At 42.7% G+C, this 144,179-nt stretch overlaps 1 protein-coding gene across 1 annotated transcript; it reads right to left on the bottom strand.

Annotated features, from left to right (window-relative positions):
• Positions 1 to 27,435: 27,435 nt before the first annotated feature.
• On the bottom strand, positions 27,436 to 119,380 carry COL6A1 (collagen type VI alpha 1 chain). Its single transcript, XM_086956235.1, has 36 exons — positions 119,072 to 119,380; positions 117,712 to 117,771; positions 112,956 to 113,085; positions 99,524 to 99,724; positions 98,642 to 98,801; positions 97,736 to 97,858; positions 97,238 to 97,258; positions 95,424 to 95,444; positions 93,213 to 93,257; positions 91,208 to 91,261; positions 88,186 to 88,230; positions 88,053 to 88,079; positions 87,234 to 87,260; positions 86,935 to 86,979; positions 86,046 to 86,099; positions 83,801 to 83,863; positions 82,484 to 82,546; positions 80,823 to 80,876; positions 80,678 to 80,713; positions 69,569 to 69,631; positions 61,898 to 61,960; positions 56,897 to 56,959; positions 54,327 to 54,389; positions 52,720 to 52,770; positions 52,581 to 52,616; positions 51,590 to 51,652; positions 47,415 to 47,480; positions 42,153 to 42,188; positions 41,382 to 41,418; positions 40,799 to 40,807; positions 39,507 to 39,640; positions 37,979 to 38,088; positions 35,154 to 35,340; positions 33,954 to 34,128; positions 33,247 to 33,276; positions 27,436 to 30,125 (listed from the first exon to the last, which is right to left on the bottom strand). Exons 1-36 carry the CDS (start codon positions 119,244 to 119,246, stop codon positions 29,515 to 29,517), a joined length of 3,201 nt encoding a protein of 1,066 aa, XP_086812361.1. The 5' UTR covers positions 119,247 to 119,380; the 3' UTR covers positions 27,436 to 29,514.
• Positions 119,381 to 144,179: the final 24,799 nt, after the last annotated feature.

Here is a 144,179-nt window from a genome sequence, read left to right as displayed (position 1 = left end):
TTTTAGAAATATTACTTGGCTAATTTTGGCAAAAACTGTACCCAGTCATCACTAATTATTTAGACTTGTAGACCCTCATCCACAAACACCTTATCAATAAACCTCAACAGTTTCTCTGAATACACCTTTTCCACAACCTTAATCACAGGTCACCCTGAGAACAGGTCAATAAGTGCAATAATATACTTAGCGGGCATACCAATAAGTCCCATTATATCTATAGCCACGGATGGGTTCACACATTTTGGGTCTTCTGGTCTAAGAGATTTATCAGTTGGCACACCAAAAACAATTCCTTACCATTCTCTTGGCACACATGTCCACAACACCTGGCCACCAGTATAATTTTGTAATCCTTTGCTTGGTTTTCATAATACCACTGTGACCCTGATGACATAATTTAATAATCCTGGTTCTTAATGTAGAGGGAGAAATGATTCTATCATCTCTAGGAACACTCCCTTGTGACTCGGATATCTCACTTCTTATCTCCTCAAAAACCCTAAAATCTTTTGAAACCAGGTTTCAATGAAACTTATTTGATTAGTTGCAGTAAAGTTGTATCCAAAGAACATTGGGGCATATTATCAAGCCTGTGCGCTAAAATTATCGCCGCTTTATCGGCCGAAAACGGCCGATAAAGCGGCGATAATGGGCTTGATAATATGCTCTATCGAATTCCAATCGAAGCACATGTTAGATGTGAAGACATCTAACATGGGCTTCGATTGGAATTCCACAGAGCATATTATCAAGCCCATTATCGCCGCTTTATCGGCCGTTTTCGGCCGATAAAGCGGCGATAATTTTAGCGCACAGGCTTGATAATATGCCCCATTGCTTTTTACATTCCTCTTCTTTAAATTGTGCTATTCCCTGATCGTGGATTAACACAATCTGAAAATCATCCCAATCATTCTCATGTGATTCTAGCATATCAGTAGGCATATGTGATAGAACATCTGCTAACAAATTCTTTTTAACTGGCACATATCCAACTGTGTATATAAAATCCTGAAGCCTCATTGACATCCTTGCAATTATTATAAGTAAAACAGTGGTTCTGCCAGTCTTCGAAGTCAAAAATTATTTTTAAACAGTTATGCCTCTCCAAATGGATGAGAACATTCAACAAATGAAAAAAGAATGTTCCTTCACGAACATTTTACAGACGACGAGGGCTGCCCGTCGCTCTGAGAGGAAGGAAGATTAATTTTCCAAGTTTAAAAGGCGCCTAACCAGCCTTTCTAGTCGACAGAAGGGCCGTGTGAGGAGGCGGGAGGCCCCTCGGATTTTCCCTTCTGATTTGTAAAGATACCCACATGGAGCCCTGTGCGCCTGACGCCGGAGGAATGGCTCACATGATTATTCTTTGAAGTGACCAGATCACTGTCAGTACATGACTTGGACCACAGTGCCAGGAATAGGAGCCCCATTAAGGTTACACACAGACCTTCCAGTCAGTCCAGAGGAAGACCCCACCAAGACAGTTATATTATCGCACTTTATTCAGGGGTCGAAACATCAACGCTTTAGTTTTTCAAGTGTTGATGATCACCCAGGATAACAAGCTAATGATTAATCACTCACTGGGCTGATATTTCTTCTTTTTCTTCAAAACTTCGCCCTGTATTTAGATATAATTTTTCTATGTAGTATATGTCCATGTATCTTGTGGAATGTATTGTGACATGTAAATATTTTAATGTTTGTGCACTTTAAGTCCTAAATGTTGGTTCCAAAGAACTGTTCTGTGTGTAAGTAAATATATGTACTAAAATAGGTTTGGACTATTTTTTCAAAATACTGATAAAGAAATATATTGTGAAAGTAATCTAAGAGTTTTCAGATTTTTGGTTTGGATATAAGGTATATTTTGCTCTTTTTCATTTGTTGACTATTCTCATCGATTTGGAGAGGCATAACTGTTTAAAAACCATTTTTGACTTCGAAGAATGGCATTACCACTGTTTAACTTATAGTATTAACCCCCAGGTTCTGCACTAGACTGGGCTACCCCATTGCTTTATATCATCCATGCTATTATGGCAGATGTGTTGAGGAAACCCTCAGTAGTCAATAGTTTTACTAAAGGTTTATGGTCAGAGCGTACCTTACATTGCCTTCCCCACACAAATTTTCTAAAATGCCCCAAGGCCCAAACACAAAATTTCTCTAGTGCTTGCGACAATGCGCAAGAGGCATACGCTATTATGCTTTCTTTACCCTCTCAAATTTTCTGTGAGAGTACACCCTCTAACCCTTTATTTCTAGCATCTTCCATTACCACATTCTTTAACTTAAGGTCAAAACTTTTCAATATAGAAGTTTGCTTGATAGCTCTTTTTATGTCTCCAAATTATTTTCTGCAAACTTCTGACCACTGAAAACACATTGAGTTTTTTAACAGTTGTCTTATGTTAAACACTCTATTTGAGAACCTCATTACAATTGTAGAATATACTTCAACTAGGCCAAGGAATGACCTCACTTCATCTTTGATAGTTAGATGTGGAGCATTTTGGATGGCTTCCACCAATGATGGTTTTGTGGTGACAACTTCTCCTCATAGAATGTGACCAAGGTACGTCACAACCTGCACTGCAAACTTGCACTTTGAACGCTCAATAGTCAAACCACTCCATCGCATAATACCTAGGACTGCCGCCAAATTCTTGTCTTGCTCTTGCCAAACACTAAAATATCATCCTGAAAATATTGGATGTTCTTGTGTTTCCTGAAAAGCTGGGTCATGAGTCTTTGACAAATGGCAGCAGCTGATGCCAACTCAAAAGGCATTCTTTTGTATTGAAAACACCCTCTTGGGCTGATAAAATCTGTATATGATTTACTCTTTCACTCAACTGGATTTGGTGATAAGTTGCAGAGAAATTGATAATGAGAACCAACCTACATTTTGCACTAAAGCTAACATTTCTGAGATTTTTGAAGTGGTAATTGATCCACCACAATGTTATTGTTCAAATAACGAAGGTCAATGCACAACCTAATCTTGCCATTGCTCTTTCTTGCTATCACAACTGGAGAAATCCACTCAAAGGATTCAATGGGCTCAATAATATCTGCATTGATAAGCTTTTCTAATTTCTTTTCCACCTCCTCCCTGAGCACAATTGGCATGTTCCTTACTTTGACTACATTACAGCATGCATCCTTGTGATTTTATATGAATTATATGATCACTGCAAATTTGTTTAATTCTCATTTTAAGCATGTCAATTTGTGTATATATCGTTGTTGTGGGAAAATTTGATATAATTGTGCTTTTATGATCTGTTTTTAAAAGATTAAATAAAGCTGTGTGATATACCTAATACTCCACAAGCCAAGCATTTCTGTTTAATTGCAAGGCAAAATTTACTAGACGCAAGATGTGAAATATCACAACAATAACACCTAAGGGTAATTTTCTTTGCAGATTCATGATGTACTGAACCATTTACCTTTAATTTTAGTTGTTATCTCCTCAGAAGTATCTCTTGACTATGCCTTTAAGACCTTAGCACTGTAGCTAGAATATCTTTGAGATCAGGATCCACATTGATCACTAACTTTTAATGGATAGCTGGATCCCTAGTATGCAGGTTTACTTGGTCTCTAATAAACTGCCCCTGTAAATGATCAAATTGCGGCCCCAGCAAGTTTCGTAAGCGCCACAACATACTCATCCACACGTAAGCTTTAGACTCAATCCATTTCATACATGGTTTTCCTCCAGCAGGGCAAGTGGTTGAAGTGAGGTGGTTGAATTGAGAAATTTTGTGTTGCCATGGTATAACCTTTCAAAATTACAGCGTCCCTTCTTCCCCCTGGGGTGGGACTAGTTCGCTTATACTTGTAGAAAATGGCACACAATTACTAGATAAGTATCCAACCTTCACCTCAGAAAGGACTAGGCCACCATCTAGTTAATTGCAGCAATAACCATTTGTTCTCTTTTTTACCCAAAATCACCATGGAAATGCACAAATACCCAAAGAAAATAACAAATATACTTCAAAATTAGTACTTGACCTAAATCCAAACTGCTATTATACTGCAGTAGCTCGAACCACAACACAATGCTTAAATTGAAACCCCTTTGTGCACAGCCAATGAAGTGAGTGGGGTCATTTGTGTGTAATTACTACAAAATGAAAAATGCAAAAAAAAGATATCAGCCTTACATTGCGTGACTTCGCATCGCGACGTCCATGTAGCATTCATTCTCAGTTACACGTCAGAAACTTTGAGTTCCAGCTCATGGCAAAGATCTAGTGCTGGGAGCAGCAGCAGGCTAAAGTAGTAGAGTAATAGAGGAATGCCGCACGCTGGAACATTCACACAGCTTCAAAAGATGCCGGAACAGCACCCAGCTCCAACAATAACTCTTACGACCAGTAACACTCATAAGGAGCTTACATTAAATTGCTGATCATGATAAGATGTATTTGCTGTATAAATCCTTACACAAGTAATCCATAGGAGAAAATTCCATCCCTTCAACAATTGGGAAATCCGCTTCATCAGCAATAAATAATCCAAACATTGCCATGAGCTCCTTAGTGTTTCTATTAAAAAAATATAAGATTATGCTGTTCTCTCGTGTCAGGGATTGAGAGTCAGGGAGACCGAAACCAACCGTGCCCCGGCAGGGGTTTGGAGTTGGGAATCCATATGTTGGATTGTAATGCCCTCACACATCCTTCTAGTTGTCATGCTTCATCATTTGGGCTGCTCCTCATCGGGTTGCCGGTGCAATACCCAATGGGCTCCCTGTAATAGGGGCACATGATCAGAGATCTTTTATCCAACAGCCGTATGGTGAAGTGCGGGTGCAGGGCCAGGACTGTGTAAATAGGCAGGTGCTTAAAATAGGGTTCGGAGTGCCTAGAAAGACAACCTTTATTCTGGAGGTCTCCTACCCTAAGTAAAAACAGACAACAAGGCACTCGCCCAAGTTTAATGTCTCGGGTTAGGGTGTCCTTGTTGAAATGTGCAGGTCAACATGTTTCTCGCTCTAAGTGTATTCTGCTTGCGATTCTTCAGGACCGGAAAGGTTAGACTATCTACATCTAAAATTAGTGACATTAAATTTCTATCACAGTAAATTCTGTAGTATTACCAGGCTTCAACAGTACCTGGTGGGTCATGCATAAGGCTTTGCTCCTATGTGTAACTAAGGTTTTGCGATCTGCGCCTCGTCCAAGACCTACCCCTCCACCGGGTGTTTCAACATCACTCATTCCCAAATTGTAAAGAGACACAGCCTTCCTTGTTCCACCCTGCCACGACTCCCGATGTTACAGCTCTAAAAGAAATCTGGAAAAACTAAGAAAGGTACACACTAAGAATGCCTCCTTATAAATAATAACAGGGTACAAATGACAACATGGCACGAAGGATACAAGGAAACATATGCATGAGAAATATACTAAACACAGCAAGTCGTTTTGCCTAAAGTTTGAAACAAAAGAAAAAAAGAGAAAGAAACCATAAAGAGGCACTGATAAAATTTGATGAGCCTGATTTTTACAAGAAGTAAGAAGTGAATACTCAATTTCAATTTCAAACTTTATTTGGATGCAATATAGCTTCCATAAAAGCATCGCAGACTGTAAACAATGATATAATAAAACATACTGTTAATAAAAAATACTAAGTGCAAGAAGATCAAAAATATAAAGATATAATGATAACAAAAACAATGTATCAGTCTTAGCAGCAAAAGTTGACAACACCGACCTATGAGCTCATACAGCAGATCTTCAAAAGGCCCCGTGTGCAAAAGTGCTTCGTCATTAGATATTTGAAGTAGGAATCTAAAAGCAGGCCTACATTGTCTAACATTGTGACAATTCTTTAAAAAAATTAAATTAAGAAGAGTCTCGTGTAACTTACTTACAATTTACAGAAGAGTGTAAAATGCAACATCGATTGGTCCTGATACTTCGTCGCAGGGGGCTAAGGCTTGCATCAATATTCTGCGAGAAACCCAAAGGCAAACATAACAGACATGTTATTATGTTTGCTCTGAAACGAAATAGTAACAAGCATTTGCAATGCAATAGGTCTCGCATTATTTAAGTTTGAGCTATTAGCATTGTAAATGGCAATTGTTTTTTGCTTTGTGCTATAGTTATTTTATTACATAAAAAGCTACATATAAAATATGTTTTATTAAAGTTATTTATGCAGTATCTAAATTTTGTTTGCATAAAACAGTACAATAATATCTTAGTAAAAAAGTCAAATATTTTAATGGTAATTTACCAAATGTTCATTTATGTGTTGGTTTTGAAAATAGCTAAATTAATAGCTTTGTCATTTACAATGCCAATAGTTATAACTTTCACAAATGTGACACCTATAGCATTTGTAATGCAACATTTGTATTTACGTGACTTAGATGTATTGATATTACAAATAACAATGGCTTTTAATTTTTTTTAATACTTAATAAAAGTGATTGTAATTTATAATGGCAATAGCTTAAACTTTTGTAAATAACTTTTGTGAAGATTATGTTCAGTGTATTTTATTGTAACGAAATCCAAGAACAGAAGTGAAATATTAACATCTTTTTGTGACATTTGTAATAAAGCTTGAAACATTGAGAGGACATATTTGTGCTGTGGTGGTGCTGAGTGATGCTGTGGTGGTGCTGAATGGGGCTGTGGTGATGCTGAGTGATGCTGTGGTGGTGCTGTGGTGGTGCTGTGGTGGTGCTGTGGTGGTGCTGAGTGATGCTGAGTGATGCTGTGGTGGTGCTGAGTGGTGCTGTGGTGGTTCTGAGTGATGCTGTGGTGGTTCTGAGTGATGCTGTGGTGGTTCTGAGTGATAATGTGGTGGTGCTGAGTGACTGTACTCACTGTCACTCTGCACTCACTGTCACTCTGCACTCACTGTCACTCTGCACTCACTGTCACTCTGCACGCACTGTCACTCTGCACTCACTGTCACTCTGCACTCACTGTCACTCTGCACTCACTGTCACTCTGCACTCACTGTCACTCTGCACTCACTGTCACTCTGCACGCACTCTGCACTCACTGTCACTCTGCACGCACTCTGCACTTACTGTCACTCTGCACGCACTCTGCACGCACTGTCACTCTGCACGCACTGTCACTCTGCACGCACTGTCACTCTGCACGCACTGTCACTCTGCACTCACTGTCACTCTGCACTCACTGTCACTCTGCACTCACTGTCACTCTGCACTCACTGTCACTCTGCACTCTGCACTCACTGTCACTCTGCACTCTGCACTCACTGTTTCTGCACGCACTCTGCACTCACTGTCACTCTGCACTCACTGTCACTCTGCACTCACTGTCACTCTGCACTCACTGTCACTCTGCACTCACTGTCACTCTGCACTCACTGTCACTTTGCACTCACTTGTATCTGTCTGTCTTTGCTTTATTTTTTTTATATCTGTACATGTCTGAATTAGCTCATATGTGCGTGAGTGCTTGTGCGGTCATATATGTAACAGTAATGAATGTAACTGCATGAACGTGTGGGTTTGTGTTTGTGTGTGTGCGCGTATTGGGGTAACTGTGCATGGTGTGGATTGCATGTTAGCATGTAACCAACTGATTTTGGCCTCAGAAGTTCACATGCCCACAATTACAGATTTCACTCACTGGATCAGGCTGAAATCCTGAGCCAACTGAAACGCCCACACAGTAAGCTGTAACACAAAGACAAAAGACCCACGGGCATTTGAAGTTCCACATGTTTTCAGGAGTCAGCAGCCAATTTAAAACACATTTATGCAAATACGCAAAGAAAACTTTCAATCCTGCATCTGAACTTCAGTAGCACGAACAGGAAGGAGAAGCCAGACAGGACCTGCAGTGTTTAAGAAAGAAAAGTCTGAAAGTAACGGGGGGAGTGGGTGGGGTGCAAATGAATGCTGAAATAAACAATAGAGGAAAATCAGGAAATGTACTTGCTGCTCCAGAATTGAATGCAGTCATCTGTAAATGAAAAGCAATATTAAACACTATTGCATACTGGATCATCGGCAATGCATTGTGATTGGCTAGAATGTCAATTTATACGTATCTGAGGCTTTCGACACACAACAAATCAAGTGTAACACCTGCCTCGATTTTGAGGAAAGTTACTGTGTATGAAAAACTGACACTTGCAAAAAAGCTAATCCTGAAATGATACCACTGACTGACTGCACTGGACTCTACGGAAGAACTGACAGTGGTAACATAACGTTTTATAAAACTTAAGAATTCATACATATTTGTGTGCATTCATCAGAAGTTATTTCATATAGGTCCCGACTGCCACAGCTTGTGCGCAGTAAAAATTCAAGTCTAGAAAACAAAACCCATAAAAGGTAAAACTGCATTATATTGTATTTGTTTTTTGTGAAGGTGTATATAATATATATATATATTTTTTTTAAAGAGCCTTGTATGCTATAATGTATATGGGACAAACCATGTTGGGTTTTTATCAGGTGGAAGGGTTTATTTTCCATGGGGCAGGGATGGCAAGCACTTTGGTCGAGTACATTAGATCCTGTATACCTGACCCTTATGATCCAGGCTAGACTATAAATCAGTACACTCACCATCTCTAGAGGCAATAACAATGTTGTGTGTAGACTGCAACTTAACGAATAATAAACATACAACATATGTAAACCTCAGTACAACAGCAGCTGTCATTTAAAATCAGTGCTCATTCACACTTGTGGTAATCAGCTCAGAAATGAAGAGTTGCAATTTATCATGGCATTAAATTAATGCCAAATGCCGTACTGTACCATGAATACAGATTACTACCGGCTATCCGCGGTGCCAAACAAGGGAACCACTTTTTTTTTACTGCAGACATGCAGCAGTGCCTCAACCCACTGAGCAATTTCACGGGTGGGTTGTGTCTGATGATCTGTGGTTACGGCAGGGTTAATATTACACGGCACAGCAGCTCGGAATGTATCAACCTGGGGAGGATGAAAGCTTCCTCTGGCGAGGCAAACCTTGTGCGGCAGGCACACGAACCCACCGAACTATCCTGCTGGCAGTGTCAGTAAATGGCTGCCACGTGCGCTACGCACTTGTGACTTGGACAGACTTTCTGCTTTTACACAAGTCTGGCGGCCTGGGGGCTGCGTCCCGGAGAGTGGGGGCAGAAGAGGAGTGTGGGGGGGGGGGGGGCGCGAACACAGGCACCCCCCACAGGATTAACGCACCCCGCCTGAATGTAGCAGCTCACACAGATGGCATTCATTATCCGTCTATCAACCCACTCACAAGACCGAGAACTTGTGCTCCGTGAATTTCTTGGACCCGGGATCGAGAAGGATCGACAAGGCCATTCGCTGCTGTTAGTCTGCTATCCCACATGACCGCCCTTTACCACCAGGTTCTTAAATGGAAGTTAGACCGATTGCCTTCTCTGCAGCGTTTCGCAAAGGGAATAGATCAGTCAGCAAGCGAGTTGTAACAAGCTGCATGTGAATACAACAAGCACTGCCATGGTGATAAACATCAAAAAGCACCAAATACTCACAATCGAGGAACTTACATTTCAGGATGGCACAGTGTTTAATTTCCTGCTTACAAGAACAAGTAAATGAGATATCTGATGTTCTCACATTCAATAATGTGACATTATTACAGGGGGTTAGGCACACCGTAACAGACTGCTATTGCAACACATAAACCCACTGAAAACCCTCACCCACCCTCCGTATCCCCGCCGAAAAACCTACATCCAGGCACTAAAGTGAGCGTGGGTGTCCTCAACTTGGGAGGGGGGAGGCTATGCGCGCTTAATGTGCGAGTGTAGAGGTGGCATGCGAGTGCAAGGGGCGCCAGTACGTGGTAAGTGTGGGGTGTCTGTTATGTGGCATTTGTCTTCTGCAAGGAGTCACCATACTTCTTTTCAAAGATTAGCGTGCGGTACAATCAGCAACAAAAAAAACCTCGAGCAGGCGGACATCTGCTGTCTGGCTGGCGCTAGAAAAGAGAAAGCGAGTGAGACGGGGCACTGATAAAAGAGGGACGAAAGATGAGCCAAATACACCAACGGGAATTTCTAGTTTTGTTCTATATAAAGGGCGCTGGAGGTTCCCCTAAAGACCATCCTGCCTGCTGAATGGATGGATGCGTTCTGTAACTAATACCTTCAACGAGGTGAAAGGAAAAGTAAAACGTGCCCCTGGCGTTTTCAGGAACTAAGGCGGAGAACGTTCAAGTTCATCATCCAATGAATCGTAACAGCGCTGGAGGTCCGCACTGGAAAGTCTTAAAAAGGCTGACAAATACACAGAACACTAATTAAATATAATGAAATGAGAACAAACTCCAAGTTGTCGTCCTCCTGCTGGGCTCTCACCTCCCTATACCACGCAAACACCAAACTGCCCATCCCCCTGCTCAAGCCGCCGGCCTCTCCTTGGAACAAGCATGGCGCGTGCTGCAGTCCGCCGCCGGCCTGCGACCAGGAAGTCAGGCAGGCCGGGCGGGACAACCGGAAACAGGAAGTAGGAGGGCGGGAGCCTACCCCGCCTCCCACGGAAGAGCCGCGATTGTTTTGAGCACCGGAGCAGGCAGGAGCCTACCCTGCGCCCCGGTGCCGAAGAAGGAAGGAAGAGTCCTGCTGCCGGTGAGAGCCGAGGAAGCCCGCGATTGTTTTGAGCACCGGAGCAGGCAGGAGCCTACCCTGCGCCCCGGTGCCGAAGAAGGAAGGAAAAGTCCTGCTGCCGGTGAGAGCCGAGGAAGCCGGTGAGTGGGGCTTCGCCTTGTTGGGGGGGGCATGTGTGTGCGCGCGCGCGTGCGGCGGCGGGCTGTGTATGTGTGTGAGCGTGCGTGCGTGTGGCGGCGGGCTGTGTATGTGTGTGAGCGTGCGTGCGTGTGTGTGTCTGTGTCTTGGAGTCTGTGTGTATGCGTGTGTGTGTGACTGTGGGGGGTTGCCTGTCTGGGTGCCTGCGTGTAAGTGTAAATGCGTGTGCATGCATGCGCGTTAGCCTGACTTGCTGGGAGTATGGGAGGGAAGTGCACGGCGCGGCGCAGGACGGAACGTGCGCGTTCGCGCAGCCAAATCCGCCTGCTAAAGCTCGTGATAGTTTTTTGTCCCTCATTCCCTGGCATCCGACAGCTATAAGTCTCCGCCTGGACGCATCCTTCGGATGCGATTTCCAGGCGAGACCTAAAAAGCATTCCCATTCGCACTGTGCACACCACATATCAGTGGGGCAGTCAAATTCGGTCAGTCTTAAGTAAGCAGTAACATTGTTTTTCCCTTTTACTTCCCTTAATCATCGGGACTCCTCAGAGTTATAAAGCGCTTGTGTAACAAGTTAATGGGTCAGTAAAGGCAACCCCTCTGTTGTGGGAGATTGCATAGGGCATCTATAGCCATAGACAATTTGGTTCAGCGATGCACAATATTGGGAGTCCATGACCCTCAAGCAGAAAAGATTACACCAAGGTACGGAAAGGAGCTAGTTCTGCTCAAACAGTTAGAACTGATTGAAATGATTGAGAGTTGTTTGCACCTTGGGCCACAAGACATAACATGCAATTTTGTAAAATTGATCTGCAGATGCAGTGAGGCCTTAAAAGCAATAAAGACCATCACTAACTGACACAGCTCCTTAAGGGTGTGTGCCATGAGCACTGCGTCGTCCGCATAGAGAAGTGTACGCAGTGGCTTGCCTTTGATTTTAGATATGTCTTTGAGGTGCCTGCCACGGGTTGCAGGGATGAACAGCACCTCTCATTTCCCTATGGGAGCATGTATTAGGGCTAGTTTACGGCCGTAATGTGTGCCACCATAGGGAAATGTAGGAATGCGACCCAACAGTGTTCGGTCGCATCCTAATTAGGCGTTCTGCAGCGCAAACAGGAGATCAGTCAGTACCAGGACTGAGACGTGTTAGACGGACAGACTTCAGTCCGTTCAACATCGTAATTAGGCCCCTAATGTTAATTGAGTTGGGTTCCTGTGCTAATAAGTCTGATTGTGTCCCAATTACCTCCTGCCACCGTTTAGCAGTTACTTTATTATTGCTTGCTCGGGAGGGACACTAATGCTGAGTCCCAGGGTTTAGAGACCAAGTACACGATTAGCCACTGAGCATTCATGATTAACTATCTTGGTAAGTTCACTGTGGTACGTAAAGGCTTTAAAAGAGCTTTCCTAAAAACTGAACATAGGGCAGTAAAGACCTCCACCACCTGGCAATCAATGACCTCCTCAGATAGGCACAGGGCCACCAACTCCAAATTACATTGAAGAAATCACACATTCTTCACACCAACTTTAGGTTCTCAGCAGACGGTTGCAAGTTGCAAACCCCGTTATCTATCTTAAATCTTTCTCTTAGACAGAGTAATTGTGTGATCTCGATAGGGTTGTGATCACTGTCATTCAATCAATCAATCAGGAAATTGTAAATGCACTACTCACCTGTGCGGGTCTCAAGGTGCTGGCGGGGGGGGGGGTGGAGGTTGGTGGGGAGGGGTTGAGCAGCTCCATTCAGTCGAAGATCTCTGTTGTGCCGAGTCGTTGTGCTTCGCGTACGCCCACGATCCGTGACACGTGACCCCTATCACGTGACGGTTGAGGAAGCCGCGACGCGAAGCAAGAGGAAGCCGCGAACGCGAGGAGCTGCAAGGTGAAGCCCCGAGCGAGAGAAGTCAGGCTCGGGGCTCGGCCTAATTGAAGGGCATTCTCGTCATCCGGTCCTCGGCCCCCTCGATCTGCGGAAGCCCCAGTGAGGGAAGGGGTAGCTGGATATCGGTGAGAGTCGCCGGGCATCTTCATAAGCCCATAACTACAGTGTAATGCGCAGCAATAAGGTGCCAGGGGCCCCTGTCCCCAGAAGAAGTAAGGAGAGGCAGGGGGCCCCGACTGTAATCTGCAAAGTGCACGGGCACGGTGCAGGCGTACCTACAAAAGGCACAACAGAGGTAAGTGGGGTGAAGGGTCTTTTGTATCCCCTCCCCCTTTCTCTATCTTCTTTACTTTGCCTAAAAACCGACCTCCCTAGCCCTGAGGACAGTATTAAGGACTAAGGGGCAGAGGCAGCAGAGAATTAAGGGCAGACTTAATCCCTAATCCCCTCGATGGCACCAAGGAAGAATAAAAGCGCGTTGGGACAGGCTAAGACTTCTAAAGCCCCCCCAATGGATGAAAACACTTTGGAGGGAAGCCCCGGTGACCAGGGACCAAAACCAAGGGCTAAACGCACTCTAAAGAAAAAGGAGAAAACCCTCAAGGAGTCATCGCAAGTAGGAAGTAAGGGGGCATAGCATCAAATTCCCTGAAAGACTTTGTGGGAAAACACTTTAAAAAGGTCTTCTCACCAGCTAAGCCCCTTGCGATGGACGTGGAAACAACCGGAGAGGAATCCTGGAAGGAAGGCACTTCTGTCATATTTGAGGAACATTTGGGGGACCCGGAAAACTTAAACAACCAATCTCTACAGTCCATAAGTGTTCATAATGGTTCCATAATGCTACCCCGGCTATTCTCGTCACCAAAACTGTCCTTGCTACTTGACTCAAAGGGATCAAATAGAGAAAATCAAGAACATGAAGAGGATGACAGCTCAGTCCAGAATGGAAACTCAAAGGGTCTTGAGGTGTATGAGGAGCACACAACAGGGTTCAGGGGAACTAAAGACTGACCACAATCGCTACAGCTTAACCCAGAAACTTCAACAAACCCGGCCTCTTCAATGCTGGATCTGATTCTAATGTTGCAAAAAACACTGCAGGGAATTTTGGAAGTGACAATGTTAAATCATGACATCTTAAAAACTCAGAACTCGCACCTTTCAAAAATTCAGGGCGAATTACAAGGAATTAGGGGACAAATGCCTTCAATGATAAGATCAGTTCCCGACCTCGTGCAAACATTAGCTACAGTGGGAGGGGGGGAGGTTGGGAATATAGAAGCCCCAGTCGTAAACCATGAAGTTTACATCTCAAAATGGCCTATGCTTGTAAAAAGAAGGGGCGAGTATAAGAGTCATACTCTATCAAGACAGAGGAGACCCATTACAAAAAGAGGGCAGAGAAAGGGTAAAAGCAGAGTAGTGGGAAAAGTAAGAGAGTTGGAGGAATCAATAACCCTAACGGAACATGTGTTAAAATCAAAGCCCCCCAAAAATATGAGCGAGAGAGCGAGTAGAGTAAGAAAAGGAAGTATAGAGAACCTGGCAAGGAAGCAAGTAACAAAAGGTATGGATAAGAGAGAACAAAATAATAAGGGGAAGCAAAACAACGAGAATGCTATTGAAGTTAAAACTAACATACAGCAACTTCATAGGGGGCCAAAATCAAAAGGTATGGAGCTAAGAGGAAACCAATGGCTGTATTTTGAGCAAGTAAAAATGGGAAGGGGCGGGAAAAAAATGAAGAAGAGCTCGTATTTAACACAGATCACTTCTTCTTAATTCATTCGCCCACTGCCCTAACTTGAAAGGGATCGGCACAAAAGATCTTCGTCAGGTGGGCTTCCAAGCAACGCCCGATGGAAAAGAGTTTACCAAGGTTCAAGTTTACTCTGACTTGGTAAAAAACGCTATTGAGAGAGCAGAAAGTGAGATACTAAAAGCAGGGATTCGGTTAGTACCAATTAAAGAAATAGGGGCAGAAAAAAGATTACCGCTAGGCAAAGCTTTTTTAAAGCACCATGCTGGGCTAGGTAAACGGCAAGTACGATTGTTAGAAAGAGGTGTAGGGCTAAGCTCGGGAAACCTTAATATTATAATAAATAACTCTGCTCCTGAGGACTCTTAGAAGAATTGGAGCCTTAACACTAGCCCCCCAGGATCTTCCAAGCAGTACTTAGAGGACTCAAATAGGTACGGGCCCCTTAGCGATGTGGAATAGGTAACTGGGCAGCCATGTGGCCTAAAGGTAGTCTCCTGCAATATAAATGGGTTAGGAAATCAAATAAAACTTGAACGGTTAAAAGAACTTGCAAAAAATAATATGATCCTTTGTATCCAGGAGACCTGGCTATGTGGCGAGCCCCCCATAGAGCCGCCCGACCGGCTGTAAAATCTAGTTTAGGACGCCCAGCGGGGGGTCTATTGACGCTACTATCTACAAAACTGGTGAAAAAGGTGTCCAAGCTCACTGTAACATGTAAATGGCTACTCTGCTGTAGAATAACCCTATTCGCTGCTGGTAACAAGTATGAAAATGTGTTGCTTTTCAATGTGTACATGCAATGGGGTGCCCAGCTTGAATATGGAGTTGAAATGGGAAAATTTAAGAATGACTTAGATCTATTGTATGAAAAGTACGAATCAGATTTGATTTTGTTGGGAGGAGATTTTAATCATAAACTTAACTCTAAGCGGCTCGATCTCATGTATCTGGAAATTTTAGAATCAAACAATATAATGGAAGCAAAGTTCCCCGAAAGTTTATGCTCTCTGAATGATGTAAACTTGGGTAACTATCTAGCGACCATGAGCCTTTTCTGTTTGAATGGTAGGTTCCCACAAGACCGCCCGGCTAAGAAAACTTTTAAACAAGGGTCACAATATTGCCCCAAAGATTATGTGTTCATGCCAGCATGGAATTTCGATTTAATAAAGGGGTTCAGGGTCAACCATACAGAAGATAGTGACCACAACACTTTAGAATTGGTGCTGGCCTATTCTAACGAAACTTTCACCGAGAAGGTAATTATACAACAGATGGATTATCCTAGGCGAATCTCAACACGGCTAACTGAAGAACATATAGAAAAGTTAACCAGGCTCCAACAAAAGATACCCCTAGGATGTGCAGCTGGTCTAGACTTGGCCTGGTATGTTGATAAGATAAACCAGTGGTACAAAGCATTAAGGTTAAACTTAGAACAGACGTAAAGGCCAGCAAGAGCAGTCAAATCACACAGGTTAAGAAAGGCAATTGGTTTAATACGGACTGTCTAAATAAGAAAAGAGAAATAAGGAGGGAACAACGCAGTCTGCGTAAAAAATATGATAAGGCTAGAGCAGAAAGCCTCGCCAAATTAAAGAAAGATTATATAATGCTTCTTAATAGTACAAGAAGAGCCCATAAAGATACCTGTTGGGGGAAACTGCTGGAGGCAATAGAATCCAAGAACATACGGCAGTTCTGGAAACTAGTCCGTTCAGTATCAGAGGCCTCAGCCGCTTCAATGATCTGTGTGGTAGAAGAGGGTGCTTGAGAGGTTTACCTGAAAGAACTATACCCAGCGGGGAGAGAAATTGAAGAGGAAGTGCAGGGGAACTGGAGAGGTCTAGTAGACGATCTAAAACCTGACTTCTCAGTAGAAAATGTACTGAATACGATAAATACTCTAAACTTAACAAGAGCTGCTGGTCCAGATAACCTGCTAGCACTGATAATTAAGTCACGTACACCATGGTGGGCGGAATTTTTCTCTAACATGTTTTCAGTCATTCTAAAATCCGGAATAATACCTAGTAATTGGAAGGGTGCGATAATTAGGCCGATCCATAAAAAAGAGGACTTTAATGCACCAAAGAACTATAGATTAATTAATCTACTCGATATTGGAGAGAAAATTTTTGCTAAGATAATTTTGGATAGGATAAAAATTTGGGCAGAAGAGAGAGCAATTATCCCAGTGGAACAAGGTGGTTTTAAAGAAGGCCACTCTACAATAGATCACTGCTTCGTCCTATGGGCCCTGGCCGGGAAATCGATAGAACAAAATGGGAAGCTACATTGTTGTTTTGTCGATTTTAGAGCAGCGTTCGACTCTGTGGATCGAAATAAACTTTGGGAAGATATGTTAAATATGGATTACCGGTTGGCTTGTTGATGATCCTAAAAGAGCTTCACAGTGGAAACTGGGCCCAGGTAATTAGAGATACACAGGGGGCACTAACTCACAAGATACTAGTAGGGAATGGACTTAGACAGGGGTGCCTCTTGGCACCCCTGTTATTTTCAATCTTTGAAAATAACACTTGAAGTAGAAAGAAGTGCAAGTCCAAAAATGAATGGCCATAAAGTTCCTTGCCTTCTTCATGCTGATGACTTAGTGATTATGGATCAAACTGAAATAGGACTTCAAAGGAAATTAACTGCTTTTAAACACTATTGTGATAGGAAAATACTGACTGTAAATAGGGAAAAACTAAGGTTTTATGTTTTGGGAAGAGTAAGAAGAATTTCAATTCGTTTTTGGGTGATGACAAACTAGTGGCAGTTAAGGAATATAGATATTTAGGCCTCTGGTTTGATAGTGCACTAAAATGGAGCACCCATTTGGAGGTTCAAAAGGCAAAAGCATTCTCATCCACTTGTGGGCTAAAAAAGTTTAACAAAGAATATGGAAACATGACACATAAACCAATGATAAAGGCATTTGAAGCACTGATCCCCCCCAAGTATTGTATGGGGCAGAAGTGTTATACTTGAGCGGTAAACATATGTGGGATCAGGAAGAGGGAAACATTTTAAAAATATTATTGTCTTTACCTAATTGTACAATGGTTCAAGCAATTAGAATGGAACTAGGGCTGATTTCTTGGAGTGTACAATCTTAAATGGCCCAAGCAAGACTCTGGAAGCGCCAAGACCTAGGAGTGACACCTAAGGTCTCACAATGGTGTGGAGAGGAAATCTAGACAAGTAATCTTGTATGGGCAAAGGAGGTGAGAAAGACTCTCCAGAAAGTATCAGGGCGTCTTAAATTGAGATCTACCCATAACGCCCTGATAGGTGACTTTACAAAGAAAGCACTTAGGGAACAAGGCCAGTCGTTCTCAAGGGAGCAGGACCTGGATTATATGCAGGAGAAAAAGTCGGTCCAGTGGTTAAAGATCTCATGGGTAAATGAAGGCTGGTTCCCTTATCTGGAAATATTGCCTAACCAAGGGTTACGACATGAAATATTAAGGACCCTTGAAGATAGACGGGAAATTAAAATCTGTACTGATTGGCCCAGAAGGTAATTGTAATTGTGGGCGTGGTATAAGAAACGATATGTTGCACATATTGATTGATTGCACATTTGTAAAGGATTTAAGGAAATTGTTTTTACGTCCTATATTCCTATCACATAAGACATTTACACGTGCCCATGCAATATGCCTACTAACAAATATGCATTCACTAGAAATTGCAATTGCATTGGGCAAATTCCTGAAGGCCGTAAAAGATTTTGGAAGGGAGACGAAGGATGGGCACTGATTTTAAGTTCTTTTAAGCCTTTTTATAAAGTTTAAATCTGTCTTTTTATTCTTCCGGATATGTGAAAACTTTGGTAAAATTTGGGTTTAATGAATTGTGTATCAGGAGGTGTTACCCTCTTTTAACCTTCTCTTTTTTCTTTTTAACAAATATGAATTTTAACTATTTATGATGTAGGAATATTTTGTCTGCTCGTACTTTGTCCGTTTGCATTTTGTTTGTATTGTTTAAAAGACTATGGTCTAAATAAACAAGTTTCTCTCTCTCACAGTCGAAGAGCAAGGTCTTGAGTGCCTTCCTTAAGACGTTCAGGGAGTAGGCGTGTCTGATATTGATCGGGAGCTCGTTACAAGTCTTGGACGTGATGTAGGAGAAGGCTCGCTGTAGCTAGAGAAAGCAACTGTGCCGTGCAAAAGTATGTCCTCTAAATTTCGAGTAACAAAGACATAATCTTTTGTAGAGGGGCTACCTCTACCTCTAAAGGAGGCCACTTCAGAGCTAGTTGGACCCGCAACTTCCAATGCATTAACTAAATCAAGTGGAGCAAGGAAGGAGATCAGTTCCTCATATGCGGGTTAGGACTTGCCAGCGAGCACAACACAATATTTGAGACTCCAAATTTGGAAGGGAGTCTCATGTTGAAATCACCAGCCAGACAAAGATACGCTGGGTGCCCTGACAACGCCAAGCCATCCACCAATTTAGAGATCTAATTGTTTAAGGGCCGAAATTTGGTATTCAGTAGACTGGTAAAATCATTGTAGAAATTCACAAAATACAAACTTACGTGAGTCTTTACAACTATGATTTGGAAACTACTCTCTTAAGTTCCACAGACTAAATTTTCCCCCTGATGGCTATGCTTAACCAAATAACCAACCACCCAGAGGCATGCCCACAGTGAGAGGGAACAGCATGGACACTAAAACACTGGTAGCAACCAACTAATAAGGAGCAAGTGTCCCAGATTTCTTGAAATAGGACAATTTCACAGCCCTTGATAAAATTAAGCCAATCGGGTATATTAATCTTGGACTAGAGACCAGCCATGTCCAAGCTTAATATTTTAAGTGGCAAAACCCCTTTTTCTATGGGAAGGGCGCCACGGGTGGCAATAGAAAATGTATTGCAGATGTATCATTATGGGTATTTAATTGCTGCAGCACTACCAACCTGGCCCCCACCCTCTATTGGAAGGACTACGGCGATATCGGTAGTAGATTGCATTATGGATGTGTTACTATAAGTGATTGCTTGATGTGGCACTAATGAACCTGCATGGAATCATTCTGCATTCTCCTGGTTGCCAAGTAGAGTAAACATATTTGTGCAGGGAACAGAGGGTGCTTGAGCGGGATCAACACAGTCACGTAGGGAAGAGGCATTTGACTTATAAAATACCCAAGAGACAAGGCAACAACCTTAGTTTCAGTTGAACAATTATATTCTTTTACTCTCAGTATGTTCCTTATACAGGCAGGTCTCTGAAAATGTGAAACAATACAATGCAATACAATACCCTATAATATTTGTTCTTGATTGATTGAGCCGACCTTCCCTCCTCGCCATTATTATCTCACTATGGCCCCATGCTTTAAAATGTTTCCATTTACTCAGCCATTGAGCAGCCCTATTCTGGAGCCATGACTCCTGTTGGTTTACACTATAGAGGGGGGACCCCAGCCAGAATTAAAATGTAGTGGCAGGCTGAAGGTGAAGCCTCAAAGTGTCCTGGCAGGGAGCAAAGCAGGTCCCTCAGAAGTCTTAGGGGGTAAATTAGTGATCGGCAAACAAGGACAAGCTGAAGAAGTAGACTGGACAATCATGTTTGAATCCGTTGTCCTCAAGGTATACGTACATCTGGTATTCATATTGGGCAAAAGCTTGCAGTTGTCCACAGAGTTCTCAAGAGGACTCTTACCCGCAGCCTGCAGATTGCCACGCAAAGGGTTACGCACAAGGTTATGTGTTCATGTACAGATTGGCCATTTTCTTTGTTCCCCAAATGCTCCACATCTGGGTGTTTAAGAGTATTGGTCTAAAGACCCTCTGTTCGATCCAAAGGGTCTCACATCAGTTTATGTTTCCCTTAAAAAATGCTTCAAATTTCTCATTCAAGTTAGCAAGTGAAGAAAAGTCCTGCAACAAAGGTTCACCTGTGTGGCTTGCAGAACACTGAGATTGTGGTAGGGGCAGAAACCAAGATAGTAGTTGGTTTTTATTACTTGATGAGAGGGAGGTTGTTTCCTCTTTACAGCCCCATTACTCCCTAATTGTCTTTTCTGCTTACCCGCTAGGCCTGGGGCACACTTAGTGGTTGGAGAAGTGCCTGTCTCAGGATCAACCTCTATATTGTCAGTGGTGTTAGCTCAATTACTAGGGCAGTCGAACACTTGTGGAGGGCCTACCCCCTTCTCGGAAGGCCAGAGTAACCTACAGCTGACATTAGGGAGTGTGTGGTCTGGAGGTTTGACTAAGGACACCCCATAGTCCAAAGAAAATCTGTGCTCTGTTAGATCAATTTCATTAGCAATGATCCCAACTGCTCTCTTTAGTATGCGGTCGATTGACACTGAAGGACGTGTGGCAGAGGCACCCTTAGAGAGATACTTTATGCATCCCCGAGATTTTGAGACAATAAAAATGTCACTCTACCAAGGGTGGGCACTTCACAAAGACCATAGAGTCCACTTTTTACGAGCGTTGAAGAGAGTGGGCCTAGCCCAGCCTCGTGTAGCTGCGAACGAGTGCAAATAGGTCTGCCCATTGGCCCAGGCACAACATTAGGCGCTTCCCACATGAGTATGGCTCCAGCCAGCATCAAGGGGTACTGTGGATTGTAGTCCCCAAGCGGTGTTCCATTTCTCCACAGCTCCCCCTCCGCATAATTGTCGCAGCAGCAGGGAAACAGTGTCTGTCAGCGTCCCAATATCCACAGGACTGCCATGTGCTTGTCAGCATGAGTACTCCAGCCAGCAGCAAGGTGTATAGGGGACTGCACTCCCACAGATGTGATCCAACTCTCCACGGCTCCCCCTCATCAAATCGTAGGAGCAGCAGGCAAACAGTGTCTGTCAGCATCATACTCATTTTTGTAATAGATTGAAAGAAGAAATTTATTTTTGCCACAAAAAATGTTGTTTTTAGTCTCTAACATGAAGTTAGGAAACCGGAGATGCCGTAAAATTGTAGGGATCGTGCTATTAGCCTTTGCATTATTAATAGTGAAGCTGTCAGTATGTCTATTCATAAAGAAATTAAACAAATAGTACCAGCTTGACTACGTCAATGAACTCTATGCAGGAATTCACCTTGCACCTCCAGAAGAGCCTCCATATCATACAGAATTCTGCAGCCAGACTCATCCTCAATCCATCCAAACGAACACACATCATCCTCCACCTCAGGAAGCTTCTCTGGCTCCCCATTCAGAAGAGATGCAATTTCCAAGATCCTGATCCACACGTACAATGCCCTGCACAACCAAGGACCAGCATACCTTAATTACTGCCTGAACTTCCACCAAACCTCCAGGGATCTGCACTCCACCCCCTTTACCTCGCTTACACCACTCACATGAGTCAAAGCTACAGCGGAGGTCGTTCCTTCTCTCACCTTGCTGCTAAGTCTTAGAATTACCTTTCTCTTCACCTCTGGACCTCACCCTCTCTGCTGGAATTCAGGAAAGGAAACAAAATCTGGCTGTTTGACTGAGCCTCTGCAGCAAGAATTCTCAGCACCTGAATACCCTTACGAGTGATTAGCCGAGGTTTACAAGTCTTGTTTGATTGATTGTCTGATGGGTTGGTGAAAGTGTATGCAGCTGTTCAGGTATTCTGGTCCTGTGTTATGTAGAACTTTGTATGTGTATGAGAAGTTTGAATTGGCTGCACTTGTGAATGGGGAGCTAGTGAAGCTTCCTGAGGTTTGATGTGATATGAGTGCAGCATGGGAGGTCCAGTATGAGTCTTGCGGCTGAGTTCTGGGTGATCTGGAGTCTGTGTAGGAGTTGTTTCGAGATTCTGGCGTAGAGAGTGTTGTTGTAGTTCAGCATGCTGGTGATGAGTGCATGTGTGACAGTTCATCTGGTGTTTCACAGCATGCTTAAGATATAGAAGTCGGAGGTCCTTGAGCCATCATGCTGTGATTGTCATCTAGGGATGATTTCTGGAATTGTTGTGTGTCCTGTGGACGCGGGTGTTGGTCCCAGGTGGAATCCCATGGAGAGGTCTTGTTGCCCAAGGCCAGTACTTCCGTCTTGTTGGGGCTGAGCTACAGGCATTTGGTCCGCATTCAGTCTGCTACTATGGTCATGCAGTTGGTGATGTTGGTTCTGGTGGTGCTTACCTTGTCCGTGATGGAGAGGAGTTGGGTGTCATCAGCGTAGGAGATGACGGTGATTTCTTGTGATTGGATAATGATGGTGAGTGGTGTCATGTATATGTTGTAGAGGGTGGGGCTGAGGGACAATCCTGTGGGACACCACATATAAGTTTCCTGGTCTCTGAGGTGAAATGTGGCAGCCTGACCCTCTGGGTTCTTCTTCTGAGGAAGGAATATATCCATTTGAGAGCGGATCCTTGTATGCCAATCTCATTGAGTCTTCAGATGAGAGTGTTGTTGGAGACAGTGTCGAAGGCTGTGGAGAGGTTGAGCAAGATGAGCACTGCTGTATCTCTTCAGTACAGGATGTTTCAAATGTCGTTGGTCTCTGCGATGCGTGCTGTTTCTGTGCTGTGGTTCTTTCTGAATCCTGATTGTGTGTTGTCTAAAAGCTGATAAAGTTCACAGTGGGTTGTGAGATACTTGTTAAGGGACTTCTCAATTACTGGATAGAGGAGCAGGGAGAAGGGTCGGAGGTTGCTCTGTTGATTCGGGTCAGCTGTGGCTTCTTGAAGAAGACATTGAATTCTGCAAGAATTCTTTCGTCCAAGAAAGTTGCTGGGGAAGAAGTTGGATAGGTTGTCCCAGAGTTGTTGGGAGGCAGCAATGTTTTTGGCAGTGGCTGAGGGTGAGGTGAAATCCTTGACGATTGTGAAGATCTCCTTGCAGTTGTTGCAACTTTCATCAATGCAGTCCACTACTGCTTTTTTCTTGGTGTCTCTAATTTGCTGGTGACAGTGTCTGAGTGAAGCTGTAAGTGGTGTTGGGGATAGCAATCCATTTCCTTTCTAGCTGTTTACAGAGGTGTTTGGTGTCTTGGTGGTCTTCTGTGTACCATCTGGCATGCTTGTTTGATATACTATGCTTGTTGGTTTTGATGGGCGCGAGTCTGCGAAGTTCTTGATCCAGTTGTTGACGTCCTTGTCGAGGTTGTCTGTTTGGCTAGGCTGATTAGTGCAGAAGGCTCTGAGCTAGTCTGCTTCCATGATTTTGCTGTAGCTGCATCTTGGAGTGCTGAACCTGGTAGGGGTGTTGACTTGAGGTGTGTTGATTTGGAAATAGATGACGGAGTGTAGTTCCATGTGAGTTGTGTGGTGGAGTTGTATTTGATGCTGTACTATAATCAAGTGATGCTTTAAAAACAAAGAATAGAAGGATCATTATTTAATGATAAGAAAACACTATGTATATGTGTACAATCTGAACATAGTAAATTGTCCAATTATCCAAAAAAGGATTGCTTCAAAACCGTAAAACACATGTTTTGAAGGGTGTTATATTCAGAACAGCAGAGATGATATCAACAGATTCAAAACAAGACTTTAAAATTCCTGAAAGAGATTGCAAACTGAAACTGTTGTTCTGTGAAGGTATGATTATAAATGTGTTTACTGTTCACAACAAGAGTTGAAATCATCATAAAATTGTTGTCTATTATGTTCTTGAATATTTCTAATGTGAGTAAAGTTCTTGTGACTAAATGCTCCCGCCAATGAAGAAGTTCTTAGGGTAGGCTGAATCATGAAAACACATTTTGATTACAAGAATATGCTGAAAGCTTTTAAAAACAGTCAGCATTAAAAATCTCTACTATTCATCAATATGTAATCTAACATCAAAGATGATCCATTTAGAGTTTGTGCGTATCCATCCAGAATATCACTATAGACTCTTCTAATGTAAGAGTCTTCACGTTTAGTTTCGCTGCCCGGTCTGCAGTAATGTCAGCTGTAGCCACATCTGCTGAGATACTTGCTTTAGAGTCAACTACTAATATATATCTGAACTTATGTTTTTAAAGCATCATTCCTCAAATATTTCAATTATATTGTATTTTATCAAATGTTTTTCCTTAAAGCATATGAATATTTATTTGTTTAGTTATCTTTTAAAGATATTTCACTAGTGTGAATGGAGGTATATCGGAAATGAGCCCTTGAAAAGACATAAGAAAAACGCCATCCACAGTAAATGCTAGCTTAACCAATAGATAGTGGCACACTATAATAAAGGTGTCCTAATAGCATGTCAGGTGAGCGGAGTCAAGGGGCTCCATTGCTCCGATGGAGGACTGCCTGCATATTTCAAGCTCCCTGCATGTGTTGCAGGGATCTCTCTGCGTTTGTTGCATCCATCACCAGTCCATTTGACTCACTGAGGCACAGATGAATGCTGAGGAGGTGACAGCTTTATTAGCTCCCTCATGTCATTCATTTAATTTATTTCATGTTTTTCTGAAACCAAATCCCAAAGCAAGAGTTTGTTTAAAAAGATTTTTTTTTAAAAAGAATTGTCGCCCATTATGTGAAGGAGGTTTTCTCCTTACTCATCAAGGTAGTTGTTTGTTTACCTGTATAGGCCGCCCATACCTGTCATGGACGACCAAGGCAGGGAAAAACAGGCAGCTGCGCATCCTTAAATAGGTTTTGGCTATTGCCATTGTGACCTGGTGGCACTGCTGCAGATGGTTTGTCAAGTTAAGGGGCTCTAACTTCAGAGTCAGCCAAGGCTTTGCCATTCAAAATAGGAACTCTAGATGATGTGTTGGAACCAAAACATTCATTGGCCCTGATCTCTGCCACCTGGGCTGCTGAAATTCAAATGTAGCCCACAGACTTTAAGGTAGACTTTTAAATATGTGGTGTGGAGCCTATTTACTATAATACAGGATAGGTTTGAACAGGATTCCTCAGGTGAAAGGTTTCAGAGCCTTGGTACTTGACAGAAGAAGTCTTTGTTCAACCTTTTGGGTAGTCTACTTTCTGGGATTTCTGAGTTTTCTGGGAGTTTTAGAAATTGGCGGGATTCACTTCTATGAAATTCCTAGTATTCTTTGATTCATCAACTGCTCTCAGTTTTACTGCCATAACATTGATCTTCACAATAATAGATCCAATGTGTATATGAAATAAAACAAATGTAAGGTATCACACATCCATTGTACCATTTTACTGCTGGCTACATGTAAAATATACCATTATTGCGATGCAGTTTCTTTAAAAGGCAAGTCTCTGGTATGCAAATGATATCTACATTTATGTAAGCTTCTATTGTAAATGAAGAAAGATAATTCGTGGATAGTTGCATTCTAACTAATAAGGTTAATTTAATGGTCATGAAATCTGTGTTTCAAACTTTCCTGGGGCTGTTGTTTAAACAACATACCAAAACCAATGAGAGGGGAGAGGAACAGTTTGATGGGGCATGCCCTCAGTTTTCCCCACACTTTTATATATAAACCAAAAGTGGAGGGTGTCTCCTAAAACAAGCGTGCACAATGCCCTGCTCTTTAGTGCTCACCATGCATAGAACATGTGCTCTCAGAGAACCCTCACCCAAATGCTAACATATGCTAACCTGCTTCATCAGCAGATCCTCGCCTAGTGAGGTACTCACCACCAGGCTGGCTCATCCTTGTAGCATTTTGATATTCTCTATATTCCTAGTGGGATCTTAGGACAGAAAAGGATCACAAATATATCCAGGACTGAGAACCCTATGTGCAGAGGAGAGGGGCCTCTGTGAAGTTTTAGAGGTTGCCCATGAGTTCCCCATGACTGTGGCCAGGCTGGTGAACCCTGTGCTGCGGAGGAGACAGCCACAATGAATTGGATGCCATCACCTGTAGATGAGAGCAGTTTAAGACTCCTGTGTGCAGAGGAGATGGCCCTCTGTGAAGTTTGGCCTGTTCCCTGTGACTGAGACCAAGTTAGTGGCCCTGTGCTGCTGAGAAGGGGACCACCGGGAAATGCTGGCTGTTCCCTGTGGCAAATGATACGTTGATGACCCCCGTGTCTTATGGTGAGGCGGTGCTATGAAGACAAGGCTGTTGCCAATGGATGGTTATGATATGCCACTTCGTGAGTAACCATTAGAGGGGGGAACTACTGCGAATCCAGGAGAAACACTTACCAGGCCTAACATCAAAGTGGATCCTCCAGAGACAGAGGAGGCCACTGTGTGATTGGAGAAGAGATGATGAGAGGATGTGGGCCCTGAGATTTGGGAGGCCAGACCTTCCGAAGGAGCATCCCGGCCCTCCCGGGACTGCTGGCTGCCAATGGGTCTGGTAAGACTGTTTCAAGCTTGTGGAAACTTGGCACTTGCAACTCCTGAGAGCTGCTATCAAACTCTTAAGGCAAAGCTGAGACTTCGGGGCGTGTTGGACTAGAGTGCGCAGCATCATGGAGTTACCGCCAGTACATAGTGGGGACCCACCAATACTAGAAGACCGAGGGGCTCGGGATTCTGTCCAGGAGAGCCCTAGCACACTTAAATAAAGAAGGGTGTGGGGATCATTTTGTATGTCATACATGCTTTACCTGAGAGGTTTAAAAAGTAAGTCTTTTAATTTTGGCTGTAATTTAGTTTAACATGTATTCTTTATCCTCCTTTTTTTTTTAAAGAAATAAACTGTTTTTGATCAGCTATAGATACATTTTCTTTTACAGTACATCTTCTTAAATAAGTTAGAGGTAGATCTAGAATTCTCCTATAGTTCATCTTATAATTGAATTTGCTGGCTCCAAGTATTTATATTTTGCCCTCTGTTAACCTTAGTCTCATTGAATTTCATATTTGGCTCCTTTGATTCTAATTTTCAACCAGTATTTTCTACTTATTGTTGTTATATTGCATTGTCCATTTTAAAAAGTGAACACTTTTTTTGCTTCAAGTTAGAAAAGGAATAGTGTTTGTGTGTATATGAGATTGTGTGTGTGCACGAGTGTGTGTCTAGGGATATGAGTGACTGTAAAGTACTGTGAAAACAACCTGCATGATAGATGCTAATGTTCATTCTCAACTCTGCACCTCCTAAAGTAGAACTCAAGGAAAAACACACAAAGCTTAGCTGTGGAAGGAACTCTTTTATTGACAAATGGATGAAGGAAACATGGTTCAGTCAAAAAAAAAAATACAAACCCTGCATGATTCTGGATTACCAAAGAACCTAGAAATACCATTGATAAAGCACCTCATTCAGTAATTAAAAGCACCATTAGTTCTGGTCCTGGGACCTTTCCTCAGATTATACCAGAACAAATAACCCCTCAAGGAATTGTGAGTGGAACTCTCTGATCACACAGGACGAGTTGATCTCATGGGTGGAAAGTTCTACAATATGAGCAATGGAATATGCGGACTGTCGACCGGGAGCAGCAGGAAAATCATGAGTCCCCCAGGAAGGGGAAGTGCCATCTGGGACCAATAATATTGACATTATCAATAAGACATTCATCTGGGGACGGGATACAGGGAGAGCACCATTTGTAACTATAAATTGTCATGGCCTGCTATGGCTAACCTGCATCCATTACAGCTAGACCTGCTGCCTTGTATCTTCAAATCCTTTTGAGTTGTAATGCTTACTCAGAGTGCATTAGCACCCGACTCTTTTCAACTATGCAGCAACATTCAATCAAAATAGACCCCTATATCCTACACATAATGATGCATGTCCTTAACTGCCCCAATTATAAGGACTAAAAGTGGCCACCTCCCACTTACACTCTTCACAGACAGTGCTCATGAGAAGGCCTACCATTTCTACTTAACTTTCATTGGACCTCCCTGGTTGGTCCCTCTTCACCTGCTTTATGTCAATCAACAACTCAGCTAGTTAGTTCTTCTTTACAGCCAGGACCAGGGCTCTTTCCTTCAAATCGAATTGTCAGTGGTTGGTAGCTTTCCCGCTTCGATCTCATTTCACTCATAGCTTCATATTCACAGGAGTTGCCGGTCTTGCTTTAATCTACCCTTTCATAGTCCTCCACTAGAATTTCACTTGCCCAGTGTTCATCTACATGGTGTTTTCTTCTTAAGAGTTGAAATCACCTGTGGCAATGAGAAACAAGCCTCAGGATGTTCCAGTCTCTTGAGGTGTCTGTTGAAAGATGAACAGACCATGCAGACACTTAGAGTGTTTGTGAACTCAAATCATTGTTTGAAGCCCTACATAGTAGACGAAAGCAGAGCTTTCAAGGGGATGGGGCGACCAGGTATAAATTTAATTCCATAACAACGTCTAGTTTTAGACATCTTTTTTATTCACGAAAGTTTGATAAAGCACCCCGACAAAAATGGAAATCGGCTGCAAGAAAAAAAATTCCCATTTTCAGACAAAAACAGAAGAAAAACTATCCCTCCCCCAACAAGAAAATGGGAGCTTCCTTTACACACCAATAGAAGTTTTGACCCACCTATGGATAAAAAACAGCAAATTCAGAACATAAGCTGAAGTACATGCTCTCCTCCAAGCTTGGCCAACAATTAATTCATATGGAAGCTGAAGAGAGAGAAAAAAGCCTTACACTTCCTGTTCCCTATTATCATTTGCTACCCTCCACTGACTGCACAATTTGGTGAGATTGTGCTTGAATAGACAAGCCATTGCTTAGTTTCTGCCCCAGAGTATCCTGGTTTTCAGATCCCCTTGTTCTAAGTCCAACTTACTAGGCGTTCTATTTACAAGATGGCTGAGAACCTCATTAGAGATAAGATGTGGCATCTTATTCCCACACTTTCATATAACAGCACCATCACATCTAAGGAGGAGAATCCTGAATATTGCTGATAACACAAAAGCATCAAAAGACTAAATCAGGGAAGCTGAATTCTAGCTCAGAGGAATACTTTCACACTCTGGTGGGTGCTTCTTCAGGGAGGAAAGAATGGACACTGAAAAACACTCATGCTATGACTGCTGGATTACTTAATATGGGACAAGGGATACAGAGGGTCAGCCTTGATAGAATGCATTACTCGCTCACCCATGCTTCTTTTACGCACAAGGAGAGGGATTTTTCTCATTCAGAAGGGTTGCACTATTCCCACAGTCCATGTAATTATTTGGGTTGTCAATGGATATGGAAAGTGTGCTCAAACAATATAGGTGAACAGTTGAGATTGCCACTTTGGGGCTCATTCCAGCTCCTCAGTCAAGTGAAATCTTTCTGGAGATTGTTTGATAGAACACCCCTCTTAGCAGGGAGGGGTAGTCTGCCACTCGGAAGAGATGGCGCTCCCCATAAACAATATCATAGTCTGTGGTCTTCCCTGTGATCAGGACACGTAGGTTGGCTTCATTGGTCTGGCTGCCCACAGCTAGCACATAGATTTCAAGGCCTGCCTGTCTGGCATCTTGCACAGTTCTCTCGAGTATGCTCTGGGTCACCCCTTGGGAGTTCCCATCCGAAAAGATCAACACTTTTTTCTTGGCTCCAGCCCGAGGGCTCTGGCGGTACATGCGGATAACCTGCTGAAGAGCTGCGTTGACATCAGTGGCATCATTGATGAATGCCATGCTATCAATGGCATTGGAAATCAGGGTATAGTTGGACAGGAACTGTGCTTCCACCTGCTGCTGGGTCCGTCCACTGTACTGGATAATAGAGATACGTACTGCATCATCTGCAGTCTTTCCTGCTGCCAGGAACCTCTCTGCCATGCGCTTCACAAACTTCTTAGTGGTTTCAAAGTTGCGACTCCCAACACTGGTGGAGCTGTCCACAAGGAGGGTGATGTCAGCAGGTGATGCAAATGCGACTAGGGAGAAAATAGAATGTTAGTTTTAATTAAAATGTGAAATATGAAGTATGAAAAAACAGTGACACAAATAGGAAGAATAGTCACGCATGGTCATAGGTACAAAGGTTTATAATACACTCCTCAATCGTCTTTCACAGCAAAACAATAGGACCTTGAGTTTGACTGAGAAAGAAGACAGAACTGTGGAAATATACTACAGGAGGACATTATGTGGAGATGGATGGTCCGGAGATAAGATTATCACCTTTAAACTATAGTAGGGCATTTGTTTTTTGTTTGATTGCCAGTACACGGAAGAGATATCAAAGGATCACCACTGCAAGAGTAGCAAAGAGTCCTGGCTGATCAGAGAGAAAACAGAGCTGAGGGGGAGACATAGAAAGATGTTCAATATTTTAGAAGAGCTCAGTAATGATGATCTTATGATATTAATTCCCCCAAAAATCTAACCAACAAAAAACACATGAACAATAATGATTTTAGTGTAATGGAGCCCTATAGAAATTCTTAAATAATGATTAAATGTTAATTCTTATTTTAACCAAAGACACTTGTACAGGTGTCACCGGAGTAAACCCTGCGCTCCAAAATGCCTGCCATGTTGCGGGCCATATTGGAGTGTTGCAATCTCTCCTCTGCCACTCACCCACCGATGTCCTCCTAGCTTGATGTAATCAGTAGTAAAATACCATTAAAATGGAAATTTCATTTTGGTAGACAAAACAATTGGGGGAAAAAACATTGGTACCAAAATATTGGTAACAAAAGTATCAGGAAGAGAATAGATAGCTAATAAGGATTAAGGGGCAAGGGTTGAATTAGGGAAAGGAGAAAAGGGAACAGGTGGTAAAATGCAAAGGGTAGATGGGAACAGTGTCTTCCCCCCTAGTCAAAAAGTAAAAAGAAAATGAAGAGTTGGAGTGTAAATAAAACATATAGTAGTAACAAAATAGCACATCTAGGGGTCGATTCCGATTCTGGAAAAAGCGCTCCGATTAGCCGTATGGAGCGTTTTCCCCGTACGAATCATACCCTGCAACGTCCCACATACGTACGACGAAGTAGGATTCGTACCAGGAGCCGGACTCCGTACGAATCATACAAAGACCGTACGACTTGAATCTCCGCACGAATCTCCCTCGGAACGCTGTACTGCTTTTTCCGACCCGGCAAGTACGATTCGTGTCGGGTACGCACCGTACGACCCTTTTCCTACGGGAGCTGAAAACAGCCGTAAAAGCAGAGTTCGCCACGAAACAGGTACAGAATTGCCCCCCCCCCCCGGTACGGCGCGTACCCCCCATGATCGCAGGGGTATGGTGTGTACCCCTGCGATCATGGGGGATACGCGCCGTACCCCGCGATCTTGGGGTGTACGCACCGTACCCCATGTTCACTGGGTGTACGGTGCGTACACCCTGCAATCGCGGGGTAGGGTGCGTATCCCCCATGATCGCAGGGATACGCGCCGTACCCCTGCGATAATGGGGGCTACGCGCTGTACGGTGTGTATGTGATTGTGCGCTTTTCCGTACGAATCGCCCTTACCTGACGTGGACCGTACGAATCGCGTCCTGATTCCCCAGTCCGGATCGTACTCGTCGGGTCGTACGGCATGTGTACGAGTTGTACGGTTCATGGTTTCAGCCTTGCAATACGTACGGATCGTGACGATTCGGACGTATTCACAAAATACGGATCGTACTACGTGACTCGGACGGACGGGTACGATTCGTACGGAGAGGGCTCCGGATACGAATCGTACGGACAGTTTTTTACCAGGATCGGAATCGACCCCTTAATGTCAGAATAAAATAAAATGTAATAATCCAACAATGAAAAACAACTCTACAGGGAATCTCTCTATTAATTACGTTGAGATTTATATCCAAAGTAAAAATGAGAGAGAAAAAAATCATATGAAACCGTAAGCACTGACTGCTGTAGAGGGAGGCGAGCTGCACATTAGCTATAATCCAGAGGATCCAATATGGAAGGACAGAAGGCTCGTCAAGGATGACCAGGAAGTTAGACATTCACATACTGAAGGATGGTAGTGTGACATATTGAAGGTTGGTATGATCCTATCAATAGCAAGATGATACAATCTGCATGGATTACTTTGAGAAAGATAGTGAGGACTCAAAGAGACCCTGGAAATGAACATGGCCTGGGAGGATTACTTATAGGTGGGTGCGGTCTTTTGTATAGGCAGGCCATGATACAGAGCCTAAAGGATCACACATCCAAGTATGACAGAGTGAATTTGATAGCAAGTAGAAAACAAACTTTAGCGGTTCAAGCATAGAAGGGCAGGTGGTTGATAACTTTTAGAAAGACAGAGAAACATGCAATTGCAAAGCAAATAGGTCTTGCCTTACAATGGCATTACTCGACCTTTTGACTTTGTCAATGTTTTCTGCTAGTGCTGTTCCACAGAAAGAAAACAATGTTTGTTTGCTGGTACAGAACAGCATCAACAAAAACAAGCCAGTGCAGCATATACATGCTTGTGCCTCACCACACATGCTCACATATCACGCGTTATAACGGAGTGGACATTGTTTCCATTTGTAACTTTAATTTACAACTCCAAATGATGGGTGCAAATCTTAGAACAGTAAATTTAAATGATGTGTTCAAAGGACATTAAAGAAAAAAAGAGTAGCCTATAACAAAGCTTCCCCCAGGAATCTAAAACAAAAATTAATCTACATTGCTTCTTGTTTACTAGTGAGGCTGTCATGTGGTGGAAGAATGTTTGAATGAAAAAGGTCATTGGCATGTGAAACATTTCATATGACAACCATCTTTTTTAAGTATATGGCTTTCTCTTAATATGCATAGTCAACAACCTTGCTTGATGAACACCACACTAAGCATTACAAAGCATAACAAATATACATTTTACCTATCATTATTGAAATTGGAAGAGATATTACTTTTGACAAACAAAACTTCAGTATAATCATTGATGATCAAGAAGCATGCAGACTACAAATTGAGTTACTCTGGCACCTGAGTAAATCAATGATAGTGCGAATCTTGGAAGGGTATATCACTCAGACTGTGATGCATATGTCACCCAATCAAAGGTACAGGAAGGGGGAATACTTACTTGGACAGGTGTAGTCTGGGCATTTCTTGTCTGTGAAAACAATATTAATATGTTAGAAAAGAAGGTAGCAGCCTGAGCCATGAGACAATTGAAACAAGAGTACCCTTTAAGCCCCTCTGTGTCAGGAAGGACTTTAAACCTCGAGTCTGCTGTCTTTTGCCAGATATGTTCTAACCCTTCTCTCTTCACGTGGCATATGTGAAGTCATATGACCACTCTAGGCCTTTCTGTCTGTGGTGTGATGTGTTGTAGTTTGTTCTGCCTGGCGTGAGGTGTTCTGTGGTTCCTTCTGTCTGTGGTATGAAGTTCTCTATACCTTTTATCTGCAACCTGAACCAAAGGCTGTGTGCTGCTTTCTGTGGTATTCCCCCCTGCTGCTGTTGAAGCTTTTGCAGCACCCCACTCTCCTAGTCCATGGTGTAAGGTTGTATCACATCTTCTGTCTAAGTTGTGATGTTTAATCGTCTGTTTTGGTTATGATTAGACACTTAGCAAATTCTAACCCCACTTTGCCTGTTCAAATCCTGTCACTCCTTTTAAGACTAGAAACCCTGTTTAGATGACTCCACTGCAAATCCCCACTTTTGGCTATAACAACACCCACAGTTCTTTCCAGTACCTGGGCTTCTAGTTCTTAGAAGCCCTCAAAACTTCCTGTATCTCCTAGGATCCCTCTTAGAAACCACTCACCTGCCCCAGTCTCTTACCTTTGCAGATATGAGCAGTAACATTCTCCAGGAATCCATCCTCGAGGAGCTCAGCATAATTATCCTTCTGCAGTGAAATCCCTTGGTTGTACGCTGTGCCACCACAAGCAATCTGGTCCAACTGCTCTGGGTTTGGAGGTGCCCGGAAAATATCACCTACTCCCAGGGAGACCACCTGTGATGAACAAAACCAACACATGGATGTCAGGTATATTGCAGGGGTGCAATGAGCTTCTTTTAACAGACTGTGATGTCTGACAAGGTAGACATGTACAACATGTCAGTAGTGAAAGAGATGTTCAGATAATACACTGTAATCTTTGTAGAAAAGTAAACACTGTAACAATATGTCTCCCGACCTCTGAGAATGCCTACCACACTGGCACAACGATCAGAGTCACTGTCATATCCCTTATCGATGATTATCTATCCCTCAATGGTGATTGCCCACATCCATATCTGTGTACAAGACTGATTTCCTTCATTCTGGTCAGAAGTCTAAAGGGTGTGTTTACAGAACAGTGACCTTGGTTTCTGTTTGGTTACTGGATAGGGGCCTGTTTCCTTGCTTGGTTACTGGATACGAATATTACAGACAAATTGGTTTATTGATATCAGCCTTACTATTTGCTTAGTTATTAGTTAGGCATAATGTGTCCCTGAATACTGTTATTTTCTTGATTACTAGCAAGGAATTTTGCTATCAACTTGGTTTCTGCATATGTACATCGCTGTTAGGTTGTTGCCTGGATACACACCTGCTGCTAGTTTGGTTGCTGGTACAGCGTTTCATTCAAATTGATTAAACAACATGGGCCTTGTTGCAGGCTTTACCATGGGTGGGAGTTGTGCTGCTGGCTAGAACGCTAATGGTAGTGGATTCTGTTGTATGAAAGCCCTGAATATGTGTCTGCTTGTCTCTTGCACATTCGGGATATGCCATGCTTCCATTTTGTTGCATGACAAGTACTCTGCTTTAGGTTAGGACAGTCTGGATATTCCTGTCAATCTCACATGGATTCTGAATATTAAGCTTATCTGTAGGTTGTGCTTAGAGATAATTGATTTGTCTAGCACATCCAAGTAGCACGCACCACAAATGTATTGGGTCTTGAAATAGTTTGCAATAGTCTGACTGGTTCCACAATTCTATGTGCAAGGTACCATGTATCGAACTCTGGGTATGTCACCGCCTCTTACCTGAGTGTTGATTTCACAAAGGGATGAGAGAGGTGTGAGATCTCTCAGGGTATCTGAGCGCCCATCAGTCAGCACCAGTGCCACTCTCTTCTCAGAAGAGAAACGCTTCAAAAGGTTCTCCTTTGTAAACAAGAGTGCCTCTCCAGTCCATGTTCCTCCTGCAATCCACCCAAGGTTCTTCACAGCTCTGTGGACACAATCGTATAAGGAGAGGACCTGAGTCAGCATAGTCCATATGCATACGCAAGCAGACTCTATAGATACCTATAGCAAAAGGCCAGCTATCCACAGCATCTCTACAGTCATATCACATTACTACACAACATCTCTGGGAGACAGCCGTACTCAACATTACACAGTCACATTGCATCCCTAAACATGATCTCTACAGCCAAAATTCAGCCTTACACAACATCTCTACATCTACATCACAACCATCCATTCAACCATAGACCATTTCCTAAAGCCTCAACTACCACCAGCAACTTTAAAGTCCAAATATAGCCACATCAGAGTGAGAAATCATCAAACATCATCTTTAAGACCTAACCCTGAACTTTTCGATCACATCACGACATTAAGCCCATCTATGGTCATTTCCAAGCCACAAATAACCTATTTTATTTATCCCATATTATATATTTTCTACATATAATCTCACCATCCTGGCTTGGGATGCATTGAAGAAGGCTTTGAAGGAATAAAAGAAATTGGTTGTCTCTGCAAACCTTGATTTCTACACCAGTTACATTTTGGGGTCTACACATTTAGCCAATGAGAAGCTCCAAACTGTAAGGGAATTCCCCTCCAATGAATGTGAGTAAATACAATCGAAAATACCCAGGAGTTGGTGAATCAGTTGTCTAACGTCTTTGAAGTTAGGATCTCTACCATCCTTCAATCACTTGGGGGCATATTTACAAGGGCTTTATCTCTGCTATTTTTGGCTTAAAAGCCAAAAAACTGAGATAAAAATATCGCCCTATTTACAAGAGGGTGCTAACATGCTTAATCGCATGTTAGCACGCTTTTTCCCAACGCCTCCCTTTGCATCTCTACTGAGATGTAAAGTGGGCATCACTAGGCGTTCCCCGGATGGACTACCTTGCAAATATCCCTGATGTTCACATTGCGATATTTACAAGGCAGCCCAAAGGATTTTAGCACACGTTAGATTTTGGCGAAAACTGCGGTTTTCGCCAAAAACTAACGTCTAATAAAATCCAGACTTACCTATGCTTTACATAGAGGGTGGATTATGCTGATACGACCACAGCAAGGTTATCAGCATTTTGCAGGGAACATAGCTGGAAAACCAGCGATGTTCCCTGCAAAACAGCGATAACCTCGCTATCTCTGGAATTTTTATCGCCCTGGAGAAAGGCGTTGTTAATAACGCGCTACCAAGGCGATACATCCCAGAGATAGCCTGCGATAAAAAATGAATCACTAAGCATGGCCAGCGATAATTATCGCTGGCCGTTGATAATATGCCCCTAACTTCCTCTAGTGAACTCTTGTCACCTGGAGAGGCTGATGCAGCTGTCATGCCCAGCCTGGTAGGTCAGGAGGGCAAGGAGGTGCCTTCTACATTAGATAATACAGACCAGTACATTTCTGTACCATTGAGAGCATCTGTTCTTGGACAAATTGATTTAGATTGTCTCCTTAGTAAAATCTAATTCACTTTTAGATCCTCTTCTTTCTCTCCATCGGAAAGCAGCAATTGAGGTTCTCGGACCTGCCTTACTGGAGGTCTGCAACAGCTCCTAAATTAATGGTCATGTTCCAGAGGCTTCTAGAAAAGTGCTGAGAGTGCCTATGTTAAAATAAACTTGTGCTGACCCCTCACTACTGTTTAATTTTCAGCTGATATAACTGTTACCATTTGCTGCCAAGAGCCTGGAGAAACATGTCAATCAACTCTAATCTGAGATGTTGGCAAAGGGGCAAATCTTAGGTTTGTCACAGTCAATGGTTCGACCACTACACATTACAGAGAGTTCCAGGTTAGCCATGGTAGATGACCTTCAAATGCTGCTGGACAAAGCTGAGTCTTCAGTCCTTGTGCTATTAGGTCTGACCACTGCTTTTGATATGGTATTGCATACTATGTTACTTGCCAGGCTGCAAAACATTGGTAGTGGAGTCAGGGCCGTAGAGAGATGTAGATCTTATTTACTGGTTAAGTCACATTCAGTATATCTACCTCCATTTATGTCAGAATGTAAGACATTGCCCCAAGATATGCCACAGGGGTCAGCATTTACCCCAAAAGTTTTCAATATTTACATACGCCAGCCGGTGAAACTAGTAAAATAATTTTGCCTCTGATGTATGAATTATGCTGATGATACCCAACTTATCAACACATTGGAAAGATTGGGTGCTGACCCTATTGAACTATTCCATTAGTGTATGGCGGTGGTCTCAGATTGGTTGCAATAAAACTTGCTTAAGTTTAATTCAGAAAAAAGTGAGGTGCTTATAATGAACATTCTTGCATTCTGAGCCATTTGCAGTCGAACTTCTGGTCTATTCTGGCTGCCCCGGCTAATATGGTCAAATATTTTGGGATATATCAAGAGCCAAATCTTTCTTTAGCTGGGAAGGCTCATATTTGTAGACCGCCCCTCATTAGTTACAATATCAATTGCCCTGCATTTTATATGACCATGTCACAGCTCTCAAATAATCCCACTAAATTCTCCAGGGCATTTTTAAAGTCATGCCACCTGGACATAAGAGGTAACTCTTACATATGTGCCTCAGTACAGTGCCAAATACTCTCGCAAGAAGTTGTGTTTCACTTTGTGCACACTTACTCTTTCAGCTGGCCAATGGTTTGGATATTAGGATCACCCATGGCCACAGTTTCCTGAGTATTGTCGTGGCTGTACTGAACAACTCCAACACGTGATTCCTTGGAGTCAAACTGCAAGAAAAGAGTAGAAGTTAGAAATGTTTGTAGCCAACAAAGAGAAGACATGATAAGCATATGCACTGCCTACTGATTCCCAGGCATTAGACATCAGCCCCCACACCAGAACTATTTTGAAGGCTACTCAAGCTTTTCTACACAATGAGATCTCATTAGTGGCTTTTTTCTATCTGCTGCATGCAGCCATCCATCCATCCATCCATCCATCCATCCAGCAACTGACCAATCCATTTATCAAATCCATTCATCAACTGACCAAAACACAACTTCCAAACATGCATCCAACCACACATTCAGTTTTGAAAACCACTGCATAGCCTGCCCCATCTACTCACTGATTCCCTTTGTTTGTCACCAGGGGGATGCCTGTGGGCCAGACTCTGTAGGCAGTTAATGTGCAATACTTAATGTCTCATGTCATTGAAATAATAGTATACCATGCTTCCCCATCTGTCATGGTCTACAGTCACCATGCGATGGACCTAATCTCAGCGGAACAAATGGGGGAGTATGACTGTGTTGTTGGTCTGTTTCATGCAATGGTTATTCTAGGAAGGGCTCTTACGAAAAACATACAACAATAATCAACATAAAGTAGAAATGTACATACATTGTCACAATTCCTAACACACATCCAATATGGCCACTTAACAATAATAACTCCACAGCATCTTTATTATAAATAACCTTTATTAAACAGAACATTCTAACCATATCCCCATCACCCTCATGCGCATAACACAGTACGTTGTAAGCAAAGTGCTGCCAACTCAACAGCACTCCCTGCACACCACATAAAGTACAACTTAGAGCCATAAAGAAAACGTCAGCTTAAACATGTCAGGCCTTTAGGCTCAGAGTCCCGAATCATAACTATTTATCTGCCTAGCGGTGCTATCGAGAAAGAAACTGCATATATCAGGTAATGAGCACCAGATGACTCACCTCAATGAAAAATGGCAACGTCCATTGGCACGATAATTCATACACATAACACACTATAAAGTTTTTATCAGGATAAAACTCATTGTTCTTTCACATTTACCACCACAAACCATATTCTAGTAAACTCAAACAACCACATAACAAATCTCTTAAATTCAAGGTTTAAGCCTCCTGAAACACCTGACCTGTACAGCCCAGGCCTCCATGGACACCTAGGCTCTGTCCTTGGTCCTGATCTCTGGAGGTGTATGTGAAACTGTGTGTCCCCATTTATATTTTTATCTGATATGTGTCTCTACTAGGAATCCATTGGTATGCCTTGATTACTAAAATGGTAGGTGGCACTCTTGTCGTGTTTTTTCCTGTTTCATTTTAATTGGCCCTTTTTCTTGTAGGCCAGCCTCCTTATTTGTTATTGTGGGAGCAAAGGGAATGTTAAAGTCATCATGTTCTCCATAAGGGCTTACCTTGACATGCTCATCTCTGCTGAGCCGGTCAATAACCTTGATGATGAAATCTTTGGCGATCTGGAAGTTGGTGAGACCGATACTTTCTGAGCTGTCCACCACAAACAGGACATCTATTGGCCCACAGGTACACTCTGTGTTTAGAAGACAAAACCAATTTTTAGATGAGGCACCCCTTGCTCTGTTACTGACATGGCTCCCAAGATCCGGACCTCAGACAACTTGCAAACGATGTCAGCTGATAGCGAGTATGTACTCTTAAAATAATCCTCAGCATTTTTCTGTTAATTTTGACCACACTAACTCTATCAATTCCATCAACTTCGGGCGAATCAACTTACCTGGTGTCTCTGGGCCTGGAATTACTGGGTCTCCAATTTCTGGATCCAGTAATTTCAGGCCCCAGAAACACCATGCCTGTGCATGGTCCTCTGGGGGCTAAGGGCAGCATTTGCATCTTGCCTCCAACGGCCCTGCAATATGAGAGAACATACAGATGTTCCTCCGGCTCTCACCTCACCTGCACTGCCCTGACCACAGCCTAGTCACCCATACCAATGGTCTTAACGGTGCCCCTCACCCATTTGCCATCATTTTTAAAGATAGCAAATGGGTGTGTATTTGGATACGTTATAACCCCGAGAAGGAGGAAAACACATAGGATCCGATTCACAAAGGTAAACTGAGACGAATGTCTAACTTTATGACTTTCGGTATAAGGTTAGACTTTTGTCTCAGTTTAACTTAAGTTTTACTCTCAGTAAAACTTGGGACCAAAACTTAAGTTAAACTGAGACAAAAATCTAAATGTACTACTTGTAAATGCCCTTTGTGAATACCAAAAGTTGTAAATTTAAACTTTCGTCTCAGTTTACCTTTGTGAATTGGGCCCATAGATCTGTTAATCTCTGGTCCACATGCTACTACTCATTCTGGGAACATAATCCATGTATTTGAGTGTAGGGGTACAGGTTGAAATTTGAGATTTCAGCCACTGAATCCCCACACCTAAATACAGGGAACTCATAATGAGAACGAGAGAGGAAAATGGTGCAGGGAGCAAAGTACTCACCACAGAAAGAGGAAACAGGCCAAGGGCAGGTGTACTTACTACAAATTGCAAATAGATCATGGGACAGAGTTCTCCAAAAAGGTTCAGCTAACATAACATGGGATGGGTTTCTCATGTCAGAAGAACAGAGAAAGCACTTACCAGAGAAAGTGAAAATTGATAAAATAGTTCACATCAGAGAAGGGGAACTCACCATCGAAGATTAGAATAAGTTACTCACCGCAGCAAGCTAGAAAAAAAAGTAATATGTCAAACTCCCAAAGCAAACACAATACTGAAGTTATCTAAACATTTGATATTTCACATTAAAGGTTCTTCACTGGGCTCACAAGTTGTTTTTATCAAATACTAAATGTACATGCACTTTCTATAATGTGCCAATGTCTGGACAAGACAAAGAAAACAGTGGAGGTGACTTGCATCAAAGTGAGAGCAAACATAACATTGGCGTGCTCTGTACTGCAGACAGAACAGAACAGGTAATAGTGGTGTGATGCAGCCATGGGGCAGTTAATAGAGGTTCTTGCATTAGAGAAGTAGAGTTACAGGCAATGGATGTGATCTGTAATACAGGGGAAACGGGGACATGTACTTGAGGTGCCCTGTGGCACTAGGAGTATGAGGCCAATAACAATGATGGCTACCAGTCTTGTTCTGCACACCATTTTCAGACTTGTCTGCCCTCTCTCTATGTAGACCAGCACCATTACTTTCCATCCACACACAATTATGGCAGACTAGTGGAGTTAAAGGAATGTCATCATTCCCATGAATAAACTATTTTGAAAAAATAGTTCACTTACAGCACATCCTCATGATGATGTCCAGGATTTCACAATCCTAAAATAAAGGATGCATTAATTGCAGATGCTCTATCAATAGCAGTTTGGAAAGACATGCCACAGAAAATACCCCACCATGTGATGTAGTGAGAAAGCAGAGAAAGAGCCTTACGGCTGAAGAGAAAAAATACCAAAGAGAAGGTCTGAGAAGGGCTTTAGGACAGAAAGACTTGGCGAGATGGCTGACAAAGGATTATCTGGGAAGAGATCATAGAAACAGAATATGCAGTAGAAAATATCAAAGATAGAATTTAGTTAACAGATCAACATAACCCAGAAGCCAAAGGAGTCATATGGAGAGCTGCGGTCACCAGGCCGTCCTACACAACATTAGTGGCCCTGACATCTCAACTAAGCAGGTGTGCTGCTTTTTGAGTCAGCAAGGCAAAGACCTGAGAGAAAGACAGTAAGAAGATTAAGACTTGAGAGAGAAGACTAGGAGAGGAAGGCTGGAGAGAGGAGATCAGGAGATTAGGACTAAAACTGGAGTGACCAGAAAATGAAATCAGCTCGCAAGGAGAAAACCAGAAAACTAAAGCTCAAGTGTCATGGCCGGAAGACAGTACAGTTTAGGATAATTAAGTCAAAATCCAGAACACGAGAGCAGGAATAAAAAGACTCGAAGATGAAAGCCAGAGAAAGCCAGCCAGAAGAAGATAGACAAATAGAAGAGAAACCCAGAAGAGAAGGTGGAAGTTCTAGACCAGACACCAGACAAAATGGACTACTTACATCTGGTCCTGGTGGTCCTGGTGGTCCTTGGCTACCCTAGAAATCAGATGTATTCACAGAGAATAGTATTAGATGACTATTAGATTGCCTAATCTTGTTAATGCACCCACATGGGGTCTACAAGACAAGTTAGCCTACTGGAGTGCGTGTCATCAACTGATCTCTGTGCTGCCACAAAAGAGATGTTTTCTGTAAGCTGTATGCCAGACAATCTCTTTCAAACTGGAGACTCTTTCACTGTTTGCAGAGCCTTTGCCTACCAAGACAAATGCTGAGTGCCGAGACCTCACTTTCTAAGTCAAGAGGCATTTATTCTCCGCAGCTCTCATTCTGACCTTACATCCTAGCACATGGTTAGTGCCTGAACCTCATTCTGTGATGTATGCCCACTGTTTCGGCCTTATTGTGCTTCGGTTAGTGACCTAGTCATAGGCTCAAGACTCACTGTGTCTTTTTTTGGGGAACAAGCCCCCTCACCAATCTGTCCTCATCAGTGAACACCTCTTTGTCTCCCCCTACCATAAATAATGTATATTTAAGCTGCCCAGGGATAATCCACTCTTAATAGGTGGGAACATTCCAACTGCCTTGGTGTCATTCTGCCCTGGTAGAAGAAATAGCCACCTCATATGAATTAACCCGGTTGGCCAAGAGGCCCTGTCTGAATTTTACTCTTCCTTACCAAGGGAAGAACTGTTGGCCAATATTCACTATGACACATCAAAGAAAGAAAATGAATGACCTACTAGTTTAACACTGAAATCTAAATGAGGACCAATGTCTTACTGTGCGATGGGGCCATCAAGAAAGGTAGTTGCTTGGTGTTTGTTGTAATGTGTGTGTTTAACACCTCGGAGAAGACATACTAAAGACTACACAGCCCAGCTCTGTTTGAAAAACAGCAGTGTTGAGCTAACAATCAAAAATAGCACACCACCATGTTTACAAAGTTTAGCATGCCAATGATGTCATTGTTGATGCTTACACAAATAACATAATGCTTATGTAACACTAAACAGGGTTTTGTGTTGGCCAATGGTGAACAGGCAGAATAGTTGACACATATTGGCAATTGCTGTGAGCCTTGTATCTGAGACTACTGTCAAGCACACTTAATTCATGCACATGAATGTCCAGGGTCAAATTGTGAACTATATGTGTAGCATGTGATAATATAAAATTTTCTGCATGGAAAAATCATCTGATGTGCATATTCACATTGCTATAAGTTAGGATCATTCACTGATAGGGTTCAGGGTAACACTAATTCACGCTACTCTGCGTGATTTTAGTAGGTATAACACTGCTTTGAACTCTTATGGATGTTTATGCTATTGCCACCAAGTCAACTCCACTTTGGATGGATTATCAAGGTTTTCGCCCTGTGCGAGACAATGCTTTTTACAACTGCAGTTGTGTTGACTTTCGGCAGATAAATTCTTTTGCGCATATACATTGATCAACTCTAATGCTTGCATCATTTAATCAACACTTAGTTACACTTAGCATTACATAGTGTCACTCTGCTTCTCATGAGCACCCATATAAAACTTATGTAAACTTGGGGCCTTGTTTGAATTGTGCTGGGAATACTTTTCTTTACTGATAGACTTTGCTCTCCTGTAGTCTTTAGCCTTTCCTCATTTTTGAAGTCCCAAGATGCTAGATGAATGTTCGGTGGTGGACCATGAATGATGCCAGAAGAGAACCTGTATTCACCCCCCAGCTCCTAGCCTGGCCACATATCTGCAAGAGGTGCTTCTGACAATGGGAGATGTGATCTCTTTACTCCGGGAAGACGCTTTCCAGCTTGACTAAAGGTAATGCATTATGCTTTATTTCCAGCTATAGACCGGCAAGAGCATGAGTGAACAGACTGGGTTATGTTACCTAAGATGACATTGCGTATCAGGGAGCAAATAGAATGTGCAAACTCCAGTGGGATGTTTTGCAAATGGTAGAAGTAACTCTGTCCGCCACAGAGAAATACGCATTGAATTATGAGGCTGCTAGAAGTGAATTGAAGAAGGATTATTTGCCCCACTGCATAATCCCCATAAAAGGAATACACAAAGCAATACATATCTCAGTTCCTGTTCAGAGACAAAACTTTTTTTGGTTTCATTTGTAGCAGCCCCTGTAATCTTGTGGGACATATTTCTGGTGTGATGACCTCATGTCATAGTCATCCTGCCATACCGTCTCTCATAAATTGGATTAAGTGCAGAATGGCTCTCACAGAAGGCTGAAACCCCCAAAAAAGCAGATTCCGAACAGCAAAGTTAAAGTGGCAGCTGTCACTCTGTGCAGGCACCTACTATGACTGCCATCTAGAGCACCAAACACATGGAGCCCAATGGACATCATCATTCAAATGCAGAGGGACATGCAAAATCACACACACATACAGGTGACCTTTATGTCTCAGACGCTATGGAAACAAAGGACATCCATGACGAAAGACTGAACAAACTATATATATGACGGGACCTGCTAGGCCATCCTTCTGTATAAGTGCAGGCCTCTCCAATTATAGCCTAATTTACAGGCTATCCTAGCTTGGGCCAAGACTGTAGGAGGCAATTTCACAAGGAGTGTTTCACATAAGGTGCTCCCTTGACATTGGAACCAGCTTTAATGTCTTATGTAGAAAAAGCAAATATGACTGCTGTGCTCACAGTGGAAGAACTCCCAGACCTGCCCATACATTGAAGGGCAATGCAGCCTTTTATTTTAAATATTCGCGATCAACCTGAGGCCACCAATTCTGAAGTTTTTGAGCATTTATTCTCCTTAGTTTTGATAATTCAAGAAGACATTCATGAATCAATTGGACATGTCTTTTAAAAGGAAGCACCGCATTAGTAAATAACAGAATTGCAGAACCAAGTCTTAGTCCTGAAGAGAATCCCGGATGATTTCAATATTTGGGTGGTCCAGTCTGGGGAGTACAGGGCCCAAGCCTTCCTTGCCTTCCAAGGATAGGGCAGCATTGCTTCAACAAAACATGCTAATGAATTTCGTTCCAATAGAGAAATGGTTTGCTCTGATATGAGTAAAGCATTCTTCAACCCTGAACATAATGCACTTTCTTATGGGGTAGACGTTCCCTTGACTGAACTGATGGACCTGAAACTGAGCTGTTCTGTTCAAACTCAAGCAAATGTTATCTTTAACAGGCATGAGGACTGCAAGATGCTGCTAATTATCATATTGCACATCAGGGTGTAACAGTAGAACACAGCATTACATGAATGCTAATAATACTGGTGTTTTAAAGGCCCCAGAGTGGGACCCTTATGATAGTCCAATGGACTTATAGAGACAGGATATGAAGAATCGCAAGGTGCTGTGATAGTCATAGACAGAGACGTGTTCGGAAAAAGTTATTAGATTTCTATAGCAAACTCAGTGATCTGAATGCATCATGTCTGTGATATAACTGGAAACCCTCTTGAGGCTGTAAGAAATAAACCCTGTATTGGAGGCAGCAGTAAATATCCATTATTCTGGTATATGTGAAGAGCATCATGTTCCATTGCTGACGTGGTAGCTAGTTTGCTTGTGTTGATGAAGAATATAGCCTGTGAAAGCGGTCTGTATCGGTTCACTGTTGGTTTATGAGAGAAGCAGGATTTCCATATTTGGTAACTGCCTGAGTCTGCTGGCGTGGATGCACAGGATGTGGAGTTTGTGAGAATTCAAACAAAGCTTGATTCCAACAAAAACAGTTTACAGAATTTACCGTGGGTCGTACAGCAGACGACTAGAACAATACACCCATTCCTGAAGCATCACACCCTCATAGACTAGGCAATGTACACCTAATTTGGAACTCCAATGCCACACTCTCCCAGATCCCAAATCCTATAAAAGCACACCCTGCTTACACCCATCTGGGATTTTAGAGTCTGGGAAAAGTAACTTTACTTGCAGTTCTAGAAGGTAGATTTATTCCCCAGTTTTGCAGTAGCAACCAGTTCTGGAATTTCCAAGTTTCCAAGTTATTTCACTTTGCTCATTTGAGACTGCAATACTTCCTTGGCTTGGGTTTAGGAGAACTGTGGGGTAAGTTCTAATCCTTCCCACATATTCCCACAAACTTCTCTGGCCTGGTTCTTAACATCCTAAAACTCTGCCTCTGATATCTTCACACCTTATCCTTGAAGTCTTCCAGGGCTGACACTCATGTGTTCACACTTTAACATATTGCTTCACTTGCCCTAATATGTTGACACACACCGCTCATAGTCTCCCACCTTGCACCTAATGTCATTCTACACTCCGACATATGTCTAGGTGCCCATCCTCTCAAAATGAACACCTTGCCTGTAAGTTCCTTCAAATCAATCCACAGTACCCCTACTCCATTCCTAAGGCATACCTCACTTAATATGTCAAATACTGCCTCATAAGTTAGACCATTTTTCTCTGATATCTTTTCCTCTGTTAATGATTCCAACATGGAAAAGGTGTGGTGCAGCGGTCAGAGAGTCTGACTACGGAGCACGGGGGTTCACAGTTCGATCCCCGGCAACGGCAGCAGGTCAGACCAGCACCATGTGACTTTGGGCAATAGTTCGCTTAATCTTCATGATGGCCCCTAGTGCTTTGACGCCCTTGGGCAATTGTTTGTGCTTTGCAAATAATGGGTTTACATTTTGTTTTTTACAGTGTCACTGCAATCTTATCTCTAAAATAAGATCCTTGTCTATTCTACCCTGCAAACCTGCCCCTAAAGCCCTTCGGCCCTACACATTTACTGTGCTCAAGTTGCTCTTCAGCCTTCCTTCCTAACACCCTCCTTCTTCTTCACCTCGAATCCCAGACTTCTGAAACAATTGTATCACACCACTAGTCACCTGAGCTAATTTAAAGCTTTCTAACTTGCTGATGAAGCATACAACCTGCTGTTAACACTTTACTACTGTGTTTCATAAAGTCTTCTTACTTTGCCAAAACACTCTGCTGACCTCTTCCTTAAACACATTCTGCCTTCTATTGAAGTTACCCAATTTGCTTCTCAAGTCTTCCAGGCTTATTCCATGAAACCAACTGCTTGAAGCTATTCTATTTTTTTTCATAAAGTTCATATCTACACCCTCACTCCCCTACCCTTTCTGTAAAAAGTTCTCATAATTTGCTCTCAAAATCTTCAATTCTACCCATGATACCGACTCTCTATCAAGGACTAGATGATGCATTATGGTTTATACATGTTCTTTGTTCGTTTAGGGGGGTCACACAGGGTTGATTACTTACCGGGGGCCCTTCAATGCCTCTGTGGCCCTTGGCTCCCTTTGCTCCTTGGGTTCCAGGGATACGGTTCTGAAAGAGAAGCACAGGCAGTTACATTTCGGACTCCACAGAAGTAAATCAAACTGTATGGAGTAAGTGCATTCAAGCCTATCCAACTGTTTCTCTCTCACAATTCAGAATTCCAGTGTGACAACCGGTGTTCTAAGGCACCACTGCAGTCAGGGGTTACTGGGCTCCATTTGCATCAATTGGTGCTGTTCCCCACTGAAGTTCTTGGTCAACAGTACTACTGGTCCGCAGACTGGAAAATCAAGTGCCCCTCTCCAGCACTTGACTCTCACAAGCTTACTCAAGAAGGTGAGGTGGGTTAGACATTCAGAATACAGTTTGCAAGGTGATGCCTGCTAATAAGATCAATATCCAGTGGGTGCTTTAATTTATAAAAGAAAAACAACTTCTATACACACAACAAAATATGATACCCATAAAACTAAGATACACATTGAAAGCCAAAATTCTTCAGGACCATCTGGAACACAAACAGTATTATTGTGTCTTGCTGCCAAGCACTATACAGAACAGTTAGCATTGCATTTTATAGACCACATTGCATTAGGTTACTCTTCAATGATAGAGCAATGACATTAATACCTGCATTGCAGTAATGTGGCTTCAGCAGTTGATATGAAATTAAATGTTCCTGGTCCATACACTGTTGCACCACCCAAAGCAACAGATGTGCCCACCCTTCCTTGGTGAGGACACTGCTTTGGTGGTGCCATGGGCCTGGTTGAGGGTGCGTGGTCTCTTTGTACAGTTACTGGAATCACACTCCCACCAGTCCAGAAGCAACTGGTCTAGTTATAGGAGGGAAGTGGCTAGCCATGGTGTCAGTCCACCTTGATGTCCTCAGAAGACACTAACAGCACCTGTACCACAGAGCTCACTGTCGCAGTGTAGAGTTTTCCTGTATGTTCACTGTGTGACGAGTGAGTGAAGAGGGCCTTCTGCTCTTCTCCCTGGTCTCTTGAAACCTACCTGGCCCAATCTCAAGAGAGCAATTTTATGCAATTCCAGATGAGGCGGCCCTGACCACAACCCAGCAGAAAGAGAGGGCATTAACCGCGCAAAAAGAGCCTAAGCTGAACGTAGATATTCAGGCTTCTACAAGGAGGAGTGAGGGGCACGCGAAGCTGGAAGTCCAGCAGAACATATACCAGCTTGGCTCACATTAAACACAATGGCTAAACCAGTTGAGCTACTTGCCCTCAAAACTGATATCCCAGATATGACAGACCCAAAATGAACTCAGGTAAGGGATACCACGCAGGCTTTACCAGGAGGGAGCTGGTTGGCAATTCCTTCTAAGGGGTACAGAGGTGCAGATGCCCCTGAGTATAGATTAATGCGGCCACCACTCCCAGTCTACCACAACTGTGGTAGCATGAGTAGTAGACACTCTCTGTAAAAGAAAGGTGTACTGTCCATGCCCCTTGACCTCAGAGCCAAACTCTAGGGTCTCCATTCATATAAACAGGGAGGCTTGTGGTGGACACATGATTGTAATGTTCACTGTGGTAGAGATCAAGAAAACCTACAACAAATTTCCAGTGGCTTGCCAGAAGTTCAGCATAACACAGAGAAGTACGTTCTCTAGAGCTCTGCAGAGGACTATCCATCCAAACATAACCAGGGCAGAAACATTTAAGGAGCTATAGTGTCTGCTGAGTTATCTGAATTAATGTTCAAGTAAACCCTTAACAAATACACCACTCACTGACATACTCACTGTGAGGCATAACCACAGCAGGCAAACACTGCCAGGCCATCTCATCTGATTTTCATATCTACTGCACCACTACAGACTTTACAAGGTGCTCAGTGTTTCCCTTTCCTCCATTTCCTAGGGGATCTCATTGAGTGAGCGTGTAGGAATACCCTACTTTTGAATATTGTTTTCAGTTCTGCACACCCAACTCTGTTGTGATAACCTCTTTATGCGCTGCATGTGTACAGTGGTAAGGTCATAGATTTATATAACGATAGGGCACAGTGTCTTGCAGATCCTTGAAATCAATAAAATGAGTACCACTATCAGCACAATCAGAGCTATTATTTAAATTACAAGACATAATTCAATCGGTGATATACTCCGTGCAAATGGTAAGTTATATGTTTTCGGTAAAGAAACATTTCCTTCTTTTACCCTATTAATTGCCCTCTTTTGCATTATTCATGATGCCATTTCTGAGCTAATATTGTTGCACATATTCACAGCCCTGTAGAGTCTGAAAGACTTCCTGTTAACGGGTTTTGTGGCTGAAAGGACCGCAGTGAGAGTGAAACCCTAGAAGGCCGGTTCAACAGGACCTAAAAAGCCAGGCTTTCAGGGCTTTCCTGAAAGTCAACACATTTGGCATGGATTTAATGATGAGGGGGAGTTTGTTCCAGGCTTTAGAAGCACCCACCACAAAACCCCTACCGCCCCAGGAGGTTCGCCTTCATCTGGGAACTAGCACCAGCTTAGCCGAGGCAGATCTCAAGCCTCAACCCCTCCAGCCTTCATTCAAGGCCCTTTATTCCTTCCACAGGGCTATCGGGCTCTTATATGAAGAATTGTTGCATATGGCCATATTCAGATCGTATCCTCTATGAATGTTGCATGTCTCATAGGAGACATCCTGGAAATCCTTATTGTTTACCAAAGAGCCTCGGCCCCTGGATTCAAGGTCAGAAAGCATTGTTTGCAACATAATACATATCTTTCACTTTGTAACTGATTATAAGAGAATATCTGCTGCAGAACTTTTTCGTCAGTTTTGTAAGCCAGTTATATGGTGATTTGTGAACAAATGTGTGCCAGTGCTACACCCATCACAAGAAGCTGTCTGTTGAAGATTTAGGGTTGGAGGTGGATGAGAGTACCATTATCCCTCACTAGGCCAGTGCCACACCCACCTACTAAGTGTGACATACTGGATTTACCCTCTGTCCCTTCCTTATTATCAGCCTGAATCACATCCACCTGGTTTGCACTAGATAAGCACTGGTCACAATAACCACCCACCATGGACTACACCCGCATGCACTTCTTAGAGGACAGAGTCTTCAAGGCTCTGAGTAGGGTAGGTAGATATATATTGTTTTTTTTTAATACAGATATATATGTTCCCTTCCTCCACCACTTAATTTTTAGCAATCCCAGCATGTGCTTCTGAACTGTGTGAAAGGGTCAAACCCTGGTACTGAACAAGCAAGTGTTTGTCCCACGCCCAAACAGAAGTGGTGAGTTGTGATGTTAAGAATTTAACAGTGATATGCCTTTGGTGTTCTGTTGTGTGCAAGAGTGGTAAATGGTTTGACTCGAGATTTAAGTTGGCACTAACAGTGATGGATGGCAGAGGTGTGGTGAGCAGTTTGATGCGAAGTGCCTTCTGAATGGTCATGCACTTTTGTGGATGCACAGGTGCATGCAGTTGAGCTGTGTGAGGTAGGTGAGTCTGAACTGAGTTGTATTATTAGGGTTGCCATTTGCCAGGGATATGTCTTTGACTTTGTGTTACACGTGAAGGGGTCTGATCAGTGTGTTTTCAATGTCTATGAGAGACATGGAAGCTAGCTACAGCAGGAACATGGCTATATCAGCTTTTTGGCTTTGGAGCCGTGTTGTGTCTCAAATGGTGTTGTATGCTTTAATTAGCAGATGCTATTGGTTCTTGGTGGAATGATTGTGTTAAGAGCCTGGTCTGCCAGATCTTCAGCTTTGTAGCCGTGTCGTGATGAAATGGTGTTGTGATGCGGATGTCAATCTTGAGGGATGCTTGTGTAAAGGTCAAGTATGTATGGTTAGATAGCCTCTCTTTGCCAAACATAAGACTTTGGTGCCAATATACAGTGTCACCGCCCTGTGTCTATTAATGGGGATCAGTGATACAGTAAAAGGGCTCTGCATGGAGGAGGGGCCAGTGCATAATGACACTACAGCCCACTGCCAGGGGAGCAGACATTGTTCACTGCTTTCTTCACATGATACACGATGGTCCTGCATTTCTTCCCTACTCCCTGACTTTATTCTGTCTCACAAAATGCATCTAGAAAGCATGCAGACAAAATTATACAACAGTGAGTACAAAGGTATCTTTTCAACATTATTTGTAAAAGAGCTGTTAGTAACTTACATCATCTCCTGTATCACCGGGTTCCCCTTCATCTCCCTTGGGGCCAGGGTAACCTTTAGGACCCTGAAATAGATTGGACAATTGTGGCAATTTAATACACATCTCTGTCAGTTAAGTTCTGCCAATCACACCCTTTGATACATTGTAATCCCCTCTTACACTGACTGCTGAAATGTGCCTCTCTAGTTCCCATGAATTCCCCCAGGTTTTTGTTACTTCTTTCTTTTGATTTCAGTACTTCTCTCCATAGATATTTTGACTTCGCTCAATAGGTATTCTGAGTTTGCTGTTGATCTGTTACCAATTTCTTCCTTAGCTTAAGCTGCTCTCATCTCCAGCTGTTGTCGATCCCCACCCTTGCCGTAGTTGCTTACTTCCATAGGTATAGTACTTCAATCTCTGTGTTGCTTCTTATTTTTGTTGCTCATTTCACATACCGTCCACAGCTGTTGTGTTTTCCCTCCCTAGCAGTTGTGGATTTCCTTCCTTGACGTAGGTTTTTCTCTTCTTTCATGTTTTGAAGATGCAGATTTCCCTATTTGATGTGCACCCCCAGATGTACAGTTTTCACTGCAATCTGTTGCACTTTCCCTCTGCTGCGATTTCACGTTCCGGATGTTGCAACAGTACTTCCTACCTGTTGGTATTTCTCTTCCTTGCCTGTGATTCCTACAGCACTTTCTTCTGGTGATTGTATATTATTATTTTGTATTTTGACTAAACCGGAAAGAGAATCCTGGGGAAGAGCCAGTGTTTAGCATTCTCTGTTGGTAGCTATGCACTATAAAGACACGATCCATCTATTTATATGTCTTCTCCCAAAATGAAGGGTCCTCTCTCGCAGTGGGAAGAGACAATTTGCCTTTTTCTTGTCATTGTGGAATGTATGTTGTGCAAATTAAAAACCTATTAAAAAGTGTTTCTACTCTAAATTATGTTCAGGCGGGACCAGCTCCTTTGCAACTCTGACTATGAAGACAAATAGACTTACTTTGGACCCAGGGTCTCCTCTGGCTCCTGGATATCCCTGAAAGGTGAGAAAAGGAACGAGAAAGACTTAGGTCAGCAGCATGAAGCCAGTGTGATTCATTTTAAAGTACAATTAAATGAAGCGTAATCTTCAAACTCACCTGAAATCCTGGAAATCCCTCAGTGCCAGTTCCTGGTTCACCATCATCACCCTAACAGGAAGAAATAAACAATATCAAGAAATCAGCCAATCCAAAAGGACAAGCCAAAATACAGCGAAGATAAACCAACCAGCATCAACCAGGGGACATCAACATACCAATTAAACATCCCGTCAAACTTCTAATGCTAACCAATAAGCATTATTTAACCAACCAACTAACCAATTACAAAATAACTAAACCAAACCAACAAATCAGTTAACCAAGCAACAAACCAACAGTTCCAACCAAATAGTAACTAGAGAAAGTGTAGACCAACCAACCTACCAGTATTAGCCAAGCAATAAATAAATCAGCGACATGTTCAACCCGCACAACATAATTCATCAACCAATCATCACCTGCTAAGACCCAGCAATAATACCATAGAACTGTTCAATCAACAAACCCAACAACCAACCAAGGGATCCAAAAACCAGCCAACTAACCAGACAATCATCAGTATTGACTAACGAGAATCCATCCATCTTAGCTAGACAACTAGCCAGTCAAGCAAATAGCACCTCATATATCTAGACGGCAAACAGATTATGTTACACAATCAAACCAAACAATGTCATGCAGCAAAGGCACCCTATTTCAAACGACTAACCAGCCACTAAAGTTAATTATATCATGACCTGTTATTTACAGCACTCAGAAACTTCACACCTGATGCACCGAGCACAATATAAATTCGAGCTAATATAATTGTTATCATTATGGTTATTAATAGTATTGTACTATTATTATAACTTTCATCACTCGTGCTACTGGTCAATCTAGTAGCTGGCAATGATTCAACCCAAAACACATTTAAAGAGGATCTATGTTACATTAAATGACTTAATGAACAATCCACTTACCAATTGCTCAAACGTATACTCAATAAACACACACTACACTAACCTTTCAGCAAGGGTACCTATCAAAAAACCTAATAACTCACTCATACATTTAACCAGTTAGATTTTTTAGTTAATTGTCGATGCACCTCTCAACCACACATTACCCACCTAAGTCAAATATTAACTCAAGCAAATGCCCAACCAGTTCCTACCACATCCTAGCCAATTAATATACGAAGTAGCAAGAAGACAGCAAACCCATCTGTCCAATCATTTAATATACCCAATTATGTTATCTATCCAAGAAACAAAACCAATCTTGCAGATAAAGCAATAAACTCATCCAACCTAGACTAACCATTTTACTACAAATTGATCAATTAAAATCATTTAATGGGCCAGTCACCACAAAAACCTCAAATCACCTGACAATCAACCATCCAGAGTGCCCTCCTCTTAGACAAGCAATCTCAATATAAGCAGATGCTTAGCTCATTGGTCAGCCAGGAGGCAATATATGCACCACTTGCGCCTAGCCCATGATGTCCTTAACCACATCGAGGCCTGCAGGTATTTCCTAATCCGAATGATCAGACTCTGAGGTTTGCTGCTATGGGTGTATACTTTGTGATTACTTTGCTATGTTCCCAGTAATCCCCCTTCCTCAAAATACACACTGGAAGAAATTTAACGAGTCTTTGAAGTGAGAGTTTTACTCACCCTTTCACCCATTGGGCCATTGTCTCCTGGGAGCCCCTTGGGGCCTCTGGGTCCTTTGCCACCCTAGGAAGAAAGAGCAACAAAAACAATCATTAGTTAAAACAGAGCAGAAGAGGGATGTACGTTTGCTTCCTTCATCACTAAACACTTTGATTGTGTCCAGTCATTCATTAAGTGAGATTAATTTTGTGTATTTGTCTCAAATGAATGTGAAGACAAATTAGGAGTGCAAACATTGGGCCTGGTTTATGATTTGATGAACAGATTAAACTCCTTCAGGATGACAGTGTGTATTATTCCTTTGCCCTTACAGAGTCCACGCTAGCCAAATTATGAGATGTTCGTCAGCCCAGCGGACATTTCAGGCATTTACAAGCATCATTGTCAAGGCAGTTCCTGCCAAAGCATTGTGACGTTGCCAGATCACTCCATCAAACATGACAAAGATTTCCGGCGAAGTTACAGTTTTTTAATTTTCAAAAAGAAAATCCCAAAGCAGTTTTTGTTTAAGTAAAAAATAAAATGCCTCTCACTTGCCATTAGAGATTCCTCCCATATTGAGTGGGACAGTAAGCACTTTTCAGTGCACCACACTCGCAGTTTTTTCCTGGTGGTGAGTTCTTTGTCCGACCATCTAATTTGCTGGACAGAGATATAGCCAAATCTCTGATGGCACTTACTTTATCGGGCCGTCAGAGAAGTTTGACCATGGCAGAGACAGGGTAGTCTCCGCCGACTTCAGACAGTGGTCCACACAAACCAAAATTGAGCGGGCAGGCCATAATGTTGGCAGGAGTGATGGCGTTTCCTCTCAGCCAACATTTAAATCGGATCCATTGTTTTTTATTATAGACGTTTTTTTCTTTTTTTACTTTATGAGCAATCTCTAGAGTTCAGTGTGATTCAATGACACAGAAAGCACATGGAAAGTTTTCTATCAACACAATAATTCCCCTTCAGTGGCAGATTCATCTCAAGAACACAAGAGGTCTATGTCACTCCTGACTAAGGTCAGTTGCTGGCCTGAAACAATCTGAGACCTTGATGTACTCAGGACTAGGACCCAGTGTATTAGAGATGGGCGTGAGCGGCTCTTAAATCAATACCCGACATTGCCCAATACTTGTGCAAAGAGCTGGAAGTCTTGGATAGGAGATCCTGAAAAATCTCACTATGAGGAAGACTAATGTACTTCCTGATAAAGGGTCAAGGATGCTGCTGCAGTTTTACTCATTTGAAAAAGAGCAACGTGGAGAAAGCATCAGATCCCAGAACATGACAACTTGGTCATACATAACGTTTCCACAATAGGGCGATTCTTAAAATAGAGAATACAAAATACTGCTTTTTACTGCATCCTGAAGACTGAATGGATCTAAAGTAACAGGATTAGATCACTAACTGGCCACCACCCCCTGACCGCTGAATGAATCCCATACTACAGAACTAAACTGTGGTGTGGCACAATGGCAGTAAACTAGCAAGGCAATCCTGGTCAGTGGTGGATTCCATTTGAGCCCAGATGTTGTGTGGGTCACTCATAAACATTGGCAGTGATGGACCACACATAATCTGAGATACCATGTTTCAGATGGCTGAAAACAGGACCCGTTGTATGAGAGCTTAATCGAAAATCAACTTGAGGGGCAGGACACAAAAGAGTTTTAAATAAACTCCTTGTCCTTGACCAGTGATGGGACAAAGAGAAGAAAGTTTGGGAATCAAAGTTCCTGACAAATTTTACGGGTCTCTAGGTTACCAATCAAACTCTCAGAGAAGGAAATTAGGAAGGCGGGGATTTTAGTGTGAGCCCACTGTCAAATGTGTCACCTACACCTTCCCAGCTTGGAATTGGAGTAATTCTAAAATAAATGGCAGGTGTTACCTGGACATTTCACTGTAATTAACTGTCCAGGTGACTGGTCTAGGAGGTCACAGTAGAAACATGTATTTTTTTCTGTAAATGTAAGGGCTGGTTCCTCCAAACAACTTGAGCTTGGGGTGTGCTTTGGAACTGGTTTGATTTGCAGAAGATAGCAGAGCTGAGTGACAGCATCTCCCAAATGCCTGCACTTATGTATTCCACCTCCATATACAGCACTAGCTTAACACCCCCGAATTGCCAGCCACCTCTGCAGTGTGATCAATCATCACTGGGCCCAGTGTTGCTCTCCAGAACTCTGAATAGTGCACTATCATAGGGGTCGCAGGGGCCCCAATGTCAGACTAGGTCAATGAGAAGAGATGCATAGAGACACAGCCACATCACACTGTTGAAATAAGGAAGCCTGTAGGCCTGCTGATGCACTATACAGAAGGTTTAGTTAGTCAGTACAGTCAGCACATACATCTTAGATAGACAGATCGGAGGGGGCTGTTTCTCGGGTAGGGTTATAGGTTCCCTTTGTGTGCCCAGCTCAGTGCACCTCTGCAGTGGTCTGTGCAAGCATAAATAACTGAATGACAAAATTAGTAAGTGAATAAATAAATACATTAAATTATCAACAACTGGATGGGCAGACAGGTACTTGTATGGAACTCCATATATGTAAAGTCATGCTATTACTCACCTCGGGTCCAGCAGGTCCTTCATCACCTCTGTATCCCTTTGGTCCATTTGGCCCAAGTTCGCCCTGCGAATTAGAATCAAATATTGCAGAAGATTAAACTTGTGTGTTATTCCGTGCGAGAGAGGTTACCTGCGGCAGAAATATACCTCAGATGCATAATGCAACTAAGAGCGCTCCTCTCCTATGTTTGTGTGAAGTTATTTCATTAAACTCTGCAGGTCACTCACACCCCTGATATTCACAGCACTACTCTGCACACACCAGGATAGCATGCGCATGCACAGACCAAGGTAAGGCTGACACACAGACACATACACACACCACTCTAGGACATCCATTTATATGTAGAAAAAGCTCTCTGGACACATCTTAGTGGACATGGATCAAGGACCAATCAGCCTCATCACACCCTTGCTGAGATGTGATCATAAGATCATCAGATACCATTAAATGTTTGGGCGAGTTACATCTTGTCATCCTGGACTGCATGGCAAGTAACTTTCTAAAGCTTAATGGGAAAAGATGGGTAAAAAAAGATTTTGGAGGAGTCCTCTTAGTCTGACAGAGAAGCTGGCTAGCTGCTTTGGGAAATCACATGTGTCAGGGCCGAAAGTTTTTATCAGAAGCCTGCAGCTGGTGCTGACGAATGTCAAGATTGCTAAATACCAAAGATGCATATAATGAATTCCAACTCATACCACTTTCTTCCACCACCAGGCAATTCCTGCCTACTTTTTTCAGTCTTACATGTTCCATTCATCCCTGCTTTCTCCTTTTCTCCTCCTCCTCCTCCTTTTGGGGTTTTCTGTCTTAGTTTGATCTGGGTCAAAGACTGATGAGGAAAAGTATTTGCTAGTCCTCCAAAATGAGTGCCGGTGAGCCCCACCGGTAACCATCAGCTCAAATGTACTACTGCACGCGTGTCTGTATGCCAAAAAACAGCATCTGATCCTCCTGTTTTATACTCAGGAGTATACCAGAGAAAAGCCTTCCATTTATTGTGCTTGAAAAATATGTCTAAGTCACTAGGGGCATTATTTATCCAACATTGATTATGTCAAGGGTTCCTCCAAGCTCCTCAAACCCTCAATAATAAAACTGCAGAGATTACAGGACATGGCAGAGTATGTAACTTTATTTCAATGTGCGTTGCTTTGTTCATTGACTACTTACAGAAGAAGCACAATTTTCCTCTTAGTCTTGATCTCACCATATTTCTTTATTCGTTCCCTAAGATTTAGATCTCCTTTTCTGCTAAAGAATCGCAATTTGCGATTCCTTAAATGCTTACGCAAAATTAAGAAATCGCAAAATTTGCAATTCCTTAATATTGCGATGCGATTTTGCTCATACATTGCGTTCTGCGAATTTTTTAAGTCGCAAACGCTGCGAATCGCAAAAAACAGCGTTTGCGACTTAAAATGTGTTTCTTACATATGCCCCCTGATTGAATAGAGAGGTTTGTACTTGTTTGTTGCACCATATTTGCAAAAGGCTTAAAACTACAATTGTAAAATGTATTATTGTATTCCTTCTGTCTAGGATTTTCATCGTGGCTTCTGTGTGATGTTGCTTTGTTTATTTATAAATAGAATTTTCCTCTTTGAAGATGAACTGATAATGCTTCCTCTTTCTTACAACTGGCAGAGATCTGTAAACGTTCATCCCTTGATAAAGCATTGTGACTCTGACATGCCAGTGAGCAGGAGAATGGTTACACAGAGGATGAGGAAGACGTTAAGATTGGATGGACTTTTGGATTATAGGTTATTTTGAAGATTTTTAATTCCATCTTGAGATCTCCTCAAACCCTCATATACGGGAGAGCTGAAGTGACATACCACAGCGTCACCCATTTATGGTAGAGTAGCCCACAACATAGTGACAGGGAAATAGTGGAAGTATAAATATTTATTGAAATAAAGTTATTGACCTTTTTTTATGGAACACACCACAAATCGAAGTGCTTCCTGAGATCTAAGTTTTAGCTCTGAAAAGCTCTGAACGCGTGAGATACAATAAGCTTTGTAGCAGGTCTGCAATGCGCTGCATACAACACCTCCCCCTTATAAACCCTTTTGAAAGTGACTTCGGAGAAATGCCACTGGAAGAGAAATGGGGGTCTTGGGTAGACCCGTCCATGCCCAGTCCTCACTCTCTTCGTGCTCCTCCATTGGAGCCCCCTGGAGGGGGCACCAGAAGAGGCCTGTGATTGGTGGCTCTCTGTGAGTCTACATGATGCAGTCTCTTTCCTGGAGAGCAGAAATATAATGTAGAAGGAAGAGGAAGTGGGCGAGGCAGTGAGGGGGCGCACACGGGGGCTGGGACAAAAAGGGGGAAGAGGGAGGAGGGGGAAGGAGGGAAGCTGGAGAAGAAAAACTAGGAAGGAGTGAGAGGCTGAGATTAGGTGGGAAAAAAATAAAGGGGAGAGATTGATGGGGAGAGAAACTACACACCATGCATTCATCACATAACCGAAGCCTGGTGCTCTGAGAATTTAATTATCTGCGTAAGGGTAACACTAAAACGCCAATAGGGAGGTACCACGGCGCCACCAAGGGCACAACCAGTAAAAGGGGGCCACTGATCCTAGAAATATCAAATAAGTCCAATTGTTTTACGATGGCATCATGCTGCTGTAGCTAGTGGGTGGAACTCATTTCAACAGACCATTCTGTGCCTGCTTCTGCCACTATTACATTTAAATGACTAGTCTTTTTTTACATGAGTTACAATTTACAGCTGGGGCTAAAGTGTGTTTCTGCTCTCTCTCTCTCTCCCTCTCTCTCTCTCTCTCTGTTTCTCTGTTTAGGCCTATCGCTCTTTCTTCCTTAATCACGTCTACCCTACTTTCGCTCGCGTTGTCTCTCCCACTCTATCTGCCTGTCTTCAAGCCCCCCCCCCCCTCTTGTTTCATTCCTTGGGGTTTCTCAGTTGTTTCTCCTTACACTGTCTCTGACTGTTCTCTCTGATACATTTCTATATAAACTCTGTTACAAACCCCCCTCGGAGAGTAAAAGTATCTGGCAGTTCCTTCGGTGAGGCTTGTGGATACAATTGTAAACTTTCCCTCGATTATTGCATGGGCCAAGAAAATTCATAACTCTTCCAAGTTCAGCAACTTCTCAGTCGTACAAGCCCACGCTACAAAAAAGCAGATGTGGTTAATGTGCCGCACTGGAGAGAACAATAATGTCTGGTGGAGAGTGGGGCAAGGGTGGAGTGACTCTTGTTACAGAGTCTGTGCTGAGCTTCACAATAAACAGGGGGTGCCAGACCCAAGGGAGAGACCTCAGGGTCACAGCATGGTGGTCCATGATACATTGTGGAATTGAAAGCGAGAGGAAGGCCTCAATGAATCATCATCTATACAGACCAGCGTTGTACACCATTGATTCCAGGCCAGATGAAGCACCCCGGGCCTCAACATGTAAAAAAAAACATTGGGGAAGATGTAACATCCGGTTTTTTTCTCGCAAGCGCTGCGATCCGCAAAAAAGCAGCGTGTGCGAGAAAAAACGGAAAATGCGATGTATCATGGAAATCGCATCGCAAATTTAAGGAATCGCAAAATTTGCGATTCCTTAATTTTGCGTCAGCATTTAAGGAATCGCAAATTGCGATTCCTTAAATGCTATGTATGAAGCACCCAAGTTGTGCGAATTCCAATTAAGAATTCACAAATTACCACCAACTTGTAGTTGGTGGTAATTTGCGATTTCTTTTACAAATGCACTTTTTGGCATTTGTAAAGGTGCCATGTGGCGCACATACATGCCCTTAGGGCATGTATGTGCGCCATATGCACACACATGTAAATTTCAGGGGTGCAGCAGAGTGTCCTTTGGACACACCTGCACCCTGGAAATTATTTTCAATTTGCGATTAGCAATTTGTGAATCGCAAATTGAGAATAACTTCCCATTTCTTCCTATGGGAATCCTGGCCCATAGAAATGAATGGGAAAGTATTTCTTAATTGCGAATTCGCAATTTGCAAATTCGCAATTAAGGAATATCAAGAAATCGCTAAAAAATTGCGATTTTTTTGTTACATACCATTTGCGATTCTCAAATAGCGATTCTCAAAAAATCGCTATTTGAGAATCGCAAAAAGGTATCTTGATACATCTGCCCCAAATTGATCCGTAAGAGGGATTCCAGGTCAAAATGAACAGAATCCCAGAGCAAAAACGATGTCTTCAAGATTGCAGCTTTTAATATGACCAATGGTAGTTAACTGGGGTTTCATCTAAGAAAAAGATTGTCCACATGAGTTTCCTAATGTATCAGTACCAGTGATATGCACGAGGAAATACGTCAAAGAGGAAATTCCTGAGACCTCAGCATATTTAATAATGCAGTTTATGTTCTTCAAATTCCAGAGCAAAAGGAAGTGACCACAGTCCATCATGCATGTCTCGTTGCCTCACGAGTTCGGGAGACCTTCAGTCCTGATGATGCAGTAGTTGCTAGTTGTAGCCCTTTATAATGAATGAATAATTTTGCCTGTCTACGCTGCATTGATCAAACACAAGTGTCAGTGAATAGTTTGGTCTATGTTCAAAATGGTGGTTAAGTCTTCCTTGGCCTGTAGTGGTTGACTAATACTTGCTAGGTAATAGGGATTCCATGTATGATGGTTTTTGGCATGCTATTAAGACTGTGAAAAAACATGTAAAACTATTGAGCTGCACCAGTGGGGATGGGATAAGTTCCACACAACAACCCAGTAATACTCTCCCTTAAAAAGCCAGTCACTGTACATTTCACTGGGGATACAACAGAAACGCACACATATTGTGGCTTGTCCACATGCTGCCGTCAAAGACTAAGCTTACTCGTCTACCTCAAATGATGCAAACATAGGTGAAGGTAAAATTGGAGATGTGAGTTTACGTAGTACGAGTGGGTCCTCCTACTCAAGTCTCTAAATTGCTGCAGTGTGACACACAATCAAGAGCAAGGTTGGGTTGTCTAGGCACGCAACCTTGTTACTTACTGGATCTCCAGAAGCTCCTAAAGGTCCATCTCGCCCTTGGTCTCCAGGAAGGCCAGCTTCACCCTGCAAAGCAAAGAGACAGAATGAACACAGGAAAGTGTATTGCACAGGGATATTGGATATTTTGTTAGAAAAAGACGGTTCTCATGATATTTGTATAATATGCACCTCTCTTGGCATGAGCCCTTAAGTTAAAACCTCGAGTACTTCTGTTTGTTCTGTTTGCTGAAAGTTTAATTATTGTTGAGCATTTAGTGTTCAATGTGACACTAAGCCACAATTGTATCTATTGTGTTTTCAATGACCTACATTGGTTCAACTACTTAGCATTCCTCTAAGTTGTTACAGATTCTTCGAAGGTGAACTAGGGAGTTTCATTATTTCTTTGAGCACAATTAACTACACTGGTATCTAATGAAGGTTTTTAGAAGCTTTCCTGATGGCGACAAGCTCTAAGGTTTGTGATTCCTTAGAAAGTGGACAAACAAAGCATTATCTATATTGCATATACATCGAAAGTGCTATAGAATGACTTCTCTTTTTTTTAATAAAGCTTTATTAACTATAGAATGACTTCTCATATCACTCTATCAGAGAATGACAGAGATGAACTTGGGTATGGCCATGATTATCAAATCCTTATACTTAGCACTGTAGAAATAGTGTATCATCACAACTGGAGTTACTTCTGGTCTTCATTTCTCCTCATCTATAACTAAAATTCCGTATCAAGACAGATCTAAATATTGTGAGCACGGCCCATACTTCTTCGAGACTTAAGATGTCATTGACAGCTCGTCAGCCTCAAATATACTACCCCAGGAAGACTCTGAAACACCTCCAAGGTCTTACAAACTAAAGAGAAAGTTGGGTTCTTCCTCCTCCGAGATTGGGTGAGCGGTACCTACAAGACTGCAGAGACCTCAGAGAGTTCCTCCTACATCCTGCGCTGAGGACTGGCGCAACACACCTCACACCAGTGCCAAAAAAGTGACAATTCTATACCTTATCTCAAACAAGAAAAAGGTATAGGCACAAATCCTATAGACAAACCCCCCAGAGATGGAAAAACATCAGAACACCGTGTGTAGGCAATGTGGATGGTCCAGGCAGGCCTCCTCGTTCAAGAAAGATGAGGAGAGCTTTGACAACCAAGTGGAAGCCTGCAATGTTATGTTATGTAAACAGAGATTTAGATGGCACTTTCTCAACTTTCTGGTTTGAATACCTTGACACCTAGGTTACGACAGGCTGCCTCATTCTTTGAAAAAGGCCGATATTCATCACCAGTTTTTAGAGGCTCTAGGAAGCATGCACCCTCCCCACCCATCAGTTCATCTATACAAAGAAATATCTAGAACACTCCCCAGACTGTAGGTGCCATAAGGTTTCAGATGGGTTGTGACTCTCTGCCATTCCTACCTCCTGCCATGAGGAGCAATCGGGAGTAGCGATGGGTTTTCAGCACAGATAAAGAACGCTCAACCTCAAGCAGTGCGAAAGGATGAGGGCCATCTAAGGCCCTCACTCCTTTAGTAAAAGCACTTTAGCATATAAACAGACTCTTACCTCATAACTCAAAAAACAATAAGCAAGTCCAAGCAAATTCCCAGGTTAAGTATCTGTTTGTTTTTCGTTTTTGGGACCCCCTGTGACTGCTCGTGCCTGGCACACTTCACACTGAGGGCCACCAGCCATGAGACACACTGCACACTCGTGAGCACTCGCTTAAAAACACTGGAATATTAGCCTCGGCTTAGAGGCCTTTGAGGAAGCTTAGGACAGGGAATGGGAGCGGGGAAAAGATCCCGGAATGCTTATGCAGACCTGAGTCTTTTCAGCACCAACCTCAATATGTATCCACTGAGGGCCTACAGGAAATGAGCTGTCTCAGCTTTGGGAGAAGGTTTCGGTCCCTGACACAAGATTGATTTGTACTGCCTGCCACATGTGGCCACAGCTGCAGAACTAAAAGCTTGTGTGAGGAGGAGTCCAGGAAATAAAGATGTAAACAGGGAAATCAAATGAAGTCTAAAGAGGATAGCGGATATTGAACTAAACACAAACAGCTGGTCAGCAGGGGAGGGATTGCGCAGGAAGAAGCCTTGTTTTGGCACTGCACGGACTTTTACTTCCCCATCATACAATATATATATATATATCTATTGTATGATGGGGAAGTAAAAGCCCATGCAGTATATATATATATATATATATATATATATATATATATATATATATATATATATATATATATATATATATATATATATATATATATATATATATATATATATATATATATATATATATATATATATCAATCATATTATAGGAAGCATCAACGCGATGACCTTCAGTCCCATATGTTTGTATAGATATAACATATGTCTTATCTCCTGTTTTAAGCGCCCTGAGAGCAGGCCATGCCCAGAAAAGCTCTATTTCTTCTTATACGTCTCCTGTGTTTATAACCTCACTGTAGCATCTATATCCCTGAACAGCTTGACTGCATATGGCATCACCTTCCCCATTTGTTGGTAGAACAATGCTGCCTAGTACTTGCACGTTTATCACCTAAATTCCCATAGCTGTTACTGCAAGCCAAAGAGATAGGCTTAGAACCAGGTTACTGCATGCTCCCATAAGTGCATATTTGCAAACATAATTCATATTCCATAGAGTGCTGTAAGCATTACGATGTCAGCTCTTAGCATTCAGCGTCTTTAGTGAGATTCTGACTCAGAACCCTGCTATACATACTTTGTATACCCTGGATTTCTACAGATGGTGTTTAATGTCCCATAGGCTGATCTCTACAGCGTTTGATATCCCGTAGGCTGAGCGCAGCTGCGTTTGATGTCCCATAGGCTGATCTCAACACTGCCTGATGCCCTCATCTCCAAGGCCCTCATTATAAATGGCCCATTCTTTCTTAAGTGCCCAGCAGCAAGAGTTACCAGGCACATCAGAATTATGATGAGTTCGGGTTGACACAGTAAGTCAAATTTCGGCATGTTCCCCCCCCCCCCCAGAATCCATAATCTCTATTATCCCCTCATGACCCCTAATGACAGTAAATGTGGGGGAAGGGAAACAGCAGGTGTTTGTTGCAGGCCACTCGTAATGGTCACAGATGCCGTCTGTGCCGCCCTGGCACCATCCTAACAACCTCACTCCTGGGGTCTAGATTCCTATCCATTTTGTGTCATGTCTCATCTGAACCCTCCTCAGCCCCATGGTAACTCTCGCTGCTGAACAGAGGATTTCATTTCAGCTACTTGTTGACGTCACCTACACTCTGCTGTGCTCGCCACCTGCACTTCCAAGACATATTCCCAGAGATGGGCCTTCATGTTCCTTATGATTTGAAATCATAGACTTTTCTTGTTTACGTTCCTATGTTATGTGTTCATTTCCCACACAGGATGCTGTGCTCTGCACCCCGTTAGACCTACACTTCTCTCATTTCTAATGCTGCAGATATATGTCCCTACTCTTCCCTTTACTGTGCACAGTATCCGATTAACTCCTACACTTTCATGCCTTACTGCTGACATAGGTTCATGTCCCTGGTATTGCATTTCTCCTGAGAAGTGCCGGTACTCTCCTCCTCAAAATAAAAAAGTGCCGGTACTCCATACCGGACAGTACTGGCCCATTTAAAGCACTGCCCTGGAGGATGCTGTGCTCTGCACCATGTAAAGGTCTGCACTTGTGTAGTTCACAGTGCTACAGACATATGTTCACACGCCTCCGGTGCACGTGCACAGCACCCTGTCAAAAGGTATGACTTGCCCCCCGGCTGATATGTGCTCAGGGGGCATCCAGTGCAGAGAATAAAACTTCAATTTCTCTTTATGGCTACCCTCCGCCCCTAACAATCATCAACAGCTGGTGTTCCAGAACGTTCCATGGCTGAGGATATTTGATTAGGTTTTGAGGCCTACTGTAACCACATGCATCAGAATGCACCCTCACGGGTGTTGTGATCCGCGCCATGTTAACCCCTGCACGTCTCCTGTTTATATCCTGCATAAGCTCATAGCTTTCAGTATTCTGTGCTCAGCACCAGCTGCGTTTTTACAGCTACAAATATGCGTTCATATACCCTGGCCTACAGTATGTTGCTCACGCCATGTCCATAATCCCTACAGTACGTCACTCGTGCCACGTTAACACCTACACACCTATAGCCCACACTTCTAATGACCTGTTCATATCGCCTCAAGCCTGCTGTGCACAGCGCAATGTTAACGCCTACACTTATAAAAACCTATATTCCTGCATACATTGTTCCATATTTTAGAGGCTTTTTTCCCATCCTGGGGGCATTTTTACATCTGTGCCTGTATTCCTATATGTGTGTCACTGCTTGCTGGTATTACTGCATTGAGCAGCATGGTTCATCCATGCCCACAGATGCAAGCTGCCCTGACCACACAGAGCGGACAGATGTTTCAGGGACTCGGCTTTGACAGAATATAATGGACTACGAGCTCGTGTGGCCTGTCGCCAGCCAGAACAGAGTGTGCGTTCTACATGGACGCCGCCAAGGGCACGCGAATGGTCATGGCCCCGAGCCTTAGGTGGGTGGTGGGCGGAACTGTATACCTTTCAGGAGCACATTTCTCCAGGAGTTGCCCTGGAAGAAAGGTGTGGCTCGCAATGACGGTTGGATATTAAAATAAAGCTGCTTAGAAATGCCGTGACTTCATTTCCCACAGGCCTGGCGGTGCGCAGAGCCCACCGAGTGTTGACGTTGGCGCGCGGAGCCCTCCTGGCTGCGACATTGTGGGAATGTTCAGTGACTCATCCAGGTGTGTCAGGCGAGTGGAATTCAGCAAGGCGGGCCCCTTCTGAGGGGGACAAAGAGGGGCATTCTGTCGGAACGAGGCGCTATTTCCAGACCCCTCGACTCCACACTCCACCCAAGAGGCAACGCCTCACTCGTGCTGGCAGTCACCGGCAGTGGAACCGCGAACGGGGACAATTAGCCGTGTTAGGGAAAATACATAACTACAAAGTACAAAATACATTCACTCTGGAAAAAAGTGCAAAGCAGGGCCTGGACTAGGTGGCAGGGAGGTCTGAGCAGAAACAGGAATGGCGCAACGCCGAGGTCTCTTTTGAGCCCATATTAAAATACCGTTTTCTACAATTCAAACAGGGTTCTGCTGTGCTGTGCATGAGCTCCGTCCTCTAGTTCTCACTCCATAGGGCCTCTCAGTGCCGGACTGGGTAATCACGCATGCCTGATGTGCTGGTCTGATAGGACTTTGTGTGGGCCTGTTTTATGGTCTGGCCGCCGGTTTTACTTTTGATTTCCATGATATTGCCACAAGCATTGCCTGCAGCAATCACAAATGCATGCAGTCTCCCATACCTTGCAAACGCCTACTCAACATGTCTTTACAAGTTCCAAACTGCCCCGAATTGTAAATGCGGGCCACATTTTATAACTATTAGCGCTGGGACGCTCTAGGGCAGCCATGCGCTTTACAAATCAAATTTAATTTCATTCACCATTGTGGGCTACAAATATATTGGTGCCCGGGCCTATTTTTTGTCCCAGTCCAAACCAGCGTCACTCTAACTTTGAACTTAATCGTTGAGTCTCAAAGTGTCTCTTAGCTCTCATTGCCCAGTGTTCCTCTCAAGTTATTCTTTGTTCCTAATCCTTACTCGCCAGAGTCTCTTGCAGATTACCCTACAGCTATTCCCTAGATCTCGCTTGCCAGGGCCTACAAGTCAATCTACCTGTGTTTCTTAGTTCTCAATGGTCGACTCCGAATATATGATTATTCAACGATTTCAAGTTCCACGCATGCCTTTACCACGCGAATTTTACTTCGCATGTGTCTTTTGCACGCAGCATTTGACAACGCATGTTTTTACTCCGCAATCATAACGTTACGAAACATCTGACGTCCCATTTAAATTTACATAATGATACTGATAGGCTACATGCAGTACGAAGGAAAAGATCGATATTTTAAACAATAATAAACAGATTCCCTTACATTATATTTTTATTTTTTTCATAATGCGCTTAATTAATACCCTAATTTACAAAGTTTTGATTCATATCTTACCCCTGTACGTCTTTCACCATCAGCCCTTTCTTCCACCGACCACGGAAACAAGCGTCAAAACACGTCTATCAAAACTGATAACGGACTTCTATTATGACGTGCTCTTTTCCTTCAGCGTTTTGAGGCATTGTAGAGCGTTTTTTTTTACGTTTTCTTCTTATTTATTTATTAATATCCGCTTGGTTTTTTTTGGGGGGGGGAGACCCCCCCAAGCCCCCCTAGCCTCCCCCCAGTCCCCCCCCAGCCCCTTAATCCCCCCCCAGCCCCCCAAAGCCAACGCAGATCGTACTTGCAGAACGACAACAGGAAGGAATACCACTTGCGTGGTAAAGACGGTCGTTGAAGGCTTACGCGTGGGAAAGACCTTTGCGTGGTGAGTGACGCGTGGTAAACGTTATGCGTGTTATTTGCTTCGTAGTAAATGATGTTTCCCGTCGACTCCGAGATGTTTCGATAAATATATTTATGTTCCTAACCCTGGCTTTCTAAGGTCTCTCAAACCCTTGTTCCTCCTTGTCGTTCACAGATTACTCTGCCTCTGTCCCCAATCCCTCATTCCCTGTAGCTTCTATATCACCCTACTTTAATCCCCTACACCTTGCTCGGCATGGTTTCTAAGTCAGTTTATCTACGCCCTTGCTCTCACTCCTCCGGACCTCTCAGAGACCATCCTGTTTTATTGCCCCTGCTCCTCAAGTGTTTCTCACAATTTACTCTATTTCCACCCCCTGTCCCTGGCTCCCAAGGTCTTTCCATTAATCAATTTATGTCCACTAACTCTATCTCATGGAGGTCTCTCGCAATTTACAGTTAACTCTACATTTGGATCTTTCCGATCAGTCGGTCTGTTCTATGAACTGTTATTCTATCTCTAAACCCTGGCCCTTGTCCCCCTTGTCCCTAGGTCACTTTACCTTTATCGTCTAGCCGTTGCTCTCGAGGTGCTTTAGACCACTCCACCTTTATCCTATTGGCCAGTTCCATGCGGTACCCAGGTCATTTTCGCCCTAGTTACTAGGTCTTGCTCGCCAAGGCTTCTCACAGAAACTCTACTTTCCTTTAGTATTTGATCCCCAGCCTGTGTCCTCGGGGTGCCAAGGCCGCCCTACCTTAATCCCCTTGCCCTTGCTCGCCACAATCTCTATGGCAATCTGACTATGTCCTCTAGCTCTAAAGGTCTTTAGCTCAACCTATCCATGTACTTGTGCGTCATGGTCTCTAAAACGTTTCTCTACTTCTCCCCCATGCCCTTAGATGCAATTTGAAGGTCATCCCACCCGGTCACCCACCCAACACTCCACAGGCCTCTCTTAGGTAGTTCTCCATGGTCACGTGTTCCAATATCTGTCATAGTTTACTGGCTTTTACCCCTAACCCATGTCCTCAAGGACCTCTCAGATGCCACACTAGCTCTTTTCTGAAGACCCTTAATGCATTCCACAGAAGTCTCTGGTACTATCTGCATTTCTCATGCAGCTCCAAGAGATACTTAGGTCGGTGAAAGGTTGCTTGCGAGCCCTAAAAGCGGAAATAATCGGATTAAAAGGTAGCATGAAGATATTGTTCAGAATATTACCTTGTCTCCTCTGAGGCCACGCCCCCCTGGGATTCCAGGCGGCCCCCTCTCTCCTGCTCCACCCTGAATAAAAAGAGAAGAAAGCTTCGATGAAAAACAAGAAGCAAACGAGCCAGAGTGGGGGTATGTGTGGGAATACAGATTAGGTGTACATATGTTAAAAAAGAAACAACATCTACTTTGCCCATTTGTTTACTTTGCATTTTGGCAATTGGACATCTACTGTTTATTGATGTGTTAGGTCACTTATTTACTTCACTTAGAAGTGTTCGCACCACACAGTGTGCTTTATTCAGCACTTTATTTCACCACTTGTGGTCTTTTATTTATCTAGCATGGCTCTTAATGGATATTTTATTTATCTCATATGGTAGTTTATTTTCCTCAAGTGGTACTTGGCATAAACGTTTTTTCCCTTGGGACATTGTGCGGTGCATTAATTACTTCACATAATAAATTATATGTACTGTATTGATCTCGTGATGTTCATGATGGAGCACTTTATTTACGTAACGTCATATATTGTATGGTAGTTCACATGGTTTTTAATATGCCCTTTATGTCACATGGTACTGTTATGATTATTTTTTTTACCTCACACAGTACTTCATAAAATACTTTGGGGCATATTGCCAAGCAATAGCGATAATTATCGCTATTGCTTGTTTAGAGACAAAAATTTACAGCTGAGCTGCAGTGATTTTTACCGCAAATAAACCTTGGTATTACCAAGGTTTAACGCAAATGCGATAACAATCGCCGCAAAGCATGAATATCGCTGAAAAGTCAGCGATATTCATGCATTAGCGAGCTAATGCTCTTAGCCATGTTATCCACCTCCCATTGGATAACATGGCTAAGAACTGCTCAGGGCAGGTGTTAGCTTTTGGAGATATTCGCGCTTAGAGCGAATATCTCCAAAAGTTGGTAATAGGAGATAGCGATGCTAGCGACTGTTTTCGGTCACTAACATCTTGGCACGCCCACTTTGCATGTCATTAGTGATAAATATCACTGACATGCAAAGTGGGGCCCAAGATGGTCGCTATCTCCTAATAGCTGTCGCTAACTGGTGTTAGCGACAGCTAGGTAATAGGGAGATAATTTTATGTCCGCTTTCTTGGCTTTTAAAGCCAAAAAAGCGGAGATAAACCCCCTTGATAATATGCCCCTTTATTCCTTCACGATACCTTTTAGTACCTTATTTACCTTACCTGGTCATTTATGTAGCTATTTACATCACACACCGTCTATATTCCTTTTATTTGCCCAATAATGTACTTTATATTTACTTCATTTACCTCCTATTGTATTCTTGTGCCTTTTTGCTTTAGATTTTCCCTCATGCAGTACTTGCTTACCTCAGATAGAAGTTTAGTTGCACTTACTTCACTTCATTCAGTTCATTATGTAGTACTCCATTTAACTTACATTTGATTTGTATTTTATTTACCCCAATTGGTGCATGATATACTACAGCCTTTACCTCAGGGTTTTTCTGGCACGTGTGGTTAGTTTACCGCACAAGGTATTTTAGTTTTAGTTACTTCCCTCTCATTGCTCACTGCATCTACTATATTATGATATTCAAATGTTTGTATGCTCGTTTAATCCTAATAAATTTATTGAACAAAAAAAATATCTTACTTATAATTTGGTGTCTAGCTGTAAAATAAAGTATTCAAGATTCCGTCTTATGCTTATACCACTTTGTCAATTCGTAGGCTCTTGGAATTCAACGTGACTGCCATGAATAAGTTGTTGCGTGGGTGGTTATAAGGCATGAGGAGGTATCACATATCTCATAGGACCCGCAGCTTTGATCAAGCAGGCAGAGGACTCATCTTTGAGTGAATCAGATGCAAAGAGAGCCAGGGCAGACACAGATGAGGAGGAGGAGTCTGGCCCCAAGAAGCACTACGTTTAGGGTTCGCACGTTCAAGAAGTGATGGCAAATGTGAGATATGGGGTGGGTTTTGAACATACCCCGCAGGAGCAGGACCAATTGTATTCGCAGTATAGCACCTCTCCGGTTGACAATCTTCCTTTCCATGACTTCATTAAGGATAGTTTCATGAAAGAGTGAGAAGACATTGATAGGCCCTCTATTTCTCGCTTTATTGGTAGAAGGTATCGAATTGGCCGCTTTGAGAAACAGTTTCTGCTTTTACTGACGGTCAGTATGGCTTCCTCTTCTTCATTGACTACAGGGGATGCTGTATTATCACATGTGGTGAAAAAGAAAGTGGAGAGCTAGGATGCCTGCTATATCAAATTTCTCTCTGAGAATGAATTCATATGCAGCCTACACAACTCAAGTTATTTTAAGTACTTTTCAACACTCTATGATGCTTTGCAAGATAATTCGGATCATGTTCCAATATTAGCCAATATGGAACTTTTGGCCCAATTCTTATTGGATGTGTCATTCAATAAGTTATGATCCTCTGCGTCATCGGGTGGTGGAGCAATTCAAGGGAGGAGGCTGCTTTGGGTGCGGTCTTGGATGGTGGAAGTGGGTCAGAAGTCTCTGATCCAAAAGCTCTCATATACTGGTTCGAAATTATTTAGGGACACGTTGAATTAGAGGGTGTAGAAATCTTCTGACAAAAAAAGATTTTGAAACGCTTCAAATTCTTCCCTGAAAAATAAATCTTTAATTTAAAAATGAGTGTTGCAAAGTCAAAAGGATAAATATCCCATTTGAGGCCTGGCCCGTGGCCGAGAAGCAACGGTTGCAAACAGATCCTGGCAACAACCTTCACAGCCCACAGATCAGTCCAATTGACTATATGAAGGTGGGCGGTCAGTTGAAGCTGTTTTATCTCCATTGGTTGGAAACAATTCAAGATGATTGGGTCTTCTCAATAAAAACTGATTAACATCTGCAATTCAAGGGCAGTCCTTGGTTGAATTGGTACATATGTACGCTACTGCCAGAAGACCAGTTAAAAAGGGACTCTATGTTGCAGGGCATTCGGTCTCTTCTGGTCAAAGAAGAAAATGTGCAGGTTCAAGTGAGTCAATTTTTCTGCAGCTTCTATTTTCAGCTATTTCTAGTTCCAAAACAGGATGTACTGATCGTCCAGTCTTTGATCTGAAGGAACTAAACAATTTTACCCTCCTCGAAACTTTCAAAATGGTGACATTGCAGGACATAAACCATTGATATCTGCCGGAGACTTCCAGGCAACTCCAGATCTCCAAGACGCATACATCCATGTTCAGATTCATCTAGCCAGTATGACGTGTCTGAGATTTTCGATCATAAACAATCATTAACAGTTACAGGCTCTTTCATTCAACCTATGCACATCTCCGAGCATGTTCTCAAAGGTATTGGCTTCAATGGTGGCTGCATTGCAATTGAAGGGCATTGGCATATTTCCCTATCTTGGTGACTGGCTCTTGAGGGTGTCTTCCTTCTCTAAGGCACAGCAGAGCATGAGGACAGTCTGTACCTTCCTCCCGGATTTGTAGATGCTGGACAACATCAAGAAATCTAATTTGGTGGCATCACAGGAAGTGGCTTTTATAGGTGTCATCTTCGACATCCAACAAGGAAGATCCTTTCCGTCACAGAAGCGGGTCATTGCTGCCCAGTCAAATCTTCAAATCCTGCTGGGGCAGAAACAAGCCCCAGCCCGGACTTGGTTGAGTGTTCAGGGTTCCATGGGGTCAATTTCATTTGAAAAACTTTACCGAATCACCTCCTAGATCACTGGGGCCAGGCATCTCAAACATTTGAGCGCATGGTTCCAATTACTTCAAAGGTGGGCAAGGATCGTCAGTGGTGGCTGTCAGAGCCTAATCTAGTAAAGAGCGTACCCTTCAAATCTCCTCCTCCATAGTTTAACAACTGATGCAAGCCAGTGGTGTAATAATATCTCCTGCAGCCCTCGTGGTGCAGGGGGGCGAGCTCCTGGGAGCCCCCTCTAGCACTATGTAGGGGCATGCCTGAGAGCTCCTGACTGGGTCTGGAGCCGCATGGGCCCCTCCATGCAATTTACAGGGAGGCCCAACATGTTTTGTTATGCCACTGATGAAAAAGCGTTTGGTGTTGGGTGGGGGGCTGTGTTTCTCGACTGGTAGGTAAACAGACAAAGGTTTCTCTTCCAACTGGAGGGAGGTGGTGACTGTTGGGCAGGCCATTCAAGCCTTTCAATCCCACCTGAAGAAGGTGATTCTGGTTATTAGAATGTACAATCCAGAAGTCAGTTACCTGAACCTTCAGGGGGCACGAGAATTCAAGGACTCAACAACTTAGCAACCAAAATCTTTTCCTGGGCAGAACATTATCTGCTGGCGGTGTGGACAGTATACATTCAGGGGGAGGCCATTTTTAGATGGACACATTGAGCTGCAATTTGCCTTCTCTGATCGTTCCATCTTTCTCATTTTCACTTCCTTCAGATATGCAATCGGTTCTATACCCCAAAGATAGACCTTTTTGTTCCCAAACAGATGCAATGCTTCCTCTTTTTGTTGTTCTGAGAACTGGTGTCCTCAGGCCTTTGCAGTGGATGCCCTGTCAATCCTATGGACTCAATATCTGCAGAATGCCTTCTGCCAATTCCCCTCCTCTCGAACTACTGCATAAGATTTGGGAGGAGAAGCTTCTGTTAATATTGGTAGCACCATTTTGTCCAAGACTCCCATGGTTTCTTGATCTTGAAGATGGCGGGAGGGGATCAGTTTCTTTTACCTCTCCTTCCCCCTCCTCTCCAACTTCCCACCCTTGAATTTCAGGTTCTCAATAGACTGAGCCTGATGGCTTGGAAATGTAGAGGGTAGGCTTTGAAAGGCTAGGGTTCTTCTGGGAGGTTGAAAAGGCGATACAAGAGTCCATAAAAAACTCTACATTGAAATCATATTTTATAAAAATGTGGGCTCTTTTCAATCGTGGCGGACTGAGAAATTCGCAAACTCAGATTCCATTAATTCATTTGATGTCCAGATTCCATTTATCCTCGTAAGAGAGGGTTTTCTGAAGGGGTTAGTTCCTGCCACCCATACTGCTCAGTTAGCTGCAATCCAAGCATTAGAAGCATTTCTAATTACGTTTTCCTGATTTTTCCTTTAGTGGCTCACCTTCTTAAGAGTGTTAGACTCAAGAAGCCGATGATTCATAATGTGGTCCTGACATGGGACTTCGCAATAGGCTTTAAGGCGCTTGAATTGCCACCGTTGAACAACAGGAAGAGGCAAGTTTACAGTGCGTAACGGAAAAGGTGGCTTTCCTCTCAGCTATTACTTCTACTAGAAGAATGGGGGCGTTGTCAGCCATATAGATTGCTTACCCTTATTTGAGGTTTTTCCCAGACAGGGTTGTTCCTCGATTGGATTCTAAATGTATGCCTAAGGTGCAGTCAAGATACCATTCTTCCCAGGAGATAGTCCTTCCAGTTTTTCCACCTTCTTTGCGGTCTGAAGTTCCTGCTTCTCTTGACATAAGAAGAAATCTGCAGGTATACTTCCAAAAGACTTTTTAGGCTCTTAACTCTTTTTCTGTTTCACAAGGGGGATCCAACAAAGGGAAAAAGGTGTCAGCACCCACTTGGAGTAGATGGGCGAAAGCGGCTATTTCTCAGGCCTACAGATCAGATAAGAGTGCAGGAATACTGTGGGAGCAAAGACACATTCTTAAGTGAATTTAGAGATGAATGAGGATTAACTGAGCAGGCATTTTCATGGTGACATCAACACCAAAATTGAAAGTGTTTTTTGTGAGCAGGCCCATATATTGTACACACCTCATGTCCATACTCGGTACTAGCATTAAACTATTAAGTGTGTAGTGCATGCATACGTACATAGCAGGTACACTTAATAATTCTTTTACCATTAGCATTTTGCTGCTGGTAATTGTTCCAGTAAGATCTGTGAACTGCAAGTTCTTTTCCAGACTTTAAATCAGATGAAAACTGCATGTCACTCAAAATCTGTGGCAATGGTAGAAATGTGTGATTATATCAATACTACACAGTTTTAAAATTACTGCACAACCCAGAAAGAGTGTGATAGTAGTTTATACAATATTTTATTTACTTTGGTTAACCTTTATTCCACATCAAAGTCTCGAAAACATTTTTGTTAGATGCATTTGTTTACTCAAAACCACATTGGGTTGTGCCACAATGATAAATGTTTAATAATATTAATGTGGAAATCTTTGCTGAAGTGGGTTCATTACTTCATTAGAGATAAAGCAGGCTCCTTAGGTGATGAGGTGTGGTATCTCTGATATAAGGACACCTATAGTGACATCATAATTTGCAATTCAAACAGGTGCAATTTTTTTAATTATTTGAACATAAGCCACTTTTTGGCCAACTTCTTAGTGGTATTATCAAATACTTCAAAATGCCCACTTTTAAATATTACTTCTAAAAATAATCACTTCAAAATCTAAATGCTTCTCCAAGTGATTGCTTCCATTGGGCATTCTTCAATTGAAGTAAACAAATGTGGTGTGTGTTTATATAGGTAACATTTGATTAAGTAAAATATACACTATGGTTGTTCTCAATTTGTATGTAGAAATGGTGCATTTTCCACTTGAAGTTACATTTATAGATGTATTTTTCCTAGATCTGTGTGACTTGCCAGACTTCAACAAGGAGAATTTTACATTTTTTCCCCTCAGTCGGATGTCCTGCTTGAAAAGCACGGGTTTTCCCACTACTGATCAAGGCCAAGGATGCCCGTGGAAGTAATCTAGTCCCCATTTTATGGAAAGCCTAACCCTTATGAGTGGGATTTCCAGAGGGCAAGGAATGCTCTTGGACAGCTGGCACTGTGTCAAAGAAGGGGAGTGGGGGTGATGGTGGTGCTCTGGTGGAACAGTTAGAGTCCATAAGCAGAATTAGAAAATTTGGTTGACAGAGCAAAACCCAAACAAGTTACATGAGTGAATCCAGTGAGTCAACAGTTCAATAAACAGTGATAGCAAAAATCCAGTAGTATGTGCGGCCAAAATATTTTATTCTTAAGTCTTCATCAATGTTGATCCGTAGAGACAGAAACAAGAATAGCCGACACATGTTTCGTCTTGAGACAACTTTTTCAAGGCTAAGATCAACACTTTGCGTCGAAAACTTGTAGTATGATGGCGCTTTCAGGATAGTATTCGAATCGTTTGTAAAATTGCCAGGCTCTAAATCAAGTGAAGAAAGTATATCCCACAGTCAGGTTAACGTAGTATGTGTCAGAGGCGTCCAGAAAATGCAAGGCCCTTCCCGACGTGAAAGTCATGAGCGCCCAGCAGTTTACAGAGAGGTGTCTGTAGCCTGGACAATACAAAAAAACGGACCTCCGTAGTTAGGAATGGGCAATATAATGATTTAAGGATCCAAACAAGTTTGCTAAATTTGTAGGGCAACGTCAAAAAGGAATATCGCTTGATAATGATGTGCTTCTAACGCTCCCAGGCACAGGTAGCCTGTCCAAGATGAAATTCTCCATCTTTCCGATTCTCGCAAAGGAAGAATTCATTAGTATTGCCCAGGCTGCAGACACCTCTCGGTAAACTGCTGGGCGCTCATGACTTTCACGTCGGGAAAGGCCTTGCATTTTCTGGACGCCTCTGACACATACTACGTTAACCTGACTGTGGGATATACTTTTTTCACTTGATTTAGAGCCTGGCAATTATATGAACGATTTAAATACTATCATTAAAGTGTCATCATACTACAAGTTTCAACGCAAACTGTTGATCTTAGCCTTGAAAAAGTCGTCTCAAGACGAAACACGTGTCAGCTGTTCTTGTTTCTGTCTCTATGGGTCAACATTGATGAAGACTTAAGAATAAAATATTTTGGCTGTACATACTACTGGATTTGTGCTATAACTGTTTATTGAACTGTTGACTCACTGGGGTCACTCATGTAACTTGTTTGGGTTGTGTTCTGTCAACCAAATTTCTAGTTTTGTTTGTATGTGGGTATCCGACATACTTATTAGCATTGTTTATGGCACAGTGTTTGACATTGAGCATGCTGGAGAATATCTTCCTGGTTTCTTAACCACATCGCTGCTATTGATATTTTCCCCCTGTGCTGGGCCCCAACGATAATGGGTGTGGTCATGACGGAACCATTCCGTCATCAGCACAGCTCAACTGTGACTGATGACGGAATGGTTCTGTCACCAGCATCGAAGGGGTTAAACTTTGGGGCAAACTCACACAGAGGTGCTGGATGTAATGTACCACTGCCATCAAGTGTTCTTAGAAAAATCCATAAGCTGAATGTTTCCCACCTATATCACAGGACTTCATTGTATCACTTTTAAAGTTTGGCTTGACAGTGCAGATGTCTGCAAGGCATAGTTTTGACAATTCTTTAAAACATACATTGAATGGCCTTTGGCTCATCCCCGAGTAGTATGGCCCTCTCACCTCATGCTGTTGGCTGCTTGGTGCATCATTTCGCCTCCTATGGAATGCTTGCACCACAATGCATGAGGGTGTGTTTTACATCTCAAATGTACTCTGAATCTTCACAAATGTATTTTCTCTTACACAACTTCTATACAGAAAACAATACTTTTTAAATTATTTTTCATTGCAGCTGGCTGTTTTCTATGTTTTGGTTAAGACTCTAATGCAAGCCAGACCTACTGGTTTGACAATGATTGGGTTTAATGCATCAGCCTTGAAGTTTGAGAAGATAGTGAAATGTAAATACACTTTTAACCTTAAAGTGTTTCTCAACACATCTACCTAACTTGGAAGTATTTTTTTAAATTTTCACTTTGCTGTCTTATAAGACTGAGTATTTGTTCTTTTCTCTTTCAAAGTAACATTTTCATTTTTGCCATCTTTCTTAATTTTTGAAAGCTGTTATGATTTCTCTTGTATAAATTTAATTGTGTGCGTGAGAGAGAAACTATTCTTACATTTAATTTGATTGTAGATTTTAAATATCTGTGAAGGGTCATGCCTCAGGGCTTTTGTCATGAACTATACAAAGGCAGTAATAGAGAGTGTCTCCTTCACTGTGCTGTTGAAAACTCATGTTTTTTTATTTCTTTAAATTCACACTATGTAATATTTTATAGTAGATTGTGTTTCTATGTTTCAAATATTGTTTGATTCTAATTCTTTGTGTGGAAAAAGTTTGAAATTTTGCATTTTGAAATAACACACATTAGGAGGTATCTGGTAATCCTAATTCGAATGGGAACAGGAGTTAGCAACATCATTACAAGATGCATAGTAACTTATGGATCTGGTGCCTTTCTTCCAGAGAATTCTCGTGCAATAAGCAAATGGTGCCATCTCACTCAAGGTGAAAAAGCAAGGCTAATGAGGAATAATCAGGAGTCTTGAGACCAAATATTCTGATTGCCTGGTAATTCCTCATTTTTAAGGTGACCCTGAAGGTCCCACTTACAATGCCCAGAAAGTTCCTCTCAAGGAGTTACTGATGCCAGGAAGGGGGGAATGTTTTCACAGTGTAACTTCCGGCACTCCAGAATAAGGTTCGTAATGAATTTCACTGGCACGAAGTACCTTTTCAAAAGAGTAACCAATATCAGTATTAAACTGAACAAATACAATTTCGAGGTTACATTTTTGAACACTATACTTACTCCTCAGTGCACTTTCAACTGGACCTGTAAGCCAGAGGCATGTGCCCTGCATGGTCGTGGTAGCCAAATATATACCTGTAGTGACCGTCATATTAGCCTAAATTCGAGATGCAACACTCATGATATAAACATCACACTCCATCACAACCTTTATTGTGAGCAGAAGACTGACTATAATGTGAAGGTAACCGTGCCTCCTTCAGTCTCTCATTGTGCTTCTTTATGGCTTCCCTTCATACCCAGATCCTTAAGTACAACATTGCCTGTATATTTTCTATATTTCGAAAGGCAGTTACCCAAAGTCAAGTCTGTTGAACTATATTTATAACTCTTGAGTGATTCCAAAACAGTAGATAGTCCCCAGTACGTCAAGGCTTGAGCATATTAGGCCATATTTTAAATATCCAATTTTGGCAGAGACTCCCAAGATTGAAAGACGGTCAACTCTGCCATTTGGCTCATTGTGCACCGAGAAATATTTAGATAGACTGATACACTGACGTCTTGCAGGACGCCTCTATAGTGCATAACACTGAAGTTATATTGCACTGAAATCTCTTTCTGACTTCACCAGAATTCTCGGTGGCATAGCTATGACTACTCTATGGCACTGCCTATTCTTTTCTCCCACCCCACTTAAGACTTTTTTCTTCAATGCCACTCAGACTTCTCTTTAACCCCTCTAGGGTATGCCTTTAACCACGCACAATTCCCTACAACTGCACCCAATCTCCTCTGTGATACCCCTTGGACTTATTTCTCTCCATCAGACCTCCATGTGACACCACTCAGGCCGCCACTAAAGCGTGTGAACAAATTCACTCATATGTCTCTCTATGGCATTACTCGTACATTGATGTAGCCAGTTTAGACTTCTCTGTGACCCTACTCATTGGTTAATGCACTATGATTTCACTATGTATTTCAAATGAACCGTGATATCACTGTTATGCTTAGTAAGTGATAAAGACGCTGTGATGTCATCCTGGATTTCCTTTGACGTTCTAGTGGCAAAACGCTGCAGTGTCAGAATTATTTTCTTATGATGTGCTACTATTGTTAAATACATTTCATTATCTCCATTGCACAGGCTGTCTAGTCATTAGTAGAGGTAAGATGGTGTCATAATGTTTATGTCATTGTGTACTGGTTGGGCTTTTCAAACTCTGGCTAATATTTTATGAGGTGATGGCTGCAGTAGCAGAATCCTGTTTATTGTGTGCCACAGATGCTAGTCCTACTGCGAAAGTTGCTGTGGCAGGTGTGATATGAAGTTCATACTCTATTGAAGTATTAGGGGGTTGTGTCTTCTATGTAAAATTGCTGTGACCTTCCCTCTACGGAAAAAGCAAAGCCATTTTGCTTTCATGTGCTTCCGTACACCCTACTTTGTTTATGTCAGACAGTGTTAAATTGCGCAAATGTTCCTGTATGAGTTGAAGGATCATTAGTAGCCATTCTATAGTTGTAGAGATGTATCTCCATAATCAAATAAGTTAATTTGAGTCTTACTCTCTCGCCTGCAGGTCCATCCGGTCCAGCATCACCCTAAAAGAAAGAGAATGGAGAACAATTGATGATCAGCCTTATCATTCATGTTACAGTGAGGAAGCTCTCACTTCACGACCAACACAGAGAAAATGTCTGCTTCGCTCACCTCATCTCCAGCTTCGCCCTTATCCCCAGGCTGTCCTGGACCTCCGGCTTCACCCTGTGGTTAAGAAAACACCTTGAATACACTTGCAAGTGAAGAATTAAATATGGTAGATCAATAATAATGTATGGAGCAAATTAAAAGTAATTGAGGACCTGGACAATTCTTTAGCTTTTATAGTTGGATACTTAATAACAACCACCTTACAGTAGGAAAGTGAACAGTAGAAGCCTTTTTAAGATCAACTTGCCGAGTGAACAAACTATTTTTGAATGAAAATTGAGCTATAGATGAATATATGACAGTATGAAAAGGAAACAAATAAGAAACACTTTAGAGTATGAAACAATGGAAAAACACCTTCCAAAAATGAAGTTACAATGGAAACACTACTTCAGAGTTTGAAATTGATCAATTGTAAACATTCTATAAATTATATTGATCAATGAACACACTCTGAATATTAGAAAACGATATAAAGAGCATACAATAGGAAATTGAAGATTTTTTTTTCATGTGCCGAAATAACTGAAATTATCAAGGAAAACACATTATCTGGGAGAAGTTTGACTAAAGAAAATACATTGTGGGCCTGCTATTATCTGAACACCTAAAGTCTATTTTTCTATGGTTCACAGTTTAAATATTTAAGAGAAAATGTTGGTTGAGATTGAAAAAGAATGAGTCATCTGTCAATCCTTTGCCAGGATACTGACTGCCATGGAGCAGTTAATTGTATTCAGGAGTGAAACCACAACCTGATCTTCTCAGGTTTTTGTATGCCATGCGGCTATTCTTTGGCATTTCTGCCTAGGACTGCAAATCATACTCTGCTAGGGTAGTGACACATGCAACTTACTATCCAGGGCAAAAGGTGTCTGGCACTACAAAGGAGAACTTTTCAAAGTGCAAAAACTGATTTGCACCACTTTGTATCAAGAAGGTGTTAATGAGGTGAATCAACGCATTCAAGCTCGGTCTACTCAATAGCCAAATCAGGCTTTGCTTCAAGAACTAACACCTACTTGAAGCAAGTACAAACAATGGGAAATATGCTCATTTATAAAAACAAAAAAAGCAAAAGACGAACACATGGATGCTGCAAATAACAGCACACATCCAAACGTAAGGAAACCTTCTGAGCTTGTGTACCGAAAGGAATATGTACTGGAAAGGCACCTCCAGTACAAATCTTATGCTAGGCAGTGCATGGCTATGTGTCGACAAGGCAGCCTATTTGGACAATAGCACAAGGGATGACACCAGCAACAGGTCCGTCTTTGTAGAAATAGCACTGCACTGATTTCTCTCTTGAGCAATGTATCATTGAATGCTAAGCTGCATTTAGTAAAAATGTGTACATATGGGCCTCAGTTCTTTGCTGCTCTTCAGGTGTGCTGGTGCTGTAACCCTCAAAGTGTAACGTGGAGGTTTTCTATGGGTAAGCATAAGACATACAATGTAGGTACTCATGATTTATGACAATGGCCAGCGGGATCTGGCAATAGCGGCCCAGGTAGCGGCCCATATTTGTGCATTTCAGCTAATGAAACCTTCTACTCACCCTAGTTCTCAATATCTTTTCATTATGGGGCAGCAGGAAGAACACCTGGCTTGCTGCTAACAAACCAGTGTTCCCCTTCAATGCAGGACTACTTTCTTACCTTATCTCCAGGGTTTCCGCTGTTCCCAACTCGACCCGGTCCTCCATTTGCCCCCTGTTCTCCCTGCACAGAGATAAAGGGGTAAGATTTTATGAGTTCATTCTGTGTCCTGGAAACAACACATCCATGAATTCTCCATATAAAGGCGGAGATTGATAACATTCACTACAAGCCCCAAGAAAAACATCCAGTGCAAGAGAATCAGGGAAACACATTAAAAAACCTATGATAATAAAAACAGTAGATCCAGACTAATGCTCTGGATCCAAGCTCCTGGCAAACCCATAACAACATCCAGCACAACATACTAAGAAAGGTCAGAAGCAGTACAGAGGATCCAGGCTACTGTGAAACCAAAATATTAATGGAAAATACAAGAGTTTGCTACAGAGTGAGTGCAGTCATAATTAACCTCCTGTAGTTATCACTTGCAATACTATTTTCACTAGTTGCATTCTTCGTCACTTTCTCTGATCCCAAATTTTTTGCTTTAGTAGCACTCCCTGTTTTTCTTACAAGATCCCTCTAGTTGCTGCCCACTGTATATTCTTTAGTTCATACTGTGTATCATAAAGACATTTAATGTTAATGTTTAGTAATAGGTTCGACCCATACTTGAATGTCATTGACCTCTTCTATATCATATATGTGTACTGTCTGACATCTAGTTCTGACAGTTAGATTTGTTTGAGAGACGTCTCTTACTCAAACGAGAGTCGTATGTCATAATATTGAGTGTTCAAATATTGTCTTACAACAAAATCAAGCAGATAATATTGCCTTCCACCATATTGTTAAGGCACATCTATGAAGTTAACAATAGATTTACTACTGATAACTCTATATCTAGGTACTTTGAAGATATATATCTTCAAGGTACATAAATGTAGAGCAAAGAAAGGTAAATATATACTTCCCAGCATTTACGTATCCTGATGATATACTGCTAGTCAATATTCTGCAATTGATATTGTTGAAGGTGGATATAAAAAAAAAAATTATTGTGGTAAGATCACCTTAAATGAGTGTAACAGCCTGATAACAGTCATTCTGACTAATACACCTTAAACACTTCTCTTAACAGCTTCTCCATCACTTACATTCTTATTAAGGTTCTGATTGTTAAACTTAAATCTACTCATTGCCTTCGACAATATCACTACCAGAAATCTGAATTTATTTTCCTATAGCCAACTCGCAGAAGCGTTGTAGTTTCACATAACTTGGCCCACTTAAAGGAATCCGAAGTAACATTTAATGGTGCACATGTGAGACCTAAAGCCTAAAAATGTTGAGAACACAACCTCAGAGGCTTACCTTTCCTCCTTTTGGCCCATATGATCCAGGGTCTCCTTTTGGGCCGGGTGGGCCTGCCTCGCCCTGTTAACACAATGGGTTAATGTTAGGTGAGATATTTATCACATATTATGTCATTAAATACTAGACACTTGCCCTTCCTTCGTTTGCATGTACCACCGCAGACAGCAGCCTGTGTTCCACAAGAAAGTACCTCAGCTTTCCCCGCCCAGTACTTTTGATACATCTCATCCAAAGAACTATTACTTCATTAACAGCACAGCCTTTCTCAGCCACCCGCCCATAAACGTAGCCTTCTGATGTCATCTAGAAGTCTGTCTTGCTGCCAACTCGAATATGTTGCCCACTTTAAATGCATCTGTCCACATACCTCCCACTTCTGAATTAAGTGAATTTGTATGTGAAAAATAGGTGAGCTCATATGTAAATATCCCCCATCCTGTATTGCTCATTTGCTGAGAATAATGCTTTGTTCATATACACTAATGTTCCAGTAGACACACATTTACCAAAACATAATTCACTCAATTGCATTTCTTTTTAATGCTCTGATAGTTTTGTTTTTCTTGAAAATTCCTCTGAGTTTTTCATGTGTTCTGGAAATTATCCTGTTAAATATTGTTTCTTGCCCAGACATATAATAATTTCCTGGTGGATATCCTTTTCACTCATAGTGTCAGAGTATTAAACCAATCATGCCAGAGACAGTCTTGTGTGTTAGAGGTAAAATTCCTGAGGGTTTTCTTCAGTCAGAAGTATACCTTGTTACACAAGCTTTGTCCAAGAGGCAGATCAATCAATACACCCTCCTGGCCAGTATTGCAACAGTGAGAGACTTATGCATCTGGCTGGAAGCAACAACTACTCAAAACATCCCCTGAAAGGCATTATACAGACCCCAGCATTTATCATTAGAGCCAAAAGAAAAATGCCTATGTCACACATCACCCCTGCCCCTGCATGCATCATCTTCAAGACCATCTGTATCATCTACAAGGCTACCATGAATGACTATCATGAATCACATCCATGTCTATCTTGCTGAAAACTAGCAATCTCAATTGGGTTTCGACATCAATAGCCAGGACATTTCAGAATGGTGAAGAAGAAATGTAGGAAAGAAAAAAACAGGAAATAGGCCTTTTGAATATATGCACTCAGAGTCTGGAACAAGATCCCTTTAACCCTCAGATATTCCCTAACCCTTCCTCATTCAGAAAACATCTGAAGACTGACCTCCTCAACATCTTATAAGGTTCTGTCTCCTATGGAGTAAATTGATCCCCATCCCCTCCTCTGTCTAACTGATCATATATCATATCCTAACCTCTGAACAGTGCTCCATTAGGGCATCTGCTCATTTTAGGCTACCCAAATACCTACATATATCTTTGAGTATAGCCTTTTTAGACAGAAATAGGTACCTGAAGACGATCATGTTAGCTAGAGTAGATCTTTGAGAATTGCTCCCTAGGCTAAAGAAAGACCAGTGAACACATTTTGATCAACAAGAAATCTCAAAACCGTCTTACAAAAATAGAGGATGAACTAGGAGTCATGCCTCCAATGAGGGTATCATTTTACCAGAACTTGAGGCCAATCATGGATTAAAACATAATCAGACAGAAAATAGTCTTCTATCAAGAATAAGATCTTTAATGACAGTTATATTAATAGCATATAGTTTTCACAGAACAGTATCTTTAGTATGAGCTTGATCTCTGAAGAAAGTGCCATCAGCTACAGGTACATCACTGAGCAGGGCATTCTTCGAACAGTAATGATTTCTCATCAACTACAGATACATCTCTGAGGACAGTCTCCTTATTTATTATGAAAAGTAAGATCTCCAAGAAAAGTTTTTGTCAATGGACCTGGATCTCAGAGTGTATAGTTCTAGGCTAGAGGTATGCCTCCAATGTGAGTCTTAGATGAAGTAGATCCCAGATTATTGTTTTACGGGGTAAACACAGATATTTTATGTTAGCCTTCTTAGCAAAATGTAGATATGTGAATAGTACTACCACTAGGGGTGGACCAATGAGGACAGTGTTGTTTACTTCCGGAAGGTATTAAATAACAGAGTCTTCAATTAACACACAACTCTTTAATGGCAAACTGCTTAGCTAAAAGCAAATTTCTGATCATCAACTCTCCAGCTAGGCTGACGTTCTATCCCTGTCCCACAGAGGCTAAACTGTTTCTTAGCCTTCCACCTTTATGCAATTGTATACCAATCACTTACATCAAATCCGGGAGATCCTTTGCAACCAGCCAGCCCTGGAAATCCCAGTTCGCCCTGCAAAAAAACAGATATGTTATAGCCACGTTGTTCAAGTTATGGTAAAGACTAGACTCAGCCACCACAGGCACCAAAAGTCCTTTGCAGGAATAAGATATTGCCACTGCAGGCACCAGTCATCCATCACCAACATTGAAGCCATATAACAAGAAGTAGGGCCAATAACTACAAGGACCAGGAGAGGAATGGATACACATGTTGAGCAATCCAAAAGTTGTGTGGATGATGGGATGGGATTTTAAAAGGAGGTAGTATTTGGAATGTGAGGAGAGGAACACAAAAGCGCAGGATTGGGTCAGATTGGAATGTTATATTAGTGGAATGACAAGATTGACATTTGGAGGTTCAAATTAAGATGCTGAATTTAAACTGTGATTGAAGGTGTGGCGAGGGTGAAATAAAAAAAAATAGGGATGGTGAAATTGGATTGTTGAGGCTAAATTAATTTGGAGATTAGGTACAAAGTAAACTGTATGTTTGGTGGTAGGTGGTAATGCAGATTGGATGGATAGTAGGGCAGAATGTTGGGTTTAGGGTGGAGTTGGAGATTTAATAGAGTTGGAGATTGAGAGTATCATAAAATTGGAAGTTGGTAGACAGTGGGATGATTTCAATGCTGCATTGATGGAGAGTGGATTTGGGCATTAGGTTGACAGTGGTAGTAGAATTCGAGGTTCAGAGAACATGAGGTTGGCTGGTGGTCACTCTGGCAATTTCAAATTGCATGTTCAGGGACTAAGTGAGCCTTAAAGTAGTCTAGATTGAAGTGGTGGGTTGAGTGAAGCGCAGGAATGTGAATTCCACAATTTTAAGATTTGGGTACGTAACTCACCTTCAGTCCATCAATGCCATCAATGCCTCTGCGACCTTTTTCCCCCTGTAGCAAAAGAGAAGACATGTAAACTTTATTGAACAACGGTTGTCACGGTGAATAAAATGCTGCAGTTAGGGTATCTGTGTCACTCAGCCCACCTCACACTTTAACACATCCACTTCCAAAAAAGGTTCCCCAAATCTCTGACAAATCCGTGCTAATTTATAGTACTCTACTGACTTCACTGTTAATTACATCTACAACCCATTTTTCACATCCGCTCAGTTCCCATACTATCTGTTTCCCCAAGTACTTACCTTTGAACCTTTGCCGCCACGTCCTCCCTGTAGAATGAAACAAAAGAGTGTTATCTATGTGGCAACAATGTCTTGCAGCTAAAATGATGATGTCAGATCAGGATCAAGCGGCTGTCCATTATAAGATAAGGCACTGTATCTTCAGGTCACATCTACCATGGACATCTTTCATACTGGACTGGTGTCTTGCACCAAAGATTGTGTCAGACATCCTGCATTTAAGTTGGGTAACATGTCTAGAATAGGCCTTTACTGCCTAGGGGTGATATATAGAATCTACAGCAGGTTTCTAGTGAAAATATCCCACCTATTCTGTGAAAACCTATTGTCCGTGGCAGGTATTTACAGCAGATATGTAAGGGACGTTTTCTGAATCTGCACTAAATATCCATTTAATGTTATATAGATTAGGTAACTCCCATGTACAGGGGGTGTACCATGTCTCTGTGACCCTCATGTATCTGGAGTGAGGTTATGACATTTATTTACAGTCAGAATCAATATTCTAGAACAGGTGATCAGTTTCTGGAGTTAATGTCCTGTATCTTGGGTAAGTGGTTGAAGTTTAGAGTGTGAAGCATGCATCTGGAATTTTTCCTTTTTCAACTACTACTCAGGGGTAAAAGAAGACTGTGTTTACATCTGGGAACCAGGCAATATTAGATACAGGATGCAGCTGTAGCAAATTTCCACACAATTATTTGCTGCTTCCTACCCTGGCTTCATGTGAGCCATCATTTCATGGATTCTTTATAGCTTGCCATGTACAGAAATTTATGATTTGAAAGATTTGAAAGACAAGAAAAACAAAACACCTACCTTTTCACCTCGACCACCTCTGTCCCCCTATAAATGGAGAATATTAAAAGAAAGAGACTGTTATACATGATTCTCACACACGGAACACTGAACAATTAAATATCAGGAATTGAATAAATTGATTAGGACTCACCTTTGGTCCTTGGTAACCGACAGGTCCAATGTCTCCTTGTCTTCCCTGTAAAAACACAAGATAATGGTCAGAATCCCGATGATGATAAGAACCAAATATATGCTGTGTCTACGAAAAGCCAGGGTGACATAACAGCATCACATAGATCTCTTAGCATTTATGCCAAATAGACAGTAGAGCCATTGATCACCTGATCACCAGTTCCTGGCTGTGGTATTTGTGTGATTTAAGAATAATCTCAAACAAGTGGTATAAAAGACAAAGAATATTGAGATTTTGGGGCAGTGGAAAGTCATGTGTGAATAGTGGGCTCTTCAGTGTTGACAAACATTCACTACAGGCAATTCTTTGATAAAAGTGACTGATGGTGCTGCAAGCAAATATGCACTGCTGTGAACTAGGGGCATAATTCCACCATTTCAGATTTTGGGTTAATCTCATCCTTTTTGTGCTGCAACTGAAACCCCACATATTGAGGTGCTGTGAACTGGAAGGAAAAGCCGTTGACATCAGAAAGAGTTGTTTTTCAATGTTTTGCATGCAGTTATGCTACTGCATTCCCGATCATCGAAATACAAACATATGAAAAATTATTTGTGAGCTTTCTGCCACTGCAGCTGAGCATAATATTATGTAGGGAGGACAAGATTTTTCATGTTAGGAGAGGAAGCTTCTAGAGTTCCATGTCAACAGGTCAAATAACACATTTTTTAAAATGAGCTCTTAATTGCAAAAGGAAAACTTAAAATAATGACACAAAGCATCGTACACTGTAGCATCATGATACGGCCGTCTGGTTGTATAATTCCATTCCCCTATGATAGGGCAGGTACTGCTGGTACCTTTACCTATACATATTGTCTGCTCAAGCCCACAAGGGTATATTGGGTTACCCACCCTTCCTCACGAATATGATAGGGCAGGGGAACCAATGGTCCATGCTGGGTCCCCGGGACTTGGTGGGTCCGCTCCCCCGAGAAGTAGTTGGGAAGGCCACAAGGCTGCAGATGCTTCAGAACTAAGTCTTTAACTAACAGGTCCACCACCTGTCCCTCCGCGCGCTCAGGCACCCCAACAATGTGAATATTGTTGCGCCTTGAGTGTCCTTCATAGTCCTCAAAGCAAGGCTCCAGGGCAGCAGTAGTGGCTCGCAGTTCAGTGACCTGTGTTTTCAAGGCAGTTATATCAACCTTGAGGGCAACAGTGGTGTCCTCCACTTCATTTACACTAGTGACCATATTGTGTAGATCGGCTCTCACCAACATTACTTCTGTTGTGACAGGGTCAATTCTTGCTTTGAGGGAAGAGCACACCGCCTGAATTGCTGCCATGATATCATGTAGTGTGAGCGACTCATTCCCTGTGGATACCAAGTTAGTCTGGGCCGGCGCGTCTGGTTTCCCCCATTGCGGATGGCTCCGTAGGGAGCATGTATTTACTTAACTTGGTCTGGTGCACCCTTTGAATTCCTTTTCCCCTCTCATTGTCCGTGAGCCGTTCTCGGGGCTCTACGCTGTGGCTACTTCTGGGCCAGGTAGTGAGGGACGAGAGAAGAAGACGACAACCACCCCCTACCAAGGGAAGAAGCTATCACCCCACGGCCATTCGGATTTCTAGCCGCTTGCCCCAACTCCAGCCTTTGTAGCTGTGTAATGAGTGCTACTCAGTGACAGGAAGCAGCAGCAATCACCGGGGAAACGCAGGCAGTCAGCCCGGCACCCCCGGGTTACTGTCAATGAAGGTATATCAGGGATCCTCCAGACAGATGAATATTAGGCTGCACGCCACCCAGCAGAGCCACCCCTCCTTCCACAACTACGGATGGGTGCCAGCATTCTCCAGCAAGGTATGGGGGCCACACAGGGATGTCATTCAAATAGCCCTTGGTTGGCCTCCCCCGACTTGATGCAGGAAGTGGGGCTCTTTCAAGTGGCAGCCCGTGCACTCCCTAAAGGCTCACACATCTCTCATATCTTCCGGAGTAAACTTTATCTCAGGAGTCGCGCCTCACTCCACTGCAGGACTGGAAGATGAAAGCACAGGGGTTGCCGCACCGCAGCCGCCACCAAGAGCAATGGTGCACTCACTCTCTGCGTGGGCCTCCCGGGCACTGAGACCTCCCACTGTCACCTCTTCGGCAAGAACACTGCCCGGTGAGCCCCAATCTCTGGATGTCACAGTGCAGTTCTGATGGGTGACGGCAAGTCCTAGAGCTCCAGGGCAACGGGAGCCCAGCACCTGTATCACATCCTCGCATCCTCGTCAGTGTGTCGCACAGCAGCCCAGCCCACAGGCTAGGCTAGAGCTGCGTTGCGCCGGTCAGGCCTTGTCACGGCAGTTGCCCTAGGGTCAGCTCAGGAAACCTATAATCATTGCATTGAAATCTCTGTCACAAACTGCGAGTAGCACATAGATTAGCTTGCCATGGAGGATGGATGTTTAACAGATTAATGAGGATTATGGCCGGAGCCACTCTAGAAACTGACATCTTCCTTTGTGGTTGGCCAAGCCTCCCTCAGAATACTTTTGTAAGAGTTTTAGCTGAAAGAATTGGACATTTTCAAAACACAAGACAACTTGCTGATTTTGTTAAAACAGCCCAGGATGAGCAAAGAGAGGAGATATACCAAAAGATGAGGGTAGGAGAAATAAACAAAAATGTAGTAATCTCGGGTGAGAAAGATGACAGGCCCTTCCAATTAAATGTTGCATAGCATAAGATCATTAGAGATGGTACTGTGGATGATAACACACAAAGTCCACTGTAAGGGAACATTATTGCCACTGGTTATTCTTACCACTGCTGTATAAATATTCAGACATATTTCTCTTCAAAACATTCATTTAGTCTTCATTAAATTGACAAAACCTCTGTACAAAGCATATGATCAATAGGTTTTCGCTTTTCACTCTACAGATCCCTAAAATTGAAGAACATGTAATGCTATGTTATCAAATTGCCCACATCTATTGTCTTGCATGGATTCAAGTTAATTATAGATTCAGTTGTGGTGATACTTACTGGGTCTCCTGGTATGCCTCTCTCCCCTGGTAGACCAGTCTTTCCTGTTTCACCCTAGAAAACAATTATTAATACAAATTAAAAGGATGCTGCTGCTGTGACTGACAAACACACACTTTGACAGACCAGAAAATAGAAAGCTGTTCCTACAGATTGCATTTTGAACTATTCTCTTTGGTGGCAGACAAGAATCCCATGAGCTTTAAAGACCGTTTTGGAGAATTGTGCATTATAGGGGGATAAGAGATCTGCAGTGACATCTCTTAGTAAATAGTAACTTCTCATGTTGAGCAAACTTAATGACAGTTTGTACATCTTTTGACTGCCAAGGATTTATTGAACTTTGCAAGCTCTCCCATCTTAGAGACCTATTTCTGAATGTTAATGGGTTTATGAAAAGAAGGTCATTTCCCTTACTCAATTATATACATTGCTACATAAGATACGAAAGAGTTAGAGAGATACCCCTTGGAATTAGAGAAAGAATATCTCCATAATAGGGCTTAAGCATATGAGAAAGGTTTTATGGTTAAGAAATGACAATCATGGATTTAGGTTACAGGAATTGTCTAATGATTTCAGAAGTGATTGAGATCAGCAGGATTGACATGAACAACTTTTCCTAGATATAGATGTACTGTGTAAAAATATTTAAATAAAACCATCCTTTGAATAACATTATTAGGTAATCCATATCAGCCCTATGTATTTGGAAGAGAGGGCAACAAGGAGATGTGTCTTGAATTGAGAGAATATCTACCCAAGGGGATTTTCAATATCTAGACTAAATTTCTCACAATTAAGGACAATTTGATTTGTGGGAAAGGCATTTTGCATGATTAGGAGAAATTTCTCAACAATAGAGAATAATTTGAAGGATGGTCCTTCGTTATCTTAGCTTTGTCATGGCTAGAGAGAATTCAACATGTGCGGCATTGATGCACAATTGTTTGGTTTGATACCATAGGTCAAAAGGTGATTTCATAGAATTTTGAAATATATAACAAGAGGCCTCATCCATGGTTAGCAAGGTTTCCATTCAGAATATAGAATTAGAAAGATTGCCCATGGTTCAGAAACATTTGAATCATTTAGTACATTTTAAAGGAGAAATGTCCCACACATGTTCTAGACTTTGTCAGGACTTATTAAGAAAAATATTACATTTTTTATATGGGAACCTCAATTGTTAGAAGAGATTTGCAATTGTTTAATAGATATTTAGCATGTACAAGAAGCATTTACAAAGATAAGGAGTTATAATCCGGAGAGAGTTACCATGAATTGTGTTTTATAAATCATAATTGGGGAGTCCGTCATGGCAGTGGCAATCTCTTTCACTGCAAAGACAGGTATACAGGTATACATGGCAAAGCTCAACCTCCAGGTTATATAACTTTAATGGAGATTAGATATACAAATTCTGCTCTTTTGTTACATTAATCATTGTTGGCAAAAAAGGCACTCTCATGGTCAAGATTTTTTTAATGTGGTAAGAAATATTGATTGAGAAAATAAATAATACTTCATGATTGGGAGACACATATCATTGGTAGGGAAGATTTATCATGGAAAAGATGGAAAATATATAATAATGAAGGATCTCTATCATGAATTAGAAACAGTCTGGTGAAAGTAGGAAAGATTATATGTGGTCTGGAAAGACTTAGGAAAACATTAGTCATTAAACAGTGTCTCTTTAAAAAATCTTTAGATTTTGTCAGATTTTCAAATTAATTCCTTTAAAATTGAGTCTTTTGGGGCTACTTCAATTGTCTAAATATAACAGGAATGGTTCGGTTATAAAGCAACTTTCATGAAGAAGTTATTGAAATTCAATTGTAATTTATGATTTAAGAAGAGGATCTCACTTTGTCTCAAATTGAGTGGAGTTGTAATATAAAGGTCCATTTGCTAAGGGGCAAGGAGGCTCTCAAGATGACCATCAACTCTGCTGGTATCAAACATATGTTTTACATTTAACATATACATATAAATCACTCACCTCGTAGCCTGGATCTCCGGAAGGGCCAGGAGGACCTCTTGCAGGCTAAAAACCATAAAAATCAGCAATTACAACATGTACATAATTTAGAAATGCAACAATATGTAAGATCGATGACCACAGAATGTAGACAGGACTTGTGGATACTCTTGAAGAAAAATGGGAAAATGTAAGCAAACTAAGCTGTATCCACAAATGAAAATAAACAAAAAAAGGCATATCACATTCTGCAAGAGATGAATACAAGCAATGTGAACCAAAAAAGCCAAAACATATTTACAGAAATGTAAATGCTGCATGTACACATAGACCATGCATACATGCAAACAGAAAGGCTCCCAATGTGTATGGATAGGAAAGAATACCTCATGTTTAAATAGGCTCAAAAACATTTACAGATAAGCATATGCAATTGTACACGAACAAACAGCCTGTCATGTGACACATGCACATAAAGATCACTTAACCTACACAAGGTGCCAGAGGACTTCTATTTTGTTGAGTTAGCCACTTAAATATGAAATATCTATGCTGGCGCTGCCAGGGTCCATAGAAGAAATATCTTGTAAAACTATTTAAATGGTAAATGATTCTTTAATAGATAGAATTCATGCTAAATGCTTATAAATGACAACTTTTCAGAAAGTAAGAAGGTTCTGGCCCGCTACTTGGTGCTCTGATATAATCATCTCAATTACGCCAGTGTCTATGATGGGCTCATAGGACACACTACGGTTCTCATGCAATTTTTTATCATAATTCAGCACAAACAGAAGTTTCACCTGAATTAGGATTACAATGTGCTTGACATTAGCACATACAGGAGCTTTTCCTTGCTCACATTTCGCCAGCTAAAATCTGGCTACATGTGCGCTGGGCGAAATTGCAACATTCTGCATTGCGTATTTTGGAATAGCGAAAAATGCAATAGTACTGCGTTATGCCACATTTTGGCGAGGAAATGCTGCACCCAGTTAATATTGGACCCTGCAGTTTTACTATTTAGCATGTATGCTATTACCATCAAAATACCTTTCCCTTGCTAAAGAAGGTGTAAACGTAACTACTCTGAATAAGTGCATGGTGTGGGTGAAATACAAGACGGAGGATACTATTGGACCCATGTATGAAAATGTCATTTTGCGATTACCAAATAGCGGGTTTTAAGAAATTGATATTTGGAAACTGCAAAATGCAATGTCAGAAAACAGATAGGAAATAGCGTTTCTCTAATTGCGATTCCTTAAAAATCACAAAGCAATTAAGGAATCACTATTTGTAATTGCAACTTCATTTGTTGCTGTGGGCCTCAAGGCCCGTAGGTGAGAATGGTCTTGTATTACCAAATCGGTGATTGCAAATTAGGTAATGCAAAGGCAAGGGTGCGTGGGGTCCTAAGGCCCCCCTGATGCGCCCCTAAAAAAACTCCACAGGTAAGGCACACACATACCCTTGGGGGATGTGTGCACTACATGGCACTTCGAAAAATACAGTTTTGTGCATTTTTAAAGCTTGCACATGGGTCCCATCAACTTGCAGTTGATGGTCATAGCATTTTCTAAATGCAAAGTTCGCATTTAGGAAAGGCTTCTTACATGTGCATTAGGGATTTGCTAATTGCGATTCCCTATTCGCATTGGCAATTTAGATAATCGCTAAAAATTGCGATTACCTAAAGTTCAAATGTCAAAGCTTTTCACACATAAGGAAAGGCCATTAAGCTTTTGCAAACTGCCGAATTTTGCGGTTGGCACTGTTTGCAAACGCAAAATGTTTCATACATCTGGCTCTATATTTTCAAGAGCAAATGTGCAATATTTATTCATCCAGGCTCACTGTTAGAGTCCACTTCTGGTCCCAAAGTGGTCCATTTGTGAAAAAATTAAAAGGGAGACTGTAGTTTTACCACTACCCTTTAGATCTAAGCAGGAAACGTATATGAACAAACTGTCCAAAAAGGGCCGTTGCTTCTATCAGTAAATCAAAACTATGCAACCCTCAAACAGTGCATCGATTCTCCAAAGATACTGTGTCAATAAAACATCTAAGAACACAAAATACCATCAAAAGATGAACATACTTAAATATACGTACAGGGCTACCATACACATTCCAGCAGACAAGCACATTCAAAGTACTTAATCAGACACCCACAAATAGAGCTTCCCATGACTGTTGCACATATATTTAACAAGGCTTTAATTCACTTACCTGACACTCAAAAGAGCAGCACTAGAATGAGGGGAGAACAGAAAAGAAAGCTGTTAAGAATATTTTACAATCAGAACATTTACAAGCCAAAATTATTGTGATGGAATATACGGAAACAAGGGCTGGAGATCTGAGTGGTGCATACATAATCTTCAACAAATGGTGAATATAACAACCCTACCAACTTTTACTGTTGTGTGAGTAATGAGAAATACCAACTCGAACCTGTCTCTTACCAATAACTAGGGGTGGGCCGTAAACACTGCTTCACCGGCGGAGTTTGTGGAGTTTTGCCCAGTACCACTCTGCTTGGAGCACAGAGTTCTGCAAAAATTCAGCCAACCGCCGCGTGGTGGAGTTTTTCTCACTCACGGCTTGCCAATGTTAAGCTGGCAAGCCCGAGCAAGAAATAACGGGCATTAGACCACCTCCCTGCGAGATTTCTCAATGCGGGCGGTCGCAGCAGGTCACATTGAGAAAGTTGCCATTCGCGTTGTGAAACCTGCTGCTCGAGTAGAAAATCTACTCGAGCGGCAGAAAGAAGTAGCGCATGGTGCCATTCGCACTGATTTAACACCTCAGGATAAGCTCCTGGCGCTAAAAAACCAGCACGAGCAGTACTACAGACTTGAATTCCGGTGCTCGCTCAACTTCACTGAATCTCACAGAGCTTTTAGATAACTCCATGAAATTCGGAGAAGTAAAACTCCATGAGCTCTGCCCACCCCTGCCAATGATGCTACCAACTAGAATTCTATTCTAAACTATGGAACTCCCAGATGGAATGATTCTTTAAAGGCAGAATCTATCCGGTATGGGTCAATGGAGGTAGGGGAGACAGTGCTATGTGCCCGATTTTCAAGATAACAACAGGAGATAAACTTACGTATACTTCTGATACATTTATATATTTATTTCTTTTTGGGTGTTTTTTCTGAATCAGACTCTATTGGACCTATGATGGGCAATTCAACTCAACACCAGAACCCAACAGTATGGACTGGCCCTTCCAAGCAGAAGATAACCTTACTAAGGAGCAACACGGACAGATAAAATCACCCTACATGGAATGCCATCTGCAGGAAGAACCACTCTGAAAACAATGGCTGTCCAAACAGAATGGCATATGTGCATATGCATAGGAAAATGTTCTACATAATTACATTTCCAATCAGTTCCACTCTTAAAAGACTGCAGTTTCCAAAGAAACAGGGCTGACAAACCAACAGAGAGCCATCCTATAAGCGATGACACTCATAATCAGATGTACTCTTCTGCAGTGCTATCCTGAAGCAGTGGCACATTCTGAGCAATGAAACCCCCAAGCAAAATTCAAGAGGAGATTCACTGTTAGTGATGACACTCCTAAGGAGAACCCCCTGAAAGGAACTGGAACTGCAAAACTTCTGCACTCCATAAGGTGCGATACTATAAATCAGAACCATGTTCTATGGTATGACATTCCTAGGCAGACCCACTCCAGGGAATCACACTTCCAAGCTTTGTCAAGCTCTAAGGAGTAGAACAAGCATTGTCTAAGCATTATTATTGCCAAGAGAACCCTAAACAATGGCACCCGAAAGCAACCACTCACCAAAGGTATGAGCTTGCTTTGGATTCCACTATTACAAAGGGGGATCTCAAAATCATTTCATAGATAGAGCTGCTGCACAGTGTTATTCAAAGTCAAGAGATAGATAGTTGCCTGCACATATATAACCCATCAATCAACTTATTATATAAATATAGGGATGGAGAATAAAGTGGAGGAATACTCAAGTATATCAAAGAATCTAAGAACCAGAGCGACTTACCACTTGTTCCACGTTTGTTTTCTAAAATAAATAAACAGAGAAGATACATTAACGTGGTATATTTTTCAAGGAGGCAAAGAGTACAAAAGTTACAAATAGAAAGATTGCAGATGTATCAGTATCTAATGAGATGGGATCTTAATGTAAGCAGTACTTCTAAAGAAGAGCATCGCCTATGGTATTCATGAATACATCCAAAGTGAAACAGTAGGTATGAAAAGAAAGGGTCCAAAGGTAGAGGAAAGCAAATGCCTAGATAAAAGAAGTATGCAAGGAAGGAGGGAAGTAAAAATCAAAAGACATCTGGAAGTCAGTGTAAAGCAAAACAGTTAAGGAAGGATGACCAAGAAAGAAGCAAATCAAGTAAGAAGTTATGAAGAGACTAAATGTGGAATGAAGAATAGTCGAACTTGAAAAGGAAGGAAGATTGAGAGGAGGGATGCGACTGAGAGATGGAAAGAGAGAAAGTGACTCATAGGGATTATCAGAGATACTTACAATAGTGTCAATGATGGTGTTGATCGTGTATTGCATGTCATCCTTTGACAGTCCGACTGAGCTGGTGGCTGTAAAGTTGCGCCGATGGCTAGGATCAGTTGCAATGACGTTCAGGCGAGACTCCTGCAATAGTGTAAACATAGAGTGAAGTGAGGGACAGTCATGTGAGGGACCTTTTGTTTAGAGAGATGTCAGTTTTAGGACTGGGGCTGCACAATTCTATGCAAGAACAATGGCAAGGACTGGTATTTCCCATGAATGTCTCAAACAGAACCCCAAGAGGTGAGTAGTTTGGGAGCTAGTTTGAATCTGGCGATGCAGGACATCTAGAGAAGTTGGTTTCTCTTCTGTCTACCATATTTAGATTCCATTCTATGTACACAGTCTAATAGGGCGGACAGGGCTTCCACCCATTTTTGGCAGATGGCTCGCATACGTCAAACTTTAAATAACCCCCTTACACTGTTGTCACACGCGCAATTCTGGTGCCATGAGAAGTTCTTTAGTGTATAGTAAAAGGAATGGTGTTGCAATTAGTGCATCAACGAATACTACTGGGCTCAGTCTTCTGAGTGGAGACCCTCTGGAGCCACCTCATAAGCTGGAATTTCATGGAGTTTCTCCAGCATCAGTGCCAGAACACTTGGCCCATGTGTGGTCCAGCATCAGGGGAGGCAGTACAGGGATTACTGTCAGATATCAGGATTAGGTACCTAAACTGATGTCACACAAGAGTATAAAGTTTAGTGTCTTACTTGGGAGCCCTACAGGGTCAGTAATAGTACCGATGCCCCATGAAGGAGCCCAGGAGCTAGTGTTAGACCCTGCAATAGGTTTAAACTAGGTTCTGAACACAGAAATAGAATTTACACTAATATTAGGCATGCATTTGCTCATGAGCCCTACCAGGTGATTTGGTGAAATAGCCACTGAGAAGGTTCGGATGCCCAGGAACTTGGCTTCATTGGCAGCATCTTCCAGCCCTCCACATGGCTCTTTGTAGCCCTCCAGGGGATGTCCGTCCGTCACTATGATCAGGTACTTGTTTTCCCTCATGTGTGAACCTCTAGAACAGTGCACAGGCAGAGTTATTTATGTTTTACAGGCACATTTTTGTTTGCTTAAGGCTTGTTGTTCCACCCTTTGACCCTTACTTTATCGTTATGTGTGACTAGCTCTACTTCTTTGCCTATTGTCTCTCTTTCTCTCTCTCTCTCGATCTCGCCATCTTTATTTTTATCCGATTCTATCTCCACCTGTTTGTGTTCTCTCTCTCTATTCAGCTTTTCCCTTGATTTATTTCATATTCAGTCTTAATCTTGTCTTGATTTCAGTTGTGCACACCTTTTTCTGTATCTCTTGTTACACCTCCCTTATATCTTCACTCTATGCATTGCTCTTTCTACTTTCACGTTTGCATACACTATTATGCACACACATGTACACATGCCACACATGCACTAACACCACACGCACATACATCCCTTTCTATCTAGTGTTTTTCTTCCCACTCTATATATGCCTTTCTGAGCCTCTCTCTTGCTTCCTTTTGCACCATCACTCAGAAGTTCCTATGACTGACCCCACCACCCTTTCCCACTACTCCTATTCTTTCAGCATTTACTGGTCAGTCACCCATGCCTTACTGGGCCCTTCTCCCTTCTACCACACGTTTCTACCCTACTCTGTCCCATCCCTGCTCTTCCCTCTATGCTACTCGTTTTGCTCCAGTGTCTGTTTTCTCCTCCCTCCCTCTGCCTTCAAGTGCTGGGATTGGCGAGTACTGACCCGATCAAGATCTCCTCGATGCCTCTCTTGATGGCGCAGTCGGTGTGAGTGCCTTTCCCGATGTAGTTGACATCCTCTACTCTCTTTTTCAATTCACTCTGTCCGTCGGGCATCCGCGTCAGCCCCTGGATCAGTATCACCTCGTCACTGTAGTGCAGCGCTCCTGCGTTCCACACCAGGTTACGATCACATCGGTAGTACCTGCCATTGGATAAAGACATGAGGTTAGAGCCTGCTTGCCAATCACCCATGCATACACGTCAGATCATGTATTTCACTAAATAGCGGACAAGGATCATGGGTGACCTCCCAGCCAACAGCGAGAGGCGTAGGGGAGGGATATCAGCCATTCCTCAAAAAAAAGTGCCATATGGTACATGCAATTTAACAATTTAACAAGAAACTGGAGATAGAGGTAACCTGCACTTTTACAATGAACTGGGGTTGGGGAGGCTACCTTGTGTTAAAAAAGAAGGATACTAACGAATACTACTCCAAACCGCGGCTAGCAGATACCTAGCACTAAAATTACAACAAGTTTACCTCTCCAGTGTAATCATGGAATACTTGGTGGTAATCAAGGAACAATAGTTTAGATTTTGCTCACCCTTCAACAAAGAATTAAGTTCGAATCAGCAAAGAATTGGCTTAGAAATTACCACCCCATTGAAGATCTGCAAGAAGGGGATACCTGCCCTTTAAACTTAGGCAGGGAGTAGAGTTAGCTAGATCTTCAATGAAGAATCAGGTTTGCTGATAGGCCATCATTCAACAAAGTACAAAGATCATAGGCTCATTCTTCCAGAAAGAGTTAAATATTACCTGGAATTCCATAAAGGAACCCAGAATCAGGGGTACTGGGATCCACCTTTGCTTTAGTGCCTTGGGGAAGCTTTCCTTCACTGGCAGCCACAGACGGTAGTACAATACCCAGAACGATCAAAAAGCATACACAGAAAATATGCATCACAGGAGAAGATAGGAATTTACAGGAGTCACTACAAACAAGCTATAGTGTAATGCTGAATACGACATACATCCGAAACATTACTCGGTATTAATACAACAAGATATATGAACCAGTTTCAATACCATAAAAGACAGAGGCCTATATGAATTAGCTGATACAAAACCCAGTCAGTGCGTGACGGTGTACGATACCCAGAATAATCAAAGGGTGATTAAAATACTGGGCACAAGCAGAAACAAGACCCAGTGTAACCAAGACCTAATATAAACATGACTACACACAATTCCTAGGGTGAAAATGGCAAGACCGAAGGCCCACAATGCAGTCACAAGACCCAGAGTAAAAATAATGTGATGCAGTTTTCACTGTTAACATGATAAGGTGCTACAGTAGTATGAAGATGCGAAGGCACAAGACCTACAACTAACATGATGAGATGAAAGACCCAACATGAACATTGTGAGCTACAAAACACAGTATGACCACAAAACTATACAAAGACATGCCAATGGATATCACCAGACACTTGTACAAGAATAAACATGATGGGCCACAGAACGCATTACATACATCACGAGGTAAAAATCCCATTTGGAACTTGGCATGAAATAAGAACGAGAAAGAAAGTTATGAGATACAAACTTAGTATAATGGCTGGATTCAAAACACAGTTTGAATGTGATTAGAGACAACCCCCCCAAAATATACACAATGCAATGCAGCAACCAGCATGGCCACAATCACCACCCATCACATGAATGCGCCTTTATTAAAGGGAACCCCGGGTGAGTCAAATCAGTTAGCAGCACATTATACATCGATTAGCTTTGACTCATGAAAGATAATGGTATGGCTCTTGAAAGATGTTGTAAGACTGTGATCTTTCCTATTGACAAATTGGTAACAGTATCCACGACTGAAGCTACAAAATTATCCACTTAGAGGATAAAAGTCTTAAATACATTCTTGTTTAGTCTACTATAATGCATGCAAAGAATCTTAATGTGTCTACCAAGACGTTTTCACATTATCACCAGAAGTCATTTAGGTAACACCTTCAAAGCATGTGTATGCTGATTTGATATCCTTCTTGTCTTGCAAAATCACTCTGCTACCGCTTATAAGTTCCCAACACGCCTCACTCCAGCAGAACATCAGTACTTAAGTGCCTCAGAGTGGGCAAGAGCTCACCCTCCCTGATGATACCAACATAAGACCATGCATAACTTAGAACTTTATTCTTCACTGAGAAAGCCTTGCAAAAATCATTAAACTTCACCAAGTGGCCTTTGTCCCTGCCATCACCAAGTCTGGCAGTGTTTCCCTACAGCCAACAGATGTAACTCAGAAGCTTACATATGCCTTTGTCACTCCACTTAAAAAAAAACAAAAAAACTCCACAAAACCTGCATTTCTGCAAAACTTCAGGTCAATTTCTAACCTCTTGCTTGGTTCACTGTGGGTATATTAATGTTTTAAAAGGCACCTGCCTAAATATTGTGCTAAAAGGGATATTGTGATTGACTAAATGGATATTGTGATAGATAGCAAGTGGGTATAGGTAAGTATAGTTTTGCTATACTAAACAGCCTTCTACGTATCTTGCAGATTTATATCTACATGGTAGGTAGCTGTGCAGTTATGCACACTAAAGAATAGTAAATATATATATAAATATATATATTAATTACCGCACCAAACCCACTCCCTTTCAAATGTGAGATTATTCCTCACCCAACAAAGCCTTCTTTGGAATTGAGGGTTTTCCATGGCCGTTCCTGTCAAATAGCATCACACAGATGAAATTCAGTCCCTTTCTCTTCTACTGTAACTGAAATCACTTTTGGTGTCCTCGATTGATCATTTTTGACCATGAGTTGTCATTATTGGCAGCACTCAAGGGTCTGTTCACAAAGAAGAATCTACAGTTGTAGATTTGCTGCTAGTAAATTTAATCGTACGCTTACTGCTTTGGGCTATTCACAAAATTCAAGTGAAAACTACTCAAAAGTCTAGATTTATATGTCTTCACCCCCTGAAACAGGGGGAGGAGTCAAATGTATGAAATTTAGGTTACCACTGACAAAGGAGAACAGTAGTAAAACCTGCACCACACATGGCCAACAACTTATACTACAACACAGTTCCACAGAAAATAATGTTGGTAGGGACTTAAAATAAAACCGTAGGAAATAATGTGGAATATAAATACATTGTTTAAAATAAGGAAAAATATAAACAGTTTTAATTTAATATTTACAAAATCATCTGAAATTATTTTTTTTTTCTTTTTTCAACATATTTTAATAACCTTTTTTCAATTTAAATATTTATGTAACATAATTTTAATTACAATATAGTTACATTGATTTCAATTAATTCTATACACCACTCTTAATAATTATTAATAAACAATAAAAAAAATCTTTTACTTTAGGTGGGATTTTTTCATTTAAAATTCAAGAAATAATGGTATTTTAATTTAATATAGTTTATATAATTAGATTTTTCATTTAAGTGTAAGTTAATAGTGGATAATAGAGGTTATCCAGACAGGTGATCAACAGAAATTTTGGAAACTAGTAAATACTGTCAGCCTAGGGGTCTTACCTTGTATGATTGTGGAAAATACCTGTATAGCTTATGGTCTACTTGTTATGCAGGTTCCTTCATTTCCACACATCAATTATGATAAAGAATTACACTGGTTTTCATCCAAAGAATTCAAATCACGATTGTACCTATGAAACTGAGTAGACCTGCAGGCCCAGATAATATCCTGGCCATAATTATCAAGTCTAATAGCGGCTGGTGTGTAAGCATATTTGGGCACTGGTTGAATAATTAAACCTGGGGTATTTTTAGATACGTGGATGGGCTCTGTGGTAAACCTCATTCATAAAAAAGGTGACAGAAGCCTGCCATCAAACTGTAGACCAATAAGTCTATTAGATGTTTGCGAGGTAGTATTTAAAAAATATACATTGTACCCCCTAGAGAAATAGGTTTGGCTAAAAGTCTTCTTCCCATCAAACAAGACAAGTATCGGGAGGGCCACTTCATTACTAATCACTGTTTCACTCTGTGGGCATTATTAAGAAATCCTTGGATGTGCCATCCCGCCTTCAGCATAGTGGAAAGAGGACAATGATTATGTCATTTCAGATGTCATCAGTGACGTCATAAATGTTGTCATAGAACATCATGAGTGATGTAATATGTGGAGTCAGAAGTAGTGCATGGAGGCGTCACAAGTTAAAGTTTGCTCTGTTAAGTGTATTTGGTGAATTTCTGTGTTTTTTAGGGTCAAAATGTTACTGTCCTCACTAACATATTCACCTCTACTTATAACGTTACTTCAGCCTTTGTTTTTTTCAGTGCATATATGTGAACCATGTTGGTTTGTTACGGTGGCACTGACTTAGCACAAGCACTTTTCATAGACATATTAGTATATTCTAGGCCCACTTGGGCTGATTTGTTTAACATTGCACACAGGTATAAGCAAATGACCTGTAACTTGTGAACACACAATTTAGGTAATTTAAAGGCATGGAGCTATGTTGACTGAATTATGACTTGGTTTGATGAATATATTATGCTATGCACGCACTTGTCGATATTCCGTATATATATATATATATATATATATATATATATATATATATATATATATATATATATATATATATATATATATATATATATATATTCAGCTCCGAAGAACCCCCTCCCCAGCCAGGGAAGGAAGCGGCCGCACTCTCGTGGAACTTTCAAAAGTATTTTATTGCACAAACAACAGGACGCGTTTCGGCAGATGTGCCTTTTTCCTCTGTGTCAACCTGTGCAACAAGTGTTGCCGCCATTTAAGCTTGCATTTCAAAATCGATTACACATTTTTTTCATGTGAATACATTGACATGAAAGACAGACAAAATCTTCATTACGACTGTGGCGGCCATTTTAGACTGGTGTACATAATACTTAATACCTTAATAAACCGTGAATTCAATAATGAATTATTAACCTGCCAAATTCACAAGTCATGTATTATGTCAATCATGAAAACAAAATTTCAGAAAATAACTAAACAATTAGGCCCTGTATGGGCAAAGACACTTAGTTCACAAAATTGAGCCCTGTATGGGCCTATATATATATATATATATATATATATATATAATATATATATATATATATATATATATATATATATATATATATATATATATATAATATATATATATATATATTCCTGCTCTTCGTACACCAAACAGCGCGTAACTCGTCAGGTGGGTGCTGCGGCGCGTTGGTGTGCAGCGTAAAATACGAAAGCTCAAAGTTCTCCTCAATCCACGGTAAAGAAGGCAGCACTCTCGGGATGTTCTTTTCTTAAGCGGTATTCATTGCACAGACAGACGCGTTTCGGATAAACCTCCTTCTTCGGTGTCAGAATGTAACGCGCTGCGCGGCACCATTTTAATTTATAGGCATGACATAATGAAAACAAAGGAGGGACTACAGACGTCTTGCTGAATAGCGCACGCCATATTGGAAGTATGATCAAATACCATCATCACACTAATCTCATTTTTACCTATGATGGCATAAATAACTCAATAATTCATCATAACAATAATGCCAATTCAGTCATATCATAATCAATCTTGCTGTGGATCGGCAGTGGCAACCAAGAAGGTTGCCCAAACGCCCTCCATATTAATAATAGAATCGCAGATCAATTCATAGGCGTTATGCCTTCATACGAATAAAAAAAAAATTCTCCAAATATCTCATACCACTGTTTAGACAAAACGGGCACTGACACTGCAGTTTGCTGTAAGTTATTGTGCTGAGACCTTTTTAGCTGTAGAAGATTTAGTAGTGCAATTTGGGAATGGCATCTGCTTACTATTTTATGGGGTGGTGTCTGTCTGTCCTTAAACCCCTCCTTAACCCTACCTTGACCCCTCCTTACTCCTACCTAAACCACCCCTATTTTGTAGTATGCATGCCCTATTTTTCAACAACTTCCCTGGTCTCCCGCAGATTTACTACTAAGGGGTCGATTACGATTAGGGGTGGGCGTAGTGTGCGTAGTGGGGCTACGCGAAGCACCGCAAAGTGGGGGGAATCTATGCCCACCCACACACTTCGCGTAGCCCCACTACGCACCGCACGCCTCCCTCCTGCCCTCTTCTAAATGCCCAAATATAATGTTAAACATGCCCGCGCATGTGCATTTGTCTGGAAGAAGTCGGCGCGACACCAGGAAGAGGGAGCCCCGGGACGCCGCATCTCAGGTAAGTCCTTTTTAATTACTTTTACAATGTTTAACATTATATTTGGCCATTTAGAAGAGGGTGGGAGAGAGGCGAGTGGCAGGCAACTTCGCTCCACCATGGCGTGTGCGTAGTGTTGCCTACTACGCCTACTTTGCGAATCTCAAAGTAGGCAACACTACGCACACTCCGTGGACGGAGCGGAGCACTGCGCCCACCACTAATTACGATGTCATTTGGAAACGGTTCTGAATAAATCGGTCTCGGAATCCGTACCGAATAAATTGGGTCCTGCGCGTCCAGACGACCAATTAAAGTGCTTCCAAGCCTCATCCGGTCGGACTCGCATTGTGTTTGCGTTCTGTGTTCTGTGTTCAGAACACTAACACAGGCGCCCATTGAAAAAAGGGGTGGTTGGGGAAAACCGTGCACCCTGTGGTGGGCGGGCACCCCATGGTGCCTGCCACATTGTGCATGGTTGGGAAGGGGGGTCCCTTAGGTACCCCCACGGGCCCCATTTGGATGCCACCAGGTGAAGGTGGGCCCACAACGGTCCACCAAAGACAGATTCCCATGGCTTTTTCATGTTGGGTAGACCGAAAAAGAACGGCTGTCCGAATCAGTCATCGTAATCGCTCATCCGGAAATCGTGTCCATGTAGCTGTACGATTCGGCTACGAAAGACTCGGTCTGTCTGAATGCCTTTTGGAACCAATTCGTACTGCCTGTACGGTTTACGGGCATCATAATCGGTCATTGGGAAATGTATACGATTAGTTTAGAAACTAGAGTTCCGAATCGGACTCTGCAATAGCGAATCCCATCCGGAGCCTTTCCGAATGACATTGTTATCGGCCCCTAGGTGGTAAACTTATATGTGTGAGGATCACCCCACCTAAAAGACAGGAAAGGTGGAGGTGGAGATTTACACTTGCAGGTTTGTATTAATAGTTTTATTTTGTAGTACTTTAATAGTCCTGTTGTAGAACCACTAAACACATTGCCAAACAGAGTTTCTTCTTAAGTAATACATTTATTGTTTAGTTAATGAAAACCTTAACAATTTTTAGATAAAAAGCATGGTACAGCAGGTTTCATAATTAAAGATCGGAGACCATATTATAAAAGCATTGATTCCTTGTGTCAAGATAGTCAGAACAATATATAATGATTGTTATCAGGACAGTAAAAAGACAAAAGACCCCATTAGGATGACGGGCGGACTTAGTCCGCCCGCCATCCCGTCGTAAAAATGGACCGCCCGCCATAAGGGCGGGCGTCCCTTGGGTGCTATTAGGATGCGCCCTCCACATTGGCGGGCGCATCCCTAACATTGTGGCAGACGGTGTACTCAGCACCGCCCGCCACAATGTTAGGGAGGCATGTTGTGCACTTCCATGCACAACATGGGAGGCACTGCGCGGTGCCTGCTATGTTGTGCATGGTACTGCAGTGGGGTACCTTGGGTACCCCCATGTGCACCCCCCACACCCCCGTAGTCCTTGGGGGCCCGCAACACCCCCCCCTAGCAGACTCTGCATGCCGTTCCGTGGCAGCAATGCCGCCACGGAAAGGCATTCCTCAATGCACATAGCAATATGGCTGGCGTGTCAAACAGACACCGCCACCATATTGCAGCCTTTTCCGCCCGGTCGCAAGTCGACCGGGGCGGAAATGCGGCGGACGGTCTCTCCGTCCGCGGCAGACTCCCCAGCCATAATAATATGGCGGGAGTCTTTCCTATAAGGATGGAGGGCGGATTGCCCCCGCCGGGCCGGCGGTGTCCTCCGCCGGCCTGGCGGGGGCAATCCGCCCCCATCCTAATGGGGCCCAAAGTCTTCAGTCTTGAGATCGGGCATAAAATATTTGTCTCGAGCTAACTAGATGTATGAAATTTCAGCTGTAATTAACTAAATGTTTCCAATTTAGGCAGTTCATTCAATGTGCAAAGCTAGCAATGTGGATACTGGGATAAAAGACTAAAACCCTAAGTGCATTGCTAGCTAAAGTTGTCAGACAATATTCAGTTTTGCAAAGCACCCTAACAAATGCATCCTCTAAGAGTTGGTTCAGTGTTTAAGTAGTAGCAAGGTAAGTACAAACTCCATTCTTGGCTTTAAACGTTTTTTAAAGTGCGTGGTGTTGCTGGCACGTGAATTTCATAGTGCATTATAAATTATGGTGAATGACTTTATTAATCTTGTTAAATAAAAGCCATAGCAATGAGATATCAAATGTTAAAGTTGTATGTTTACCAAAAGGGGAATAAGAAAGGGATAGGGTACAGGGAAACATGATTCAGTGGTTTAAAAATCCAGACTTATATCTCTGTAGAAGTAGAAGACAGTATTGTACACTATTGTTCTCTAGACAGCCGGGATGGTGTTATACTGCTTTTGGTGCCGGGTCTTGATCATTCCGATATCCGAAGTGACTGCTTCGAAGCCCAAATATGAGGAACATGAGGCTCGGAGGTACCAAGCAACAGAGGGGGCAGTTTGTTATTAGGCCCCTCTGTATCTGAAACATGGATTTCACCTGCGTGCAGACTTACAGTCAAATCGATGCTAGAAAATAAGGATGAAGCAAATACTCATTCAGCGAAATAATGACTTCCCATATGGGATTATTAACAAGTGGCTACGTCTTAGTGAAATAAAATATAAGATCCCAGTGTGCTTCCATTTGGATACATTTCTATGCTGGGTGCTCCCCAAGCTCCCTCGGGTGAGCTTCGAAACCTGTGGCAATCTTCAGCTAAGACCTAGCTCTCATACCACAAATAAACAACATGAAAATATATATTTGTTTTTTATCCTACTTCCGTGGAATTCATCTATTATTGCAACCTAGCCTCTAAGTTGGTGTTGTCCTTACAGTTTGGTATGTGTTGACTACTATAATAGAACGTACTTGGATCTCTCCAACAAACAATCCACAAGATCCAATAGAATGATGTTCCAGACAACTTTTCTAAACTGTCACACCTACATAAACTAACAAAATAAATTAGGTTGTCTTTCCAGGCCCACCTCTCATTAATTATGTGGACACTCAAACAGTTTGGGAGAAGAAAATTTCAACTTTGTGCTTCACTCCTCTAGAACTCCCTACTAATGTTTCAACAAGAGCAGCAGCGGGCCTTAGAAGTGCCGCACCTTAGTCCCAGTTCCAAATATGTATTAGCAAATGTGCTACCTCCATTGACGTATGCTGCTGAATAACGTCACTGTGTAGCCAGATCCAGAAACATTTTAAGAATAGTGGGGGTGCACCATCACAAAGTCCAAAAAGGCAAAGTTTGTATCAAAATTATTCCTTCTCTATTCATTAAATGTTGTGGAAAAGTTCATCATATCAATCATACATGAATCAGCCAACGCGTTTCTCTCCCACATCGGGAGCTTCCTCAGGGCAAATAATTTTGATGGTCTCCAATTATGGTACCGTAATATCTCTGTAAGTAGTGTAGTGGCAATTGTATTAAAGGACCACTGTCACCTTGATTAGTCGGCTTTTTAATACTCTTGTCAGTTAAATCATCAATGGAAGTTCACACAGCATAGTCTTGTCATGGTAGAGAAGAATTAAAGTAGATTATTCTGCGTAGGACCTCTTTTTTAAAATTAATTCTCAATTGAGTCATCAATGGGAGTACGCACCGCACCGCCTTGTCATGATGTAAAAGAACTAAAATAGGTTCTTCCGCCTAAAATCAGGCATTGTCCCTGAATCCGGACAATTCAAACGCGGCGTAGCGGTATAGTAGCGGCGTCTATGGTCCCAATGCCTCCCTACTAATGCCCTAAATCTGGAGACGGCCTTTGGAAAGTGTTTTAAAATGCTTGAAGATCGGCTCTTCCACCAAGCAAACGGACTTAATCTAACTTAATCTGCCTGATTTCTTAGCACCTTCGCCCCTTCCTCTACTCCTTGAACATTATGAAGCATCTGTCCAGATATTATGGAATATCTGTCCAGATTCTGCAGGACAAAATAATGAACATAAAAAGGCATGTACCATTTCAGCTATAAATTAAGCCTGAGCGGAGTTGCAAAAAAAAACTATGCCAAACTACGTGGTGCTCCGCATGAGGCGGAGTGTGTTAGATAAATGCAGTTTCCTGTGATTTTCAGCACCAAGTGCTTGTCCGCACCGTGCAATCATCTTGAACAGCACCATGCACATCGTTAATGGGGGCTGCTTCCTTTCTGCCACTCAAGTAGATTTTTTACCCGAGCTGCAGCTTTCTCAAAGCAAACGGACGGTTTCTCAACACGGGCGGATGCGACCACTCGCAATGAGTAATCTGACCTCCTGCTTTGAGAAATCTCGCCAGGAGGCCGATTTTCCATGCTCGCGCTCGCCAACTTGACGTTGGCAATCGCAAAAGAGAAAAAAATCTCACCGGAAGGTGGATTTTCCGCGCTTGCCAACTTGATGTTGAAGAACACGAGTGAGGAAAAAACTCTGCTACGCTGACCAGAGTTTTTCGGAACTCTGCAAACTCCACGTAACGCGGATTGTGGAAAACTATGCAAACTCGCGGAGTGGAGTTCACTGCCCAGGCTTACTATAAATATTCATCAGCTACAAAAAACCTAAAATGAACCTCATGAGACAAAAAAAGCCAGTATGAACTTGTAATAGAAAACCTGTGTGAACATGACAAGATTCAGGACCAAGTATGAAAATGTTAAAAAATGCAATATCGTTTTCTATCAGCATAAGACACAATCCAGAGTATGGGCACGATGATGAAAAAACCTAAATAATGCACTTCATATTTATGAAGATAGTCTATGAATCTTTGTAGTGATGAGACACACATCAACACCTTAGGCATTGTTGATTTTGTCACTGGACGATTTCTTATCCGTCCATTGCTCGTTCCTGCACATGTGTATATAGTGCTCTCTGCCTGATAGGTTCCAGACTCAATAGATGATTCAGCTGAAATCTGGGCATCTTAGCAGTGTTGCGGTTTTAAGGGAAACTATAGGGTCGCAAGTGTAACCAGTGGCAATAGTTAAATAAACTTCACCTAATTGGAAGGTATTTCTAATTAAAGGCTGTATTTATCCATATTTATGTTTTTGCCATCTTCTTAGTATTTATCCATATTTATTTTGTGTTTTAAGAATAAATGGAACTGTAACATTGTATCTTTCCACATTTATTTAACTCTTGAATGTGCACTCATACATGGATGCTGGTCTCGATTTAGCAAAGTAAGCAGCCAAGCATGACAAAACGCTACACCAACAGGTACATATTAGTGTTATGCTACTAATATATGTTAACACATGCCTTTTTCATGGAATCTCATCCTGTTTTTGAACTCTCCATGCTGTCTATCTGTTCAACTATTGCCTAGAATTCATGAAAGACAGCATGGTGTGTCCCTCACGACAAGCACCATTTTCAGTATTTTTCCACTTTTAAAAATAAATACAGACAGGAAACATATTGCTTTGTGCCTGTATTTATCTGTAAAATCAGTTAAAATAGAAAACCAGAAGCCTTAAATATAGGCAGGAGGAGATCCCAATAACATTTAACGTATGTTAACCCTAACTATACTATTTTTTATGTATGTTGAGCTCTGATGTACAAACATATTTACCTTCAGATCTTCAGTCATTTGCTGAATTCATCATAAGAGCTGAGATTGTCACTGCACTCAATTAAAATCGGTTCTCTTAGCATGAGAATGAAGATTATATCAAATTGAATTTAAGAAATGAACATGTTATCCCTGCAGACAATGTATTTTATTGTTGTGGATACCCTTATCTTGGGAATGAATATTCTGAAGAATTTAACTTGAGAAGATAACTAGTTATTCCTACTAACAACATATTATACTTCTTTATATGACTGCGACCTTGATGGACATTTTCTTCTTAACATTTGTTGCATGAACAGGACGATTGATTCATTAACCGTGAAGCAGCGACTCTTGTGATGAGAGACATGTTGGTTGTTTGTTTGTCGAGAATTGTTTTTGTTAGGTTGTGAAAAATCTAGATCAAAATGTATGGAGCTTCATGAATAAAACTGACTTTTTTATTTAAAAAAAATAATAAATAGGTAGACAGATATCAAAAATCACAATTGTGTTGTTCCTGTCTATCAGTCAGGCTGATCCACTTGTTACTCAAACAACCTGCTGTTATGAAAAATGTGAAGGCACTCAGTCGCTTGGAAGTTGTCTTCTTTTGATTCGGTTAGTGATCTATGTGAATCACATCAATAAACTTCTGTATCTGTTTTCTATCCCTAATTTCAAATCTGGCACATTTATTTGTGTTTTTTGGACTCTTCATATTTATAAGTATGGCTCATAAAATCATTACTGTTTCTCATAAATGTTCCCTAAATAAGAGTGCCATGCTGGTAGAAAACATTAGCAGAAATGGGCCACTGAACTTATTTGCTTAATTGTTAACATTGTGTATTGCATCATACCAGTGCTTGTAATTCCTTTTTCTTTTCACATAAAGATTCTGAAGTCAGTTCCATGAGCTGTAATCACGCTCATCATTATCTTAGAGTTCATAATTTGCGAAATTAGAGCATACAGCCAGCTGTTCAGGGCCAGAACTGGACGCCATCTTTGTGAGGGCTTTCAATGATTTTGTGAGAGTCACTTTTACAGCAAATAATAAAACAGATACACTTCTTATTCCATCAGGACCTACTGAATACGTGTTTACACTTCCTCATGGACATCTTCTTCCCAGGGTTGCCAGGGGCGTGCCAGTGCTCATTGTTTCCTATTGGCTAGTGAGCCCTCCTCTCAAGGCAGGTAGGTTATGGTTAGGATTAGTGTTAGATAGAGGATAAGGTTTTGGCCTGGTTTTATGTCAGGGTTGGGGTGAGACTTTGGGTTAATGTTAGATTTGGAGTGGGGCTTAGATTGAGGGAGAGGGTTAGGCTTTGGATTAGGAATATGTTTAGAGGTATCATTGTAGGTAAAATAGGATTCAATTTAGGGTTATGTTAAGGTTAGGTTATAGTATAGGGTTAGAATCTGGATTAGTGTATGGAGTAAAGTTGAACCTATCTCCCTTGTCTTGTAATGATAGAGCGTCCTATTCCTCTTCCATCGCCCAGAAGGCTATACCTCTTCCCTATAAGAGGTAGCCGAGATGCTAAAGTGTATGCGACCTTTACCTGGATGTTAACTGGTCGATGAAGCTCTTAGTGAAATCCTTTACTTGTTTGACAAGGTTGCCAAATGGTTTCACTCTCAGAGCGACACTCTCCGAAGTGTCCAGAACAAAGAAGAGGTCCACGGGGCAGTCTAAAAGAGACAACACACAATTCATCAATGAAGATCATAATGGTATACAATGGACAACTTGAGAAGAATATAACAAGAACACATCACAACAGAAGACATCACCACAACATGGTAACACAGAGTCAATACACACAAGACAACAGAAGTGAGTTTGTTAAGGTAGCTCAGCTGCTCACGCATCTTCAGGTCACGCCAGTCCGCCTGGGTCCTCTCTGGAATGTTCCATTGAGTGACTTCTCATGGTGTTGCTAGGTCTCCCCTTGATGACACCAGCCCCAAAAGTGACTTGGCTTTTAACTTGGGTTTAACTTTAATAATATCACTGGGTCTGGTAATATAGTTTTCACTTTCCTCATGTCTCAAAAACATAATTGTCTGCACCTGGTCAAGTGACCTGAAGATGGTGACCTCTGTGAATTTAATTCAACAAAACACAACAGACAACCTAGGGTAGAGGCAGGATAGGAGGGTCATAGCACATTTAAATAAATTGTATCTCCCAAGCACCTATGCAGAGGTGCATATAGAGTGCTGGAATGTCCCCATTCTCGTTGTTTTTACCTATTTCTGGGGCATTTGGGAGCATCATGAGATAGCCGCCAATCAAGAAGTATGTTGCACAAGACCTTAGAACAGCATGCCAAACTGAAGAACAGAGCAGTACTATATAGTTCATGAAACAGCACATGGCAAGACATATTCATAAATTATTGGCATGATATAGAGTCTAAGGGCCAGATGTATCAAGCCTTTAACCGGTCGCAAACGGGCCGATTTGCAGAATCAGCCTGTTTCTAAACGCTAAAACCTTTTGGGATGTATCATCCCAAAAGGCATTCGCAAAATGGGGAATCACAATTTTATTTGCGAAACCAACATACATTGCATTTTGCGATTCCATAATAGCGAATCGGTAAAATTTGCTATTATGGACTTGCGAACTTCAATGTTGATGCATCTAGCCCTATGTTTCAATGCGGCCTGCAGAAGACAGAGTTTCTTAGGGCATTCAAGCAAAAGGCTTTGATCAGAATATGAGGTGTTCTCCAACATTGTTTAGAGGCAAAAAGAAATTTCAGCTCCGAATCCAGGACTATGCATTGATGTATGTGTTTGTGTGTGTGTGTATATATATATATTTGTGAGTATATATATATTGCACACGGGCCTTATGAGAAAGGAAGAAGTGGACTCAAGCAGTTAGTAGGGGAAGGGAGGGAGGAAGGAAGGAAGGAAGGAAGGAAGGAAGGAAGGAAGGAAGGAAGGAAGGAAGGAAGGAAGGAAGGAAGGAAGGAAGGAAGGAAGGAAGGAAGGAAAGGGAGGGGAAGAGGAAAGATTAAAAAGAGGGAGAAAGGATAGAAGAGAGGGAAAGTGATGACAGAAAGGCACAGACGGGGCTTATGAGAAAGGAAGTGATTAAAGAGATGGACACAGGGGGTTAGGAGAGAAGAAATAGAGGAAGAGTAGGGGAAGGGGAAAGAAGAAGTGAAGAGAAGAAAAAAAATGTTATAGAAGTAAGAGAGAATAGGGTGAGAGAAAATAAGGAATTACTGGAAGCGAGGTGGAAGAAGGGAAGGAGGAATGAAGGAAATAAGGGAAATGAGGGGTGTGGTGAGTGAAGAAGAGAGTATCGTACAAGGGAAGAATAAGTTAAAAAGAAAGTAAGAGAAGGGTGAAGGCAGAAATAAGGTAAGACAGAAGGCAGGACGAAGAAAAGAAAGGAGCAAGACAGGGAAAAGGTAATGAGTAAGAGAGTGATGGATGAAAGGAAGAAGAAAGAAAATAAAAGGGGTGGAGGTAAGAATGAATTGAGACAAGAAGGAAGAGGTGGGGTTCACTGAAGCACAGAGGTTGTTTGGAGAAAGAGAGGAAGGAAGAGATTACAGATTGTGTTAGGAGGGACGGAATAGAGGAAGGGAATGATGGGAATGGAGAAAAGAGAAGTGAAGGGAGAGAAATGGAGTAAGGGACAGAGGAGGACACAAATTAGAGGTAGGAAGGAATAAAGGAATGGGAAAAGGAAAGAACCAGAGGGATTGAGAAAGGCTGAAGGAAGGAATGAAGGGCGAGCATAAGAAGCGGACGGGAGGGAGGACGAAGAAAATTTAAAAAAGCAAGGAAATAAGATGTGAGGAAAAAGAAAGAAAGAAAGAAAGAAAGAAAGAAAGAAAGAAAGAAAGAAAGAAAGAAAGAAAGAAAGAAAGAAAGAAAGAAAGAAAGAAAGAAAGAAAGAAAGAAAATAAATAAATACAAAAGAGGGGTCCAGGGGGTTGGAGGTAGGCTGGTGATTTGAGGAGAGGAATTGGGTGAGTAATGAGGTGATGGGCAGATAGAGTCAAAGAAGCAAATGTGGTTGATGAGGTGATTCTGTGGAGGCCCTGAGATTCAGTCTGTGAATGAATCTGCTCCTTCGACCTGAGAATCTCCTCCATGCTGAGAGTCAAATGCACGCAGAGATGCCAGTAACTCATCTAGTGACTGTATCCTGCACCGCCATCTTCGGTTGCTGGACTGTGTGTTTATAAATGTCACACCATTTTTAAACAGCACAGAAAAATGACAAAACTTCTAGAACACCACCACAAATAACATGCAACAGACCCCAACTCGCCGTGAACCAGAGAATCTGCATGCATCACTGCAACCACACACACGTGCCACTCTGCTGTATGGTGCATGCAACTCAGCCCTGTGTTTGCACTGCACCAGGGCCTTGTCTGTGAAGTACACTACTACACCACACCTGTCACAAGTCACTGCAAGTACCCCCAAAGAATAGTTTGTGGGCGTAACACAGGCCCCTGCAGCCCCCGCGGTGTGGGGGGGGCTCACCCTCCAGGGGGCCCCGTCAGCAACGCACTTCTGCTGGGGAGCTCTAGATTGAGTCCGGAGGGGGTCCCTTCACGGACCCTGCAGGAGGGGGGGGGGGGCTCAAGGTTCGTTATGCAACTAAACTCATACTATCGCTGATGCACTACCTCACAACAGGCAGTAGAGCACAGCCGCTGTCCAAGGGCGGGAGCGCCCTTCGCCGGCACAACACTGAGCAGTGCCCGCAGTAAGACTACTCACAAACCGGACTGCACCAGTATACCATGCTGCTGCATAACGTGTGTGCCGCACGGCCACCTCACCTTTATGCGCCATTATCACGACATCCACACAACATACAACATATCACTCCATTCATACAACAAACACTACAACGCAACCTCCCTTTGCACACAATACATCACAACAGCACAGCCTCCCTGTGGTGTGCAGTAAAGAGCTGCAGCTAAGCAGCACGCGGCAGGCACCATGATTACTGTTTAAGGAGGGTTTGTGAAGCGCGACATTCACTTTCCTAGAGTTTCTTGGCGCTGTAGGAAATACTGCTTTGAAAGTGCGTTAACAAGATTGTCTGTTGAGGATGTGGAAAGATTTTTATGTTTTCCAAGAGTTTGATGTGATCTCATTCTGAGCGAATATCACGCCCTCGTTTCCACATTTTTTTTGGACCTTGTTTTGGGGACTTCAAATAGGAGACAAGTTGCAGGACATACACAACAGTGCTGTCTGTACCACATACAACACAGCACCCATGCCATACAAAATATAGCACATCACTCCAGCTATACGACATACTCTGCACTTTTAGCACATACATCGCAGCACTCCATCTGAATGAGGTACTGTACACCACAACAGCTATAAGGCATTGTGCGGCCCTGCATTCTCAACTGCATACAGCACCTTTTTTTCGTGACCTTCAGGCCAGTTGTGGCTACACAACAAGCAGCACAGCACTACGGGTGCACCACGCACGCGGCATCTATAGACCTTGCATTTATACGCCATATGTCATCATATGGAAGCAATCTAGAATTGTTCTACCTCCACATCATACGTCGCAACACTGCATCTGTTCTACACCACATGCAGTACAGCCCTGCCAGTATATGGTATGCAGTACGGCACGGCACTGCACCTGTACAGTGCAGTATATAAATACGCCGTATAATGCAGCACAGAAACTATATGATAAGGCGCAGCACTTGATATAAACGGTGCACAGCACTTCACTGCATCTATATAACATCCACCACGAGGCGGGCTAACCAACACAGCACTGTCGACACCACACACAATGCCCTTTGGAGCTGTAGGACACACAGCACAGCAGTTCAGTCATATGAACGACAGCAGCACAACCGAGCACCGCCAATGGACCACACGCAGCCGCACCGTAGTCATACTACATACTACTACCATGTGCTCTTTCTGATCCTAAATTGTGGCAGCAAGGCGCACTGCATGCTGGGATGGCCATTGAGCTGTGACAGGCAGGTGGCAGTGCTGGGATGGCCATTGAGCTGTGACAGGCAGGTGGCAGTAGTGCACATGCCAAGCTGCACAACATGCCAGTGGTGCAACAAGCCCAACATGCGACATGCAAGAGCTGGAACATGCCAGGGGTGCACCGTGACAGCGGTGGGCGGCAACATGCCAGGGGGATAACACGTAACACGCCAGAAGTGCTCAGTGGAAAGGGTGCGTGAAGTGGGTGTGGAGGCAGGTGGAGTGGGTGTGATGCAAGGGGCAGCTGTGCTTCTGAGTGAGAGCAATGCAGGGGGGTCTCTTCACCTCGCGCCTCTTTGGGCACTTGACACGGCCCAGCTCCCCAAAATTCAGCATCCCCGAAACCTGGCACGTCGTGAATCATTAAAGAAAGAATGTGAGAATGAGACAGCGTCAGAGCCCAGTTCGGCGGAGAGACAGAGCAGACAGGTAGTTCCTGCAGGCGACATACGACGTCCCTTGTGGGGAGGGGGTCAGGGGAGCGCCCAAAGCTCTTGTTCTCCTCTACCGGGCTCCCTGTGGCCAGGGGTCGGCAGAGGCGCGCCTTGCATTGCAGATCGCACTAGAGAAACAACTGTAAAGAAATAATCCCAAAGCAGACCTCGCGCGCCCCCTGCTGGACACGAGGTTACCCGCTGCAATTTACAGATGCTCTGCTCGTTTCCAACCCCGTTGGACACGGAAAGACACTCCCTCTCAAAGTGCCGGAGCCCCCCTCGGAAAGTGCCGGTGCTGTTCTTCGGAGAAGTCTGAACTAGATGCACAGGAAGCGCTGTAACCAGGGGAAGCAAAGCAGAGCAGTTCTGGTATAACAGCGCTCCCGAGACTACCTTTTAATGTCCATTCAAACATATGGGGCAGATTTACAAGCCCCTTGCGCCACTTTTGCGTCACTTTTAACATGGGAAAAGTGACGCAAAAGTGGCGCAAGGGGCTTGTAAATAAGCCCCCCATGGGACTCTTGGTCAGGTCTGATATTATAACATTATATTACAGTGCTGTTGAGGAGTGTTGGTACCTCTATGAAAACATTCACCCCAACAGAACATTGCAATTCTGGTCCCATTAGAAGGGGAGCAAGTCTCCTACTTTCCGGCACTGTTCCATTAAACGCATTACAGCCCTCGTGATGGGTACTGGTGCTATCCCACTAAACTGACACCAGCCCAGCCAAGAATGTCTTAGAATCACTCATGTGAAGGCTGCACTGAGTGTCTGTCCATGGAAAGCATCGGTGCTGTTACATTATAACCCGGAGGATGACTGCAAGCACCGGGCAGCCTGTCTGGCATGGAAGTCCTTAGGGAGGGGCACCCTGCAGTGGCGGGGCCCCCACCCTCTGGGGACTCATGCCCTGCAGAGGAGAGCACGGGGCCTGTGTAGCATGGGGTGGGGTGGCTACCCTAGGGTAATAAAAAGAGCTATCTCTCTGAATATCTACTTTCTGGGGGTGTCGGGTACCCTGAAAGAGGCCCTCGGGGTTGTCACTTGGGGAGATGCTATTCTCTTAAGCACCCCGTTCTTGGGGGACTCACCCTTGCGGGTTACAATATCTGTAGGGGTCCCCTGTGCTCTGGGTGCCCTTGGCTGCCCCATCCTTTGGGGCCTGCTCTACCCCCACCCGCCCTCTGCGCCAGGCTCTTACCTTGGAAGCCCTTGCTGGGGCTGATGATGCTGGTGTCGCCCCCGGTCCCGGGCTGAGGGGGGTCTATCGGACCCTGCCCCCCCGGCCTCTGGCCGCCTGGTCTCTGCTGTGCCAGGGTGCCCTGGCAGAGCAGGCAGAGCTGCAGCAGCGTCAGCACCAAGTCTTTGCGGTACATCTTCAAGCTGTCACCAGCCTGGCATGGGGCAGGGGACAGGAGAGAGCCGAGGCAGGGGTCTGGGGCTCACAGAGGCAGGGCAGGACTAACTCCGGCGGCCGAGCCTCAGACCTGGAGAGGGAAGAGGGGAGGAACCGAGGGGGAGAGGCGAGCGGGAGCAGAGTCACTCAGGGGGAGAGGGCGGCTGCAGGGAGGGGAGTGGGACGGAAGAAGGGGCGAGAGTTAGGGTGGAGTCACGGCGTGAGGGGGGCTTAGGTGGTGGGAGGTTGGAAAAGAGAGAAGGACGCCGAGAAGAGGGAGAGGGACAAAGAGTGGGCGTGAGAAGAAGAAGGCAGGGGAGAGGAAAGAATGGGACGATTGGGAGGGAGGGAGGGAGGGATAAGGGTGGAAAGAGCGCGGAGTGAAGGGAGTTAGGGAGAGTAGCGCTGCGCAATGGGTCCAATAAATACTACACGGTGTAGTGTAACTCCATTCCAGAGCGACGTGGAGCGGTCCACTGCCCCGGCGGCCTCAGGGGTGCGGCGGCCTCAGGGGTGCGTGTTTCTCCTACTAGTGGGGGCGGGTGGCTGAGGAGCCCTAGCACGGAGGCCAGTGAAGAGGGGGGTCAGGGTGTTTGGAAGTGGAACAGAGCCAGAGGCCACCAAATCCCTGCCAGGGGCCGCCACGCAAATATGTATCGATCCTCAGAGGATTATTATATTAAGGATTTATATTGGCGTGGTGGCCCCTGGGATTTGGTGGCCCTGTGCAGGTGCACAGCTGGCACATGCCTAAGACCGCCCCTGCCTACATCTCTCCAATATAGATGAGGCCAAAAATGAGCAGCTCTGTACGCTCCCATCCGAGATCTCAAACATAATCTCGTCGGGCCTGGGTTGGAGCAGGGGTTGGTTTCAACTTCCTATCTCTGGCTTCGTAGCGTGTTCGGGTTGCGCTCCCTCATAGGCCCTCGATTGTCCTCACGTTCTCTTACCTGTGTCCCCTCTGCCTCCAGGGGCCCCAGGGACCTTTCCTCGGATTCAAAGGTGGTCATTGCCCTTCCTGGAATATTCAGTGACTCCGGCATCTTATTATCTCACTTCATTTGCTGGCACTTTCTTACACAATGAAATGTTCCATGACAGCCAATTCAGCGCTTAATTTGTGCCGGGGCCCTCGTCAAGAGGCGACTCACTGCAGCTTGCACTTCTAATTGCCCCTAAAAGTGCAGCCAGAGACGGAACCAACACACCCTAGAAGTATGGCATTTCAGACTACTCCAGACCCCAAAGCTACACTAATAGCCTGGGCAGCAGATAATACTAATTTTTAATGTGCATTGAAAAAATAAACAACTGTTGCTGTGTTAATCTGTAATTTAGATAAAAAAGTGCAGACTGTTGTAAGCACCGGAAACCACAAATTAAGCACGAGCCAGCCGCTCTCCTCTCAGCTGCAGATGTCCTCATGCCTTTTATTTTTACGACGGTCCATGGCCCGCTCTCCAAGGGTGTCCGGAACTTCCATCCCAGATGTCGGTGTCTAATGAGGACCAGGTCCTCATTTGAAGCTTAGGAGCTTGAGCCCTTCGGTCTTTCCTCGAACGGTCATTGGTGTCTTTTCACCGCTGCCGTGTCTTATCTACGGGTGAGCGTAACTTGCGGAGTTACGCATTACAAACTTCGCGAGATTCCGTGGAGTTCAGAAAATACGCACGTTGCACTGCTCAAGCTCCAATTTAGAACTAGAGGACTGACAAATCAGAGCAAATGTCACCATGTGGTGTGCAAGATCACGTAGACCTTTGAGTTGATTTTGCTGACACTAAAATAAAATAAGATTCTTGAGGGGCAGTAAATCTACTTTAGAAGTATCCCTCTGACTGCGATCACCTGCGTTAGGGGATGGCACATCTCACTCGCATTTCTGGAGCCGTTTGGAGGAAAAATTCAGCCTCTCGGTGATTGATAGTATTTGGCCAGAACTCCACCTTACAAGAGAATCGCGGGGTCGCTGAACTCCCCCAGTTTTGCGGGCAGAATGACCCATTCCACCCACCCCTAGTCTTATAAATGTCCCGAGGTGCTGGACGCCAGGTGAACCCATCCAGGAGGCTGTCTCGTGTCCATTTCTCGAATCTATATGCTCCGAGCAAGTATTGAGAGGTGCTATAGGGTGTCTTTGAATAAACACTCAAGAAACCGTGTAGATACCAGTCAAGGTCTTCCTCTTGGTCTACACCAATGTGGAAACCCATTCTCAGAATAATCATAAATGGTTTCACCTCACCTTTCGCTTGTGGCCACTGTGGCATTATCTTCTTATGTCTGAACCCAGGAGGTCTCGATATTCTTTGAACTCTGACCTTTGACATGGAAGCCCATTGTTTGTTATGATCTCTAAAGGAAGCCCACATGTTGCAAATTTCTTTTCCGACAGTGGCTGCACATTCTAGAATGCCGTAAACGAGATTGTTTAAACTACCAGATGCTTTGAATGCCAATCCATCATTACCATTGTCATTCCGTCATCCGATAAGCTGTCAATGTCCATAGTGATCCTGATTGACGGCTGAAGGGCATGCAGCTCCTCTGGAAATCTGGCAGACATGGCGAGTCTTCAGCATCGCCTCTACTGCACTGTTCATCCCGAGGAACCATATCTTTTCCCTTAGTACGGACTTAGTTTTGACTATGCCTTGGTGACCTTGATGCTCAAGCTTAATGACCCACTTCCACAACAGCTGTAGCACCACAGTGCATCGCCCTCCTAGGAGAAGGCCCTCCCCTGGGGTGCTGAGCTCATGTCTTACTGTCCACAGATGCATCATTATCAGCTTGTCAGTCCGAGAGGTTTTTATTGGCCATGCCCCCTTTCTCACCACTCTTCAAATGCGCCTCCTGACGCACTACTAGTTGGGGGATGAAGTCCCCTTGGCTACTGAGGGTCCTTGGGGGCCAACTACCCCGGCTGTCTCCAGGGCAGCGGGGTAGCTCCGTGGCCCCTGCAAATCTGTTATTTCAGCCCCGCGGAGGTGGCAGTCCCCAGCACATGGGGGGCCAAGCGGAGCACCCTGCATGTGCATACTATAGTGCCTCAGGGAGGTGGCAGTCCGAGGGGCAGCAGAGGAACCCTGCAGCTCCCCCACACTTTTACTTCATTATTAAATAATGTATGTGCCCCAGGGAGATGGCCATCCCTGGGGCTATGGAAAAGCCTATGAGGGGTACTCAATGAGCCCCCTCCTTGATTAACCTCATGCCCCCAGGATTTGGCCCACCCATATGCTGCAGAAAAAAGACACCCGGGAGCCTGCATGTCTATTTTTAAACTTTTTGCGGATCCACCCACAAATGTGCGGCAAAATAAAACAAATGCCTTTTATCCCCAGCGGGGATACTTCAAAAAGAATCAAGGGGAAAGGGTGGAAGTCCCCCGCACAAGGAGTAGAGGAGAATTGTTGACCTAGTCAGCATCAAGAGATCAATCAAAAGATCAATCTTGGAAGCTGCACAGGAGCTCAGGAAAATTGTACAAAGCAGGTTATTCCCCGACCCACGAAGCAGATACGAAGCATGTGAGAAAGATTAGGAACACCTTAAGGACTTCCTCCTTTCTCCTTTGTATTTTCCCATGATGTCGCACAAAGAGCAGGATGAGGCACATGTTGAAGCGTTACAAACTCTACTGACAGACCATAATATAATTAGCTACAACTCACTTGCAAGAAATCACAGAACTGTTACTTTCTCCAGTGGTATGTTGACATACACAGGTAATAATGGAAGAAGAAACAGCAATCTGCCCTGAGGCAGCTAAGGGTAAAGGTCAGCAATCGCAGCCCTGTACATGTTCACTGTGGACAAACAACTGATTATGGTTTGCAAAACCCTTTCCCTGGTAAAAAGCTAACTCTGGAACTAGGGGGTGGAAACAAGAATAAGCCCGGAGTATTGGTGGTGGCCCTTGAACCGGAAGACACCAAAAGTGAAAGTGAGTCAGTACACAGTACTAAAAACCTAGATATGCGGGTGCTGAGATTCAGTGTAGTCAATGCAGAATCTATGCAGTGGAGAAGCTCGCGCTAGCCTCCATGCCACTATCCACAAGAAGAATAGGAAGTGATGCACCTGAGCAAGTAAGCAAATGTATGACATGTCAAAATGGAAAAAGTGTCTCTACAGTGATTCTGATTTGCTAACTTGAACTTGATCATCATTGGTCTGTAGCTCAATTCCTTTTGGCATGCAATAGAAGGTGCAGTTCAATTTACACTAGAGATCGTGTCCTAAGAAACAGACAGGACTCAAATCGCACACCACCACAAATTGGTGTTGATCATGAAAGGTTCCTATTTTCACTGGTACTTCTTCTGTCAAAGGGTTTGCCATTCGCTTGTTGGCAACTCCTACAATTTGAATCGATTTTCCAGAGAGGGGTAGGTGTGGGACTACTGCAGTTCTCACAGTAGAATGGGTAGCTCCAGTATCAATTAAGAATGTAATGGGATGACCACCTACGGTCCACTCTGATTCACCTGTAAGACTGCTCCAAGAGTACAGTCTTCCATCCCCATCAGGCACCGTCATTGTGACAAGTCCTAATCAAGTCCATTCAATGCTTCCATAAAGGGATTCTGATGGTACGCTCAATTATTTGCTGAATTCTCAGAGGTTGTGGCACTTGCACTAATTGATTTTGACTCCCCCCATTGTAAGATCTTAGTCTTGTTACAGTGTTTATCACATCTGGCACTCTCACTAGCCCTCCCTCTTGCATCTGATTCACTGGATTTAATTGACACTCGTGCTTCCAATGCCTGATTTTGTGGCAAAAATGGCAAGTGGTCGTTTTCTTTAACGTGGCAACGTCTATTCCTGTTTTGGGGTCTATAGGGTCACCCTTTCCTCTCACCTGTCCAGATGTGTTCGGAACGTTCATAACCCCTCCTTGAGCATTCCCCTGATTTTGACCTATTGTACCTCCATTTGTCTGTGCCTGATCAACTCTTTGTGCATTCCACATTTGAACCAGCATCAACTTGTCCTTTATCCTCCTATGCTTGGAATCCACCTCATCACTCCAATGCCTGGCATACTGTAGAATTTCATCAACTGACTTTTTTTGCCAGCATATCAAACTCTGCTGAATCATAAGGCTCATCTCTGGTTTCAATCTCATCACAAAATTGGAAACAAACTGTCCCATGTCTTTGGGCCCAAGTGTATTTGAAGTCGAAGTTAGGGAAATTTATAAAGCGCACGTATACCAAAAAGGTTTCATGGTGCTAAGGCAGTCGGCAGCAGACAAGGTGACAATTAGACCTCAAAAGCATTAATGAATAACCAGGTCTTCAAACCTTTGCAGAACTCCAAGTAGGATTGAGAAAATCAAAGATTGTCAGGGAGAGAGTTCCAAAATCGGGGAGCCTGGAAGGAGAAACTCGACCCCCCCATGTTTCTTCCTAACAAAACGAGGAACAACCAAGAGATTCTTGGAGAAACACCGTAAATTCCTAGAAGGAGAATAAGTTAAAAGCCTAGAAGCAACGTAGAAGGGAGCTAAGCCCGCTAATGATTTAAAAATAAGACACCCTAATTTAAATAGGCATCTATGAACCACCGGTAGCCAATCCAGTTGCCTCAGCAGCGGAAGGGCATGATAGAATCTGGACCGGTTATAAATCAGCCTTGCCGCCTGATTTTGAATGAGCCTGAGTCGGCGTAGTTCATAGGCCGGAATACCAATGTAAAGAGAATTGGCATAATCGATCTGGGAAATAACCAGGGCGAGAAGGATAGCCTTAAGAGCCTCAATGGTGAAGAAATGGGAGACCTTGCGAATAGTGCGGAGGCATAAAAAGCAAGGAGAGGCGATCATACTAATCTGTGTGTGCATTGAAAGATCGTCACTGATTTTAATGCCCAGACTCTTCACTGACTTAACAGGAGAGGGGGCAGGTCCAAGGGAAGGGGGCCAAAAATTAGAAGACCAGGGATTGGATGAGCCTCGGAACAAGACTAACTCAGTCTTGTCGGGATTTAACTTTACATGGTTTAAGCTCATCCAGTCCTGGATTAACATCATTGTGTTTTGAAAATGGGAAATAGATTGAGGAGAGGAAGAAAAGGAAAAAATAAGTTGAAGGTCATCAGCGTAGTTAAACACTGTGACCTCCCGATTACGTAAAGCCAAGATTAAAGGAAAAATGTAAAGATTGAAGAGAATAGGGGAAAGAGCAGAGCCTTGGAGGACACCACAAGAGACTGTACGAAAAGTAGACGAAAAAGGGGAAAGCTGAACCGCCTGTTGGCGGTTCTCCAGGAATGAAGAAACCCAGCTCAAGGCCACATTGGAGATGCCAGCTGCCTGGACACGGCCAACCAAAAAGTGGTGGTCGACCGTGTCAAAGGCCGCCGAGAGATCGAGAAGTACAAGGGCCTGAGTAGATCCACGGGCGGCAGAGACTCTCAGCTCATCCAGCACTGCAAGAGTGACCGTTTCCATAGAATGAGTAGGACGGAAACCAGCCTGATAAGGGTTTAAGTAGTCAGAGGCCTCTATAAAAGAGCTAAGGTCGTTGGTGACATGTTTCTCCAAGACCTTACCCAAAAAGGGAAGTAGTGAGATGGGTCGAAAGTTGGAAGAGATAGTTGGATCAGCTCCCACCTTTTTCAACACTGGAACGATCGTCGCTGATTTAAAAAGATTAGGGACGACGCCCAAGGCCAGAGATTTATGAAGGAGAGTAAGCGGTAGACCGACACAGATCGAAAAAATCTCACGGAGGATATGTGAAGGACAACTATCAGTGGGAGAGCCAGATTTAGTGGAGCTCACCAAACTGAGAAAATTCTCTGTCAGTATGGGCGGAAAGTGTGAGTAGAAATGTATACTAAGAGGGGGAGAGGGAGAAACGAAAGAGGGGGAGGGAGGAGAAATATGGAATTGAATACTGGAAATTTTGGTGAAAAAATAATCATGGAGGGAATCACACAAATCCTGAGAGGGAAAAGGTTCAGCGGTTACTCGATCGAGTTTAGTAGGACTGTTGAGAACGGAGAAAATTTTCTTGGGCTTATTAGGGGATGATAAAATCATTACGGAAAAATATTGGGTTTTATCAGTAAGAATGTCATTTTTATATTCCCTAAGAATGGTGGAATAGATGGTTTTATCAGTGGGATCATAGTGCCGGCGCCACTTTTGTTCAGCCTGTCTAAGCTGAATGTTTCTTGGCTTGTAGAGAGGGGGTAAACCAGCTCTGCGCGTCATGAGGACGCTTAAGCCGAATCGATCTCCAAGGGACCAGTTCATCACAAGATGAGATGAGCCAAGAGGTAATGGCCAGAGCCAGGTCCTGGAGAGAGGAGTCTGGGTTATCAGCATAGGGTGGAAAGCGAGGAGCAAAGAGAGTCAATATTAACTCGACCCAAGTTTCTCACTTTGACATTGGTGGGTAAACGGGAACTCGTCACAGGTTTTAATAGCAGGGAAAAAGAGACTGAGTAATGGTCAGACCACAAACAAGGAGAGACTGAGAGTGAAGAGATATCCAAATTTGCCGACCAAATTTGGTCCAAAATATGGCCAAGCTTGTGGGTCGGTGAATGAACCGGATCACTGACAGAATATCGCGGAGCAAAATATCGACCTGTCAAAATATCGCGGAAAAAATATAGAATGCCAGAATATCGACTTCCTATCTTCAAACAGGTAAGTACAAAAATATCGACTCCAAAATATCGTTGTAAAAAATATAGACAGTCAAAATATCGACTTTTTTAAATGTCTTAAAAGTAATTTAAAAGTAATAAATTAAAAATATAATTAATTCAAACATACTTAAAATACTTAAATAAACTTAAAATTAATAAATAATTAATGTAACTTAAAACATTTTTTTAAATAATTTTAATACATATATATATATATATATTACCTACTGGCGGTCGCCAGTAGGTATATATAGTTAGGATTTTTTCTCTATGGAACTTTTGAAAATTCTATGTCTAATAACTTTGGCGTTTGTGGACGGAATCGGCTGAAATTTTCAGGAAAATGGCACATTTTGTTTCTGAGCAGCCCCTAAAAATTTGGGGGGGTTTCGTCAAGGGGGGGCCGAGAAAAAAGGGGGGTCCCAAAACGCGTTTTTAACATTGAGTTTTCCATAGGGCGTTTGGCCTCACTTTTAGCTCGAACGGCTGATTGGATTTGCACGAAACTTGGCAAAATTGTAGGGACTGTTAGCCCGATGTGCCTTTGCTGGGTCTCAATATATGTGCTCCAGTGGATTTTGAGAAATTAACATTTTAAAAAACAGATATATCTGTGACAGCGTCCCGGATAGCGCACCAGTTCGCGTACTTTTCGCGTAACGGAGCTTTGCGAAGCGAAGCTGATTGGCTCTCCGGTGTCTGTCAACATTCTAAACAGTCCGGAGCGGCCGCCATCTTGTCTCTCAGTAGGATCCAGAGACAAGAGGAGGAGAAAAACGAAGGGGGAATTTAATGAAAGGGGGCAAGGTAGACCCTTTTTGACCCCCTAGGAATGATGTTGGGGTTATTAAAGGGTCCCGTGGGGCAAATAAAAAAATATTGATTTTTTGCGGTAGAAGCGCTTTCCGGTTCGCGAACCGGGTAGTGAACCGGGACGCGAAACGGGAATTCGCCATTTTGTGTTTCGATTTAATTAAATTAGAAGATGGAGGAAAAACAATGTTAGAAATGGGTATAAGGGGGTACGGGAGACGTATCCTGACCCCCTATGTTTTCTGAGGGTTGCTGAGGAGGCTCATATATGTAGATACTTATCTTCCAGCGGCTGCGCGTGAGCGTTTTTTTTTTTTTTTTGCTGCGTGACGTCTGTTAACGTTCGATTCGAAGGAAATCAGGAAGTGTTGACCGCCATTTTGACACTGCGAGTAAATATATTGTTAAAAATAATTGTTATAAATGAATCCGTATTGATAAACATTGTCTGCGCCATCTTGCTTTTTTTCCAATGCCACACTTTTGTCGTGCACGGCAGCCATTTTAGATGCCTTGACCAGACCCACTCTCTGCACGCCGCCGATCGTGACGTCTGTTAACGTTCGATTCGAAGGAAATCAGGAAGTGTTGACCGCCATTTTGACACTGCGAGTAAATATATTGTTAAAAATAATTGTTATAAATGAATTCGTATTGATAAACATTGTCTGTGCCATCTTGCTTTTTTTCCAATGCCACACTTTTGTCGTGCACGGCAGCCATTTTAGATGCCTTGACCAGACCCACTCTCTGCACGCCGCCGATCCTCAGCATGGCTCCCCACCCTCGCAAGCATCTCCCCCACGCACTGGTCACCCCCGCTCTCTGTCTTATGCATGGGCCATAAACCTCCCCCCATCTGCGCTGCTCTTCCCTGAGAATCACACCCTGAACGGGCCTCCCCAGGTGGAGGCTCGTCTGCTGTAGTGGGGCGCCCCTTTACCGTTTCAGTTGCCATTCCGCCCGCTTTTGCTACACTGTGCCTCATCCGCCATTCAGCTGTTTACCGCCCGCTCTTGCGGCTACAGCGTCTCGCTCACCATGTAGTTGAGTTGCGCCCACTCTTGTGGTGCAGTGATAGGCGGCTGCCACAGGACTCTTAAAATGGCGGCCGGCTCTTCGGATTTGGGCCTGGTCCACTAAAATGGCCCTGGGACACCTTGGAACTCGGACGCTTGTCTGCTAGGGCTTGGGCTCCATTCTCGAAAGCGTCCCCTCAGCCTTGAAGATTCTACAAAAGTCTTGGGGGCCCCCGACTCCCGCAGGCTTCCGGTGGGGAGCGGCTGCCATGATTGCTTGCGGAATGGCCACGATGGAGCTACGAGATGGTGGTGCTCTCATGCTGACGCCAGCTTCAGTCTGAAACATCCAGAAACACTGTAGACTATCAATTCGATGAGTTCCGGTGGAGCCCCAACGTGACCCGGTAGGGAAGAACTTGCCCTCCCCTTTTTTAAGTGATGGTTCTTGTTGCCTGTCCCCTCTGTTGTCATCTAACAGAACCTTTTTTGATTGCCGAGTGAGAAAAAAAAGGTGGGTCTTTCATCGTTTGGGAAAAAAAATGTTTTAATCCAATGAAAAGTGTTATTTTTAGGTCATATGATCAAGCCTTCCATCATTAGGAAACCAAAAGTAAAATGAACCAATGAAAAGTTTTATAAACAAGTCACATGACCTGTTATGCGGCTTTGGGCTATAAAAAGCGTACAAAACCTGTTGGCCCATGAGGCGGCGTCAGTAGCGGACCGATGTGCGAATAGGCCGAAGGCAGCACAACGCGCCGAGATCCGGTTGGCACCGAGGTGGTGTCCAGCAAGTTGCACTGGTGTGGCCATCCTACAATGCTGCGCCGAAAGACGGCGTGGGGTGCCCGGGGGGAGGCGGCGCGAACGGCTCTCTTCCGCCTCCCCAGGTGGAGGCACCTCATCTGCAGTGCGGCGCCCCATAGGGTTTCACACGCCGTCCAGCCGAGTTGCGCCCGCACTTGCTGCTACAGTAGGCCGAAGGCAGCACAACGCGCCGAGATCCGGATGGCACCGAGGTGGTGTCCAGCAAGTTGCCGCACTGGTGTTGCCATCCTACAATGCTGCGCCGAAAGACGGCGTGTCCAGCTGAGTTGCGGTGACTCTTGCTGCTACAGTACGCCGAAGGCAGCACAACGCGCCGAGATCCGGATGGCACCGAGGTGGTGTGGGGCGCCCCTTATCTTTTCACTCGCCGTCCAGCTGAGTTGCGTCCGCACTTGCTGCTACAGTAGGCCGAAGGCAGCGCCGAGATCCTGATGGCACCGAGGTGGTGTCCAGCAAGTTGCCGCACTGGTGTGGCCATCCTACAATGCGGTGCCGAAAGACGGCGTGTCCAGCTGAGTTGCGGTCACTCTTGCTGCTACAGTACGCCGAAGGCAGCACAACGCGACGAGATCTGGATGGCACCGAGGTGGTGTCCAGCAAGTTGCCGCACTGGTGTGGCCATCCTACAATGCTGCGCCGAAAGACGGCGTGTCAGCTGAGTTTCTCCGCTCTTGCGGTACAGTGACTCGAACGCGCCGAGATCCGGATGGCATCGAGGTGGTGTCCAGTAAGTTTCACTGGTGTGGCCATCCTACAATGCTGCGCCGAAAGACGGCGTGGGGTGCCCGGGGGTGGGGGGGGAGGCAGCGCAAACGGCCCTCTCCCTCCTCCCCAGGTGGAGGCACCTCATCTGCAGTGGGGTGCTTCTTAGCGTTTCACTCGCCTTTCAGCTGAGTTCCGCCCACTCTTGGTGCACAGTGCCTCACCCCCCATCCAGCTGAGTTGCGCCCGCTCTTGCGGCTACAGCGTCTCGCCCACCATCCAGCTGAATTGCGGCTACTCTTGTGGTGCAGCGATAGCCAGCTGCAACAAGACTCTGAAAATGGCGTCCAGCTCTTTGGATTTGGGCCTAGTCCACTAAAATGGCTCTGGGACACCTTGGAACTCGAACGCTTGCCTGCTAGGGCATGGGCCCCATTCACGAAAGCGTCCCCTCTTTTGACTGATTGTTCTTGTTGCCTATTTCTTCTGTTGCCATTTAACGGAACATTTTTGGACTGCCGAAAATGGTTCTGGTCCGCCCGCTGGTTGGTGGAGACATTTTGAGTATATCCTGGACCTGCCCGGCCTCGCCCAAAATGACGCCGGTATAAATGGGACTCGTAACTCCTTGTTGTGTACTGGTTGCCCAACCTTGATATCACGAGATACGTATGCAGTTTTGAAGCACATGGCGGGCGGGGACGAGAATTGATTGAACATTTTGACATCCCTATTGATATTAAGTTCTGATGTGTTATTGATTACTGTACTATTGAAAGTTCGAATTAACGTCGCCCATGGTACTTGCCCGCAAATGTATATCTAGATAATTTTTTTGTAACTGGCCCTGTCGTACTTTAATTATAAAATGTACGTCCACCGATTCCGCAAATGTTAGACACCTTACTTCTTACAACCTAATGGCCCGCCCGTTACGTTCTTCTACAGTGTAAATGTGCCCTCATCATATACGATTCCAGTTTGCTCCGTGGCCGGCCCACGTGGTTATAGGCCCGTATTTGTATACTGACATTTTCACAATAAAGGTTTTTTTTTAAAAACATGGTAGTAGTACCTACATTGGTAAAGTTTTGAATAATAGCCACTGTTTTCAAATCAGTAAAAGGCAAGTGAAATAAAGCAGTCCAATTACATGACTGTTAAAAGGTATAATACGCAGGAACGCAGTAAAGAAAAATGGTCAAGGGCTGTTGAGTTTTCTACTCCTGCAACATAAAGTGATCGATAAGAATCTGATATTCATGCCTATCAGGAACTAAGACAGCAGGCCGAGCCTCTTTTGCTCAACGGCTCCCTCATGGGATGAAGAAACGCCCTTTTTCTCGAAAAAGGAATATTTTACATGCAGGACAGTTGTAAATTTCCCGGGAAAATACATTAGCCTGGAACATTGTTAGTGATAAACTGTAAATGCATCTGGGTCCTTTGTGCTACAAGTCAGAGTGAGAAAAAAAAAGGTGGGGCTTTCATCATTTGGGAAAAAAAAAATGTTCGAAAGCAATGAAAAGCGTTATTTTTAGGTCATATGACCAAGCCTTTCATCATTAGAATAACAAAAGTAAAATGAACCAATGAAAAGTTTTATTAACAAGTCACATGACCTGTTATGCTTGCGTTACGCGCTGCGCGCCGTGCTCTGGATCGTTTCCGGGAAGCTGCGCCTTGCGCACCGGAGCACTTCCGGGTGCGCTAACGCGGCGCGTCATATGACGCATTACGCGACAACGCAGGTCCAGAATATAGTCAAAATGTCTCCACCAACCAGCGGTCGGAATACAACCCCTTACAGCAGTCCAAAAAGTTCTGTTAAATGACAAGAGAAGGGACAGGCAACAAGAACAATCAGTCAAAGAGGGGAGGGCAAGTTCTTCTCTACCGGGCAACGTTGGGGCTCCACCGGAACTGATCGAATTGGTAGTCTACAGTGTTTCTGGATGTTTCAGATTGAAGCTGGCGTCAGCATGAGAGCACCCAATTCTAAAACAGTAAATGCTTGGATAACAATCAATCAAATGTAGAGGGAAGCAGGCACGACGGGTTACAACGGGGGCAAAGGCTTACGTTACCTACCCTTCACTATCTGCAAAGAGAGAATACTCCTAAAAGAAAAGAGGGGGGGGAGGGGGGCGCTGAGCGTTCAAAGCACATCAGCGTGCATAAATACGAAAATGTTTTTACCTACCACGTACTTGACATTTTACAGCTTTTGATATTTGCTATTAAAAAACTATTGAAATTCACTGAAAAAACCATAGGTGATAGACCATATATAGTTAGGGATTCGCATTTACAAAACCTTAATTTACTCGCACAAAACCATAGAAATTCGCATATATAGTTAGTTGCAATAACTATATATCGCGCACCCGCAATCCACTGCTGATGATGTCACATATTACATCATTCATGACATGGTCAGTGACATCACTGATGACATCTCAAATGACATCACTGATGACATCACTGATGACATCTCAAATGACATCACTGATGACATCACTGATGACATCTCATTTGACATTACTGATCACATCACTGATAATATCATTCATGTGATAATACGATGAACCTCTTCAGACTCTAATATAACCTTAGATACAATCAGTGTAAACAGACACTCACAGATTGTCACTCATCCATGGAGTTACTCATACATCTAGTCAGTCATGAAAAGAATCAATCACTCCTCCATTTCCTCAACTATACGGTTATACACACCTTACTAATTCAAACATATTCTAACACATATTTACTCTCTTATACAATCACTGATACAAGTTCACAATGATTCATACAGCCACTCTCACATTCACTGGCTCTTATGCACAGTTATTTATATATGTCAACTCTCACATGTACTGTGTTTTACATATGTACTTACTTTGACAGGTAGCACTGAGATATCCATTCACTCACCAATACACTCATGCACACAGTCAACTGCCCATACAGCTGTTTCCACATGCACGTTTCAACCCATACATCTAGTGAATCAACTGCTCACACATCTATGCACAGAGTCATACACCTCCCAGCCACCCACACACACACTCAGTCTCCCATACAAATACTTGGGCAACCAATCAATAACCCATATAGTTACTCATATAGCTACTGATCAACACATGCAGCAGTTTACAGAACAACAGACATAATGATGCACAAATTAAGACAGTTTAGTCACTAACCCATGCACTCAGTGAGACACATTAAATCACTCACTCATACAGTCAGTCATGCACCTACTAAATCCTTCATCCAGACACTTATACATCCACTCATTCTTCAATATGTAAGACATATTTTAACTTTACAGAAACCTACAGTCACTGGGTGTTGTCATCAGTGATGTCATCAGTGATGTCATTTGAGATGTCATCAGTGATGTCATCAGTGATGTCACTGACCATGTCATGAATGATGTAATATGTGACATCATCAGCAGTGGATTGCGGGTGCGCGATATATAGTTATTGCAACTAACTATATATGTGAATTTCTATGGTTTTGTGCGAGTAAATTAAGGTTTTGTAAATGCGAATCCCTAACTATATATGGTCTATAACCTATGGTTTTTTCAGTGAATATATATATATATATATATATATATATATATACTAGCGGCCCGTCCCGACGTTGTCCGGGTAAAAAAAGGCTAGGCAGCAATGGTTTTAGTATCATTGTACATTCCTCCCACATGATAAGAGACACATTTTGAAGCAGTGTCCCCAAAGGTCAGTTTTTCCGAATAGAGCATATTGAATCCCTTTTAAGGGAAACTGTTAGAAGCAGTTCAAAGGTAGAATGTGCTGTTTTCCCAGCTGCTAGCAAAGTGGCAGCTATTCCAGATGAAGCAACAGCTAGAGCCAAATTCCCAGAAGATCGAACTTTGGCAAGTATGAGGTTGATTAGGTAAGTCTTTCCTGTGCCACCGGGGGCGTCTATGAACAATAGTTTGCCTTGCTTCTTTTCAACACTATCAACTATGGTGTTGTAGGCGAGTTGTTGATCGGGAACTAAGTTAGGCAAGTGTTGAGCAAGGTAGTTATTTAGCTCTGGAATATTGTGTGCGGTAGCGATATTGTGGTATCCAGTTAGGTTAGTTCGGACCGCTGGCGGCAGGCTGAAATCTTGTAAGGACTTCTCGCTTAATAGATACAGTGAGGCTTCAATTTCTATAAGTCCTTGGTTTATGATTTCATTGTTGATAGCAGCCCGTGCCGACGTTGTCCGGGTATGAATTGCTGCCGGCCAGTAGTATATTGTTTTTTAGGATTTCGTTTTGATAGCATTTCTTATCTGTGACAGGCCTGTGAAACGCTCTGATTCACAGTGCACTGCTGATGCACTTAAGAGTGCGCGTTCAGTAGTGTGTGAACTCGAGTTTCCCTACTTTATATTTCTTTGCAATATTATATAGCGCAAACTCGACAACATGGCATGAGCACACTTTACATTACAGAAGAACACATTCACTTGTGGTAGGCACGGGGAGACAAAACGATTTGCCTGGAATCACAGGATGTTGAGCTGATGCCGAGATTCGAACGTAACTCCCCAGCTCTAAAGTTCGCAATTCTAGAACTTGTGGCGGGAGGTGAGTCGAAAAGTGTATGTTGGTGCTGGCCATTAATGAGAGAGACCTGTACATTTTTCAAATGGGTGGTGAAAAAATATGAGTATGTTGCTGGAGATGTGGGCCGCCGTGCCACCAATGTACTTACTGGGGAAGGGTAAACACCGATTATTCCGCAACTTTCTTTCCGCATACCATCACTCCGCATACTTTCATTACGAAAGTACCATGACTCCGCAATGCCATTATAATGCATGGCATTACATTTTATATGCTTTTACTACGCATACATTTACAACGAAATTCGTTGTAAATGCATGAATGGTAAAAGCATGTTTTTTTTAAATGTTTGGATAAGGTAAGTATGGGTATAGGGGTATATGTTTTGGGGTACTGAGGTATATGTTTTGGGGTGTTTGGGTATTTTAAGGGTTCAGATATAGTTTTGGGTTATGAGGTACAGGGGTAGTTTTAGGGTTTAGTGATAGGTATGGGTTTTGGAATACAGGGGTATTTTTAGGTTTCAGGGCTAGGTTTGGGTTTTGGGGTATAGGGGTATTTTTAGGGTTCAGGGGTAGGTTTGGGTTTTGGGGTACAGGGGTATTTTAAGGGTTCAGGGAAAGGTTTGGGTTTTGGGGTATAGGGGTATTTTTAGGGTTCAGGGGTAGGTTTGGGTTTTGGGGTACAGGGGTATTTTAAGGGTTCAGATATAGTTTTGGGTTTTGGGGTATAGGGGTATTTTTAGGGTTCAGGGCTATGTTTGTTTTTTGGGGTACAGGGGTATTTTAAGGGTTCAGGGCTTGGTTTGGGTTTTGGGGTACAGGGGTATTTTTAGGGTTCAGGGCTAGGTTTGGGTTTTGGGGTACAGAGGTATTTTAGGGTTCAGGGGTAGGTTTGGGTTTTGGGGTACAGGGGTATTTTAAGGGTTCAGGGCTAGGTTTGTGTTTTGGGGTACAGGGGTATTTTAGGGTTCAGGGGTAGGTTTGGGTTTTGGGGTACAGTGGTATTTTTAGGGTTCAGGGCTAGGTTTGGGTTTTGGGGTACAGGGGTATTTTTAGGGTTCAGGGGTAGGTTAGGGGTTTGAGGTACAGGGGTATTTATAGGGTTCAGGGCTAGGTTTGGGTTTTGGGGTATAGGGGTATTTTTAGGATTTAGGGATAGGTTTGGGTTTTGGGGTACAGAGGTATTTTAGGGTTCAGGGGTAGGTTTAGGTTTTTGGGTACAGGGGTATTTTTAGGGTTCAGGGCTAGGTTTGGGTTTTGGGGTGCAGGGGTATTTTTAGGGTTCAGGGGTAGGTTTGGGTTTTGGGGTACAGGGGTATTTTAAGGGTTCAGGGCTAGGTTTGTGTTTTGGGGTACAGGGGTATTTTAGGGTTCAGGTGTAGGTTTGGGTTTTGGGGTACAGTGGTATTTTAAGGGTTCAGGGCTAGGTTTGGGTTTTGGGGTACAGGGGTATTTTTAGGGTTCAGTGGTAGGTTTGGGTTTTGAGGTACAGGGGTATTTATAGGGTTCAGGGCTAGGTTTGGGTTTTGGGCTACAGGGGTATTTTTTAGGGTTTAGGGATAGGTTTGGGTTTTGGGGTACAGGGTATATTTATAGGGTTAAGATGGGTTAGTGTTTAAGGGTGTTGGGGTATTTTAAGGAGTACGGGTGGGTTATGATTATGGGGTGCAGGAGTATTTAAAGGGAGCAGGGTGGGATTAGCACACGATAAAAGACATGGCATGAAGGGCGGAACGTACCACACGCCCCCAGAGTTTGTCACGCCCCCAGCACACGCCCACAGCACAACGCAGACACGCCCACAAGGGACTACTTTGCTGGCACGGTTCTTTTACCTTTTAAATGTATATGGTGGGCGTCTGCATAGCCTATGTCCTTCTGCTGCAACTGCCCTTTCCAATGATGTATTGGGTGTTGTGATGGTGCTGTACTTTTTACGTTTACCCGCCTCAAAGGTTTAGGCTGTCTCTTTATATTATTAGTATGGATATATATATATATATATATATATATATATATATATATATATATATATATATATATATATATATATATATATATATATATATAGTACCTACTGGCAGTCGCCAGTAGGTAGTTATAGTTAGGACCTACTTTCCATAGGAAATCCGCAACATTCTATTGGGAATAACTTTGGCGCCGGTGGACGAATCTTCGCAAATTTCTCAAGATTCGTGGCCCGCTCCTTCCCTGAAAATGTGGGGGGGATTCGTCAAGCGGGGGCCGAGATAAAAGGGGGGTCTCAAAACGTGTTTTCCCCATGTTAATTTCCATAAGGCGGTCGAACTCACTTTTAGCCCGAATGGCTCAATGGATTTCCACCAAACTTGGCAAAATTGTAGGGACTGGTAGCCCGATGTGCCTTTGCTATGTCTCAAGATATGTGCTCCAGTGGATTTTGAGTAATTTAGGTTAAAAAAAATATATATATCTATGGCCGCGCCCCGGTACGCGCACCGGGGAGCGCAGCGGGCGCGACACGCGAGGTGCGCACGGAATGCTGATTGGCTCTCGGGTGTCTGTAAACATTCCAAATAGTCCGGAGCGGCCGCCATCTTGTGTCTCGGTAGGATCGAGACACAAGAGGTGGCCCAAACAAAGGGGGAAAAGACCATAAGGGGGCAGAGTAGAACCCCCCTGACCCCCTAGGTTTGATGTGGGGGTTATAAAAGGGCCCCGCAGGCCAAAAAAAAATATAATTTTTTTTGATTTGCGCGGTGGGAGCGCCCGGTACGCGCACCGGGGAGCGGACCGGGGAGCGGCCCATGGGGAAAGAAGAATGACAGAGTTTTAAAAAAATGTAGCCTTTATTTATAAATTGGAGGTAGTTCTAAAAAGAACTGTTTTTTTTCTTCTTTTAGTTGTTTTATATTTTTTTTGTGTTTTTTGAACATTTTGTACTTTTTTTGGCTTTTATGAACTATTTTTTATTTTTTGTTATTTTTATGGGGAGAAACAAAAAACAGGGAATTGAAAATGGCTCAACTGGAGCAAAAAACAAAAAACGGAAAAAATTAGGGTTTTTTGGGGCAATTGTGATTGTCACCAGCAAGGACGATGAGCTTTACGCTCTTTTCCCCATAGGAGATCAGCTTGCCACAATGAATGCATGTAATTCTAAAATCTTCAAATCGTTGTTGAATACAAGGCATCGTCTCTGTTGTTTCTGGTCCCGATGGAGTGGGTTGCTTTCTATTGGAGGTGGTCCTTGATGACTGGGGGAGGTTACTGGCCAGTTCCCTGAACTCTGCAGCAGAATAGTTGTTTGGATGCTTGTGGGTCATATGCCTAATCATGGTATTGTTACCAAATGAATATTTTTTGTTTGGGTTGCCCCTTGAGAGTTCCATGCCACAGATTAGGCAAGTTATATTGGGCGCATTCACTTTTTTCTTGCCCTCTGGGATTGAAAAAAACTCCCATACAATGTGTGGCCTTGGCTTGTGTGGGGTATTCTCTTCAGGCAGCCATCTTCGCCCCTCCTCCTCTTCCTCTTCCTCCTCCTCCTCCTCTTGACCACCAATGTACTGTTGTGGTGGTCCTCTTGGTGGTGGTGGTGGTGGTGCAGATGCTCCAGCTGTTGCTGCTACAGTAGCCATTTGAAAGTACAAAATAGTTCTCTGTATCGCTGAAACAGGTCTTCCTCAGTCAAAGGACAAAGTCAGAATAAGGAAAAATGGTGGGGTCTTTCATCATTTGGAAAACAGAACTGTTCTGGACCAATGAGAAGTGTTATTTTCCGGTCACAAGACCAGGGATTTCATCATTATGAAACCAAAACTGTTCTGCACCAATAAAAAGTGTTATTTCCAGGTCACATGACTGACGCGCTTACGTGGCGCGCCCCCGGGCGCGTCGCGTAAGCGCGTCATATGTTTATGTTGCGAGATCGTATTCGCTCGAGTGCTTCAGGGTGCGCATACGCCGTGCGTATCACGTGGACGCAGCTACGCGACACGTCACGATGATGTTTTCGTTCGCGGCAATAGCGCTAACGGGACGCTCTCCGGAGCGCGCCCTGGGGCGCTTCAAAAGACTACGCTTTCCGGGGCGCGCCCCGGGAGCGCTCCAGGGTAAAAAAAAAATTCCAAAAAAATATATATACATTAAAAAAATTGTTTTAAATACAAATAAAATATAGGATTCATTCATTTTCAAAAATATTACATTTTATAGCTATAGACATTTGCTATTAACAAAATTTTGAAATTCAAAGGAAAAAACATAGGTTTGGGGCCTTATATATAGTTAGGAATTAGCATTTAAAAAACCTATGAAATTCACTGAAAAAACCATAGGTTTCACACCAGTTACAGTTAGGAATTAGCATTTAAAAAACCTATTAAATTCACTGAAAAAACCATAGGTTTCACACCAGTTATAGTTAGCTGGACATTTTACTGACATAAAACCATTGAAATTCCCACGTTATAGTTAGTTGGACTCACTATAACTTGCGCGTGCAATGCACTGCTGATGACGTCACATATTACATCACTCATGACATGGTCAGTGACATCACTCATGACATCACTGATGACACCATCCTTGTGACACAGCGACAGACCTCCTTTCACTGTAATGTAACCCTTGAAACACATATTCAAAAATACAAACTAAAATTTTCAAAACAATGCAGATACCCATACCAGTTACAACAACAAAATCAATAATTCCAGCATCTATATACACATCCACTCATTCACCAACAGTTCTATATAGTCACTCATACATGTACTCACTCATGATATGTAGTGATACACCTATACATACTGTTACACACCGACAGTCACCCAAAAGTTACTCACACACATACTCATACATACAAATAAATTATTGAACATCTATTTATTTGCATATACAGCTATACACACACTACCACTTTACTTCTAAGGAAACTTACACATACTTACTCTCTTAAACAATCACTTATAGAAACACATACTATTTTAAACAGGAACTCTTACAATCCCTCACTCTCACATGTACTCACTTATATACATCAATATTCACATATACTAGATTAAAACTTATATATTTATTGATAAAGACACTAGTGAGACAGTCATTCACTCACTAACATATACACACTCATCCAACCATACAGTCCTGCACATATGCTGTCTTCAAAACACATACAAACACAGAATCATGCATCTATGTGCTAAGTAATACCCCCACCAAACCATATTGATACTCATACTGATATTAAAAAAAAATCTAATAACCCATATACATACACATGTAGCTACTCACCAACCCATGCATCCACTTATACACAAAGTGAAAAATTAATACATATATTTAAATATTTAAATATTACTCACTAATATTTATTTTTCAGAAAGACACACATTCACTGGATGGTGTCATCAGTGATGTCATGAGTGATGTCACTGACCATGTCATGAGTGATGTAATATGTGACGTCATCAGCAGTGCATTGCACGCGCAAGTTATAGTGAGTCCAACTAACTATAGCGTGGGAATTTCAATGGTTTTATGTCAGTAAAATTTCCAGCTAACTATAACTGGTGTGAAACCTATGGTTTTTTCAGTGAATTTAATAGGTTTTTTAAATGCTAATTCCTAACTATAACTGGTGTGAAATCTATGGTTTTTTCAGTGAATATTTATATATATATATATACATATTATTAACAAAACATATACAATATTTTCAACCTAGGATAGCGAGAGGGTTAAATTTACTATTACCACTCCAGTGAGTGTAACAGTAGAGAAAACATTGGATAGCATAGGGGTAAAAATTACTATTCCCTCTCCAGAGAGTGCAACAGTAGGGAAAGCATTGGATAGCGTAGAGGTAAAAATTACTATTCCCACTCCAGAGACTGCAACAGTAGGGAAAGCATTAGATAGCGTAGGGGTAAAAATTACTATTCCCACTCCAGTGAGTGCAACAGTAGGGAAAGGGTTGGATAGCAGGAGATTAAAAATTAATATTCCCACTCCAGTGAGTGCAACAGTAGGGAAAGCATTGGATAGTGTAGGGGTAAAAACGAAGTACTATTCCCACTCCAATGAGTGCAACAGTAGGGAAAGCGTTGGATAGCAGGAGAGTAAAAATTACTATTCCCACTCCAGTGAGTGCAACAGTAGGGAAAACGTTGGATAGCGGGAGGGTAAGAACTACTATTCCCACTCCAGTTAGTGCAACAGTAGGGAAAACGTTGGATAGCGTAGGGGTAAAAATTACTATTCCCACTCCAGAGAGTGCGACAGTAGAGAAAGCGTTGGATAGCGTAGGGGTAAAAATTACTATTCCCACTCCGGAGAGTGCAACAGTAGGGAAAGCGCTGGATAGCGTAGGGGTAAAAATTACTATTCCCACTTCAGTGAGTGCAACAGTAGGGAAAGCGTTGGATAGCGGGAGGGTAGAAATGATTATTCCCACTCTAGAGAGTGCAACAGTAGGAAAAGTGTTGGATAGCGTAGGGGTAAACATTACGATTTCTACTCCAGTGAGTGCAATAGTAGGGAAAACGTTGGATAGCGTAGGGGTGTAAATTACTATTCCCACTCCAGTGAGTGCAACAGTAGGGAAAGCGTTGGATAGCGTAGGGGTAAAAATTACTATTCCCACTCCAGAGAGTGCAACAGTAGGGAAAGCGTTGGATAGCGTAGGGGTAAAAATTACTATTCCCACTCCAGTGAGTGCAACAGTAGGGAAAGCGTTGGACAGCAGGAGGGTTAAAATTACTATTCCCACTCCACTGAGTGCAACAGTAGGGAAAGCGTTGGATAGCGGGAGGGTTTAAATTACTATTCCCACTCCACTGAGTGCAACAGCAGGGAAAGCGTTGGATAGCGGGAGAGTAAAAATTACTATTCCAACTCCAGAGAGTGCAACAGTAGGGAAAGCGCTGGATAGCGTAGGGGTAAAAATTACTATTCCCACGCCACTGAGTGCAACAGTAGGGAAAGCTTTGGATAGCGTAGGGGTAAACATTACTATGCCCACTCCAAAGAGTGCAACAGTAGGGAAAGTGTTGGATAGCGTAGAGGTAAAAATTACTATTCTCACTCCAGTAAGTGCAACAGTAGGGAAAGCATTGGATAGTGGGAGGGTAAAAATTACTATTCCCACTCCAGTGAGTGCAACAGTAGGGAAACTAAATACTTCATATATAAATAAAAATAACATAAATATTGACACCTTGAATGCTACAGCTAATTCTCCTGGATGCTGACTTTTCTGGATTCCCATTGTTCATGACGAGCTCAGCTCGTCATGAGTGTATGGAGGTGTACACCATGACGAGCTGAGCTCGTCATGAGCGTCCAAGGGGTTAATACCAATTACAAATTAATTTGAATAATTAACAATTTTATATAATATATTAATTAATCAATTAAAAAATAAATGCAAATTAATTATTATTAGTAATTGCCTACTAATACAAATTATTTACCAATTAACAATAAATTAATTAACAATTTTAAATATTGAATAATTTTATCAAAAAATAATAATTTAAAAAATGTAATTACTTACAATTAAATTACTTCCCACCCTATTCCCCTATAAACCCACAAGCCACTACAGAAAATAAATTAATAAAAGTAACATTATAAATTAATCAATTATTTAAAATTAATTGACAATTATATTTTAATGAATTACCAATTAATCATTAATTAACAATTAATTCAAAATAAATACCAATAAATACATTAACATATTTAATTAATTATAATTAAATTACTTCCCACCCTATTCCCCTATAAACCCACAACCCTCTACAGAAAATAAATTACTAAAATTAACATATTTATCAATTAATCAATTAAAAATAATTACCAATTATATTTTATTTAATTACCAATTAATCATAATTTAACAATGAATTCAAAATAAATACTAATAAATACATTAACATATTTAATTAATTATAATTAAATTACTTCCCACCCTATTCCCCGATAAACCCACAACCCTCTACAGAAAATAAATTACTTAAATTAACATATTTATCAATTAATCAATTAAAAATAATTACCAATTATATTTTATTTAATTACCAATTAATCATTAATTAACAATTAATTCAAAATAAATATCAATAAATAAATTAACATATTTAATTAATTATAATTAAATTACTTCCCACCCGATTCCCCAATAAACCCACAACCCGCTACAGAATTATATTACGCAAATATTAAAAATAATATTAACTTACTTACCTCAAATTCGATATTTTTGTTGTCTATATTCTGTCCATTCAATATTTTTGTATTCTATATTCTGTCCATTCGATATTTTGTCCATTCTATATTTTTGATTCGATATTAATGCTATTCTATTGGATATTAATACTATTCTATTCGATATTTTGGTAGTCTATATTCTGTCTACTCGATATTATGTCTATTCTCTATTCTATATATTTTACTCAATATTATTGCTAATCGATATTAAAAACTCGATATTTTGACTGTACACCGAATGAACCAGTTGTATCAAGTTCAGATTAATAACCAGATCAAAAAACTCCTTGGAATAAGAGTCCTCCAAGGGATCACCAGGCCAATAATTAAATTCACCTACAATCACTATACGCAAATTGTTTACTATTAGGTTGGCCAAGATCTCGCTCACTAACGAAGGAAAGGCGGGCATAGATTGGGGAGGACGGTAAAACAAAACACAAACCAGCGGAGGAGAGACAGATAAGGTTTTCATCACTAAGTAATCAACAGAAGGGATCGTCGGGGAAGGCATTAAGGAAAAAGACCATCTAGAATGGATGATGGCAGCCACCCCGCCGCCACTTTTACCTGTTGCACGATCTGAACGCAGGAGATAGTAGTTTTCATGAAGAGCTGCTAAAATATCTGCAGAAGATGCAGGGGAGAGCCAAGTTTCGGTAAGAAATAGACAATCCGGTTGGACTTGATCAATAGTCTCAAGCTGGTGCTTAACTAATGACCGGGTATTAAGCAGACATGCCAAAAATGCCACGGGAAGACCGACAGGAGAGGGCTCTGTAGGCAAGTTCTCACTATCTTTGGGGACAGGAACTTCCCCAGCTACAGGAGTCGAAAGAGAAAAGTCAGAAGGACAATAAAGACCAAGGGGACTAGTTTGGCCTGTATAGATTTAGAAATAGGCCATCTACCCTGACACGCCTTTAGTTCTGATGGAGAGTAGGTAAAAATCTGGGCAGCAACTCGGGCCCCTGGCCCTGGTCGGGCGCGGACGGGCGCAGACGGGCTTGCCTTTG

The sequence above is a fragment of the Lissotriton vulgaris genome, chromosome 2_1 (genome assembly GCF_964263255.1).
Source record: "Lissotriton vulgaris chromosome 2_1, aLisVul1.2, whole genome shotgun sequence".
Lineage (NCBI taxonomy): Eukaryota > Metazoa > Chordata > Amphibia > Caudata > Salamandridae > Lissotriton > Lissotriton vulgaris.
The sequence above is the reverse complement of the archived record's forward strand: the minus strand, read 5'-3'. Positions and strand labels throughout refer to the sequence as shown.

Bases quoted from the DNA above. Each gene is read 5' to 3' on its own strand.
- COL6A1 (XM_086956235.1), bottom strand. From the start codon at position 119,246: ATGTACCGCAAAGACTTGGTGCTGACGCTGCTGCAGCTCTGCCTGCTC. The intron at 56,960-61,897 runs GTAAGTAACAAG...TCTAATTCGCAG, and splicing joins TAGGAGCTTCTGGAGATCCA to GGCGAACTTGGGCCAAATGG. The intron at 41,419-42,152 runs GTAAGTAGTCCA...CCTTTATTTTAG, and splicing joins CAGGACCACCAGGACCAGAT to GATTGTGAAATCCTGGACAT.